Source organism: Phytophthora cinnamomi, assembly GCF_018691715.1.
Source record: "Phytophthora cinnamomi strain GKB4 chromosome Unknown Contig0, whole genome shotgun sequence".
In the NCBI taxonomy this organism is placed as follows: domain Eukaryota; phylum Oomycota; class Peronosporomycetes; order Peronosporales; family Peronosporaceae; genus Phytophthora; species Phytophthora cinnamomi.
This window is the reverse complement of record NW_027150933.1, coordinates 3997675-4140146: the sequence shown is the minus strand read 5'-3', so window position 1 is coordinate 4140146 and position 142472 is coordinate 3997675. Positions and strand designations below refer to the sequence as shown.

At 53.8% G+C, this 142472-nt stretch overlaps 13 protein-coding genes across 13 annotated transcripts; 3 read left to right on the top strand and 10 right to left on the bottom strand.

Annotated features, from left to right (window-relative positions):
• Positions 1–19099: 19099 nt before the first annotated feature.
• IUM83_02255 (uncharacterized protein) lies at positions 19100–21336 on the bottom strand (the record flags this gene model as incomplete). The annotated part of the gene is made up of 3 exons (XM_067926158.1): positions 19100–19476; positions 20151–21234; positions 21304–21336. 3 exons carry the CDS (start codon positions 21334–21336, stop codon positions 19100–19102), a joined length of 1494 nt encoding a protein of 497 aa, XP_067800588.1.
• Positions 21337–22656: 1320 nt separating this feature from the next.
• On the bottom strand, positions 22657–24910 carry IUM83_02254 (uncharacterized protein; the record flags this gene model as incomplete). Its single annotated transcript, XM_067926157.1, has 4 exons — positions 22657–23526; positions 23665–24231; positions 24302–24448; positions 24530–24910. The coding sequence occupies 4 exons, from the start codon at positions 24908–24910 to the stop codon at positions 22657–22659; spliced, it is 1965 nt and encodes a 654-aa protein (XP_067800590.1).
• Positions 24911–70113: 45203 nt separating this feature from the next.
• On the bottom strand, positions 70114–70684 carry IUM83_02253 (dihydroorotase, homodimeric type; the record flags this gene model as incomplete). Its single annotated transcript, XM_067926156.1, has 2 exons — positions 70114–70276; positions 70467–70684. 2 exons carry the CDS (start codon positions 70682–70684, stop codon positions 70114–70116), a joined length of 381 nt encoding a protein of 126 aa, XP_067800694.1.
• Positions 70685–85621: 14937 nt separating this feature from the next.
• On the bottom strand, positions 85622–86344 carry IUM83_02252 (uncharacterized protein; the record flags this gene model as incomplete). The annotated part of the gene is made up of 1 exon (XM_067926155.1): positions 85622–86344. One exon carries the CDS (start codon positions 86342–86344, stop codon positions 85622–85624), a length of 723 nt encoding a protein of 240 aa, XP_067801079.1.
• An 8997-nt stretch (positions 86345–95341) lies between these two features.
• On the top strand, positions 95342–96218 carry IUM83_02251 (uncharacterized protein; the record flags this gene model as incomplete). Its single annotated transcript, XM_067926154.1, has 5 exons — positions 95342–95603; positions 95670–95741; positions 95807–95879; positions 95953–96051; positions 96188–96218. 5 exons carry the CDS (start codon positions 95342–95344, stop codon positions 96216–96218), a joined length of 537 nt encoding a protein of 178 aa, XP_067800634.1.
• Positions 96219–96661: 443 nt separating this feature from the next.
• Positions 96662–97723, bottom strand: IUM83_02250 (Neutral ceramidase; the record flags this gene model as incomplete). The annotated part of the gene is made up of 1 exon (XM_067926153.1): positions 96662–97723. One exon carries the CDS (start codon positions 97721–97723, stop codon positions 96662–96664), a length of 1062 nt encoding a protein of 353 aa, XP_067801078.1.
• Positions 97724–105106: 7383 nt separating this feature from the next.
• Positions 105107–106139, bottom strand: IUM83_02249 (putative 12-oxophytodienoate reductase; the record flags this gene model as incomplete). Its single annotated transcript, XM_067926152.1, has 2 exons — positions 105107–105627; positions 105914–106139. The coding sequence occupies 2 exons, from the start codon at positions 106137–106139 to the stop codon at positions 105107–105109; spliced, it is 747 nt and encodes a 248-aa protein (XP_067800786.1).
• Positions 106140–107484: 1345 nt separating this feature from the next.
• IUM83_02248 (putative 12-oxophytodienoate reductase) lies at positions 107485–108228 on the bottom strand (the record flags this gene model as incomplete). Its single annotated transcript, XM_067926151.1, has 2 exons — positions 107485–107724; positions 107806–108228. The coding sequence occupies 2 exons, from the start codon at positions 108226–108228 to the stop codon at positions 107485–107487; spliced, it is 663 nt and encodes a 220-aa protein (XP_067800696.1).
• Positions 108229–109861: 1633 nt separating this feature from the next.
• On the bottom strand, positions 109862–110895 carry IUM83_02247 (putative 12-oxophytodienoate reductase; the record flags this gene model as incomplete). Its single annotated transcript, XM_067926150.1, has 2 exons — positions 109862–110598; positions 110670–110895. The coding sequence occupies 2 exons, from the start codon at positions 110893–110895 to the stop codon at positions 109862–109864; spliced, it is 963 nt and encodes a 320-aa protein (XP_067800772.1).
• Positions 110896–126848: 15953 nt separating this feature from the next.
• IUM83_02246 (putative transmembrane protein) lies at positions 126849–128538 on the bottom strand (the record flags this gene model as incomplete). Its single annotated transcript, XM_067926149.1, has 2 exons — positions 126849–126905; positions 127099–128538. The coding sequence occupies 2 exons, from the start codon at positions 128536–128538 to the stop codon at positions 126849–126851; spliced, it is 1497 nt and encodes a 498-aa protein (XP_067800992.1).
• Positions 128539–129134: 596 nt separating this feature from the next.
• IUM83_02245 (Transmembrane protein) lies at positions 129135–131390 on the top strand (the record flags this gene model as incomplete). Its single annotated transcript, XM_067926148.1, has 1 exon — positions 129135–131390. The coding sequence occupies one exon, from the start codon at positions 129135–129137 to the stop codon at positions 131388–131390; it is 2256 nt and encodes a 751-aa protein (XP_067801085.1).
• A 253-nt stretch (positions 131391–131643) lies between these two features.
• On the top strand, positions 131644–133809 carry IUM83_02244 (Transmembrane protein; the record flags this gene model as incomplete). The annotated part of the gene is made up of 1 exon (XM_067926147.1): positions 131644–133809. One exon carries the CDS (start codon positions 131644–131646, stop codon positions 133807–133809), a length of 2166 nt encoding a protein of 721 aa, XP_067800773.1.
• Positions 133810–136004: 2195 nt separating this feature from the next.
• IUM83_02243 (uncharacterized protein) lies at positions 136005–136523 on the bottom strand (the record flags this gene model as incomplete). Its single annotated transcript, XM_067926146.1, has 1 exon — positions 136005–136523. The coding sequence occupies one exon, from the start codon at positions 136521–136523 to the stop codon at positions 136005–136007; it is 519 nt and encodes a 172-aa protein (XP_067800993.1).
• Between the last annotated feature and the right edge of the window lie 5949 nt (positions 136524–142472).

The window sequence follows — 142472 nt, the reverse complement described above, 5'->3', positions numbered from 1 at the left end:
TATCTACCTCCTCGAAGTCAAGTCTCCAGCACGGAAGCTTCGTGGTCGAACAAAGTTGTTCGACGCCTGAATCTACAAAGCTCGAAGAGAGTCCTCGCTCTCTTCGAGTAAACCTTCAAGATGACAGGTTTGGCCTGTCATCTTGTTTCTTCAGTGACTGGTCTCGGGGCTGCAGTCCTCGGTGTCGCGTGCCCATATCGGCACGCGCGACTGCAATACCAGTAGGGCGCCCGCGCCTACTGGATGTTCGCGTTTTTGTTGGTCCGCGGCGATGCCTAGCATCAGCGACGGCCACCTCCAGGGGCATGGGGCTGTGCACTCCGTGCAAAGTGACCGATCCTTCCAACGGAAGCATCACGTTACCTCCCTGCTGCTGATAACCAGCAGTTGTTGCTCGAGAGGTCCATTGGTTCTGGACCTCCGGCCTCGCTACCGGGCGCGGTTGCGGCCTCGGCACGTTCACATGCAGTTTAGCCTGCCGCAGGCTAAACTCTTCTTGCATGGCAAGAGTGATCGCAGCTTCGAGGTACTCGGTACTCTCGGAAGAGATAGGTCTTCACAGGCCCATCTCTAAGCCCTTCATGAACGTGACGACCTTGGTCGCCTCGTCAATCGGATTATCACGATTTGATACCAAATATCGTGCACGCTCGCGAAGCATGGACGTCATGCTCCCTGCTGAAGGTCGAGGAACTCCGCCCTCGACCGGAACTCGTTTTGCGGGGCTCAAACGCTTGTTTGAGCTCCTCTTGAATCTTCTTACGTGCTGAAGCACGTAGGATCGGAGAGTCGGCGTCCATACGCCCATCGCGTCCGCCAAGGCAGGACATGGCGAACGCGACCTTCGACAGCGGTCGACGATGCGTCGAGCCGCTGGTATGTCGAGTTCGACAAGCCATCGGAGGAAGCTCGCCCTCTTCCCACGTAATTGCTTACGCTCAACTTTAATGGTTGAGCACGCGGTGTCGTCCCTGACGACGCCGTCACTGAGAACAGCGTCGCGTGCTCCTTCATGAATGATCCCAGAGCAACACCATGTTGCTCCGTCGGCAATAGCGTGCGCAGCATTGTCTATCGCCGCTATAATGACTGTTGACAGTCGTTGGGAGCCTCCCACTCTGGGTCGACAGGTGGGGCAGTCAGCGCGTGCAACATGCGTTGCAGGCGTGTTGGAGCTCTCCATGGGCACCTCCGTGCTCATGTGGTTCTCGCTCCGCGTTCGTACACCGCGTACGAACGTCAAGCGATCGGTCGTTGGACGGACTACAAAGTGCTACCAGGTGTAGTGGGTCTAACTTGACTCACTACTTTAGCTTACACGTTGCGCAACGTGTATGAGGAAGTAAGTCTAGTATTAGGTTAATTATATTTGAATACACAAATATAGTTAAGTAACAAAAGGATTCCAGAGACTTAGATTAGGTAAAATGAGAACTGATTGTTTGTAAATTGATCTTCCTCTAAAATCTGCTAAAACTGTTTATCATCTATGAAAGGGTTGGCAGCGGCTGGCTGTCAGAGCCCGCTAAATGCATGTCTCTGATTGGTAGAAAGACGCTGCTTTCTACCAATAGGATCTTTGGTGTGTGTGGACCCTCACTGTGGTCCACTTCAATGTATCCATCGGTGTGTCTTACACCAATGTGAGGAAGTATCCAAAACGTTTAACAGATAACCTATCTGTTAAATTCACAAGTGGCTTGCAGCCACTTGTACGTGTAACCCCGTTACAACCATCCCAGGGCAGGAGCCTCTCGGCATAGCCGTTGTTGATACAATGTGCGGATCGCCGGGTACAGAGCGATGGGGGACACTGGACGGTAACCGGCACAGCAGCAACGCGTTTCAAGATCTGGTAACCAGTGGACTACGGGCACCGAGGTCGCCGCGAGGAGACTATCCAGACCAACATTAATTGTCGACAATTTGGACCGGACTGAGACGGTTGGGCCACATCATGTGTGAACACTGTCACCGACGTGGCCATCCCGTCCGCTACGCAAGACGAAACCGTGCAAGAAGTGTGACCAGTTTCACGATGGGAGATGCGAGGATTGGAAGCCGCCGGAAGCTGTGAAGAAACTCGCGCAACAAGGAGCACTGAATGACGTGTCGAAGACCATACTGGATCAGCTACTGGATGGCAAGGCAGATTCAGGAGGGCGTTAAACCACTAAGCCCGCTGGTGGGACCCAGTACGCGTCGGCGCAGGCCCTGAATTTTGTGCCTTACACATTGGACCGTGCTGAGAGCCAACTACCAACCAACGAACAAGGCATAGTTTCTCTGACAATGATGACCCCATTCAGTCTGACCGAGTCCAACTGGACTACCTGGACTGAACCATCCTGGCTCCAATTCAAGAGGATCCGAAGGAATTTCAGTTAGGGAGAACGCTATGAATGGTGGACGGATCATAAACCGGACGGAGCAGGCAAGCTGATATCTGCGTTTGTGTCGCCATTCGGTCATTTCCAGTGATGCCGCATGCCATTCGGTCTAAGAACGCCCGCTCGTTTACCAGCAGATGCTTAACACCTGTCTGTGGGGCGGTGCGAGGTTGCCGCCGGTAGAAGAGGCTATCGTGGATCAGGACGTACTGAATTATGCGGGCCTCGACCCGCTGGGAGAAACACTGGATTGGGGACACTGGATCAGACAATGAGATTCAGAAAGCCAGTGCCTGCCGACCTTGGTGGATCAGGTGACTGTGTTTCAACGCAACATCCCGCACCGACGCAAATGGGCCCTGTTCTCGAACGAGCTCATACATTGATGACATTGCCACTGGGCGCCGACGTGGGATAAGTTGTGTGAGAACTTGGATGCGCTGTTAGTCAGGCTCGCTACTTAAACATCGCGGCCAGTCTCAGAAGAGGAATTCGGCAACTGGTCCATCCTTACCTGTCACATGAGATCGGTGTTGAAGGACTCAGAGCAACACCGAAGATCGCCAAGAGCGTACTGGACCTGCCATTCCCAAATCAGCTGAAGGTTATTCAGTCATTCCTGCGCAGTCGTAATTACTACCACAAGTTCATCGAGGACTTCCCAGTGGTTGCCGCGGTCCTGTACGAGCTGAATGACGATCAAGTGCGACAGACCGGGACGTGTCCAGGGCGAAAGGGGCTCGAGATACTGAAGTGGAAGATCATATTAACTCCGCTACTACGTCACTCAGACCGGTCTAAGCCTTTCGTGATCATTCCTCACGCGCATCAGTGGGTCGCATGAGCAGTACTGGGTCAAGAGCATGATGGACGTGTCCGGCCGGTGCGTTTCATAGGACGAGTGCTTAAGGAGTCCGAGGTTCGATACCATGTCGCCGAGAAGGAAGTCATCGCAGTGATAAGGGTACTGGACGTATTCAGGACACTCCTCGAGAGTTGTCCGCTGATTGGTTACACCCGCTATTCAGTACTCAGGTGGGTGATTCCACCCAAGTCCGCGGATGGGCGCTGTGTCCCCCGGGGCGTGGTCCCCTCTCAATGGGATTTGGAAGTTCGCCGTGTGCAGCGAGACGAAGATGGTTTGGCAGCCATACTGGGTGCTGGCATTACTCCGCGAGAACACCTCGATGAGATCGAGGGGTTGCTGGTTCCAGCCAAGGGGCAAGCCTGACCACCACCAGACATTAGCGTTGAAATGCTGGATGAGAATTTCGAAGGTGTGATGCTGAGTTTCGACGGTGCTGCCAAGACGTCAACGCGCAAGGAAAGTTGTGGTTGCATTTTGTGAAGATTGCCTGGATGGGATATCCTGGATGCGCGAGTATTCATTCTGAACGACGCTACAGTGAACGATGCGGAGTACCATGCGCTACTGAATGAGTTAACCATGGCCCTCGACTGAGGCGTCAAGTATCTGATCGTTGTTGGAGATTCTTGCATCGTGGTGCAACAAGTTCAGGGACTCATCAATTGTAACCAACCCAACTCGCAGAGACATCTGGTCATGTGCAAGACATTGGAGGCCCGATTCAGTACGTTGCGACTTGTGCATGCCAAGCGCGAGTTTAATCAAGCAGCGGCCTATCTGACTTCCAAGACGTTAGCACTGGACATACCATGGAGTGTCGAAGATGTGGATGCGTGTATGCACTTTCAGCGACTGTCGAAGATTCACGAGAAACTGATGAAACCTGCCGAAGTGGTGCTGGGTGATCGTGCGCCAGACTCAGCTGTACAAGATGAGGTGACAGTGGAGCGATCAGAGATACCGGATGAAACATTACTCGATCCGGAGTCTGCACCACAGCCCCCAGCAGCTAGAGTCACGGCTGCGCTAACCCGAGCAGCCACTCAAAAACAGACTGAATCGACCGCGCCGATGGACTCACTGGAATACCAGGCCGAAAGGTGGCGCCGGATTAGGGCAGGATGACTATCTAGTGGAACTGAAGGCGTTCCGGAATGGAGACTTTGATCGCTTCTCCCCTCGTCGGCTGCGCAAGATCGAGAAGGTCGCAGACCTGTTTGCACTGGATGCCAGGGGCGTCCTGTATAGACTTGCTCGCTCTACACGTGACCGACCTCGAGACGCCCAGGATGAACCTCGGTTGGTGGTTCCGCGGACATTGCGCGAGAATCTGCTCCACTATGTGCACGAGGATTTCCAAGACACCAAGGGATCACCCGGACCCATGAACGCCTATGTTCTGCCCGGCGTGTATGCCGACGTCGAGCGATTCGTGAAGGAGTGCGTAGACTGTGCGAGTGGAAAAGGGAAACCTCCCAATCCAGGACCGTTGCCCGGCAACATCGAGCCCCGACGCCCATTCGAGGTGGTCTCGATGGATTTCGTCACTCACATGCACAACACGTTCCTGCTGCTGCTCCAGGATACCTTTTCTGGATATGTGATGTGCAAACCGATGTCATCCACGACCGACCAAGATGTGGCAGAATCGTACGAGGAACGAGTCTTCAGGAGGTTCGGTGCATCCTCGATGATCAGACATGATCTGGACACTCGCTTCATGAGCGAGGTGTTCACCCGATTCAGGGAGCTACTTGGTAGCAAGCAGGGTGCGACTCTGTCATACCGACCGCAGGCCCTCGGCGCAGACCGTCATCCGGAGCGTTCGAGCCTACATTTCTGAATCGGGCCAGTCTGACTTGGACGACCACGCAGAGCGCCTGATGATCGCCCTGAATACCTCTTTCGATGCGACCAGACTGGATACACCGTTCTATCTAGTACATGGATGGGATGCTCAAGGAACCGTATCCGCTATGCTAGGACCGAAGCCATCCAGTGTGCCCGAGCGCACTGCGTATGAATGGCGGCGGAAATTCCAGCGTGACTACAGCTACGCCCGCGCATGCGCAGAAGCGCTGCACAAGAAGGTGAGGAAGGAGCTGTCAGAAGAGCAAACCAGGAAGTGGAACGAGCTGTCAGATCAATTGAAGTCTGGATTCGAGAAGGGTGATTCAGTGTGGCTCTACATCCCCAAGGTGCAGACTGGATTGAGCCGAAAGCTTGATCCCATGTGGCACGGCCCATTCAAGATCGACGAGATACATGACGACTTCCGAGTGAAACTAAAGATCGACGATACTGGATACCGTGTCAACCCGTGGGTGCACGTCAGCCACCTCAAGCCCCGAGCGTTGTTCCCGAAGCGACCCTCGATGGAGATTACGCTAGAAGAGGACGTCGATTTCGACGCTGCGCTGTTACCCGAAGACAGCTGGGAGCCGGGCGCGCTGAATGACGAGTACGAAGTAGAAAAGATTCTGGATCTCCGATGGACGAAGCGGACCCGCACGTCCAAACGTGTTGGCGAGTACCTGATTAAGTGGAAAAGATACGATGATCTAGAATGGCTCCCGATGTGCAAGCTCAATTGTGAGGCGCTCCTGTATGAATTCAATCAGGGTTCCGGACCCGAGCCCGTTTCCAGGCTATGCAAGCTGGAGATGATCACCCCAGTGTCTAGCATACTGGCTGGAGACACTTGGCTCGGACCAACACTGATTGAGCTAACGGATTTTGGACGTGATTGTGATTGTTGAATTGTGAAACTGAATTATGGAAGTTGTTGGATGCGAAACTGGATGTGTACGCAGACTGAACTGGAAAACGAAATTGAGTGCTGAATGATGAGACACTGAATGAAGTAGTGAATGGAATGAGAAGGAGATGAAATGATAAACGTGCAAGACATGGATTATAGAGTTAGGTTGTCTGTCGCTAATGCGGTGCCTAATCGCGGTATCCCTCGGACACCCTGTTGTTCGCGCGCTTGTGAGCTGGAAGCAGCTTCTTGCGAATGCGATCTGGCAGATGCACGATGCGCTCCTCGACGGTCTTGATCCCAGTCCACTGAATGCGTGCTGGTTCACGCCGGTCCAGGATCTTGAGCTGTTCGGCCATCGAGTATGGCATGCCATCGGACTTCGTTTCGGATTTGTCATTCAGGATCCAGTTACAGACCTTGGCCAGGTAGACCCAGATGCCTGGTTCAAACTTCATGATGTCAGGGACGCTGGCCACCTTGAGTGCCTTGAGCTTGGCCGTCCACTGAATGGCCACAGCATCGCATAGACGCTTGCGTTTGGCCTGCTCGTCTGCATCCACCTCCAAGTCGAACGTTACCCAGTGACCCGCGAGCCAGACCCGCAACGCGTTTCTCCGCATGACGTGGGCCATGTCGTCCAGCACATCCAGGACGTCGTTATCCAGGTCCTCTCGATCGTAGAACAAGAGCTGAGTAGTCCGACGCCGGAACATCTTGTCATCAGGCCCTGAATTCTAGATGGCCGTGTGGTGTAGGGAACACCAGATTTCGTGGAGCACTCGAAGTTAAGGCAGAAAAGGGTACCAGGACGGCCAGGAAAACGGCGCCGACGGTACTACTCGGCTGGATGGTGCCAGTCCGCCGAGTTCGCCGAGCTCGCAGTACCGAGACGGCCAGGAAAGCAGCACCGACGGTACTACTCGGCTGGATGGTACACTGTGCCAGTCCGCCGAGCTCGCAGTACCAAGACGGCCAGGAAAGCGGCGCTGACGGTACTACTCGGCTGGATGGTACACTGTGCCAGTCCGCCGAGCTCGCCGAGCTCGCAGGCTCCACGAGCGCACCGCGGCCGACTGAGTGAGAATCAAGAGCACCGGAGACCAAGGACGGGTGGCGCTACGCAAGGAGAAGACACAAGTACAGCGGGCCGAGTACGGGGACGCTAGGAGACGCTCAGCCGAGTTCAAGGTAGTTTACAGGCCTTGAGCTCGGCTAAACAGAGCCGCCGGCCGCCCAAACGACACGGTGCACGGCCAGAAGGCGCACAAGAGGACCAAGCGTGAGCCCGGCGAGCTCAGCAGCACTCAGCCGAGTCGGCGAGACCTCCCCGTCGAGCTCGCCGGGTTATCCGGACAACTTATCCGGCTCCGCCGAGTTCGAAGCGTCGCTGAGAGGGTGAAGGGTCGGTCGAGATCCGAAACCACTCCATTTCACTTGATATTTGTATAGGACCTTAGGAATAGTGGAGGCGCCCTTTCAGGGCGCCCAGGAGACTTAAGAACAAACAGAGCAGAATTTTCTAGGCCCACAACACGTGCACACTTTCCGGTAAGTCCCTGCACGGGGTCGGATTATGCCTGCCGTCGGTACCTGAGAGGCATAGCTTGTAGGGTACTCGACTGGCAGCGCCAAGAGATTAGGTCGGCCCGGGATTGGGCGTTGGGTGCTCGCCAAGTGCGAAGGAAAAGTCTCGCTAGCTCAGCGAGCCGGTACGCCGGACAGCCCGGGTGCCGTTACTCTTCAAGTCGGGTTGCTTCTGCCCCGGCGGCCTGTAAAAGCGCTAGCGCGCCGCCGTCCATCCTTTGGTGGAGGGCACAGGAGCTTGTGAACGGAGTCCGCTAGCTCGGCGGATCTCCGGAAGAGTGGACCTTGGTTGGCAGGTGTCGGCGAGAGGCGAGACACCCGCTGTCCCGGTTGGGCCGAACCGCGAGGGGACAACCCCTGCGCAGGCCAACAAGCGCCGACCTAACTCGGCGATTGTTGTGGTTTGTGCTGGAGATCCACATCTGACGATATTTGTGTGTTCTGCAACACCACAACTGGTGCCGCGACCCGGGAACAGGGGTGTGCTTGTGTTTCGTAGGTACCAGCTAACCAAGGTTTGAGAAGAGCAAGGAGAGAGAAGATGGTCAAGGGATTTGTAACGCCGAGCCTGGCGACGGCCAGAGCGAACTCGGCGGAGCTAACCAACTCGACGGACTCGACGGCGGCGATGGTTATGGACGCGACGGCGGAAGTGACGCGCTCCGTCTCGTTCGACGATGAGGAAGCCCGAGGCCATGGAAGTGATGATGAGGAAGAGTTGGAGATGAAGGCCGAGTATGACGCGGTGAAGTCGACGGCGGAACTACTCGACGAAGTCGAGGAGTTGTCGCTACAAGTTGGGCGCGTGGGAAATCCGCGCCCAGTTCAGCGAAACTTAACCGCCGAGCTCGGCGATGATGCGGACGATGATGATGACGACGTTGCTCCAGGGGACCGTCCGCCCCTAATACCGCGAGCGACGAAGAATGCGGATACGCCGAGTGCGAACAAGGTTTTGGCTCGACTCGGCGAAGAGATGAAGACGCAGAGTGATTGGATGGTGATGTTTGGGCCGGTGGCGATGGCCCAAGCGAAGTGGCCTATGCTGGGGCCGGAGCTGGCCCAGCCAGTGAATAGCACCGATGTCAACCAGTTGGCGGAGGATACCATGTTGCTTCTGAAAGCAATGGGGTATCGGTGCACGAGTCGGCCCAGCAGCTTGATGCTGGACGGATGGACCCCAAGGCGAGCCTCGCTGGAGTTGATGCGGTGGAAACGGCGATTGAGATGGGCGTTCGGACTCGAACAACCGGCGGGACCTCGGCAATCGATCGCAAAACGAACCGCCGAGCCCCAGCAACTCGGCGAAGACCCCAGCAGGATTCCGTTGCCGAAGACGCCGGAGACGAAGAAAGGCCGGCGTGAGGTGTTCCGGGCGACGGAAGGGACCCCGTACTTTGAAGACTCCCACATGAAGACTCCTGTGAGAGAGAGGTCGAGTGGGGGTCGGTACGCCGAGTTCTACGACGCGGCGGACGAAGCAGAACTCGGCGGAGACGACGACGACGAAGAAAGGGACTATCAAGACTTGGCGGAAGACTCGACGAAGGCGGTAATCAAGCGACTGAGCTTCGACGACACCGACAGCGACAGAGCCCAGTACTTGGAAGTACGTACCCACGCTTCGCTGGACAAGATCGCCGAGTTCGAGGGAAAGCGTTACCGTTCTGAAGACTCGCTCCAGTGGTTGAAGCGATTTATCTACGAGATGAAAGGTACGAGGATGGCCCAAGATGCTTGGTGCGAGCCGTTCTCGCTGAGTTTAGGGCGCGCAGCTAAAGGATGGTACCGCCAGCTGCCGAAGAAGACTCAGCGGAAGTGGAGCCTTCTCAGCGAGGCATTCCTGGACTACTACTGTTCGCAGTTCGACCAGTCAGCGCGTACGCGCTACTACTCAGCTCGACGCAAAGAGAACGAACCTGTGTGCGACTTCCTGATACGCTTGAACGGATACGCGAAGTCGGCCAAGATCCAGTATGAGTCTAAGGGGCCGGACGCCGCTGATCACGTCGAGCACTTCTTGCTGAATTGTGGAGACGACGACATCATGGACCTTCTCTATCCACTGCAACTCGACGACATCAAGAAAGTGGAGAAGATTATCAACCAGAAGATCCTGGGGGAAAAGCGGAAGAAGCAGCGGGACCGGCTCGTAGGAGCGTACAGTCGAGATGGGAAACGGTCTGAGTCGACTCGGCGGAGTGACCTCCGCCGAGACGACCGACGAGACGAACGCCGAGATGATCGACGTGGAGATCGCCGAGACGACCGACGTGGAGATCGCCGAGATGATCGACGAGATTATCGCCGAGACGACCGGCGACTGCGCCGAGATGAAGGCCGGGACCGCCGACTTGCAGCAGCTGCAGTGCTGGAGGATGATCCGTACGAGGTGGCGGACCGGCGATGCATGGCTCGGTACGATTCCGAGAGCGACCGCAGTGATGACAGCTATCATAGCTGTTCGGACTCGGCGGACGACTCGGAAGAAGATTTCCTAGACGCTGGGAACGTGAGCGATCGCGATCGTTGGTCTGGCGATCGCAACAACTCGGCGAAGACACCAAGGAGTGATGTTCGCCGAGTTCCGGCCGGGGCAACTGGGCGAACAGGGCGGCCCGCCGAGCGCCGAGACTATGATGGACGTCGTGACTCCCGTGAACGCCCACCGTACGGTCCCTGTGCCGCCTGTGGTGGAGCCAACCACTCCGTCCACTTCTGCCGTCGGCGATGCAAGTTCTGCAAGCAAGTTCATGATGCAGGGCAATGTGAACTTTTCCAACGCTATGAGAAGCTGGCCTCGTTTGTCAAGGCAAATGTTGACAAGTCCAAGGTGCCAGATGATCTACAAGACCTCTATACGCCGAGTGCTTTAAACTCGGCGGCCCGCCAACACTGACTGGGTTGGACACTACCGGGCTGCCACAGTCCGCCGAGTCGGCAGTAGAAGCGAACTTTGTGTTTGCTTTCGTCGGCGAAGCAAAATGGCCCGAAGAACGGAGTGAGGATAGTGATGGTGCAAGTGAAAACGACGGTAATGGCAGTGAGCTCGACGGATCGGATGAAGAACGCCGAGCGATAGCGAATAGTGCAGTGGTGACTCGGCGGACGAGAGAGTCGGTGACGACCCCGAAGGTGATGAAGTTGCTCCCTGGAGAAAAATTGGGGTGGTGGTCGTCCCAGAAGTTCGACCGCCGAGTTCGGATGAGAGCGCTTGTGATGGGAGCGGTGAACGACCAGCGGACGAAGATCCTACTGGATACGGGGGCGAATGTGACAGCCATCACGGAAGCATTCGCCAAGAAGCTGCGATTGAAGCAGCGAGTCGTGAGCCACGACATGCAGATCGATGTACAAGGCATTGGGGAATACAAAATCCCAACCCAAACCAAGGCGACTGTGAAAGTGACACTCGGCTGGGAAGTAGCTTACGAGTTCGATGTGTGGATTATGAACCACCATGCAGGAGTCGACTTAATCCTAGGTACGGATTTCATGATCCCTGCGGGGATCCGACTCGACTTGTTTAACTCGACCGCCAAACTGCCCGACGAGGTGATCGTTCCGCTGCTTCGATCGAAGAATGCAGCGGAAATGCCACGGGACAGCCTGTACATCACAGACGGGCCTGCGGAGCCTATGAGCTTGCCGAGTAGGCTCCCCGCCGAGTTCAAATTGCGTAAGCAACAACCCGACGGCTCGACGCACGACTTGTGGATACGGCGCACACGAGACTGGGTTCCCACCGTGATCGTCAACCGGAGTGGCAAAGCCGTGCGCGTAGTACTCACAAATGTGAGGGCGGTGGCTGTCTGGTGCCCAGCCCACTTCTCGGTGGTTGCGTGGGCCCCGCATGGGGTACTTCCTCCTGAGGGATATGTCCGGCTGAGCTCAGCGAAGTACAGGGACTGGCAGGTCCTGGCCTATGAAGCAGCTATCGACAAAGTGCTATTGAACAAAGAACAGCAGCTGTATGAAGGGTGGCTGGCACGACAGCCGCCAGCTGTGGAACGTAGACCGTACATGGAACCTGAGGCGGTGGTCGCTCGACCCCCCGAAGCAGGAAGCGAACCGGGACTCACGTGCGCCCAGCAATGGGAACTGCTGGCCCGGCGAGGAGAAGAGCTAGCCGAGTTCGCTGGACGGACTAACCCGTCCAATCTATCAGACGCGAACGACGGCCACGTTATCAACTCGGCTAACAGCGAATGGAGCCCACAGGATGACTCCGCCGAGTCGGGAGGCGATGAGAGCGACGTTGTAGACGGAAACAACCGCCTCACCTTGACACACGACCAGGATATGGCCACGTGCCCAACCGGTCAGAGCGGCCCCTCCTCGCCGAGCAACTCAGCTGAGTCAAGGGTGCAAGGACAACAATCGACACATCTTTCGAAGTCAGTCGAGTTGATCCCGGGGGAGACCGGACCTGGCCCGCCCCCCGGACGCTCCAACAGCGAAGAAGTCGATGTCAGTGATGAATTCCTGGATGAGGACCCGGAAGAGAACCTCCGGCTACGCTACCTCCTCGCTGCACGACTCGGCGAAGAGCGGGAAACCATAGAAGACCAACAGTCCGCCGAGTTCGAGCATTCCGCAGTAGATCTGGCGTTAGAGGACTACGCTCACGAGTTGGCCTTCCTGCCCGATCTGGCAGAGGTCGTCCCGACGCAGCTCGACTACTCAGCAAGTAACGTGACGTGCGAGGCCCACTCGGCGGAGCAGTCCAAGCGGTTGGTGGACGTATTGAAGGCACACGAACACATTATGATTTCTAGTGGGAACGCGTTGCTCCCACCGGCGTATGGAGTGGTGTGCGACATCGACGTCCAGGGGCATGAGCCCATCCGGCAACGCGCCCGCCGAGTTCCGTTGAAACATCTGGGCAAGTTATATGAGCTGCTCAAGGCGCTGTTGAAGTCACGACTCATAGCGTTCTCCAACAGCCCGTGGGCCTCCCCAATAGTGATCGTCCTGAAGAAGAATGGGGTCGACATACGCCTGTGCATCGACTATAAGATGGTCAACGCCGTCACGCTACTTATGGAATACGCCATGCCACTGGTGGATGATTTGCTCACCGAGCTTGAGAGTTACCTGTGGTTCTGCTCGCTCGACGCAGCGAGTGGCTTCTGGGCGGTGATGATGACTCGGCGCGCTCGGTGGATCTCGGCGTTCGTCTGCGCACTGGGTCATTTTGAGTGGTTACGAATGCCATTTGGCCTTAAGAACGCACCCATGATATATCAACGATTGATCGACAACGCACTGTGGGGGTACGTGCAGCCTAAGGGTGGATGGTCCGCCTTCGCCGAGCGCATCCGCCGAGCTGAAGCCGAGTCGGAAGCTCAGCGGAAGACCCACTTAGTCGAGTTCGGACCCGAGTCGAGTCCGATGTCGAAGTTCGAAGCAGATCGCCGAGCCCAGGTTGAGTCCGATCCGCTTGAAGACTTTATCAACAACCGGGATGCAGATATGTTCTCGACTGGAGAACCGGATGAGTCGCAGGTGGTCCCCGTGTTTGAGCGCAGGTCGTTTGTGGACGACATTTGTTTTGGTGGAAGATGTTTCGACGACTGCCTGAACACTTTGGACAGGCTGTTGACCCGGTTCGCCGAGTGTCGAATCAGTGTGAGTTTCCCGAAGAGTATTTTCGTCCAGCCCAGAGTCGATTTCCTGTCCCATGGGGTGACCTCGGAAGGGATTCAAGCCGATCCGAAGAAGGTGTTGGCCATCGCCGAGCTCCCGTTCCCAAAGACGAAGAAAGGAATGCAGGCGTTCCTGGGAGCGTTGAACTATTACGCCCGGTTCATCCAGAACTTGGCAGTGTATGGGGCCGTACTGTACCAACTTAAGGACACCGACTTCGAGCCAGGGGGTGACCTATCCGCAGCCAAGACAGCGTTCGCCGAGTTGAGGAAGAAGGTAGCAGACGCCCCAATACTGCGGCATTTCGACTCGGCGGAAGACGTCCACGTTATGCTATTCGCGAACGACTGGGCACTGAGTAGCACATTGATGCAGATGCACGATGGTAAACTCCACCCAGTCCGGTTCTGTGGCCGAGTGCTCAAAGATAACGAACTCAGCTATCACCCCGCCGAGAAGGAAGTACTAGCCCTCCTCCAGCTCATCAAAGTGTGCCATACACTCCTCGCTGGGAAGACGATTAATGTTTACACGCGGTTCTCGACGCTCGAATGGGTTTTTAACTCGAAATCTCTCTATGGCCGAGCGGTCAGCTTTGCGGTGCTCCTGTCGCCGTATCACCTCAAGGTCAAGCGAGTCCGAGAACAAGACGTAGCTTTCGTTCAGCTGCTGCAGGCGTCGATAACCCCGGCAGTAGGACTCGACGAACTACTTGCACATGTAGCCCCACCGTCTAAGAGCTCGGCGACCGTCCGGATGGACCCAGAACTCCTCTATGCGCGTGTACCAGTAGCCTTCAAGGGGCACGTACTGTCATTTGACGGCTCGGCGAAGACCGAAAAAAACGGTGGCTACGGCAGCTGCTCGTGGATCTTGTGGCGGTTGCCTGAATGGCACATTGAGATCGCTGCGAGTGCGCACCTCCAGTCGACCACGGTGAATATAGCCGAGTACACTGGCATGAACAATGGGGTGACCGCCGCTTTAGAACGCGGGGTCACTGATCTGATAATCGTAGGCGACTCTCGGCTTGCAATCCAGCAATCCATGGGGGTGATCGCGTGTAAGAAGGAAGCACTCCAAGTCGAGTTGGCACGTCACAAGAAGCTAGTCGAACAGCTGGATTCAGTCCGATATCTCCACGTAGTGCGCCTCTACAACTCGGCGGCCGACTCCCTCGCGACAGAAGCGTTAGAAGCCAAAGCTGGGAAGGTGGTGTTGAACGCCGAGCGGAAGGCCCAGTTGAAAACGTTGAATCGAATCCAAGAGATGCTGTATCGAGCTGAAGACTCGACGGAGGAAGCCGAGTTAGAACCCAAAGTCGCAGCGGTGACGCGGAGCCAAGCTCGCCGAGTCCGATTCGAGGACGGCCCGGCACCAGTGGAACAAGAAAGGGGTCCACCAGACGAATTCGAGCAAAACAGCAGGCCTCCAAACGAGAGACGGGCGGTGGAAGGCGAAGCCGAGTTCGGAGGGAGACGAGGAACTCCGGTAAGCCCAGCCGAGCTCCCTGCGGAACTCGGCGAAGCCCGGGAACCAAACGCTATGGATATCGACCCAGTGCTCGTACAAGCAGAACGCCGCCAAAGAATCGCCAAAGCGCAAGATGAAGAACTGCGGTGGTCGGACCTCAAGGCTTATCTGCGGGGCGACTACGCCCAGTTAACACTCCGCCGAGCTCACAATGCCGGAAAGGTCGCCGAAGAGTTCGTACTCAGTGAAGACAGCCTTCTGTATCGACAAGACAAGGCAAGAAGACCGAACGAACTCGGCGAACTGGGCTTGTCGCTAAGGTTGGTGGTTCCGACGACCATGATTGACGAGATCTTGCAAAATTGCCACAACTCCGTCGAAGGAGGGCATCAAGGAATCGTCAGGACTTACCATAGAGTGCGGGTGGATTATTACTGGATCGGGTTATATGCTGATGTGGTCAAGCATGTCCAAGCCTGTGAAGACTGTAGCACCAGCAAGAGCAAGCCCCACTTGAAAGGATACTCGCCGGGCAACGTGGTCTCAGATAGACCGTTCCACATCGTGTCCATGGATTTCGTGATCCCACTGCCAAAGACTCGGCGGGGAAACACGGCTTTACTGCTATTCCAAGACCATTTCACTGGATTCGTGATCGCGAAGGCTATGAGCGAGACAGGGGCACTTGAGGTCGCCAAGGCGTTTGAGGAGTGCGTGTTCCGGAGGTTCGGAGCCCCGTCACTGATTCGACACGACCGAGACCCAAGGTTCATGAGTGAAGTCTTCCAGAAGTTCTCAGATATGATGCAGTCGAGATCAAGAGCAACGCTGAGTTACAGGCCACAGGCGAACGGCCAGCAAGAGCGGTCAGTGAAGACCATGATACAGACGGTCCGCGTCTACGTGGAAGATCCACTCCAAGCCGACTGGGACGACGTATCCGAGAAGCTGGTCCATGCTATCAACAACTCAAGAGATTCGACTCGGCGGGAAACACCGTTCTACTTGGTACACGGCTGGGACGCTAGGTCTACACTCAAGGCTATGACGGAGTCCGTCCGCCAGGGTGGAGGCAACTCGGCGGACTCGGCGGGAGCTGTGGAGTGGCGCCGAGAAGCCAACCGACAGAGAGAAGTAGCATTACGACTGGCCGCCGAGTTCCAACTAAGGGAGAAAGCCCGGCGAGCGAGGGAACACAACGAAGCACTCAGCCGAGTCGAAAGGAGAGCTGTCCCTCCTAGTGTTCGAGGTGAAACCCAGCGGTGCGATCCAAAAACCGAGTCAGAACAACTCGGCGGAGAAGACAACTCAGCCGGGCGGACAAGAATAGACGGAGGCATTGAATCCGCCGAGTCCGCCGAGTCCGTCGAGCTCGCTGAACCCAAGAAGTCGTTGTTCAAGGAAGGTGACCAAGTGTGGTTGTTCATGGAAAGAGTCAAGCCGGGTCTGACCAAGAAGCTCGCCCACCGATGGCATGGGCCGTTCAGAGTAAAGAAGAAGGTTGAAGAGTTCGCTTACGAGCTAGCACTTCCTGACAAGAGCGGATACCGGTTCCACCCTGTCGTCCACGTCTCCAGGCTGAAAGCCGTTACTGGACCCGGCGAGAGACCGTCAACTCGGCTGGTAGCCGAGCTCGCCGAGTCGGACCGACTCGACTTCGATGAGGAATTGCTCCCGGAAGACAGCTGGGAACCGGACGAGGACGCTGACAAGTACGAAGTCGAGGCCATTTTAGAAGACGAGTTACCGCTGTCTACAAGCACGGCCAGGACGCAGAGGATGTTCAGAGTGAAGTGGGTCGGCTACGATGAGCCAACGTGGGAACCACTGTCAAACCTCTCGTGCGGAGGACTTCTCTTTGACTATCTGCAGCAAAAGAAACGCGAAAACCGTCTGCAAATGGTGCAAGTTGCAGATGAGGCTTAAAAGCTATTGCACCAAAAAAAATGATGATCCACCGACTCGGCGAAGACCAGCAGGCCGAGACGAGTTGAAGAAGGTTACTGCGTCAAACTACATGTATTGCATGAATTACGAAATGGAAGTTATGGAGAAAGGAAATCACAAGGAGCCGAGCTGGCACATCAAAGCTGAACATCACCGTGTGCTGACGAAGTAGTCGAGCCCGCAAGCGAAGCAGCCGCGGCCAATAAATTCATGGAACCACTCGCCGAGCTCGCTATGGTAGCCGAGCTAGCAGGAGCAGCCGAGCTGGCAGCCACCGCCGAGTTCACCACCTTCGCCGAGCTCGCCGCCATCACTGGACTTGCTGTCGCAGCCGCGCTTGCCGCTGTAGTCGAGCTCACTGGGCCGCCAGAACCGGGAGCGGCCGACGCGGAGACACCAACCGAGCCGGGAGGCAGCACCGACTGACTCGTCGAGTCGAGAGGCCCTTCGGGCGACGCTGGCCCGAAGATGGAATACACCGGCGACGGCCCACACAGGTTGGGTGAGCTGAGCAGGGACCCAGAAGGCGGATCGAGGTCCTCCGCCGACCAGCCGAGTTCTCCGGTTTCACACCCTTGGAAGATGTGAATGCCTGACCGGTTGGATGGGACTGGGGCACTCGACGACATCTGGGGCGGGTCAGCCTCATCCAAGTCCACGTCTTCGCCGACCGAGTCCTCCACCAGACGAGGGTCAACCCCCTTCGACGTGAACACCAAGAACTCGACGTTCCGGGATCTGAAGCACGTGTTGAAAGGGTGGGCCGCCGGATCCGTCAACCACCAAGCTCGCCAAGGCTCGCTGCAATCAACTGATTTCGCTGCCTGACACCAATCCTTGTCCGAGGGCACCCAGGAGAGATTCACCAGTGGGTATAACGGAACGGAAGGCTCGAAGAAAAGCTCGGCGTCCACCTCTGGAGCTGCCAATCCGCCGAGTTCCTTCATCACCGCCGAATGTAGCTCGTCGGGCAGGATAGTCATCAAGCTCCGAAGGGCGTCGCTGCGGCGTTTCCGAGCAGCCTTGTACAAGAGCCAGAGCCCGTAAGACTCGGCGATCTCCTCGTAGGTCGAGCCGACATTCTGAGACGGGTGAAGACCCATCAGGATACTCGACTCGACGAGCCAGTGATTCCGCTCATACAGCGCCACGAAGTACCGGGTTGGATTGTCGACGACCGAACGCTTGCTGCCAACCGGAGCCGGAATCTCACCGCGAATCTTCACCCAGAGATCCCCCAGTCGCTCCATCAAGTTACTCGGCCTAGCCGAGCTGGCGAGTCGAGATCGCGCCTCCTCGAACACCCGCGGAGAGAAGAGAAAAGGGGTGTCAGGAAGGAGGCGGCGGATGCATTGCGCCGGGTGGCCAGGATCGAAGACGTCCGCGAAAGCTCGGATGCCAGCTGGAGAACACTTGGTGGGAGGCACCCGGGGTTTGCCGGTCGAAGTATCCACGGCAATCTGCCCAGTTTGGTGACCGAGGATCGCGTTCCAACACCGGGCAGATCCAAAGTGCAGGAACCGCAGCTCTTTCAGTTGAGCCAACTGCGGAGAGATCCGGGAGTCCCGCGAGACCGCCTGCGCGGCACGAGTCTGCAACACAGTATACGAAATCCGCAGAGCCAGGGGCAACACCAGGTTGGGGTGCACACCAGTGTCCCCCGCTGTGATCCGGGTCCCTGCTGAGCGAGCTGGAGCCAGCCGGAGACGACCAGCCGAGCTAGCAGACCCAGGAGAACTCGGCGGAGCTGGACGGGAATGACTAGCCGAGCTAGCCGACCCAGGGGAACTCGGCGGAGCCGATTTTTTGCTCCGTTTAGCTGACCGAGAGTCATCCGCCGAGTCGAGAGAAGCTCGACGTTTTGATTTCGTCGACTTGGACCGATGCTTCGACTCGTGCTTGGACTTGCGTTCGTGCTTGTGCCGGCGCCGGTGCTTGTGCTTGTGAACGCGCTTCTTCTTAGACCGTGTGTTTGTTTTCTTGGGATGGGCCGAGTCCGAGTCATCCGACTCGGCGGAGGAGCCCAGTAAGGTCCGACGGGCCGCGCGATACGACTGAGCTTTGCCTGTAGGAGGAGGCAGGGTCTTGGAAACAAGGGAACGTAGCGGGATGTCGTCGGAGTCCGGTGAATCCTGACTCCGCGCTTCCTTCTCCTCTGCATCAGCTTCAGCTTTCTCCTCCCACTCGTCGCTAGCAGCCGGGCTCGACCTAGGAACGACTCCGCCGAGTCCATCGCTCCCACCTCCACCATCATCCGAATCCGAAGACCCGTCCGAGATACTCAGTGGGTGAGCCGACGTCCCAGTGGGGTCAACGGAGTTACCGCTGGACGAGTCCTGGGAGTGCAGTCGACCGAGGACGACGTCGTCGGGAGTGTCCAGTTCATGCAGGAGGTGCGCACTGAGGACCCGAGCAGTGGCCGCCTTAACTCGGGCTGGCCGACCGGAGGGTGAAGTCAGCGCGGCGGAACCAGCAAGCACGGCAGGCCGAGTGGAACTCGACGGAGTACTTGGAGCTTGAGTCAGTACGGTCGACGAAATCGAACTGGATCGGTCGGCCCCACGCACACGAAACCGCGGCGATGACCGGGGAATCGAACAAGATAATAGCCGGCGTGTCGCCGAAGCGAAAGCCGAAGCAGCAGCCGAGCGACCCGTGCTCCCAACCACGGAAGGGCTCGCCGAGCTGGAAGCGGTCATAGAGACCACCGGAGCCGAGGGGCCGACGCGCGTTGGAGTCGCCGAGCTCGGGACTGGAGCGGAGCTCACCGACAAGGCAGCCGCCGTTGCAGGTGGAACCACCTGTCCAGCCGACGGGGTACCAGCATCGGAACCAACCGCCGGTGAAAGTGATGGAGAACCCGAGTATGGAACAAGAGGAACCACTGGCTCGGTGAGATCCGGCTCGTCGAAGTCGATAGCGGAGTCGTTGGCTGAACCAGCTTCACCAAGGTCGCCGGCTCGGACGTCCGCCGAGCTCGAGGAAGAGACACTCGGCAGACCTAGCTCTTGGGTAACTTCGTCGAGCAAGGCAACAGCCTCCTCGTGCCCAGGCTCGCCAGGAAGGGGGCAGGCGTAAGGCTGGGGAGGCGGTACGTGCTCTTTCCGCCGGGGCCCCGCAGCAGTCAGCGACTTGGGATTCGCGAGTCGGCGAAGCCGCTCAGCTGGCGTCAAAGTGTCCAGCCGAGCTCGATGAAGCTGATCCACCGACTTACTCCGCCGGAGCCTCGACGAGCGGGTCGACTGAGCTGACCCTGCAGCCAATGCAGATGCAGGCGCCACGGAGGAACTCGGCGGACACACTGGAGAAGATGGGCGAGTCGAGACGCCAAGAAACGACGAGCTCGACGAAACCACCGAAGTCGGCGGAGTCGCTGACGACCCATCTTGGCGAGGATGAATGATCAACTCGACCGATCGAGTCTCTCCGGCGGGGATGTCCATCACCTCCGGGAACCTCGCCGCTAACACCCTACACAAGCGCGCATTCAGCTGCAGCTCGGCGGGGTCGAGCCCTGGTACATCCAGACCGGCACCAGCAGCTGCAGCCATGTGAGGGTCGTGCATGGGCAGAAACCCCTGGCGGGCGATGATCCTCTTCTGGTTCAGAATGACCCGGCGCTGGTCGGCGATGGTGGCCTGAGCGTGACGGAGAGGCTGAGAGTCCCCAGACGAGAGGAGCCGAGCTGACTCGGTGAGCTGCTCGAAGTGTTTTGTCGCCACCCCTTGCAAGGTAGCGTACTCAGCGTCCCGCGCCGAGATGGCGTTAATGAGACGCGCGATCTCGGCGTCGCGCTCTCTGACTTGTGCCCGGAAGGCCTCGGCGTGGGCAAAAGCAGCAGCCACCTTCTTTGATTGGTCCTCGCGGGCAGTCTTGAGGGAGGCCTCGGTCGCAGCCAGAGACTTACGGAGGGAAGTCATAAATGGAGCCAACTTCTTAGCCTCCCCCTCCCAAAGAGCACGTTCGCGCTCGGCGACCTCCAGCTTGTCCCGGAGCTCGGCGTTCTCCACAGCCAGTGAGTCTAAACGCCGAGATAAATGGGTGTTGACGGACTCGGCGGTGCTCAGCTCGACCCGGAGAGCGGCCACGTCGTTCGCGGAACTCGGCGTAGGTTGCTGGCCCTGAAGAACGTCCGTGACCTCGGCAAGAGAAGAAGCGGAGAGGAGAGCACGTCGCCCCGCCGGGTCTATGGCAGGAGGAGGCCGAGTCGAGATGAACGCCAGGAGTCGGGCGAGAGCAGCGTTCTCCTCCTGACGGTTAGCCGACTCGGCCCGCACCAGCGCCTCAAGGGAGCTTAGGCTCGCTTGCTCCGCCGAGTTCGACCGGCCAACACCGGCGGCGCCCGAAGTGGTGTCGCCATGCGAACTCGGCGGACGAGGGGGAGAGGTGCGAGAAGCCGGACCAGACTCCCGGTCGAACTCCAGGGAGTTGGTCAGATCGATGAGCGAGCCATCTCGCTCACCGCTGACCCCTGAAGCCCGGGACGACCGACCAAGCGACTCGGCGGACCTCACCACACCTAGAGGCGGTCGTGGATTGGGAACACTTGGTGATGAAGCCTGGAGAAAGAGGGAGCAAGCTGGTCAGTACTGGAGAACCGCCAAGTACTAAACGAGGAAGCAACTTACCGAGGAGGCAGTGGGCTCGTCGCGACTCGGCATGACGATGGATGAATGACGAGACCGTTGGGTTTGGAGCCGAAGAGAAAGGTTGACCCAGAGTGATGATCAAGTCCCTCACCACCTCGGTTCGGAACGTGACCGGGGCAGTTGTGGTGTAGGGAACACCAGATTTCGTGGAGCACTCGAAGTTAAGGCAGAAAAGGGTACCAGGACGGCCAGGAAAACGGCGCCGACGGTACTACTCGGCTGGATGGTGCCAGTCCGCCGAGTTCGCCGAGCTCGCAGTACCGAGACGGCCAGGAAAGCAGCACCGACGGTACTACTCGGCTGGATGGTACACTGTGCCAGTCCGCCGAGCTCGCAGTACCAAGACGGCCAGGAAAGCGGCGCTGACGGTACTACTCGGCTGGATGGTACACTGTGCCAGTCCGCCGAGCTCGCAGGCTCCACGAGCGCACCGCGGCCGACTGAGTGAGAATCAAGAGCACCGGAGACCAAGGACGGGTGGCGCTACGCAAGGAGAAGACACAAGTACAGCGGGCCGAGTACGGGGACGCTAGGAGACGCTCAGCCGAGTTCAAGGTAGTTTACAGGCCTTGAGCTCGGCTAAACAGAGCCGCCGGCCGCCCAAACGACACGGTGCACGGCCAGAAGGCGCACAAGAGGACCAAGCGTGAGCCCGGCGAGCTCAGCAGCACTCAGCCGAGTCGGCGAGACCTCCCCGTCGAGCTCGCCGGGTTATCCGGACAACTTATCCGGCTCCGCCGAGTTCGAAGCGTCGCTGAGAGGGTGAAGGGTCGGTCGAGATCCGAAACCACTCCATTTCACTTGATATTTGTATAGGACCTTAGGAATAGTGGAGGCGCCCTTTCAGGGCGCCCAGGAGACTTAAGAACAAACAGAGCAGAATTTTCTAGGCCCACAACACGTGCACACTTTCCGGTAAGTCCCTGCACGGGGTCGGATTATGCCTGCCGTCGGTACCTGAGAGGCATAGCTTGTAGGGTACTCGACTGGCAGCGCCAAGAGATTAGGTCGGCCCGGGATTGGGCGTTGGGTGCTCGCCAAGTGCGAAGGAAAAGTCTCGCTAGCTCAGCGAGCCGGTACGCCGGACAGCCCGGGTGCCGTTACTCTTCAAGTCGGGTTGCTTCTGCCCCGGCGGCCTGTAAAAGCGCTAGCGCGCCGCCGTCCATCCTTTGGTGGAGGGCACAGGAGCTTGTGAACGGAGTCCGCTAGCTCGGCGGATCTCCGGAAGAGTGGACCTTGGTTGGCAGGTGTCGGCGAGAGGCGAGACACCCGCTGTCCCGGTTGGGCCGAACCGCGAGGGGACAACCCCTGCGCAGGCCAACAAGCGCCGACCTAACTCGGCGATTGTTGTGGTTTGTGCTGGAGATCCACATCTGACGATATTTGTGTGTTCTGCAACACCACAGCCGTGTACTCTGAGGAGTCGTAGCGCTTTATGAGTGGGCCGGACCCACCGTTCTTGCTGGGCGCGTAGTCTGAGAAGTATGGAGACTGGTCGATCGCGTGCGGTGTACTGGGTGCGAAGGTATTAAGGATGCCGTGGTGCCGCCAAGAGTTGATCCCGGGACCCGGGACCGCGATTGTGGCCATTTCTTCTGGAGTCAATTCAGACAAGGTCTTGCGAGCGAGGAGCGACTGCCGCCGAGGCTCTCCAGGACGAGCTTTCTGCTTCTTCTTGGTTCTTGGTGTACCGGGTGCGGAGTCTGGCTGCGACGACGCTGAATCGAGCTTGCGCTTGGATCGCCGAGTCGGAGTGGATGGCGCCTTTTCTTCTTCGTCATCCTGGGCCTCTTCACCCTGTCCCCCTACCTCCACTTCAGTTTCACAACGCTCCATCTGAGCGATCTTGGCCTGCGTCTTCTTGCTCGGAGTCCACGTAGCGTCTTGCGTCTCGTTGTCGACCTCGTCTTCGTCGTCTGACCTGAGGAGCAGGACGTCGCCGTCGCTCTGAGTCGGATCCACCAAGTCGGGCCATAATTCGGGATGTGGGTGATCTTGCTTGCACTGATCCAACACGTTTTCCGCGAGATAGCAGATTTCGGGCACGAGGCACGCCCAGTCAGCCTCATCTAGCTTGTTCCAGAACGGCATGCGAGCCAGCATGTTGGACAGATCGTTAGCCTTGAAGGGAGCGCGAGCCGAGTTCCTGCTCTCCAGCAAATTCATGCGGGCAAGATATGATAATCCAGAACCCATGGCCAACTGGACGTCGGTGAAACGCTTGCGCCACACAGCAGGGAGACCTGCGAGCGATGCTCACGCAGCTTTTTCGTCGGCGAGATAATCTTGGTCCGCAGGACGCGCACGTTGCTGCGTAGGATCCCATTGAGTCGGACGGACCTGGATGAAGTCTGGAGCCTTGCGATCCTGGTCTGCTTTCTTGGGTTGAGGCTCCTCGTGTGACGAGTCGCCGGATGAGGGGTCGCCTGTGAGATCCAGGAACGCAGTGCGCCTGCCGTGAGACCCAGTACCATCGCCGTCTGGTTCAGAACCGCCGTCACCATTCTCTTCTGTGTCGGTGTCGCCGCCACTCTTGGCGACGTATGGCACTGGATTAGCGAACAAGTCGTCAGCCGAGGTGGCATTGATGAGCGTCTTCCATTCAGAAAGGAGAAACGCGCTAGCCTTGTGTTGCTTGAGCCGACCCTCCAGTCGATGGCAATTGCCAGTCACTTGAGTCTGATGACAATTCAGGACGGTCATGGCCCGATCCACGTTGAGCGACCGAGCCTCCAGCGAGTCAGCGACCAGGCCTGCAGTCCTCAGTTGACGTTCCATTTTCGCGACTTGGTCCCGGAGTGACCGTTTCTCAGTCTCTTGCTCCTCCAAGAGCCGATTGAAGTCGAACCGGTACCTCTCCACTGTCGCATCGGCTGTGGCCTGCTGGTCCTTGCAGATTGCCTCCCACTGTTCATTCAGTTGCGTGAAGTGGGTCTAGAGCTGCGCTTTTTTTCTGCGCCTGGAGCAACCACTCTACCGCGGACGAACCAAGAGTTTGGACCTCATCGCGCGTGAGGCGATACTTGATCAGCAGACGACGCATGAACGTGGTCATACTGAATGTGCGCTGCACGAAATCTTGAGGCTCATACACCACGAAGAGCGAAGCCAGTTCCCAGCGAGTCTAAACCGAATCAAGAATAGTCTCCAGCTCTCTGTTACGGGGTGGCGATCCAGGGCGCGGACGCAAGAAATACTCATTCACGTCGTCGGCCTCGCCCACCAAGTCATTCAGGTCCGTCGAGTCGGTCGCTGAGAGCCCCTCCATGGCCGCCAGCACCTCAATGCCAGCATAACCTTCACGAACGTAGCGACTACGATTGATGTGCTCCATCCTGGCCAGAATTCCATCAAAGCAGAATGCCTCATCCGGAGTGTGATCCGGAGGCGCCTGCCAGTGTGCAGGTGGGGTGGGAGTGGATGACGCTGCGAAGCCACGCTCCAGAGGCAGCCCCTTTCCCGCGGGTTTCTGTAGCTGACAGAACCAGCCCTGAAATGCTGCGTTGCTTGGCCGCCAGTCGCTGAGCTGCCATCTCTGCTGCGGAAGGGCCTGGATCTTGACTGAGCTGCTTGGTCTCGCCATCATCGTCCGCAAGCTGCGATAATCCCGCGACGTGAAGTCTATGGTGTTTCTCATCGTCCTGCTTTACCTTTTCCGCAGACATTTCGATCAGCGAACACTCCCAGTGCTTGCTGCGTGCTTCTAGCGATGCTTGGTTATCTGTGGAGCCTTGCTTTTCCGTGCCTGCGTCATCCGTGGGATTGTCATCGGTCGTGGAGTCGTCGCCTTTGCAGCTCGTACTGGGCTTTCTCGACTTGCCACCGGAGTTGCCGCCGATGCTGCTACCCGTGCCCAAGTTGGCACCAGCCTCACCGCTACCCGATGGTGGCGTGTGCGGAAGTTGTGCCGGGCTTGATGGTGTGCCGCGAGGCGACCCCGCGTCGTCGCCCGCTTCCGGCATCCCACGTACGAGCCTTTCGATGGAGAATGGATTGTGCCGTTGACGTCGCATGTCACGGTGATGCCCTCTTGATGCGGCTTGACCTAATGTGGAGACAGGACGCCATTCAGAGTGGCCAGCACCGCGTGTTGGTCTGCTCATTGCCTGTCACCGCGGTGGCAAGATCCTCTGTGAAAAACTACGATCAGAGCGGCGGTTGGCACGATGACTCGGGAATTTTTCTTGTGGCCACATCCGACTGCCGAACTGGATGGATGTGATGGCGTTTTGATTGGTCGCGCTGGATTGGAATCTGGTGGCGTGCTGGGTGACACGAGAGTGCTTGCTTGTGTGGAGATTTGGTACTACCAGTGCTTGCAGTTAGTATGGACTCACAGGATTGGAGATGTGCCCCTGGATGAGCGCTCCTATTCAGCGAGGAGTAACACATGCTGTGCGTCCGCCGACGCCATCACCGCAGGAAAAGCCTAAGGCGTAGAAGTGTAGTCGGAGAACGTATCCCAGCTACAGCCTGCATTGGCTCCGTTCACGACACTGCAGCAAGACCGAAGGATCCCCCCAACAACATGACCCCGTGCATCAAGCACCTCACTGATGCAGATTCACGGTTAACCAGATGGATGGTGGCATCCCGGATCGTGACACACTGACTGAACAAGTGTCACACTGAATCCAGTTGATCCCCGGATGACCACCCTGGATGGCGTCAAGAGAATACCCATTCAGGACAAGCTACCCGCGATATTGCTATGGAGTTTGTCCCCAGCCTGGATGAGACCAAGGCATACCCGTCGACACTGTATTAGCCGCACGTCGGATGCCGAAGGCCAGTTCGCAGTTCGACCGCAAAGGGTCGATGTACCCAGATGCCGCTGTCATCAAGTGATGAGTGATGCCGTGAAGAAGGTCGACGTCAACAGATCAAAGCATAGTCAAGTCAAGTCAAGCATACTGAAAGCTTTATTAGAAGTCAAAGAAGTGATAGAAGATAGCTAGCCAAACGTAACAACAAACAAGAAACCAATTTGCCAAGAACCAGACAAGCCCCCCCCCCCCCCCCCCCCCCCCGCGCGCGCCGAGAGCATCTCGACGGACCGGAGGACGACGTCCAGCGCAGCGTGGAGGACAAGCTGCCCGCGGAACACCGCCCGGGGGCCCAAGACAACGGTCGGTTTGAGACCTCCCCGACGTTGCGAACGTTGGGTGAGTGGCTTTTCGATTGTTTCAAGCCGAGGCGGGCAAGGACTGGGGTATCGCACTCTGGGGTGATCTGCTCTAGCTTCATAACCAAGTTGCTACGTCCATTCTGAACGTCCATTTCGTATTTCCCTACTGTTGTCTCAGGTGGTTGTTAGTGGTTACCCCTGCGACTGAAATGATTTACTGCTGTGTGATAGGACTGTGTTTTGTATTGTCTTATATTTCCCTTACTTGGTGAGGGTGGTGCGCGAACGCTGAGTGCGCATCCAGTACTGACTAGTGTACTGGGCGAAGACTCGTTTGTTGACTGGTGTATAGACACCCACCCAAGCGCCTCACAGAATAAGTGGTGGATGTATATTGTGTGACGTTTAGCTCGGCATTGATTTTCTGCATTTCAGTGTGGTTGGCTATTCTGAATTACGGGTCTGACTATGACTCCTACCATTCAGGACAGTCCCGTAGCGACTTACATTCTGTATACTCAATTATATATTATCCCTTTCGCGATTCGCAGGGATAAATTATAGTATACAAAGTTAGGTCATTTGGAGCTAAAAGGGCGAGGTTTCCGCCCTTTTAGATGGGTATATAGACAGGACAGATGTCACCATCTCACTGGATGCAGGTTCAGTGATGACAAATGCCCCTAAAAGGGCGAAGAAATCGCCCTTTTAGAAACGTCAGTGATTGGCTAATATTACGTTGCTGAGAGCAGCCAGCACGAAAGTGCAGCTAATTGGCTAAAACAGAGCGGTACATTGAACCGACTCCGTAAATTACGCGGTAATAAATAACAGGAACTCCTCTTTTATGACACTATGCAGATCAGCGCGACAGCGCGTCATCAACCCGCAGCGCTTTGGCAGTCGCAGTGCTGTTGGAGCGAGGTTGTCGTGGTGCCCGTACTTTGGCTAGTTGTCGTGCTAACACTGTTATGCCGCAGTGGGCAGCGGCTAGTTGATGTGCGATTTTTTTCCACGCTGACGGGCCGTGAGAGCAAAAAGGCCCTTCTTTCGGGCATCAAATAATTAGTTGCTGTGTTACACCAGCTGAGGTATGCATTCTACTTCTGATTTGTATGGTGATAGCAATGTTGTATTTCCCATCTGCCCCAAGTATGCATTGCACATCGGATCAGTATGCCTTTACAAAAATTCAGATCATTTTTGGGCGTCAACTTTGGCGCGCTTCTCTGGCTTTCAAAACTGATACAAGTTTTCACGTGATTAGCTATATGCACTATAGTATATGCAAACTACCCTTACAAATGCATCCAATGTAACCGCTGTTTGATAGCCCTCCATTCGGAAAATCGAGGGGGGAAATGGCCGAAAAGACCGCTCGCAAAAGGCACGACGAGGCGGGACAGGCAAGCCAGAGGAAGCGGCGGCGGCTAACGCGGTCGTCCGAGGGTGAGCCAGTTGCTGCTGGTCCGGAGAGCAGTAGTTTGGGTGGGGCAGCCGTCTTCAAGTTCGAGTGGCAAAGACTGAGGAAACAGGGATGGACGGCAAAGCCCCCGCCTCTACGAAGCTTAGATTCTCGCTATCGGTACATACGCCCTGGCGGGAATCAAAGAAGTGGCGTCGAAGGCGTCGACTATTTTCTGGGCGAACAAGCCGTGCTTCGATTTGTTCATTCTTCTAAGGTCCCGACTAACGACGCTGCGGTCGACCTGACGGGTGAGTGGTCGCCATGAGAGGCGGAGGTGGCCGTGTGGCTGGCTAAGAGGTGGTGTTGGTGCTGCAGGTCGTGGAGAAGACGGCGGCGCACGCAGCGCCAGTGCTGCGACGAGCGATGGAGGACGTGCAGACGGTGTCAGTCAGGTGGTCGGCAGCCTTGACGCCAGCGCCGCGGTCGACTTGACGGGTGAGTGGTCGCCATGAGAGGCGGAGGTGGCTTCGTGGCTGACTAAGAGGTGGTGTTGGTGCTGCAGGTCGAGCGGCGAGTGGTGTTCGCGGTGGTGGTCGTGGCGCACGTGGAGGAGGCCGGCGTGGTGGGCGTGGTTCTCGTGGTGGTCGCTTGGCCAGTAAAGGCACTTGCGGTGGTGTTGACAGAGATGGCGCGGTAATCAGTGGAGGAAGCGAAGGTAGCGTGTCGGTTCGTGAGGGTGGACGCGGTAGTCGGGGAGGTCGCTGTGGCGGACGTGGTAGTCGGGGAGGTCGCCGTGGCGGACGTGCTGGGGGTCGTGCCGCCGTCGTCGGGCGTGGTGACACCGAATATGAAGTTCTTAGTGGAGTACGTGATGGCGCCCTGACAACACGCGGTGGTTTCCGTGGTCGTAGTCGCCTCAGAGACCGAGGTGAACGTGCGGGAGGCGATCTGGTGACCCCAGTGGTCGACATGAGTACTACAAGTGTTGATGTGACCTACCGTTTGGACTCAGCAACAGAAGAAAGTGATGAAAGACTGTCGTCGGGGAGTGAATACCAAGATTTCTCGTCGGAAAGTGATGCTGATGAAACCTCTATGGAACCGCCTGCACAAGCGCTGACGGCGGCTGAGACCACACCCACGCGTACTTCTACTGCCATGCTACAAGACGTCTACGTGAACAAGCTGGTAGCCTTTGCCCCCGAACGAGAGTCATGGATGAAAACGAAGGCGTACAGACCAGCCGGTACGGCGTATATTATTGGTAAAGTGTGTCGGCAAATGCGAAAAGGAAAATTTTGCTCACTATTTCAGATTCGGTGGCTGGACAGCCAGTTCCAGAAAGCAGTGGAGCACGTTGGAATTGGTGTCATCCAGCGTGGTGTTCTGAACTATGACGCTGTCACCCAGACGAAGACCCCGGACTGGCAGTTGCTTGTTCAGCCTGACTCCTCGGAGACCATCCAAGTCTCAGATGACCTGTTTGATCTTGAAACCGCGGAGAGTTTTGAAGCTTTTGATCCAACAGAGGTGCTGCCTACCAGCCTTGAAGAAGTTGAAGCAATAGCTAACATGCGCTTCGATCCTTCTGCTCAAGTTGAGGCTCCTTCTTACTTGTACGAGCATGCAGATGGATCAACTACCACTTACCTCCGCCCCCAGTTCAAGCACATATTTGAGCACTCGGCAAGCTCAAGTTTTCTTGCCTATCTCCCTCTCTATTTTTGGCGGCAAGTTCTCTTTGAAACCAACAAATATGCTGTTGTGAACGACGTGAAGCTCTCCACCCCGTTCACGATGTCAGAACTGATGGTGTTCTTGGGAATAATGTTCTACATGGCTGTCAATGATAAAGGCGAGTATGCCAACTACTGGGGTCAACAACCAGAGGACCTGATCTTTGGGGGGGGCACGACTTCGCTGGATGGGGTGATGGCATTGAGCCGCTTCAAGCTTTTTCGACGATGTTTGAGGTTTAACGCTGTTCCAACGACACTGCAGCAGGACGCAGCGGCGAGAATTCGCCCGCTTTTGAATTTGTTGAAAATTACTGGCGCACAGTACATCAACGTGGGGCGAGATGTCGCCGTTGATGAGGCAAGCGTCGCGTGTCGGGCACGTCAAGGGCGCCATCTCATCGTGTACAATCCTATGAAACCCACAGGCAAGTATCATTTTCGCCTCTACATGCTTTGCTGCTCAACATCGTGGATAGCTTTAAACTATCAGCTTCACTGCAATCAGAGCGACATTGCTGATCGGGTGCAAGGCGTTGTGGGGCAAGCAGAGGCGCAACAGCTACGCGAGGAACTGGACAAGGTGTCTAAGATTCGAAAGCATGTATTAGAAGTGGCGAGACCATTGTTTGGGTCTAACCGAGTGCTGAACATGGACAACTATTACACCAGTGTTCAACTACTACAAGAACTTCGTCTGAAGGGCCTCTACGGGCGAGGTACAATCCGGGGCAACAGTAAGCATTTTCCTACGCACACGATGCTGGACAAAAACGATGGTTGTGTACGCGGGGACCACCTCCAGGTAGTCTCCCGAGACCACAGCATGCTGGCTGCTTCGTGGTGCGATGGCCATATCGTGAATATGGTGTCAAATGCTGATGCGTCAAAAACTACTACTGTCACGCGATTAATTGGAAAGGAATCCCGAGCATTCTCAGCGCCCGTGTGTGTTGCACAATACAACAAGAACATGCAAGGAGTGGACCGACTAGACCAGATCCGTGGGAGGTTTTCGATAGCAGATGGACACTCATTTAAACGTTGGCACAAGAAATTCGCATTGGCACTAATCGATGTTGCCAGATCTAATGCTTACTTGACTCGGCGATTAGCACGAACTCAGCCAACAGTTCGAGACCCCCACCGAGTGTTTATGATGGCGTTGATTGGAGAGCTCATCAGTGGGAAATGGGCCGACGCTCCCAGCAATGACCGCCTGTTGTATAGCGGTGCCGCTGAAGGGCGAGCGCAAAGCGTAATACCACATCATACACCATCAAGCCAGCAATCGAACTTCAGTGAAGAACGGCGGTCAAATGCATGCTTTATGACGGCTTCAAAGCAGCATTTTGCCGATAAGAACCGAAAGCGACGACGCTGCATCGTGTGCAGGTGGGAGGGTCGGTACCCGACGGAAGTGACAAATTACTGTTCAACGCATGCGGTGTGCCTGTGCAGCGTTGTGCATATAGAAAACGCCAAGCCTTGGACGTGCCCGTATACGACTCTCAATGCTGGGAAAAATTTCATCAGTTTTACTTGGCCCAGGGACTTTTTACAGAGAAGGGTAACGTTAAACGCCAGTCGGATATAGCAAAGCTGCGACCTAAGGAAAAAAAAAGCTGTTGCCAGCAGTGCTCCTGCTAGGCCAGCCGTAGCTCGACAAATTACGCTGTAGGGGAACGTTTATGACGACGTAGAGATGTTGCCCAGCCATGATGAACTTTCGCAGTGTTGCCATGGTATTGCTCGTGTTGTAGTCGGACTTGTGGATATTGAGCGATGTCAGTCGAGCTCATAATATGGTCCAAGAGCTGCTGGTGGGGCGGAGATGCTCGAGACGCGCGAAGGACGACGGGTCCCGGTCACGCAGCGACTTGCTTACGACGGCGAAGGACTCCGGCAGGTGGTGGATGAAGTGGAAGGTAAACTTCCAGGCGGCGTAGGCGTACGCGATCTGCTGCGGGGTCAGCAGGCCGCCGGTGAGCATGGGCGTCAGCGACGTGCAAGGCAGCATGGCGTCCATGGACGCATCGTTCACGACGGCGGCGAGGCAGTCCCCGAAGCTACCAGTGCCCTGCATCGGGGGTGTCCGGCTTCTGCAAGTAGAAGCCGTAGATGACGTTGGGGACGAACTCGTCGTACTTGTGCTTGCGAGAAAAGCCCGTGCTGGTGGCACGCGCCGGCGATACTGGAGAAGTGCGAGTGTGTCGAGCTGCCGCGGTAGGCCATGGCTAGACGGGCCATCTAGGAGCCGTCTGACTCGGTTCATACCTCGGTGTGGAACGTGGGCGTCACCTGACTCATGGACTTGATGATGCACTCCTGGTAGATCTCTTTAAGGCGGCCGCCCGCGCTCGAGGAAGACCTTGTCGGCGATCGTGTTGTTGTTGGTCTCGTTCTCGCTGGCCGTCGGGACGACGTAGTCGGGATCCTGCAGGAAGTGCATGTGCACGTGGTAGGGCACGGTGACCGGGTCCAGAATGCCACTGCTAAAGTAGCACTGCATGCAGTTGGTGCGCTTCTCGGCAGCCTCAATCTTCTCGAGGTTCTGGTAGTCCGTCGCCGAGCACGCCGCTGGAGCCGTGGAGGTGGCGCTCGAGGGGGCGCTCCAGCATCTCGGTCTCGGTGATGCCGGCGTCGCAGCGCGCGGCTCAGCGGCTGGCCACGGTCGTGGCGCTGCCCACGACATTGCTGAGCACCTGCGGCCCTCGCCCTCCTGCTCGATCTTGACGTCCATGTGGTGGTTCTTGGCCTTCGACGTGAGCTTGGCGGCTAGCAGGCACATTTTTTATGGTAAAGTCGTTGAAGATGGTGGTGCACAGCGGCTTGTTGCGCGTCAATCGCTCAACTACTACGTGATTTGTCAAACGATTTTTGATGATGCGTGAACGCTACATTGATGTGAATCTCAACTAATTTTGTTTTTGTAGTAAATGTAAACCGGATGCAGCGCTGATTTCCAACTAACGGCGCACTGCACGGCACGTACAAACTTCCAGCTAGAACAGAATGGCTTTGAGCACGATGAACGGTGCCTGAAACAAAACATTGATGTCGCGGCAATTATACGAGCCCTTGGTAAAGCGGTCAGCTCACGTGTCACAACCAGCTTTGCATCTTCCTCAAAAAGAAAAATATTGGCAAACACAATCGTGGCGTCGCGTGTTGGCGATTGCGATGCTATAGCGGCATCTCTTACATCTGTTGCCTTCACGAACACTTTCCGAAGCAGCGGAAGCTCCCGGACGTGCTGTTGGATGCGCGCCTCAGCAAGCGCACAGAGATCAGCACGCATCTCGACACCCACGCAGGCCCGCACGTCTGTTGTCAGTGCAATTTGCACGGGCACGTTGCCAATCCCAGCGCCAACATCGAGAAATACGTCGCTCGCATCAATCCGCCCCAACGCACCTATGAGGACTGATATACCTGGTGGTAGGACTTCGCCAGCATTGTCCTGCGTACGGCCAGATGGTTGCCGCACATCAACCGCGCTGATGTCTCCAAAAATTAAATCAAGTGCTCTTGACGCTTCAGTTTGAGTCAGAAGACCAACAGGCGATTCATCCTGACGTGCTTCAACGGCTGCAGCAGGAGCAGCAGCAACAACTGCGACGCGTGCTGGGCGAACAGTAGCAGCAGAAGCATCGACAGACGATCGAGGAGCTACAGCAGCTCCTCCTGCAGCAGCAACTGCGACGCGTGCGGGGAGAGCCACAGCAGTGACGGTCGGAGCAGCAGCAGCTTCGATTGGCGCTGGGTGAGCAGTAGTATGGACGGTTGTAGCAGCTTCAGCGGATCCTTGGTGATCTTGAGTTGCGGTACGTAGAGCTTGACGACCTCGAACGGGTAGTAGACCAGGTCCGTAGACTACAGTGTCTTCCCGGAAAAGGCGTCTCCCAAAAAAACACCGTGGAAAGTCCTTCAGACTCTTTCCATACGTCCTCTTGAGGCTGGCCAGGCGACACTTGAGCTGACGAACAGGGCGATTCGTCCTCATCTGGCGAGCAACATACTCCCAGATAATACGAAGCCCTTCACGCTCGAACAGGAATGCAATCTGTACTAGCGCCTTGTCCTCCGAATCCGAAAAGCTTGTACGCATTGGTGAGAAAGGTTGCGTGTATCAGGAAGTTTGTATTGACTAGCAGATATGCATGTATCTTGCGTTTTCTATGGCATGAATGAGTGGTGGCAGCTTGCGCCAAGGAGGCCCCCCTCCGGTTTTTATCATCGACGTGACGACGTGGCAAGTCGAAAACCGTTTTTATAGGCAACTATTCAGTGATACCGGCGACGGGTCAAGATAAATTACGTACTTAGTGGCGATAAGCTTGAAATATAACAGCCGATCCTACAGCTGAATCGCTGCGATTGGTTGTAATTGGGAGTAACAAAACTAGGTGCTCTAGCAGTAAAAGGGCGCGTAGAGCGCCCTTTTACTGGCCGTTTTCACACCGTGTTCTGGAACCAGGCTTAAAAGGCGAAAAATGCACCCTTGAACCGCAAAAGGGTTATTAACAACTTCAGGTGGCAAATCCGGTCCGCCAAAGTTAAACGTACCGACAGGGGTTGACACCAGGGCACACGCCAATACTGGATCCCCGATCCAGTTCCAGTTCCAACTCATTCAGTGTGTTGGTGACTGGATCGTGGTGACAAGACACCAAAGGGTACTCCATGGATTTCCAATTCCCCACGGCACTCGCACTATACACCAGGACGATAAAGGCGTCCACCCGCCTCGCCTCACGAACAACCACGACGACGAATACACCATCGGTGGCAGCGAGGAACACCCCGACGGTACGGACACCACGACGAGCACGACACGATCGACGACACAGTGGTCGTAGCGCAGGAGCTCGACGTTCGATAACCGACGGAGCACCATCTCCCGACGACAGCAGTAGTTCGAGTGACTCGAGCGAAGACTCAATTGATGACAGCAGCACGAGCAGTGACGACCCCGAGAGCAGTAGTTCCAGCAGCAGCTCTGACACCGAAGAAGATGAGCATCACGCGCGACACAGTGAACGTGAACGACGCGGCTACCACGGTCATCATGAAGAAGCTAGACGACAAAATGTAAAAGACCACGAACTCCCAACGTACGTACCGTCGCCTGATGTTTCGGTGTCGACGTGGATCAACCGAATGGACTTGAACCTGAAGGGCGCCGAGGAGTCTGGTCGTGGAAGCTGGATGGACCGGAATCTGTATTTCATTATTGGCGGCAAGTTGCAGGACGACGCGGCCAGATGGTGGGTAAACCTGAACAGAAGACTTCGGGAGAGTAAGAAGCGATGGACGTACTTGAGGAAAGCGCTCTTACGCCGGTATGGAGAACGCATGGATAAGTCGGCAGCTGACTGGAGGGGCAACAGCCGAGTCTGGACGCGGGGGAAATTTACGTTGATTTCGGAGCTGGCCTTCGGAGTGCTGCTGGCAGAAACAAGGTGAGAGAACGAGTGTTAGTGGGTGGCGCAGTTTATCAGATGCCTGGATAAAACTACGCGGAAATTAGTCTTCAAGATCCGAAACCAAAGACACTTGAGAAGGCAATCAAGAAAGCTACTAAGATTGATGATCCTGATGACAACGTTCCCCAAGGAATGGCTAACATAGGGCAGCCGTGGGCGACAGCTCCGACGTCTTACCTAATGCCGATGACGAGTAATGCGGGTCAGCCAACGGTAATTTCTGGGATGGGAGCAATGCACTTACCAGTGGAAATGATGCACCACCAGCCTACGACCGACGTTGACCGAGATCCAGGTGTAATAGCGCTGTTCACCAATCCACAGGGGGTCTGGAACAACTTCTGGGGGACGTGGGATAAGCCACCTGGTCGTGAGTGGAATGGGAAGTACTGGACGGAAAAGAAAAAAAGCACCGCGCAGGAAACCTGCGTCATCACATGCGAGTCGAACAGAGGACAATAAGCACACTAAGAAACCGAAGGTGAAGCGAGCACGAGATTCGAGTGAGGACGAACCCGATGTTAGGCCGCGGAAGAAGAAACTGAAAGCGCCAGTGATGCAAGTGGTGCTGGCACGGATCAACAGCAGGTTCGAAGTTTGAACCACGAGTGAACTTTCGGCTGGGCCCGTCTTTTCCACGATGTTATCGGTGCTGCCAGTACGGGCATTTGGCGAGCGAGTGCGCTAACGAACTGCGAGACATGAGACCTACCTTGAACGGAAGCGAAACACGAAAACGATGGAGAAGGGAAACGAACAGCAAGCACAGTAGCGGGGGTACGGCGTTCGCAGATAGCGGATTCCCTAAGACGAGCAGTTTGAGGAAGACGAGTTAGTGAAAGACGCCTACACGTTGGGTGTGGCGACACCAAGACTACGAATAAGGAGCCGGACACAAAGACGAGATTGATGGTGCACGCGGGGTTACGAGTGGAATGACCGGTAGCAGCGAGTGTGACGACGGTGGTGACCGACACCACGCTGCTAATCAACGAAGTAATGAAGGAGTTGCAGGCGGAGGCTGCTGTCCGTGACAGCAAACAGGCGGCACGATAAGTGACGACTGTACGGCACACGAGGGCAGCAGAGAAGTACGTGAGCGATGGACGAGAAGTATGGGTACGAGATGACAATGAATGTACTCAAGGGGTCAGACCTGTGGCTGCAGCTGGAGAAGGCGCGATGGCGATGAATATCCCGGCCACTGATGACAGCGCGACATCGACGGGCGTGCCAGCCAATGGAGAAGGCGCGAATATCATGACGGAGGAGCAATTCACAGCGACTGTGGACAATACTAATGTATTAAAGAATAGCGTCGCTGCAGTGCGACTAGCTTGATGACGACCCGCAAGCAACGAAAACGAGAAGGTGCGAAGCAAGCCCAAGCGTGGAATCAAGCGGTAGCACGAGAACTGGAGCGCCAACTACTTGTCACTGTCGAGCTGATATGTCAACGGCGTTTTGACGCTGAAGAGGCGTTGTCTAGGTTGACAGACCGACGACAACGACGAATGGAAGATCGCGATGTTGATGAACCTGCTCACGTACAAGAGCTCGTACGCGTGAAGTTAGTGCAACGAGCTAGTCGGAGAACGGAAGTGGTGACGAGTGATGATAATGCTTCCCCTACGTACGTGGAGGCGGATGATGGCCTTCCCACGACCACGGTGGACGTGTCGGGCATCCAACGAACCGTGAAGCTTGACAGCGAAACCCGGTATATGGTGGCTGGGACAAACTGGATGGCGTACGGCGATCGGGTCTCCTGCACGGCACCCGTAGACTTCGTGGAGGGTATTGGCGGACTGCTACTCGACATGGTTGGAGTGTGGAGATTCGTAATGCTGAATGTGTTCGAGGAAATTGTGATAGTGGATGCATGCATCTTCAAAGGCTGTCACAATATGTTCTTGGTCGGGGTCGTTTTCATGCAGAGGCATGAGGCGATCATGGACTTTAAGGAGAACGAACTGCGATACAAGGAAAACGAACGATCAGTCGTAATTCCGTTCGGAAGCCCGATAAGGGGACGCATTGCAGCGGTACGAGTGGCGAGGAAGGCGTACCTAACGAGCCGTTCTGTGACACCGATCGAGGTGGCGGTCGTAGCGAAAAACTGAGAATGAGGCGTGTTCATTCCGACAACGAAGTTAGGATCAGTAATGTTGGACACAACCGTGACTGAAGTGCAGAATGACAGGGCATGTATTCCAGCGGTGAATGGTAGTGAAGGGCGCGTCGCCCTCGAAGAAACGTTTAGGAACTTGGGTGCCGTTGGACGAAATTGTAGCTGGATTAGAATTTAATGGTGAACATCGACCACGTTAAACTACGTCGCTGGCTCGATGAAAATGGCGACGCCAACTCGCCATTAGATGATGCATCAAAAGATAAGGGGAAAACCGCCTTTATGACGAAGGGTGGACTGTATCAGTTTGTTCGTATGCCATTTGGTTTGACCAATGCGCCATCAACTTTTCAACGCTTGATGAATAGTGTATTACGTGGGTTAACGTGGGTTACTTGTCTAGTTTATTTGGATGACACTGTAATCTACACCAGAGGGGGAATCAAGCAGTATCTAGTACAGTTAGCGTGTGTGTTGCAACGACTCGAGGATGCTGGTCTGACACTGAAGTTGAAGAAGTGCAACTTTGCGATGAGTAGCATGGAGGATCTTGGGCACGAGCTATCCGCAGATGGGGTAAGACCTTTACATCGACTGGTGAATGCTGTGCGTGACTTTCCGACGCCCGTGAACGCGAAGGGAATCAAGCGATTTGTACATCTTGCAGGTTACTATCGACGATTTGTGAAGAATTTCGGGACTCTGATGGCACCGATGACCAAGCTATTGCGAAAAAATGTGGGGTATGTGTGGAAAGAGGCGCAGAAGCGAGCGTTTCATGAAATTAAGTCGATTTTAACAACGACGCCTTTGTTGTTATACCCTGATTTCAGTTTGCCTATCCGACTGGTAACCGATGCAAGTGTAGTTGGACTCGGGGCTTGTTTGATGCAGGATCACGGGAATGACTATGAATGAACTTATAGCTTACGCCAGTAAGATGCTGCGTGAAACGGAGTTGGAGTACGGAATATCAGAGTTAGAGTGGTTTACGGTGGTCTGGGCTATAAACCTATTCCGTCCTTACCTATACGGACGCCGATTTACGATTATTACAGACCATGCGGCTCTCAAATGGCCTGTCGGGAAAACTACACAGATGGGCATTATTGCTGCAGGAAATGGACTTGACATTCAATATCGTCCGGGAAACACTAACGCAGTCTCGCGACTTCCAGCAGTGATCCTTACTACGACAGGCAGATGGAGACGGCGGCGTAGGCAACGCACAACGAACCTGGTACCTGCCATTGAAAAGCGGACGCCGAGGAATGCAGGCACGACCGAAGACATGCAAACAGCAAGGGAAGACAGGGGCAAGGAAGATCAGGTGCAGACAATCCGAATAACCACGGTCGAGACGCTGATGGTGGAGGCGGCGACAGTTGTTCCCCTATCGAAGGACGGGCAGCAGCTGAATGAAGATCCTGATGTCGCGGTGGACGAATGACCGCATCACCGAAGTGACATACCAATGCCAAACCCGTTTTCGGGGCCGCTGACACGGGCGGCAAAGCGAAGGGTCGAGGAATTACAGCCTCGAGGGACGAGAGGAAGATGAAGCAGCATTGTGAGGCATGATGGAGGGCGAGCCCATGATGCTGTACACGGCGAAGAACCCCAACGACGCTGAGATGGCTGCCGTGCCAGTGACGATTGGTGACCACGCACAATCCGAGAAGACAACGAATAACGCGGGGGTGAAGTGAGCATTATGGCGCCAACAGAGATGACGCCGACAGTGCCGTACAGCACGATAGGGACGCGATCCACGACGGATCCGGAGCCGGTCGATAGTAGAGGACGAGTGCAACGACGGTGGAGTCATGATAATAGCGAGCGGAAGCAGCCGAGGGCATAACTTGCAGGACGTGGACACGAGGGCGATGATGTCGAACAAATGAACGGGCTGCATTCAGTGACGGGAGCGGAGGACGCACCACGACGAAGAACGCGACGGAAAACTGCCAACCAGGGGGATGCAGTAGAACGACGAGATGACGAAGGCGGCGCCACGACGATCGAAGTGATGGAGCCGGCGAGTAAAACTGCGACGAAGTCACGGAATCTGAAGCCGAACCAGGTGAAGAACGCGGTGACGACCACGGCGAGTGCGCAGCCGAAGGCGGGAGTGACACGGCGAGGTTCAACGAACGCCCAGATGATGGCGATGGAACAGCGACGACGCTCAGCTTAGTACTGATCGACACGAAGCGGGGGAAATGAATCCTCTTACCTCCGGAACTGTGGCCGATTGCATTCAGAGAGAGGCGTGATTCGGTATGGGCGGGACACGTGCGGGCACCGTACACGTACGAGCGGATTGCGCGAGTGTATTGGTGGCCTGAACTATTGCAGGAAGTCGAGAAGTGGGTGCGTGGATGCCGAGATTGTGGGAGCCGTAAGGCACGACCACGAGAGGTTATCCCACCGCTACGAAGTCTACGAGGAGGTGATGTAGGCGATCGCTGGGCTTTGGATGTGGCTGGCCCATTCCCACGAGCAGGAGGAGGCGAGCGATATGTCATTGCTGCAATTGAGTATGTGAGGAAGTATGTTTCGGCAGTAGCAACAGCGCAACACGCCACGGAACATATTGCAGAGTTTATCATGAAAGAAGTGGTGCTCAAATTTGGTGTATTTCGGGAATTACTGACCAACGGAGCGCCCGAACCCACGGGGCGAGTCATTGAACAGCTCGTACTATTACTACAAGCCGAATAGACTAATCCTGTACCCTATCGACCTCAGGTGATAGGTTTGGTTGAAGATTCCACCGGACCTGGAAAGACACTGTTTCGCTGTACATGCATGATAACAAACAAGATGACTGGGAGATGTGGGTAGCATTTGTGGTGTTTGCATACAAATCGGGCAGACACTCAACGGTGGCTCTCTCTCCTAATGAACTCATGATAAGGCGAAAACTGCGATCGCCAAACGATTTGTTACGGAGTGCGGGTGTGACGGAGGCAGGTGAATTGATGCCGTATCATCAGAAGTTGCTGCAGACGATGAGAAGTAATCACGAGTGCGCAGAACGAGCACGACGTCGCGAACAGACCGACAAGTCAAGTATTATAACCAGCGTCTAAAGACAACGAGGACATTTAAGATAGGAGATCGTGTATGGATGTACAGACCTCCAAAAGGACCAAACGCTACGAAGTTTTTCACAGATGGATGGGGCCGATGCGTATCGTGAGTGAAGTTGGCTACGAGAACTACTTGGTGAAACGTGAAGATAAAACGAAGAGCTACGAGAATTTATGACGCACGTTTCAATCTTAACGAACTACCACGAGCATACCGGCGAATAGATTAAAGCAGCCGAAGACATTGAAGCGCAGTTGAACCATGAAGGCGAAATCGAACAAGAAGGTGATGGCGCGTAAGCAGGAACGGCTGTTGGAGCAACGACGGCGACAACGCGTCCTGTTACGGAAGCAACAGGCAAACGAAGACGTAGACCTGCAGCTACAAGTCAGGAGGCTTGGAGAGACGAGGGTGTGCAGTTGGTGGAAATCGGCAGACGAAGACGACGAAACAAAGCTGGACATTACGTACTTGAGTTGAGGCTACGACTAGCACGGAGTGCCCACGACGGACATGATGAACACGATGAGCCCGAAGACGACGGGGCTCGGTGGGTATTTCTCGCAGAGTACAACCGCTTGTTCGACACCGGTAGAGTCGTGGAAGACTCTGGTAGTGGAGAAGGCGTGTAACGAGTGTGGCGTTTACCGTGGGTTGCGGGTTGTTCCCGATGATCTTCGCGGTTGTCAAATACCGGAGGAACGCAATAGACGGCTGGGAATTGTCCATGGCGAAGATCGTGGTCTGGAGGGTCGTCGTGAGCACGTGGATGACGATCCGAAGGTCACCAAAGCAGCTAAGTGGGAGAAGGCGATAGTCCAGCGAGTGGTGGGGGCAGGAGGCGACGTTCACATGATAATTCGCTGGGTGGAGCACATGAGGCTTCTCGCGGTGACCACGAAGGCCTTTCGGGGCAACTTACGGGCACGGAGAACTACGGGCCATCGGTGGCTGGGGCACCCGTACGTGGACGGGAGCTGGGCTGGTGTGCGTTAGTTCGAAGAGTTCTAGCACAGGGGAGGATTACGGAGGACGGAGGACACGAGGAACAGACTAATAAATAGGACAAGAGTCCAGCTACTGAAGTGGCCTGTATGGTGTTGGTTGTCTCGTTATCTATACTAGCGAACCCTGAACAGCCTTCGCAGCAGCGCTTGGACCCACCGGCGAGGAGGTGTCCCAAGACTCATTACAATAGTTTCAAGGTGTCGCTACGGAGTTACCCTACACGTTGGTGAATCCACCTCTTAATTGTGTGGTAATATATCAACTCGACAGATTATTAATGGCAGATTTTCGAGGATTTGAGACACAAGTACTCGACACGTTGGTGAATCCACGGTTTGAATGTTGTAGTTAAATTACTCAACCGGTTACTAATTGTAAGGATTCAAGGCGGTGTTACAGAATTACTCGACACACTGGCGAATACATGGCTTCAATGTGTTGTAAGATGATTACTCTACTGGTTACTTCATACAGTGCTTCCAGGCGTTATTACATAATTACTCGACAGATTACTAATTGTATGGTTTCATGCCGTAGGTATAGAATCACTCGACAAGTTACTCATTGTAGGGCTTCACGGCGGTATTACACCATTACTCGACAGGTTATTAATTGTAGGGCTTCAACGAGTAGTTTCACATATACCGGATAGGTTACTGAATGCAGTACTTCAAGGGATTGTTACAAAATTGCTCAACCGATTACTACAGTGCAGTTGTAGAGCTTCAACGCGTGGTTACGCAAATTACTCTACACGTTGGTGAATGCACCGCTTCAACGTTTGGTAATATAATACATCGACATGTTAGTCAGTGCAGCGGTTCAAGGCGTTATTACATCATTATTCGACAGGTTGCTGAATGCAGTACTTCCAGGCGTAGTTACAGAAGTACTTGACCGAGCGGCAGGACGACACCACGTCCAGCCGTGACGTCCCGGTGGCTAATTACAGAATTATTCGTCAGGTTAGCCCCTTACTTCCCGCATGTTGGAACGCGCAACATAAGAGGTGTATACCCTAATTCCCTCCCGTCGCAGCATCTATGTTGTGTTGGAGGTCCAACATAAGACTGATGTATAATTGGATATTGTATGTACCATCGTCGCTTAACCTGGCATACAAAAATTAAGATTGTTGTTTGCGTGTGAAATGGACAAATGCACAGGATTAGGTTTGACCTTCCTGCAGGCTGGGTTCAACGCGCCAGAGAAAGGATTCTACCGCCCATCAAAATCAGTGGCCGACGGACACTGAACTCCTTCATTCGAGAACTTGACCGCGTGGAGAACAATGGTCGGCCCCGTCGGCAAACCCCCACGTCACACGCTAACGCCGTCACAGAAACAGCAGTGCCTCGAAGCGCAGCGGAGGGAGAGGCGACTGCGTCGTGCGGCAGAGATGGAGGAGAGGGAGAACGCAGCGGCGGCAGCTCCACAGAAGACAGCCGCGGCCAAGCCTACAGCCGCGGAGGCGAATGCGGCTACAGCGGGGGCGACGGTCGCACCGCAGGCCAAGAGCGTGGCGCCAGCAGAGGCCACGCCGACGGGAAAGAAGGCGCCGAGTCGGAAAAGGCGCCCGCAGAGACGCCAACGATGTGGAGGACGGATTTTGTGCCAGGCCCCATCGCACCGCGAGTTGCCGAAGCTGCTACATCGACAACCCCGCCTGACACCATGACATCAGGTGTGGCGGGCGCGATGGCCAGCATTGTAACGGCGATTGGGAAGGGGAAGAGGCAAGATGGAGCGCCAGCAGCCAGGACGACCAACACATCTTCTGGATCAAGACCAACTGGATCGGGGAAGCGGAAGCGCGTGGACATGGTGGAATCGCGGAAGCGGCGACGAGGGCTCCTTCAAGAGGAACGAGTTGACGACATTGAGGTATGTAATGTTGGAAGCGTCCAACATAAAGATGGTGATGACACGTTGCAACCAACTTATGACTAACATAACCTTTTATTGTTCTTTTGTTTTGGCAGGAACTGTCAAGTGCTGAAAACGATACTGCTGCGTCTGGTGAGGAACTCGTTGTGGTGACTACTCCTGTTCTTGTGAATTGTGTCGTCGACGGTGGCCCCAATCTGATGCCGTCAGGGGCTGCCGCTTGCACAAACCTCAACTCCGACGAAGGCCCCGACCTACGTGACGAACCTGAAGACGAAGAAGACGCGGAGGACGACTATTGCTGGGACGGAGACTGGGATATTGGTCCGCTGACCGATGAAGAATCGGATGCTGAACGCGAGGAGCTTCCTGAGTCGGTGTGTTCGTCTGCTGCAAAGGTCAGCAAGTACATCACGGCGATGAGGGACATCGGGTGGGAGTTTGGTAAGTCGACCTCGCTCAGCATAACTCTTTGTATGATCATATGCATCCACCGTAAACACTAACGTATCGGTTTTACATTATATACAGACGAATCCAAGTTTGGCCCAGATCCCACGTATGCGAACTTGTACGATGGACCGTATGGACCTACGCACGGTGTTCTTGAAGTCGCTGAAGACCCTCTCGCGCTCATGTTCTATTTCATGCCGCCCAAACTGTGGGCCCAGATTGCAGTTGAAAGCAATACTTACCACCGTCAGTCGATTCCACAGCGCGCACGGACAATTCGGACGCAGCAACGTCGAAGTGGTGGTGAAGTGGAGGGCCTTGGAGACATTCGACTGCGTTTATCAGGCGTGAAGGACCTTGCAGCGTACGAGGTACTGCAAGTGATGGGCATCCTTATTGCTAGAATGCTGGCGCCTATCCGCAAAGGCATTGCTGCACATTGGTCAGTGGGGAAGGTGGGGGCGATGCCTGTCATCCGGTTTGGGCTGTTCATGGGCAAGAATCTTTTTTTTTTTTTTCACATCATGGGCTATCTTCACTTCTCCAACAACAAGTCGCCCAAGGCCAACACCGATCGAGCATGGAAAATACGCCCAGTCGTCGACGTCCTGCAACGGACATTCGTCCGCGGCTACCGAGTGCCCCCTGTTATCAGCTTTGACGAAGCAACCCTTCCATCGCGTTCCAGATACAATCCTACCCGCCAAGTCAACAAGGGCAAGCCCCACAAGTGTGTCACCAAGGTTTTCGTCGCTGCCTGCGCCAAGACGGCTTACTGCATGAGGTTAGTACCCGTGGGGAGTACGAACTCGCTACGGTTTTTTTTTTTTTCGGCTCAAGTCCTTATGCTACATAATGGATGATATATATCTCGATGTCTAACATAATATTAACTTTATGTGTTGTGGTTGCTATATCTTCAGAATTGAAGTGTACTGTGGAGCGAAAGCGCATTTGCGGACACCATTGCCCAAAGACAATAATTCTGGAGAAGCTGCTGTGCTGCGGAACATGAATACGCTATGCCCGCCAACGCCGACTGCCCCATGGCGTTTGGTGGTCACCGATAGGTTTTACACCTCGGTAAAGCTTGCGCTGGCGCTGCTTCACCGCCGGATGTATATGACGGGTACGATTCAGACTGGCCGCTCGGGGTATGCCAAGAACGTCATCACAAAGAAGAAAACCAGGACCGTGAACAAGCAAAAAGTGGTGGTCCCTCCGCAGGGCACTACTATCACAGCAGAAAACAAGCGATTCCCCAGCTGAGCGCCGTCATGTGGATGGGTCGGCTACCCGTACACATGTTGTCCACATGAGGTAGTCGACAACCCACAATAGTCAGTACGTATGCATGCTTGAGTACGCTACTCAGGATGACACACTAACATCGTCAATGCTGTATCTGTTATAGTGCGTCGTGTACATGGAGATATGCAGGCTGTTCCTGCACCAGTCCTGGTGCAGGATTACCACCTCTCGATGGGCGGTGTCGACGTCCACGACCAGTTGAGACTCCAGCGCTACAGTGTGCAGCTAGCGTACAAAACACGCAAGTACTACAAGACCGTCTTCTTGGGTCTGTTTGATATGGCATTAGTGAACGCCTTCATTATTTACCACTATTTCCGGAAGGTGAACAACAAGCGCCCTCCTAAACACTCTGTGTTTCTGGTGACATTGATGGAGCAACTACTTTCCGTCGACTCACCTGAAGCTTTTGAAGCAAATGAGGTAAGCGCTATGTTGCTGATCTAACATAACAGTATGCTGGCATCACACATAACTCTATTTATGTTGCATTATTTGTTTGCAGCGAGCTACAAGCGCACAGGAACGAACGGCAGCGTCTCAAGTGAGAGATGGTTCGACTCAGCGGTCTGTTGAAGACGAACGACCGGCTTTGGTGGAATCGGATCACCGCCTCGAGGAGAATCTCGACACGGTTGACTGCGAGCAAGGAACGAAGCGGCGTCACCGAATATGCAAGGTGTGTACCATTCTCAAAGTGAAGCCACGGAAGTTCACCAAGTACTTTTTCCCCGGTTGATCAATGGGCAATCGACGGTGCGTGATTCCTGCTAATTCTGTTTGATTTGCGTATACTAACATGCTGTACGATGATGCAGTACCTACTTGTGTAATATAGCACGGGAGGGAAAAGAGAAAACATGTTTTCAGGTCTGGCATGCTGACTGGAGCGACGGCAACGACATCCCGCGTGTGCTCCTGAGCGCACACAAGATCCGTAACATACCTCCGCCGTCGGGTCCTGGGAAGAAGCGAAGCCGCTCGACTCGAGGACGTCACCGCTCGGTGGGGTCGGCGGACGGAGATGGCTCAGCTACTAGCCAAGAGGAGGCGGACGGAGATGGCTCGGCGGCTAGCCAAGAGGAAACTGATGAGGAGGGAAATGCTGACGACAGTGCAGGGGAGGCAGACGACGAGTCGTAGGCAGCACTTATGTTTTTTGGTAGCTTGCAATCAATGGAAACGTTACTTTTGCATTCCTGCCATTGGCTTCAGCACGTGAAACCATCGTTGCTGGACGTGTGCAACAATGTAATGAGGGGCTAACCAATAACCGGGACATTTTTATGTTTATTTAGGCAACATACGAGATGCAACTGGCTCATTTCACCTACATAAGCTTGCTTTATGTTGTAGTAGCCGCTACTTTACCCACCTGTCTCTTCTTCCACCCACCCCTAAACACCCACCTCAAAATCGTACTTACACTGCGACTCATACATAGATCTATATATTGATTATGGGACAGGTAAAAAATATACCCTCGTAAAAAGAGCTGGGAAGTAAGGGATTAGTGCATGTGGGACTTCAATGTGTGTTTTCATTATTTCTCGATTGATTACGTAATGTTTCCGAATCACTCGACGGGCTACTGAATCTTTAAGGCGTTCTTACAAAATTACCCAATAGGCTACTAAATTACACGAGACGCTTACATATTTAGTGGACACGGTTGTATGTAAATGTCATCACCAATTCCTCCACTGAACTCCAACGCGATCAGTAACTTCACCGGTTTGACTATCAACTATCCCTGACTAACCAACCTCGACTCGCAAACTATTTGAGAATATGAATAATAAATCATGTATGCCGCATGCTTCGAAGCACCAAGGCGGTCTGGTTGCCCTCAGTGGTGCCAAAGTCACGGGCTCAACGGTCAGTGGGGAATTTGCAGCGGGACAAGAAGCTGGTGGATATCCCGATTCTTATAGGTTAAGCGATGTACGTGGAGAAAAACAAGCGACCTAGTGGACTACTGTGGACGATAGAGGCAAGGTCTAAGAGTTCGAAATTGCCAAGCTAAATAATAACTACAATGCAGTTAGTAAAAAAAAAAGATAAGAGAGGCAAGTGTAAACAAATGAAAATGATTTGATGTTGCTGGAAGTTTTCATCGTGAGGAAAAGACGTTGGTGTGTGTAGATACCGTGGCGCAATATCACCACAAGTATTTGGCTCTTTCGCAATCATGTAGACTGTTGTAATCAATTAAAGTCGAATAGTGAGGGGCCAGCTGTGTTTTGCTCTAGAATGTGTGCCCCGACAATGCAAAGATTCGTGAATACCCTTCCTGTTGGCGTTTTCACAAGCCATTTCGAAAATTCTGTTCTTGTAAAACAACTGATCTGGGCCTCAATACCAGTTGCTGTGATTATTTTGGCTTTGCAACAGTCAAAAAATGCCCACACGCTGGGTATCATCTTACCTCGGAGACGCGTAGCACAGAGCATTCCCGAGTCACTTCCGAAATGTAACGAAGTTTTCCCGAGGATATTGCCTAGGGGTAATCCACAGATATAACAGGAATATGAGTTGGCGCTGAAGCGTAAGTCGTTAGGACACGTTAGGGATCCGTGATCGTCTCCGAGACACTTGAAACACTGCCGACGTTGGAGGGGGCATTGGTCTGGATAATGGTGCACTCGTTTCCATGGATTTGATGTCCAACACACCATGCAATATAACGGCTTATTGTAGCAAAAGAACTGCTGAAATGTCAAATAAACCATTTCGTCCGCCTGAAGGAGGGAGTTTGCCACCACGCTTTCCGCTACAAAGCGATGCGTTGGAACAGAAGTAGTTGTTTCTTCCAACGCAGGAAGCTGGGCAGTAGTACACACATCGCATGATTGACTAGCGTTGCTAACAGTACAAGGAAGACTTGATCCGTCCATCGCCTCCTGTAACCGCTGTCTTCTACAGTGATCTTTATCCAAAAAGAAAGTTTTTACTTGTTCCAGAGCGTGGACATCCTTTTCTGATGCGTTTTCGATGAGTTTTTTGAACCGATCCCAGTACGCATCTGAATAAATTGCAATACACTCAGCCGGTTGCTTGTCACGCCCTGCACGTCCAGTTTCTTGAGCATAGTCAATGAGACTATGTGTCAATCCATAGTGAATCACGGTTCGGACGGACGGGTAGTCTACACCCTGACCCAACCCGCTTGTTGCAACGATGTAAGAACATGCAGCGGATTTCCATTTTTTCAGACTCTCCACACGGTCAAGGTGGTTCATGCCACTATGATAGCGAACGAATTCTTGCTCCGTATTGTAAGTTAAGATGTTAGCCAAACGTTCGACGTCCGATCTGGTAAAGCAAAATATTATTCCCTTATCAGGGTGCACTAACGGTGTTTGGACGATGGACAGGCAGGACCGCTCCATTTGTTTCACCGTTACAGTTTCCATAACTCTATATCGTAAAGAAGGCCGTACAGTGGGTGTTCGAATGGTAACAAATTCAAACCCCAAAACTATGGCAAGTTTGTCTTCCCACTCCACAGGAAGGGTTGCTGACAGCAACGTCTTTTGAACAGCTATGGATGATAGCAAATGCACGTGTACCATGCATCTTCGATAGATAGTAGCGGTTAGGATTTTTCAAAAAACAACGTAGTTGGCTCTTAGCAGTTGCAAAATGAACCGGCAGCAAAGCATTCATCACGTCTCGAATTGCCGGTCTCGAGAAAGGCGGTATAGCAACAGTAATATCTCGCATCGGTTCGATGCGTGTCGCCACGAGCGGCACATCTGGAGCCGGTACGACAGATCCTGAGGCTTCGTTATTTATCCGGCCACTAATTGTCACCTCAGATGTTCTTTGTTCGTCGTTATCAGGACTGGATGCTTCTCCCACATGTAATAATGAATGCCATTGTTCCGAAGTACATCGAAATTCCCACAAATCATCCCGAGACATGAAGTAAGGATCTTCCGATGACCTACTATATGCAGTTGATGCGGTATAGCTTGAATGAGCGGCTTGAAAATCTAGGACATCACGCCTCACTCTGTCAATTTTGAGATGCCGTTCCATGAATGAAATAGCGATGTGGCGGTAATGGTGGACTGAAATGTTCATCTTGCAGTTTACAAATGCCTTATTTATCGAAGCGCGGCACGCGTCTCCGTCTAAATGTCCTTGCTCGTGACTGCAAAATAAGTAATAGTGAGTATCGCTAGCTTTCACCCCCCGAAGACCAGATTGGAAGCCGCGAAGATATTCCGAAAAAAAATCCAGCGCCGGGCGGACAATAGTCAAATAGATCATAATCTCAAACGTGATGCCTCTGGGCAAGAATCTTGCTATAAGGCGGTCCTGTCCTGATTTGGATTGACCTTTGTGATATCTCTGAACGAGCATCACTTGATCTACCATCATGTAAACCGATCTCTCCCCTGCAACAGTGTTTCGAATTGTCGTTGCACTCATTTCCGATGCTCTAGGTGGTTGTCCCGAAGTAATATAAACAAGAGGAACAAGAAGCTTTGTCAAATTATCCACTTGACAGCACCACATTGAAATAATTTCGCGCTTCAACCTTATGGTGTTGTCTGACTGGGGTTCAATAAAATTTGAACATACGTCACGGAGTAGATACGTGACTAAATTCATACGCATTGCGTTCCATGGATTGCGCTCATCGTCAAGAAAGGAATACCCAGGTTTGTTGTTTGAGTAATCGTCGTGGAAGACTAGTTCAGGAGATCGCAGTAGAGCTTGAATGTGAGTCGTATCGAACCCCATGAGTACGTTTGCATACAACCCTCGTTGAAATCTCGAGATTAGCTGGGTGCTCAAGTCCCTTAGGTTATCCAGCGACACTTGATAACCGTCCATCAAACAGCGATCATATTTTGAGAGGTACGCAACTTGCGGGATGCGTCTTTCGCCAGGTGCCATTGCGATGCTAGATCCAAAACTCAAAACTTCTTGCATTACGCTAAATGGCGTACGATTTCCACTTTTCAGATAAAAGTGAAGTGACTTCGCTCTTAACAGAGTGGCATCGTTGTTTGCATCTGGGGGGGCACCCCAGAATCTCTGGTGTATATTCATTAGCGCCGAAAATCGTGCCCAATACTTCAAAATAGCAACTAAACTGGTAATTTGCCCTGCAGGTTTGAAGTGAACGAACCCGGAAGAGTCCTTTGTGACGCCCGATATTGATTTGCATATAATAAATCGATGGGTTGGAAACAAGAGGAATTCGTTCGGTTCGTTCTCGCTGTCCAAGTTTACTCGAAAAATTACACCAAGAACATCATCGAGCAACTTCAAATGATTTGGACCCACCTCGTCAGGGTTTGAGCTCAACACCGAAAGGTCAGAAATCTTTTTGCTTATATCGATGTTGGCAGCAGATTCGTTCCGAACTATATACCGGGGGAATGCGTGTAGCTGTACCATGCGTAGCAGAGCGCCCATGGTTTGACAGTACTTTTTTCCACTCTCCTGGATTCTGTTAATTTTTGACGCTGGGACTACATCGTCTCCTGTTGATGAGAAAAGACGCTCGAACAAATATGTCCGCGTACCAATTATCTCTTGACCTATGTCCCAATACCGAAGTATAACAGGATAAACGAGCTTTAGCAGTCGATCTTCGCCATCAAACTTGACAGAACTTATTAGCGTGGATATGTCATCGGTGCAGTGCGTTTTGACCACTTCGTGCCATCTAAATTGCCTCAGAAATGGCGACACAAGGCGGTCATCAGCTGGGGGCACGTGAGTTACTTCCTCTGTATATTTCTTCAGTAAATTACTGACGGCCTGGTTGAATGGATCTCCGTCACCGTTTGAGCATTGAAAATTGGAGACAGCAAAATATTTTCGTCTTGGTCCGAGGAACAAGGTTTGGACCATGCAGTGACCATACACAAGGGGGGTAATCCTGGGGTGCTGTGTGCGAAAGTGCTTCAACATTGTATCTTTCTGTGGTGCGTAGTATACACAGATACCACAACTAAATCCTTGATTAACTTCAATACCATCAATGACTTGTCGCAGCTTTCTTGAGTTTGCTGAATATTCCTCAAGTGCACTCTCATTAGCAAATTCAAGCGGCTCGAGTTTACTCTCCAGTTCGTCACTTGATAACGCTATTTCATGTTGTCTTCTGAAGTGTCGCATTACTTGATCAACGCCCGGGTTAATTGCATGACGACACAACGAACAAATCAACAGGCGTACTCGTGAATTATATTCCACGCCAGCATCAATGATAGGGAGTGCACAAGTATGCAACACTTGTTTTCTCTTGCTTGAAGACTCACCCACCGTTGGGGTACACGCTGCCGAATGCTTGCGAAGATGCTTCGGATCCAAAAAACGGCTAGGACAGCTTGGGCACTTCAAAACCCCTCCAATTCGTTCAACATCGACGTATTTACGTGCCTCTTGCTCAGAATTCTTATAAAGTGCACATTTCACTATTTTCTGATGGACCACACGGGTATGTCTTTTCCGCTGTGAATCGGTTGGAAAACTATCTTCACACTGGCGACACGAATAGTTGCAAGGTAATGTGGATTCCATTGCGGTGCTAAATCTGCGTTGGGTAGGGCCCCACCAGCCGTAACCGCACTAACTCACGTAATCCAAAACTTACCCACTATATCGAGATGGCACACGTGAACTCCAAACTGACAACCAGCCGCAATTCTCCAAACAACTCCACAGTGAGTCCAATGAGAATCCAACGTGACAAGCAGTAACTTCAACGGGCCCACAACGAGCTAGAAACTTGTTTTCCCTGTCTACGCTATAGAGAACTGCCTGAACAACAGAGAAATGACCGCGATCTCTTGTTGCACAGACCTCCGAACGGAAAATGTGTGAGGACCTCTCGTTCTGTGTTGTCCATTTGTGGCACATCGTACCCCTACACAGCTGCGACACGGAGACGCAAATTATCCCACGTATCTACCAATAGATTTGAAGAAGCCACTCTCTTGAGACACGCTGTCAGAATGCCCACGCCTTACTAGATAATTTATTTATTTTAATGGATATGAGGGAACGAGGGAGTAACTACGTGATAAATATATTTACATTAAAAATGGAGATCAAGAACTCGCATATCAAGTTTAGCCTTATCTAAAAACGACACTTAGAGCTGCTAAACCGACGTTAGGTTGATATTCACAGTTCGGAACGAAGTGGAGAATTGTTGCTTATCCCCGATTGATGTCACGCACCGGTAAATTATCGATATTTTAATAGTGAAATCAAGTCATAAAGATACCAAAAGATACCAGGTCTTTAGAAAGCTTCATACTACACTGCTTGGAGGATGGGTGCGCACCCACATTTTCGTCAGATAGGTTCTCAAACCGGTCTGATACTGGTACTGCTCGCCCGGGCGGGCGCGCCCGGGGATGAACACAGTTCGTTAGGACTGTGATCCTGAGCTTTGTTTTCCTGAGCTGTGGCCTTCTTTTCTGACTTCTGAACTTTTCTTTCTGGTCTCATTACGTATTTCATGTGACCGTTTTGAACAGCTGAAGACTTGTTTTGAACAGCAGAAGCAAACATGTTTCGAACAGTTGAAGCAAACAGCTGGAAAAATGAATGAAAGAGAAAAAAAGAGAATGAAAGAGGACACTGAACGTCCTAACAGCAGCGTAGATCACGAGCATTGGTATGGGTACAATAGTAGTGATAATAGCACTACTATTTACGATTTATTGGCTACTATTGAATTGGCACTACTAGTGACATCAAACCCAGTACTATAGTAGTTCTCTGGATTTTATCCAGAGTCCATAGGCGGAGTGCCATTATTGGCTAATCACATACCCTGTTGAATATGGTCTACAATGTTGAAGAAATGTCCGTGTTGATGCCTGTTATTTTGAATAGCCTCCTTATTGTACAAATTATGCTGCTATGTTGACCCATCCAGTAGAGATTGAAAACAAATACCTATTCTTTTGCATAGCCTCTACGTAACGATAATACCTATGGCAATGATTTATCTATTTACTCGAGCATTCGACTTGAAGGCGAAGATTCATCTAAGTATTTTTTTATGGTGTAGGTACATGGACATTATTAACTGTGCATGAACGTTGAGGAAGTGTTTCCATGTCTATCCTCAGGCGAGCAAAGCTTGACATAATTGGCCACCGCATTGGCTTTTTCCGAAATCGGTACTACAGTAGTGCCCGCCTAAACGTTAGCGAACAGAAGTAATTACAAACAAACGCGTTTAGTATATCAGGGATACTTAGTACATGTTAGTTATCCTCGGCTATGTCTAATTTCTGGTTGCCATTACCATGCACTCTGCAAACACTATTGACATTTATAATAGACTAATAACTGTGCAACGTATTGTCGGCTTGCAGTTCCTTCAAACTATCTACGACGTCTTGCTCGAGACCACTACTTTTTCAAGCACGAATTCACATACACATATACCTTACCAACCAGTTGCCGTAGCCTAGAGAGCATCCGGACACATTCTACCAATAGTTGCATGCACTATGACGGGTAGACACACCGTTTCACGATCAAGTTGAGAAAATCTACAATCAAAACTAGAAAACCTATAATATCGCTACGTGAACTTCCAACCAGAGAGCCAGCAGTAACCAGTAAATTAAAGTTATGTCGTATTTGGAGTCTCTATGCAACACCGATCGAAGATAATACCCAGGATAGCAAATCCAGTGTTGGTAGTTTCTCGTTTTGAATGTAGTTTTTCTCGTTTTTATCCTACCAATTTTCAATTTGACCGTGAAATGGTGTGGTTACTATCAATGGCGCACCCCTTGCCGACAGGCCTCGGTTGCTTGACTGACGAAGCAGTGCCTGAGCAATGTATCCGTGCAGTGACGCTACGAACGGCAAGACACGCGTTCCAAACAATTACTTTCAGTTAGTCTAGGCATGTTTAAGGAGCCCACTATCGTTTATGCAGTGTTCATCCATTAGCCCATGATTTTATAAATGCGCACAACGTTTTGTAGTGAATGAGCGTTGGCGCAATGATCAATAACTCCAACCCTTAACTCTATGCAACTCCAAACCTTCTCTTGCGGTTCGAAAACTAGTAGGAAACCGTGTAAGCCTTAATTTTGGCTCAGCAATTCGCGTAATTTACGAGCAAATAAATACTTTGCTGGCAATTCGCCAAACTAAACCATTAAACGTGATCAAAACCCGCAACGCAGGCATTGAAAGTGCAACCATAGCTGTTTTGGGGTGTAGAACAAAATTATCTGACGAATAACTCGGAGAATCTTGGACCATCGTGCAGCTCGCGTGAGCCACCTCAGCAGTAAAATTGCAATATCAAATCCATACTTAGTACTACGAAGTAGATACTCAGTGCAAGTATGCATGCCATTAGATATTCCAAGCTTACTTGAAAAAAATGTATCGATTCGAAAATTCTCTGGTCGATTGATTACCGATTTCGACATATTTGGCCGGGTTTCACAACTCAAAATTAGTTCCATAAAATGCTGTCGGAGTGAACAAGTAAAACCTAAATGTGATAAAATATGAGAGCAGTACTAAAGCACGAATCTACCTCAGCTGCATGCTAAGCGGTCTACAAGTTAAAATCCAGAGCTGTTCCGAGCGAAGCACAGCTTTGTAGTAGTAGTAGTAGTAGTAGTAGTAGTAGTAGTAGTAGTAGTAGTAGTAGTGATAATACCTCTACTAATTCTACTATTCCTGTGGCTACTACCAAACCCTGTTTGGATGAATGGTACACGTCTTTCCGACAGATAGCACGACATGATTGTTTTGAGATGTTCGCGGGAGCGCGGAGCACAAGGACGTCCTCTCCGTTCACGCGTTTGGGTACACCCGGCGGCATGACCTCTCGCGCAGTCGTCGGGCTGCAATGGAGGCTCCGTGCACGGATTGCCGTGGACACGAGGGCCAGAAGACGGAGGTGTAGTCAAGGACCAGGTCGGCCAGCACGGGGTGTGCTTTGTGCACAGCGATCTCGCCCGCGATGTACGCGCCCGAAGCCGTCGTGTTGGCTGTCCAGCTATGGTTTGAGCTGCCGACCAGCGCAAATAGCAAGACAACCTGCGGTACAAGGCGAAGGGCGCCGAGGTAGGCTACGTGAGGGCTCCTAGACCAGCGGCCGTCTTCGTGATGGAACCTGGCGCCATCGCTGCACGAGCAAGAACGCGTGGTGGGAGGACGTGTGCGAGGCACCAAGAGCGGGTCTGTCAGCAGTATGAGCGAGGTGATTGGCGGTGGCGCGCGATCACCCATCTCCACCAAGTGCCACCAAGAGTTTCTACGCGCAGGGCGTCGGCAATTTCTGTCGCTCCAGCGGCACGTGCGGTGACAAGGTGCGCAAGGTGACCGACCATTACGAACGTCGGCTGTGAACGGCAAGATGAGCGTCGTGACCGTGAACAAGAACTAAGACGGCCAGGTCATGCTCGACAACGCCAAGATCAAGGACATGTGGGTGGATGCGTGCGCTTCGTCGCAGCGGTGTGCCCAAGTGACTGGGCACCGACCAGCGCGACCTCTATCGCCTAAGCTGAAGGATGCTGAATGGTGGTTATCTGGGCGCCGCACACTCGGGATTTACAGCGGCGCAGGTCACGGCAGCGTGGAGGCGTTCGTGAAGTTGACGTGAGACTGGCACATCAACGAGATGCCCTCACGAGGGCGTCTTGGTGCACAAGCCGGAGCAGGTGAGTCGGTCGCGCAGGATGAAGAGCGGCTTGACGTTCGGCTACAAGGTAAGAGTGGTTTCGAGAGATTGCGCGTACTGCAACCGACACGTCGGCCGAGGTGGCGGGGTTCGTCTCGTTTCAAAGGAGCCATTGGAGGGTCCTAAAGCTTGGTGAACGGCGTGTCTCCGGATCGTGGCTCTCAATAATATTTATATTTAATGCCCTTCACCATTACATGCACCGTTTTCTCTTTTCTAGCTTAGCAATCACTACTGTAGGGCTTCCTATAGACTTGCCTAGTTCTTCATTGTTCCCATGAACCTAGATTTGGTCAATATCCTGTATGTAGGGAAGTTGTCGGAATGTCGGAACGGTTGCGATATGGGGTGTTGAGACTGACTGTGTTGTTATAGGGCGCCAAGGCCTCCAAGCTCTCCACCACGGGCGCGCGGCTGGACAACGGGACCATGCTCTCGAGCGCAGCTCGCACAGCTTGGGCGAACCGTACGCCGTGTGGGCAACGCGTCCGTGGCCAGCTCTGGTTCAGCGCCACGACGTTGGCTGTCTTCCGGCCACATGGAAGCCCCGCCTCGAGAAGAACAACTGCGCCATCTATCGCCAGAAGGAGGCGGTCGACGCCAACAACCTGCAGCGCAAGTCCATCCTGTGTGCCAAGATCGACACGTCGCGCGAGGAGCTCGAGTACGCCGTCAACTGCGTCACTACGGAGGACGAGCGCGCCTATGTATCCCGCTGCTACCTGTACAGCTTCCTGTGCTGCAGATGCACGAGAAAGCCTCGGCCGACGACCCGTTCCGCTTCATAGGCAACAAGTGGTTCGTTCGTGGACTCGGTCTTTAGCTGCCACGACACGCTCGTGGCTGAGTTCTCGAAGACGATCGCCTACAGCACATAGGAAGTCATCCAAGGCACTAGGAATAGAACGCCCAACATGACCACGAGATAGCGTACGGTCACTGATATGAATGAAATTATCATCGCGGCCAATCGAGATGCGGCAGGGGCCGGCAACGCGACGGAGCTGCGTTTCCGCGCGGTGCCGTCCGCTGCTGTGTCCAGCCCGCGCGGGAACACAGTTCCATCGCGTTGCCGACCGCTGCCACGTCCAGCCCGCGCGGAAACGCAGCTCTGCCGCCGCCGAGGACGCGACGGCCGTCGTCGGCTCCAGCGCCTGCAGCTGCAGCCGTACCTTGACCACGTCGATGGGGTTGGTGGCCGCCGCGGAGATGGTGTTGGCGACCCCGCCCATCACGATCTTGAGCCCCACGCTCTGCTGCAGCTCCGCGTGCCTCTGAGCTACGCCCAGGGCGTCCAGGCGTCGAGTTGCCGACCAACCACGAATGGTGGCCGGCGTGCTCCGGATGTACCAAATCGTGAATGTTAATGTGGTCTACTTATTATTTTTGAGAGAGATATCAGTGTCGACAAGAATTGCAATAGGTCTTCTGTCCAAATGAATTATGAGAAATACGTCACGATATCAAGATCAAGAGGCTGTAGGGTTTAAGACCACCAGCTATTACAATTTATCGAAAACCCAAACTAGTTTTATGATTCACCCAAAATACGCTATTTTAGGTGGTGGGTCCGGATACATGGCAGCAGGACCCCCAGATACCCAAATAAACCCGGCTGTGGGACCCCCAGAACCCCCGGATACACGTGTATCCGCCCGGTAATATATATAGGGATCTTGCACTTGGAGACTTGGTCGTTGACACCGCCGAGGCTTGGGGCGAGGCGAGGAAGGTCACTTGGGGGGTTGAATCGAAATTCAGAAGTGATTGGATTGTTGGAGCTTACACCCTAGGCTAGTGCTAAAGACACGCGGCTATGCGTCCTATCAACTAGTGCGTCTAATCAACCATCATTCTACACTGCTCGTCCAATCAACCTACTCGTCTAATCAACGTGTGGTCGTATTGGACCGGTTCGGTTAACCGGTTCGGGTACCTCGGAACTGGTACAGTGTACCAAGGTTCAGTACCCTGCAACAACTATCCCTACACTCTTATCTACCCAATTTCTCAATATACTCATACCAATTTATTTAAAACTTTCCTCTACAACCTTTCTCCATATTCACCCACACTCTATTCAACATCTCACACATCCTCTCTAACACCTACCAACTTCCTACCATTCCTAAACCATTTCTAACCATTACACACCACTTATCACAACATCCCTTCTACACCTCAATTCTATATAAATCCACACCTTCACAACCACCTCCACACCAACAACATATTCAACCACATTCACCCCCACCCATCCTCCCCAACATCAACTACTTCCCACCCACTTTCAACCACAACCTAACAACCTTCTCCACCCTTCCCAACATCCATCCTCCACACCAACTTTATCCACAATCACACATTCACAAACACCTCCACAACAACACTACCTTCCACCCCATTCACCCACACACTTCATCCCCAACATCAATCACTTCCCACCCTCCAACCTTCCCAACATCCATCCTCCTGTTCAACTTTATCCACAATCACACATTAACTAACGCATAGGGCCGACCTCCACGTTCCGCAGTGCCAACTTTGGTCAGACGTCTTGAGGTCAATATTTGGAGATAGAGGGCAAGTGATGGCGCAAAAAACATCTACACGTCGCGTAGAAGCTATGGGGATAGGTAATACGACCCCTACCCTCGAATACATGTCGACCCGTCTATGCAAACATCGCTTACACATAGCATCAACACGCGGCTCGTGAGAGACCACCCAAGCAGCCTGACCGATGCTAAGACATACTCAGACATCCCAACACAGTATACCATCTGTTTTGGGCGACACGTTTGACAGGCAACGATGCACCATCACGTGTGAGTCGCTGAAAGGGCGCATTTATTCCGTTTGTTTAAGCTCGCAGCGCAGCCTTTTTATCGTGCGCTTTTCCGCTTATCTTTACTTGAATTTCGTATGGGATCGTTACGGGCTCGCATTGGCTACAACCCATATGATTTTGCGAGGTAGAAGTTTGTAAAAGTGACTATATAGCTGCCTGTTCGCAACAGCCAAATTTCTGCGTCAATATGGTTTGTATGCCGTCAAACGCGAATGCTAATCGCTGATTGGTTGAATATTGGTGCTAAACCATATGGCTGGGTACTATAGTCAAGTTCGGCGTGGTTCAAAACGTACCCTCCCGAATTTCCAGCTTCCGAGTAGCTATATTTGCTGCAGAATTGCTATCGTTTATTATTAGGCGATATGCCCTTTCTATGTCACACGGGAGTGGTACAGTTGAATTCGCCACCTGCGAAAACCTACTTCCCCAAATTTTCAGCTTATAAAGAAGAGGTGTTGCTGACCCGCAATTGGTGCTCTTGCGCTACTCAGGACATTTTGTTAAAATTGTTCAATCAGAACACAGGACACAGCCTATTATGGGCCAATCACAGAGGACCTGCCTCCATCGACTGCATGGTTCACCTCCATCGACTACAGTGCAAAAGTGCTCTGCAACTGTGGTTCTGCCTCCATCACCTCCATCGACTGCAGTTCAGACCGCGTATCATGATTACAGGGTCTAACTTGACTCACTACTTTAGCTTACACGTTGCGCAACGTTTATGAGGAAGCGTAAGTACTTAGTAATTACTTAGGTTAATTACATTTGAATACACAAATATAAGTTAACTTAGACAAGACTCCAAGTAGCTAGTTTAAGGTAAAATGAGAACTGTATTGCTTGTAAATTGGTCTTCCTCTAAAAGCTGCTAAAAACTGTTTATCATCTATGAAAGGGTTGGCAGCGGCTGGCTGTCAGAGCCCCGCTAATATGCATGACTCTGATTGGTAGAAAGATGCTGCTTTCTACCAATAGGATCTTTGGGTATGTGTGGACCACTCACTGTGGTGGTCCACTTCAATGTATCCATCGGTGTGTCTTACACCAATGTGAGGAAGTATCCAAAACGTTTAACAGATAACCTATCTGTTAAATTCACAAGTGGCTTGCAGCCACTTGTACGTGTAACCCCGTTACACCATCCCCCCTTAAGGTCAGACGCGCGGGGTCCCCGCACGTCAATCTTTTGGAATTGACCATTCGTCAATTCTCCGCGTTTGGAGAAGAAATCCGCCCTCATTCAACGATGAGCGCGCCTCAGAAGAAGACCTCGAAGTCGGTGGGGAGTCATCTCTCCATCGACGACTACTTCGAACGCCAGAAGGCGAAGTACGGCGACGTCGTCGACTTCGACGACGACGATGAAGACATGGAGGGTGAGGAGGACTCGCCCTCAAAGCGTAAAGACTCAGTGTCGAGCGAATCGCTCGACCCTCACGCCAAGAACGTTCGCCCGCGTGAAGGGGACGAATCGGACGCTTCGAGTTCGAAGCGTTCGCGTACTGAGAGCGATACCCCACTCGCTTCCGCTGGGGCTCTCAGTACTCCGCGCGCTGCTGCTGCAGCGCGTGATGCTAAAGCTCAAGGCTCTCCGCGCGCTGCAGGCGCAGCGCGTGATCCATGGATGCCGTCCGCGTCCGAGATCGCGGACCGGTATGGGAACTCGGTACCTCCGAATGAGGTGCCGCTGTACGTATGCAGCGCCATCAAAGATGACGCTGTGGCTGCCGAGCTGCACTTTGATGCGGAAACGCATCAAAGGCGCGATTACTACATCGGACTCTTTCATGAGCTCCGATGGTTTCAAAGCAAGAAGACCTCTTCTCGCAGCAAAGTGCCCGAATGGCAGGCACTTTGTCAAAGCTGGAACGCCTTTGTTGAGAACTTCAACAAGAAGCCGAGTGCTTACCGTGATCGGATTAAGCAAGCGCGTGATCGCTTCGAGACGTACTCGAAGCGTGGAAAGCTGGAGCAACTTCATGTTGCAGCTGAGGAGGCAAATGTGCCGTGCGCTGTGCCCGAGGGCTTTCAGTGCACGAAGTGCTTCCCAGGCGCGGTCCGCTCAAGCGGACCGCGACTGGAACGGGCACACGTCATTGTGTGTGCCCGAAAGTCTCAAAGGGCTCCGTGCCAAGTTCTTAGCACGTGAGGGTACGTGCTCCGAAATCCGAAACTGCATGTCTAGGCAGGTTTTGTGTAGCTAGCAAAACTAATGAACCAACCTTAAACTCATTTGTGTTGCCTCTGCCCGCATTGTCTGCGTTCAGCTTCTGTTGATCAACAGAAGCTGCTATAGTGTCTTGGACAAACCGAATCACGGCTTGTCTTTTGGTGATGAAACTGATTGCATCCGAGCTGAAGTCATTCAGCTCGCTCTCCGCTAGAGGCCCGGTCTCTGCGTTGTTCTTTGCGGTGTCTGCGCCCTGCGCAGACCCGTGGTCGTTGGCCATGTTGTTGGGGGAGTCTGCGCCCTGCGCAGACTCATGTGGTTTGTTCGTTGTTGCAGCTGACACTGTGCAAGTGTCAGCGGTTTTCTGCGGCTGCTGTATTGCAGTCGTAGATCCTCCCCCACTTAAAGTGGGAGCCATTACTCCGAGTAAACTCGGTAGGCGTGGATGCCGCATGGCATTCACGTAGAACGGTGTATGCCCGGTCGAGGCATGCACTGAGTTATTGATGGCAAACTCTGCCATCGATAAGCACTCGCTCCAGTATTGGAACGAGTGAGCGTAGCTCTTCAACATATCGACGAGCACGCGATTCACGCGCTCGGTTTGACCGTCCGTCTGCGGATGATCCGCAGTCGACATGGAAAGCCGGCTCCCAAGAAGTGTAAACACTTCTTGCCACAGGTGCGCTGTGAAGCGCGGGTCTCTGTCCGACACGATGTCGGACGGCATGCCATGGTGTTTGAACACCATGTCGACGAGCAGACGGGCCGTCTGCTTCGCGGTCACCTCTGCTGGCACCGCAGCAAGATGTACCATCTTGCTGAAACGGTCTACAAAGACCACAACACCGGTGTTCCCTCCGCTATCCGGGGGAAGACCAAAGATGAAGTCCAAAGACATGGACTTCCAACACTCCGACGGAGTCGGTAGTGATTGCAGTGGAGCCTGCGCGAATGGCGCAGGCTTCACGCGTTGGCATACCTCGCAAGCACGGATGTACTTGCGCACCCACTTTATACTGGTGGTGCCAGTAGAAGTCGCGCGTGAGAAGGACGTAAGTCTTTTCACGTCCGAGATGTCCCGCAGTCGGGGCATCGTGATACTCGTACATGATCCTGAGTCGCAGGTCATGGTCATTCGGCACGACAACGCGGTCCGCGTTGTCGTCGACAGCATTGTAAAGCAGTAGTCCGTCGTGCACACGAAAGCGGTGTGCACGCGCTCGAAGGTGCTTGGGCAGCTTCTGACGGGACTTGTCAGAAGGCGCTGTGCCATAGGCCAGCAAGAGCTTCGCGTCCGCGTCGTGCGCGTACGCGGCCTTCACATCATCCAACAGAGATGATGTGGGTTTGCTCGATCGCATGGCGTCAATGGCATTGACGTCAACAGCTTCCGCATAGTCCGGCCGACGTGATAACGCGTCGGCCACCACGTTCAATCTTCCGGGTTTGTATTCGACCCGGAAGTTATACTCCGCAAAGAATGAGAGCCATCTCGCCATTCTTTGTGAAATGTGTGGCGACTTCACTGCGGTACGCAGTGAAGCATGGTCGGTGTAGACCACAAATGGTCTACTCCCAAGCAAATACACTCGGAACTTTGCGAGTGCATACTTCATGGCAAGGAGTTCCTTGTCATGCACCGGATAGTTGCGCTCAGCTGGCTTCAGCTGACGCGATTGGTAGTAGACGACACGGTCACGGCCCTCGTGATCGTGCTGCATCAACGCGCATCCGATCGCGAAATCGGATGCGTCACACACTACGTGAAATGGGCGATCTTGGTCAGCCACTACCAAGATCGGCGCCTCAGTCAAGCCCCGCTTGACTGCATCGAATGCCTTTTGGCAATCGGGTGTCCAATTCCACACAGCTTCTTTCTTAAGAAGCTGTGACAGCGGGCGAATCTTGCCCGCATAGTCTTCCACGTACTTGCACAAGTACGTGGCCAAACCAAGGAACTGCCTCAGTTCCTTGACACTTGAAGGCGTTGGCCATTCATTGATCACTCTGACCTTTTCCGGGTCAGGGCGAACACCATTCTTCCCTACGAGACACCCGAGGACGGGTATCTCGCTCGCCCCGAAGATACACTTCTTCAGGTTCGCGTAGAGCTTATGCTTTCGCATAAGCTCAAGTAGCTTCCGGAGATGCACCCTGTGCATCTCTACGTCGGTCTTTCCGTCCACAGCCCGGCTGTGGATGAATACATCATCGAAGTAGCTCGGTGCGAAGTCGCGCACCGAGCGCAACAAGTGCGTCACGCACCTGTTGAAAGTCGCAGGGGCATTCTTAAGCCCCTGTGGCATTACTAGCCATTCCCAGAGCATGCCGCTTGGCGTGCTCACTGCCGTGAGAGGGATATCGCTCTCACGCATTAGGATCTGATAGAATCCATCTCGCAGGTCGAGAGCACTGTAAACGGTGCTCCCGGCCATCGAATCGATGATAACATCTTTTCGCGGTATCGGCGTCTGCGCCGGTACCGTCGCATCGTTCAGCTTATTGTAGGCATGAACGATGCGCCATCCGCCCTGTGGCTTTTTGACACAGAACGTCGGAGCACTGTGCGGGTACTTTGATTCCCGCACTTGTCCTGCTTTACGACGACTTTCAAAGAAGTTGTCGATCGCTTTTACTTGCTCTCGCGGCAGTGGCCACTGCCGCGTGACACAGTACTTCGTGCCCGGCACGAGATCAATCTCGTGCTGAATGCCCTTATCCTGCGGAAGCTCCGCAGGAATCTCTTCCGGGAGTACGTCTTTGTACTCCCTCAACAGTTCGTAATAGGGACTCGACTTCAGCGAGTCCCAACCTTGTTCCTCGAAGCGCTCTCGCTTCGTCTTCGCACTGAGAGTGTCTTCACTCTCAGTGGTACTTCCCATGAAGAGCTGCCCCAGCTCTTCGCTCTCGCTCGCCGTTCTTTCGCTGTCCGAAAGAACGCAGACTTGCTCGATGCGTCCATCGTGCAAGTCGCGCGTGAAGCGCTTCCAGCTCATTGCTGGAAGCGAAGTCAACTCCGACGCTTTCGTCGGAGGACTAGCGAGTTCCATGTCACGATACTGGAATCCAGTATCGGTGCGCGTCAAGACGCTTAGCGTCTCGACATCCGGCGTCACCGCCGCAGTCTGCCCAGCAGACTGCTCTTGTTGCGTCTCGGTCCCGGGCCAAGACTTGCGCAGCGTTTTCCGCTTGCGCCGTCTTCTTGTTGTGCGGAGCCGGGCTCCGCACAGTTGTTCTTCTGGTCCAGGCCCGGCCGTGGACAGTTGTTCGCCGGCGGACCCTGTCCGCGGGCGCGCGGTATCAAGCCCGGCTTGATCGCATGGCGCTTCGTCGTGCAGCCCGGCTGCACGACAGCATGCAAATTGCGTCAGTGCGGTACGTTTGCAACCGTCCGCACTGTTTGCAGCGTCAACTCCCGGAGTTGACACGCCTTCGTCATCTCGACGCCATTCATTGGCGGAGCCCCTCATGACCGAGGGTGCGTCGGCTCCCGGAGCCGACGCGTCGTTGTCGACCTGACCGCTTCGGGTCAGGGACTGTCCCTTACACGCTTGAACGTGGGTGTTGGTTCCCGGAACCAACACATCTTTTTCTTCCGACGTCGGCAGCATTGCCGACATGGGTCTCACTTGTGTGCGCCCTCGCGCACTTCTTGGGCACTCCGGGACAGCAGCATAAAGCGCTGTCTCGACTGGTGAGCCGCGGTAACAGGGCCATCGCTCTCTGTTCCGCTGTCGCGTCCGAAGCGCACGAGCGTGCGCTTCTTCCAGTCTATCACCGGATCATGCCGTGCAAGCCACGGCATGCCCATTACTACGTCGAACTTATCGTCCAGATCCAGGACGATAAAGTGTTCGACAAACACTCGTTGTTTGTACGAGAAGCGCACGTTCACGACGCGCTTCTCGGTTTTTACGATGGCACCTGTTGCCAATCGTACCTCCAGAAGACTTCGAGGTGTATCTACCTCCTCGAAGTCAAGTCTCGACAGGCTTCGTAGTCGAACAAAGTTGTTCGACGCGCCTGAATCTACCAAAGCTCGAAGAGAGTCACTCGCTCTCTTCGAGTAAACCTTCAAGATGACTAGGTTCGGCCTGTCATCTTGTTTCTTGCAGTGAGAGCTGGTCTCACTGGGGGCTGCAGTCCTCAGTGTCGCGTGCCCAATGTCGGCACGCGCGACTGCATTACCAGTAGGGCGCCCCGCGCCTACTGGATGTTCGCGTTTTTTGTTGGTCCGCGGCGATGCCTAGCATCGCCACGACGGCCACCTCCAGGGGGCATGGGAGCTGTGCACTCCCGTGCAAAGTGACCGATCCTTCCGCAACGGAAGCATCGCGCGCTACCTCCCTGCTGCTGGTAACCAGCAGTTGTTGCATTCGAGAGATCCATTGGTTCTGGACCTCCCGGCCTCGCTACCGGGCGCGGTTGCGGCCTCGGCACGTTCACATGCAGTTTCGCCTGCCGCAGGCTAAACTCTTCTTGCATGGCAAGAGTGATCGCAGCTTCGAGAGTACTCGGGTACTCTCGGAAGAGATAGGTCTTCACAGGCCCATCTCTAAGCCCTTTCATGAACGTGACGACCTTGGTCGCCTCGTCAATCGGGTTAGTCACGATATTTGATACCAAATATCGTGTACGCTGCGCGTAAGCATGGACGTCATGCATACCCTGCTGAAGGTCGAGGAACTCCGCCCTCGACCGGAACTCGTTTTGCGGGGGCTCAAACGCTTGTTTGAGCTCCTCTTTGAACACTTCGTACGTGCTGAAGCACGTAGGATCGGAGAGTCGGTGTCCATACGCCCAACTCCTTGCGCGTCCGCCAAGGCAGGACATGGCGAACGCGACCTTCGACAGCGGGTCGACGATGCGTCGAGCCGCTATGGCTGTGTCGAGTTCGACAAGCCATCGGAGGAGAGGCTCGCCCTCTCTTCCCACGTAATTGCTTACGCTCAACTTTAATGGTTGAGCACGCGGTGTCGTCCCTGACGACGCCGTCACTGAGGAAGCAGCATCACGCTGCTCCTTCATGATGAATCCTAGAGTAACACCATGTTGCTCCGTCGGCGATAGCGTACGCAGCATTGTAGCTATCGCCGCTTCTCCAATGACTGTTGACAGTCGTTGGAGGGCCTCCCACTCTGGGTCAGACAGGTAGGGGCAGTCAGCGCGTGCAACATGCGTTGCAGGCGTGTTGGAGCTCTCCATGGGCACCTCCGTGCTCATGTGGTTCTCGGCTCCGCGTTCGTATACCGCGTACGAACGTCAAGCAGTCGGTCGTTGGACGGACTACAAAGTGCTACCAGGTGTAGTGGGTCTAACTTGACTCACTACTTTAGCTTACACGTTGCGCAACGTGTATGAGGAAGCGTAAGTACTTAGTAATTACTTAGGTTAATTATATTTGAATACACAAATATAAGTTAAGTAACAAAAGGATTCCAAGTGACTTAGATTAGGTAAAATGAGAACTGTATTGTTTGTAAATTGGTCTTCCTCTAAAAGCTGCTAAAAACTGTTTATCATCTATGAAAGGGTTGGCAGCGGCTGGCTGTCAGAGCCCCGCTAATATGCATGACTCTGATTGGTAGAAAGATGCTGCTTTCTACCAATAGGATCTTTGGGTATGTGTGGACCACTCACTGTGGTGGTCCACTTCAATGTATCCATCGGTGTGTCTTACACCAATGTGAGGAAGTATCCAAAACGTTTAACAGATAACCTATCTGTTAAATTCACAAGTTGCTTGCAGCCACTTGTACGTGTAACCCCGTTACATCCACCAATAAACAAATCCCATCACACACCACTTTTAACAACATCCCTTATACACCCCACTCATATTTAAATCCACACCTTCACACTCTCCTCCACACCAACAACACAATCAATCCCCACACTTCCTTCCCAACATCAACCACCTCCCACAAACTTTCAACTACCACCTACCAACATTTTCCATCCTTACCAACATCCATCCTTCACATCAACTTTATCCACAACCACACCTTCACAAACACATCCACAACAACACTACCTTCCACACCATTCATCCCCACACTGCCTTCCTAACATCAACCACTTCCCACCCACTTTCAACCACCACCTACCAACCTTTTCCACCCTTACCAACATCCAGCATCCACACCAACTTTATCCAAAACTCTTCCTCATCAACATCCCACAACAACACTTCCTTCCTAACCAATTTACATCACACTTTCTACCCACATCCCTTCCTATTTTTATCTACCACATTCCACCACAACCTACCTCTCTCAACTCCCATCCTCCTCACCCACTTCATCCAAAACCGCACCCCCATCAACATGGGGCCGAGCTCCACGTTCCGCAATGTCAACGTTGGGGAGGCGTCTTGGGGTCACTATTCGGAGATAGAGGGAACGCGATGGCGCAAAAAACATCTACACATCGCGTAGAATCCATTGGACTAGGTAAGCGGACCCCCACCCCCGAACACATGTCGCCCCGGCTATGCAAACATTGCTTACATATATCATCAACACGCGCCTCGTGGGAGACAACCCAGCCGCCTGACCGATGCTAAGACATGACCAGACAGCCCACCACAGTACATCATATGTTTTGGGCGACACTTTTGACAGGGGACTATGCACCATCACGTGTGAGTCGCTGAAAGGGCGTATTTATTCCGTTGTTTAAGCTCGCAGCGCAGCCTTTTTAGCGTATGCGTTTCCGCTTATATTTACTTGAATGTAGTATGCGATCGTTCCGAGAACGCATTGGGGGGTTCCCACCGGTAACGCTTGAGTAGGCGTTTTTGAGAACCTAACCTGATTCAGTACTTTCCTACTCAATAACCCGTCAGAAGGTGCGGATTTTTGCAGTAGGATTTCTGCTACTGCAAAATATCTTGAGTAGGGGGCGGGGGAGAAGGTCTCATAGCGAAGAAGAAGAAGCAGAAGCAGCAGGGCGAATCTCGTGCTCGAGGGCCTAACTGGACAACAACGGAGATCCTGAAGCTCATCGAGGCATGGCGAGTTGAGCCGGATACGCCAGCAGAGAAGGGGGAGTCGACGGCCCTTCTTAACACGCGAGTATTCGAGCAATTCAAGACGCTGTGTGATGGCACCACGTCTCGCAGTGAGAAAGCAGTCATCGACAAGAAGAACAACTTGCCTGTTGCGTACAAGTTCATAGTCGCATTTAACAACAACCGTGTGGTCGGATCAAACGTAAGTCGCCGCATCCTAAAGCTGCCATGAAAGCGTTCATCATCGAACAGTGACTGGGAGGCAACCAGCTCACGGATCCATTCCCCACTACGCGGCTTCACCCACCACTTTTCTTCGTCATTGCATTGGTCGGTCCCGACAAACAATCCACTGGTACAGGCATTGCCACTGAGCAAGTACTGCACTGCTTCATCAGTGTCGTCACTGTCCTAGCCGCCGCTAGATGATGCGTAGCCTCGAGACAGAAACCTATGCAGAACTACGACCGTTCCGCTAGCCAGCTCTTCCATCGTCAAGCAGCTCTTTGGAATGGACGAAAGGCCGCGCCTTCTCAAAATATGCCGGTGGAAACACAACTCATGATTTCGCTGGATTTATTGAGTCGCCAATCTTGAGTAGCCTACTAAAAAATTGCCGGTGGGACCCCCCCCCCCCCATTGGCTACAACCCATATGCTTTGGGCGGCAAACGATTGTAAAAGTGACTATATAGCTGCCTGTTCGCAACAGCCAAATTTCTGCGTCAATATGGTGTTTATGCCGTCAAACGCGAATGCAAATCGCTGATTGGTTGAATATTGGATCTACACCATATGGCCGGGTACTATAGTCAAGTTCGGCGTGGTTCAAAACGTACCCTCCCGAATTTCCAGCTTCCGAGTAGCTATATTTGCTGCATAGTTGCTATAGTTTATTATTATGCGATATGCCCTTTCTATGTCACACGGGAGTGCTACAGTTGAATTCACCACATGCGGACACCTATTTCCCCAAAATTTCAGTTTATAAAGACGAGGTGTTGCTGACCCGCAATTGGTGCTCTTGTGCTACTCAGGACATTTTCTTAAATTTGTTCAATCAGAACACATGACACAGCCTATTATGGACCAATCACAGAGAACCCGCATCCATCGACTGCACGGTTCACCTCCATCGACTGCAGTTCAGACCGCGTATCCTGATTACAGCCCATCATTCACTTCATCCAAAAACACACGTTCGTCAACACCCCACAACAACAACACTTCCCACCACCATTCACCCTCACACGACCTCTCCAACATCAACCACTTCCCACCAACTTTCAACCGCAATCTACCAACATTCTCCACCCTTCACGGCATGGGGCGAATCGTCATTGTAACGGGGTTACACGCACAAGTGGCTACAAGCCACTTGTGATTTTGACAGATAAAATATTTGTTAACAGTTTTTGATACTTCCTCACCTTGTTGTAAGTCACACCAATGGATACATTGAAGTGGGCCACCACAATGAGTGGTCCACACCTACCCAAAGATCCTTTTGGTAGAAAGCATCATATTTCTACCAATTAGAGACGTGCATATTGGCGGGACCCCGTCCTAGGAACCCCTGAGACGCGGTCTGGAGGATCCCGTCTCAGAGATCAAGCGTCATAAATCAGGGCATGCGTCATCGAAGTAGGGTTAGGCATGGAACCGTAGCTTATCAATCTTCAACTAGTCAGTCGGTAGCATAGGATAGGTGTAAGGCTCAGTCCCGAATCTTCTTTGTGCCGATCAAGTGGATTTCTCCCTTTCGGTCCAAGGCTTCCGAGTGCCGGCAAGCAGAGCCGCCCCGATAACCCCCCCCCCCCCCCCCCCCCCCGTCCCTCGGTCGTTGGTGCACTCACCCTCAGACCCGTGCCCAACAGGAGGGACACGTTAAACGATACCGCTCAAGCATGCCCGATAACGCGTCGCTGAAGGCGAAGACCCATGCCGGCTCCGATAACGCCGCACAAGACCGCGTCGGCCCCGATAACGCCGCGCACCCCAAGGACGCGACGCACGTGTTCAAGGGCAGGAAAGGAGAAAAGACGGATCAAGGACAAGACCGTCCCAGTAAGGAAGACTTCACGCTCCAAGCTCGAGCTATTCGTTACCCTATCCTGAGATACGCTACTCAAGTCCCGGGGAAATACCCGACGCGCCCACCGACAGCGGACGCGACGGGTTTGTGCGAGGACGACTTTGCAGATTTCTGTGAGGGCGCTACTCCACAAACACATCCAGCGAGAATCCCATAATCAGCTGGCGTCGTGATCAGGAAGGGATTCGGGTAGAATGTATGTACTGCTGCCTGGCGCATGGTCTCCGTGACGCATTGCAATCGCAGGAGTCGAAATTATGAAGGACGAACTCGACCACCACCTCGGTCGTGATGTGCTCTATGACCACCTTGAACTGCGAGAACTTGGCCACCAGCGGCTTGATCGACTGCTCCACGAAAGTGGCCGCGCGTGCACCAGCTGCGACATGCCGGCCTCGCTCATGGTCTCGAGTGCCAGGTACAAGTTGTCGACCTTGGTCACGTGTTGGTCGTCGCTCCAGCTTCAGTACCAGAACATCAAGAAGTCAGTCAGTACGTCTGTCTGTGCGTGTTCCTTGCCGCTGCTAACACATTGCAAGTGCGTGTAGTGTATTGTGTACCAGGGTAGAGCTTGACGGTAAAGATCTTGGTCGTGGCGGCAGCGCGGTGGATCTCGTCGGCGGTGGTACCGTCCGTCGTATAGATCGCCACCATCTGTCATGTAGATCGTCACGAGCCTTGGCGCCGCTGGGGTCGTGGCGCTCTTCGGGCACATGCACCAGGACACGCTCGTGGTACGCTAGCGCCCGCTCCGTGGTGGTCACGGGCGGCACCAGGTTGGGCATGACGATGCAGCGTGCGAACTGGGACGTCGCGTGGGACTCGGAGAGCACCAGCGTCACGTTGCCCTCGAGCAGGTGGTGGTTCAGATCGTATCAGGGTGGTGAATACCACCAATTGCGGGGAAAATCTATGGAGCTCGAGGTTACGGAGCTCGAGGTACCAAAAATAGTCATTAGTGTACATGTGTAGCACAAATTAAGGTCCCACCAAAATTTGGTCAATGCTGTGTAGGCTATAAACAGTAAAAGAGTTGCCGCTACATATTGCTGTTTCTTAGCAGCAACATGATAAAACGTAGCCTATAGACATTAAACAAAGTTGCTGCACCTTGGCTGGGAGACCTTTTTTTCTCTCGTGATGTTGTGAACCTGTCGTGTTATTACAACTAGAGGCGATGCTATGCTTGCAGAGCAGGCTAGAGCTATACAAAATGAAATTTGCTCGTGGGATACGTTTCAAACCTTGATGCTGCACCTCAATGCTAATACAAAAACGCCGCCGAGTTGTCGCTCTAGCAGCGGGGGTTCGAGAACACGCTCGTAGAAATGTCGGAGTGCAGCTTGGTTTAGGGATTTCACAGGGTCAAGTGCAGTATAGAGATCGACAACAAACACCAAATTACTTAACACGACTTCGCTATGGTTGCACATTGCTACTGTTGCTCACGACGATGGTGGAGTTGGAAGGGGTATAGTCAGTGAGAATGAATGTGAGGGTATGGGGTGAAATTGAAGTTGTTCATTTGCGAATAAGTGGGCAGAAATTGCGGCTGCAAAGTAGTTGCATTAGATGCCCGTACTTAGAGTCATGTATCCGGGTTTCTAAACGCGAATGCTGTGCTAGATAAAAGCGCGTGTGGTTAAACCACTACACCATTGCACGGCGTTATTCTCATTGAAGTTCGTGAGGCTGGTAATCCAGCTGGAAATCAGTTCGCATCGGCATGGTGGAGTATGGCGTGCTTTGATGGAAGGCTGTAGTAGCCGTGATGGTTGGTTGGAATAACACCTGGAACGTCGACGTTTTCTGGTAGGTTGAAGAGCAAGATCACAAGTAGAGTATATCCCCCAGAATGGAAAGATATAACATGAGGATTTTGTAGACGTGAACGATGATACGGTATGTAGGTGGATATGCTTACACCTTTGACCTTTAGATGCTGCAAACGTCCCAACTATTCTAGTATTCGACGGCGGCTTATTCCAGCTGCGTCGAGCGTTTCTTGCATCTCGGCTAATTCTTCTTTCATTTCAGCAACGATGTCGAGAGACTCGTGTTTACGACTTTCCATTTCCTCCACTTGGTGTCGTAGTTGGAGATTCACCCTGTACACTTTAAACATTTCCGAGTCGGTTTCCCGGATTTTCTGCTCAATCCATGCTTGGTCCATTTGAGCAAGGTGACTTTCATTCGTTTCGTTCGCCAAACGTTCAATCATCGCCTTATGACGCGCTTGATTCACATGATCACGCCAAAGTCGCTCAAATGATTTAATCATAGCAAACAAGTCCGATGAGACGCGGCCATTCTTGCCAAGACGGGTTGGGCGAGACGCCCTGGCGGAGTCCACATAGCACATGGGGCAATTATACCCTCGCCGCAAGCAACAGCGGACGCCTTCGCCAATAGATCTTCTGTGTATCTCCATCTTTGCTCCCTCTATGTTGTAGCAGATAAAATCGTGCTCAAGTTTGCGAAACTTATCTAACCATTGCTGTGGGGACTGGCGCATTCACTTCACGAAACTACTTCACGATTCCGCAAGTGCCTCTGGACTTGAGCTCTTGCTTGGGTCGTAGGAACGCTTTTCTTGAGACTCGTAATAGCGTTTTTGAAAAAATAGCTCGACGAAATAAGCGTGTCGACACTTGCCATATGGGACCGGGAAATCTCCCAATTTCGAGCAATCGAACAAAGCTTCTCCATCGCCAGCAGGTTTGTAGCCGATAAGCCAAGGATGAAAGTCTGCCAGCCATGGATAGTGCGTATGAACTAACCGGTGCTGTAAACTCTCGACGCAGGAGCTCGAATCGCTGCAATCTAGACCTTCGTGCCATGACATAATGGGAAACGCACTAACATCTGGTGATGGGATGCGTTCGGATTGATGTAGCTCTGTTGCGAGCACAGGTTCAAAGCACGGTATAGTTCTTGCAGTTCGACATGTGGCTGTGTCTGGGAGACATTAGTGTCGGGCGTTTGCTGTGGCTGGCTTGTACTTACCAGAGTCAAATCAACTCAACTTGGCAACGGTGGGCGGGTTTGCGGTTCTGGAGACGAAATATAAGTCTGCGGCTGTGATTCAGCTAAATCATGCTCACTCTTCCGGCTCTCGTTTTTCTCTGGGGACTCGATTCCTTCTTTGTGTTCTTCCTCCATCGATGCTTTTTTACGAATAGCAAGAAACTGAGGGAGAACTGCTGATCGTATATTTTACAGTCAAACCGTGTGATCGAGCAGAAGGCGTAATTACAGGCCGTAAAAACTATTCAAAGCATGAGTTCGCTTCCATTCGCGAAGATAAGTGGTCACTCGGTTGCCGTATCGACTACCACTGTGAAAGAAGCCACAACGAAAGCATAGGAAGTTGGGTTAGAGTTTCTTAGTGCTCAGCAAGCAACGTAGGATCCTCTTGTGGTCTCGCTCGCGCAATCTGCTTTTCAATGAGTGCCTAACTTCTAGATGTACCTGTGCTATCTGCGAAATAAGTTGAGAACGCATGCTGAACAAAAACTGCGCGGGTGCATACAACGAACGTTTGGTAGTGCAAACTTTGGCGAATGCCGTCTTGCCATATATCAGTTGGCAAAAATTGTATGGCATTGGACACCTTCCAGGTGACATTTGCCATCTTTCGAAGTGAGATTTGTCATCTTTCCTGATGGCAGTGTTCATCTGACATTTGGCACTTGGCTTGACATCTGTTAGAGCTGGCACTGCATGTGAGAATGACTGGACCACAGTGCACGTAAGTCTGATAGAGGCACAGATGAAAGACAATGTCAGCTCAATCTGCAAATGGAGCTTTCGAGAGTACTAGGTGATTGGGAGCCTTCGGAATGGGAAGTTCATGATGTGGAGGGCGATCTTGGAGAGCAGTCTCCCACCGAAGCTGCGCGACATTATATCACCAGCCTAAGACAGGAAAGTGGTTTACACCTACAGAAGGCGGATGAAACTCAAAAGGCATAAAACAAGAGCTCTGAACTTGGATTATTCGGTCTTTTTGTGACGGACAAACTAAAAACGGCCTGGCGGAAGTGGACAAACGATGTTTTCGTGACAAAGGAGAGATGGCGATTACGGTAGCTGAGATGGATGCTTATATTGGACTTGGAGTATCGTTCCAATCACGGATATCAAAGAGCTGTGGTCAAACAAGATTTTTCACGGGCACCCGGACTTTAAATCGACAATGAGCAGGGGTCGCTTCCAGGCTATTAGAGGATCTTTAAAGGTTCATCCGCCTGATGATAGCGATGATGATATCGCGAATACAGCGGATGTCTCAGATACTGAGGCGGCCGTGATGGCTGCCACTCCTGCCTCCGCTGCTCGGTCCCTCACTACGGAAGCTGGAAGTGGTGATGGTACGGCTAGATCGCGTCACAGACAATCTGATGATCTTGAAACAACGCCCAACGCAATACAGAACCCTGAACGTGACACGCGTTCAGTTTTGACGCCTTTGGCAACTACGGATAACACCCTTGAACATATCTCGGACGTTTTACGTGGCCCAGCAATGGAGAATTTGGCCAGGCGGGATCCTCTTCGTCACAGCCGCCTATTGTTGGAACACTTTCAGCGAAAATTTGCATCTATTGCTGTTCCGATTGGTGTAAGTAGCCTAGATGAAACCGGCGTACGCACTAAGGCTCGGGCAATGGCAAAATCCTTTATGCCGTTAAAGCCTGACAAATTCGCAATCCGTTTCTATGCGATTGTGGGATGGCGATCGTTGTATGTTCATTCACTGTGGGATAATGGTACAGGTAACACAATGCCTACTACAGCGTTACAAAGATATACTCAGCTTTTTCCTAGCTTGAGAGAGCCCTCTCGAGCCACGCTTGAACGGAATGATGTGCAAATTGAGCCTGAATCTGCAACGGCGTTATCCTTGGCTCTGATTGCCCATCAAGCGAAGTCGCATCGCACTGACAGGCGTCTTGTGGTTAGCGATAACTTCTACACGCGTCACAACTAGCCAAAGCACTATTAAGTATGACCGATGGATCTGTTCGCATGCTAGGGACATCACGAAGAGATTGGGTCGGTCATCTAAATATGGGTGCTGTGACAGATTCTATCGAACGGGTAGGTCAGATGCCGCGGGGGTCGTGGGAACTTGTTGCTGCCATCGACAGTTTCAACGACTGCTCAAAAAATTACCGAAACATCTTCGTACCGCGTATTCTCCAGCAATTCAATTCTCGGACCGAGCCGGATTCACTATTTTTCTCGATAAAAAAATCGTCATTTTTTACACGAACGACTTGGCCAAACTCCGAGTGCCCGGGTGCTCAGCGGGAATACCAGAGAAGCGATAACTTGTTGCCACGGATTATACCCCATCCAGCCATGGATTGGGAATGAGATGATGCACCGTAAGATTATCATGGCCCCTACCGTGATAGCCGCTTACGATATCGCCATGAATGGCGTTGATCGTGTGGATCAACTGCGCTCTACCAATCCCACGCGCAGGAAAAAGATGAGGGTATCAATGAGCTTATTAACTTGGGTGCTGGATCTCTCAGTCATTAATGCATTCGCATTGATGAAACATATTGAAACGAAAGAGAAACCACCTAAGACGCTACGAGAAGTCAAACGGCGGGTATGTGAATCGCTGACTTCATCTCTGCGTAGTATTACGAAACGCAAAGAAGCACTATCAAAAAGACCTCGTGCAGAGCCTCTTCCAAGTGTCAGTGGTGTTGGCAATGCAGTTCACGTGCTTACTTCCAATAGTCGTGAAAACTCAAGCGCCAAGTTGGTATGTCGTCTGTACAGTCTGCAAGGAATAAAAAATTCCAAGTCAAGATTTGGCTGTGTCAACTGCAAAGCAGGATACCATGTAGCTTGTTTTGTTGTAGCGCATCACAAAAACCAATTTGACAACCCGACACCAAGCGTAGCAAAGGCGCTCCAGGCCCTTCATGATGCCGAAGTTGGTCAGGCCCAGTTCAAAACCCATAGGCGTCTCAACAGCTCCACTACTTCACTCGAGACCCTAACTCCACCAAATTAACCAAACACATTCATTTTTCCAATAACCCAACTTCCATTTGTATCCTGTTGTTGCCAATTATTTATCAATACCCCTTTTTTTGCCAAGTCACTCCACACCACGAAACCAACGCGACGCCCGTTTCTCCTACTCGAAGCCCCAAAAGGCCAAATGTCACGAAGGTTTGGACAACTGTCACCTTGCGCTGGGCGAGTAGCGCCGTGGAACCACTTGCAACTCGGTCTTGGACCAGCATGGCTCTATCGTGCACGCGCACGACGCCGTCGAGTTGGTATCTATCGATAATGATCGCACTTGTTCTTCTGACAGGTAGATGTGACAGAATTGGAATAGGTACTGTGCGTACGGTAAGTAGTTATTCATGTTCGGCGTATCCGCGACGAGAATATACGAAGTAGCATTACGTAGTGCTCCTCGAGGAAAAGGTCGAGCTCGCGCTACAGCGCCTACCAACCGCTATGGTTCAATATCATTCGAGTCTCCCCATTGTAGTTCATTCAAACGTGATTATGGTACAAGCCAGCTATATTATATACCAGTTCTTCTTTCGTTGACGGATGCATGTTTCACATCTACGACTTGACAGGATAAGAAACGCCTTGCACGCTTCTCTGACGAATTATGTTGGCCAAACAGACTGGTGTGGTCAATTGTTTTAGGATAAGTCGGGCAACCGCTATTTCGTAGAAGACGAACAGAGGTAGCTTGCAAACTGACAAGCAAGGAGGATCTCACACATACGAATAGCTACGAGTATCTCCACCACCAATCAAACGTGGTACATGCCTTTTATTGTTATACCATACAAAATACTGGTGATTGTATGGTTGACAACCCTTCTCTAGTTAAATTGGGAATCCGTATCGTCTATGCCATTTTTGGGTACTTACTAGTACCCATTTCAACGTAGACTACATCTTTGTAGGCTGTTACAAAGTTTAGATTAGAAGGGGGGACAACTATACAGCTGACTGATTTTTGAATAGTGCACCAATAGATGTCATGGATAGTATGACGTCATTGAATGACATCATAACCTTTTTACGCCAGCGTAATTACGCTCGACGTCGCCTATCCCGCATCTATACATAAATTCACAAGAGCAAAATAGTTCATCCCTAGCTGTCGTAAAAATTGTTTTCCTCTTGTCCTTGACGTTCATTTTTGAAGACACGTGAAAGAGCGCATCGCAACGAACACGGAATTTGCTGTCACGCCGTCGCCCAAGAATGCTCGGCACAAGTTCGCGGAGTTATCTGGCCGAAGCGGTGGACGTCGGGTGCTGCTGGTGTTACGGCTGGCGGCAACCCAAGTTACAATCTTGTTGGCAACTGCACTGCTGGTGTGACTGCTGGCGGTAGTAGTTGTCTACAGCTTTGACGAACGTCCTCGCTTGGGTAAGATGTCCGTGGTAGCAATTCGCTGGATCTTCAACTGGTTGGTGGATTTATATGTTGGTGTTGTAAAAAGAAATGGCTAACATGAGTGTGATATTGCGTTACTAGATCAGCCCGGAGGGAAGAACTTGGGTGGAATCAAGACATCCTAATTACAAGCCGTGATGTCTCCGTACCAATGACGCATGTAACTCATGTGCAATGATGAAGCAAAACTACTTTAGTTATACTACCTCCGTTTGGAAATAGATAACCGTTTCCAATCATATTTCAGCCTACTCAACATAATTCCCCTTCTAAACCGATCGGCTTTGAATTCTGAATCTCCCGCGCTTTCCCCCGCTCACTGGCCACCACTGTCGCGTTGGGCCCGAAGAGTGTTTGTCGTTGAAGTGGGTGCGAGTGTTGGTCCTGTCGAGAAGCGCGGTAGTTGTGGTCGATGTGCGGGGTAGACGGTTTAGTTAATACTGAATTGCTACTGCTAGCCTAATATGCATGCCTCGCTGTGCTCCTACGCGAGCACAGGGCTCTCTTTGCGTATTTCTGGGGTTTTCCTTGACTATGTGCTACCCTGCGTCTTTTTGTTTTCTTTTCATTTCTTTTCTACTAAATGCATGTTCACTGTGACGGCTGACCCTCTCGGGTAGCTGCCACAGGAACTTCAAGCCTCTGGCCGAGCAAGCAAGCCAGAGCCTTTGCGCCGCATCGCTCTGGCTTGCTTGCTCAGTAGGCCAGAGGTGGGTCTGACACCTCCCCCTGGTTGACTTCGCGTTGGCGGAGTCGATACTCATCCAGGAGTTAACGCCAATGCGAAACGTGCTTGATCTGCGCTTCGCTTTCCCAGGTTGCCTCATGCTCCGGCAACTCATGCCTGTAGTGGGTCTAACTTGACTCACTACTTTAGCTTACACGTTGCGCAACGTGTATGAGGAAGCGTAAGTACTTAGTAATTACTTAGGTTAATTATATTTAAATACACAAATATAATTTAAATCAGATAAGACTCCAAGTGACTTAGATTAGGTAAAATGAGAACTGTATTGTTTGTAAATTGGTCTTCCTTCTAAAACTGTTTACCATCTATGAAAGGGGTGGACAGCGGCTGGCTGTCAGAGCCCCGCTAATATGCACGCTTCTAATTGGTAGAAAGATGCTGCTTTCTACCAATAGGATCTTTGGGTAGGTGTGGCCCACTTCAATGTATCCAATGGCGTGTCTTACACCAAGGTGAGGAAGTATCTAAAACTTTTAACAGATATTTTATCTGTTTAAAATCACACAAAAAATCTTGTGCGTGTAATCCCGTTACACCATCCCCCCCCTCTCTTAAGGTTAGACGCGCGTGGTCCCCGCACGTCAATCTTTTGGAATTGACCATTCGTCAATTCTCCGCGTTTGGAGAAGAAATCCGCCCTCATTCAACGATGAGCGCGCCCCAGAAGAAGAACCCGAAGGCGGTGGAGAGTCATCTCTCCATCGACGACTACATCGAGCGCCAGAAGGCGAAGTACGGTGACGTCGTCGACTTCGACGACGACGATGAAGACATGGAGGGCGAGGAGGACTCGCCCTCAATGCGCAGAGACTCAGCGTCGAGTGAATCGCTCGACCCCCACGCTAAGAACATTCGCCCGCGTGAAGGGAACGAATCGGTCGATTCGGGCTCGAGGCGTTCGCGAACTGAGAGCGATACCCCACTCGCTTCCGCTGGGGCTCTCACTTCTCCGCGCGCTGCAACTGTAGCGCGGGATTCCAAAGCTCAAGGCTCTCCGCGCGCTGTACCTGCAGCGCGTGATCCACGGATGCCGTCCGCGTCCGAGATCGCGGACCGGTATGGGAACTCGGTACCTCCGAATGAGGTGCCGCTGTACGTATGCAGCGCCATCAAAGATGACGCTGTGGCTGCCGAGCTGCACTTTGATGCGGAGACGCATCAAAGGCGCGATTACTACATCGGACTCTTTCATGAGCTCCGATGGTTTCAAAGCAAGAAGACATCTTCTCGCAGCAAAGTGCCCGAATGGCAGGCACTTTGTCAAAGTTGGAACGCTTTTGTTGAAAACTTCAAAGAGAGGCCGAGTGCTTACCGTGATCGGATTAAGCAAGCGCGTGATCGCTTCGAGACGTACTCGAAGCGTGGAAAGCTGGAGCAACTTCATGTTGCAGCTGAGGAGGCAAATGTGCCGTGCGCTGTGCCCGAGGGCTTTCAGTGCACGAAGTGCTTCCCAGGCGCGGTCCGCTCAAGCGGACCGCGACTGGAACGGGCACACGTCATTCTGTGTGCCCGAAAGTCTCAAAGGGCTCCGTGCCAAGTTCTTAGCACGTGAGGGTACGTGCTCCGAAATCCGAAACTGCATGTCTAGGCAGGTTTTGTGTAGCTAACAAAACTAATGAACCAACTTTAAATTCATTTGTGTTGCCTCTGTCCGCATTGTCTGCGTTCAGCTTCTGTTGATCAACAGAAGCTGCTATAGTGTCTTGGACAAACCGAACCACGGCTTGTCTTTTGGTGATGAAACTGATTGCATCCGAGCTGAAGTCATTCAGCTCGCTCTCCGCTAGAGGCCCGGCCTCTGCGTGGTTCTTTGCGGTGTCTGCGCCCTGCGCAGACCCGTGGTCGTTGGCCATGTTGTTGGGGGAGTCTGCGCCCTGCGCAGACTCATGTGGTTTGTTCGTTGTTGCAGCTGACACTGTGCAAGTGTCAGCGGTTTTCTGCGGCTGCTGTATTGCAGTCGTAGATCCTCCCCCACTTAAAGTGGGAGCCATCACTCCGAGTAAACTCGGTAGACGTGGATGCCGCATGGCATTCACGTAGAACGGTGTATGCCCGGTCGAGGTATGCACTGAGTTGTTGATGGCAAACTCTGCCATCGATAAGCACTCGCTCAAGTATTGGAACGAGTGAGCGTAGCTCTTCAAAATGTCGACGAGCACGCGATTCACGCGCTCGGTTTGACCGTCCGTCTGCGGATGATCCGCAGTCGACATGGAAAGCTGGCTCCCAAGAAGTGTAAACACTTCTTGCCACAGGTGCGCTGTGAAGCGCGGGTCTCTGTCCGACACGATGTCGGACGGCATGCCATGGTGTTTGAACACCATGTCGACGAGCAGACGGGCCGTCTGCTTCGCGGTCACCTCTGCTGGCACTGCAGCAAGATGTACCATCTTGCTGAAACGGTCTACAAAGACCACAACACCGGTGTTCCCTCCGCTATCCGGGGGAAGACCAAAGATGAAGTCCAAAGACATGGACTTCCAACACTCCGACGGAGTCGGTAGTGATTGCAGTGGAGCCTGCGCGAATGGCGCAGGCTTCACGCGTTGGCATACCTCGCAAGCACGGATGTACTTGCGCACCCACTTATACTGGTGGTGCCAGTAGAAGTCGCGCGTGAGAAGGACGTAAGTCTTTTCACGTCCGAGATGTCCCGCAGTCGGGGCATCGTGATACTCGTACATGATCCTGAGTCGCAGGTCATGGTCATTCGGCACGACAACGCGGTCCGCGTTGTCGTCGACAGCATTGTAAAGCAGTAGTCCGTCGTGCACACGAAAGCGGTGTGCACGCGCTCGAAGGTGCTTGGGCAGCTTCTGACGGGACTTGTCAGAAGGCGCTGTGCCATAGGCCAGCAAGAGCTTCGCGTCCGCGTCGTGCGCGTACGCGGCCTTCACATCATCCAACAGAGATGATGTGGGTTTGCTCGATCGCATGGCGTCAATGGCATTGACGTCAACAGCTTCCGCATAGTCCGGCCGACGTGATAACGCGTCGGCCACCACGTTCAATCTTCCGGGTTTGTATTCGACCCGGAAGTTATACTCCGCAAAGAATGAGAGCCATCTCGCCATTCTTTGTGAAATGTGTGGCGACTTCACTGCGGTACGCAGTGAAGCATGGTCGGTGTAGACCACAAATGGTCTACTCCCAAGCAAATACACTCGGAACTTTGCGAGTGCATACTTCATGGCAAGGAGTTCCTTGTCATGCACCGGATAGTTGCGCTCAGCTGGCTTCAGCTGACGCGATTGGTAGTAGACGACACGATCACGGCCCTCGTGATCGTGCTGCATCAACGCCCATCCGATCGCGAAATCGGATGCGTCACACACTACGTGAAATGGGCGATCTTGGTCAGCCACTACCAAGATCGGCGCCTCAGTCAAGCCCCGCTTGACTGCATCGAATGCCTTTTGGCAATCGGGTGTCCAATTCCACACAGCTTCTTTCTTAAGAAGCTGTGACAGCGAATCTTGCCCGCATAGTCTTCCACGTACTTGCACAAGTACGTGGCCAAGGAACTGCCTCAGTTCCTTGACACTTGAAGGCGTTGGCCATTCATTGATCACTCTGACCTTTTCCGGGTCAGGGCGAACACCATTCTTCCCTACGAGACACCCGAGGACGGGTATCTCGCTCGCCCCGAAGATACACTTCTTCAGGTTCGCGTAGAGCTTATGCTTTCGCATAAGCTCAAGTAGCCTCCGGAGATGCACCCTGTGCATCTCTACGTCGTCTTTCCGTCCACAGCCCGGCTGTGGATGAATACATCATCGAAGTAGCTCGGTGCGAAGTCGCGCACCGAGCGCAACAAGTGCGTCACGCACCTGTTGAAAGTCGCAGGGGCATTCTTAAGCCCCTGTGGCATTACTAGCCATTCCCAGAGCATGCCGCTTGGCGTGCTCACTGCCGTGAGAGGGATATCGCTCTCACGCATTAGGATTTGGTAGAATCCATCTCGCAAGTCGAGAGCACTGTAAACGGTGCTCCCGGCCATCGAATCGATGATGACATCTTTTCGCGGTATCGGCGTCTGCGCCGGTACCGTCGCATCGTTCAGCTTGTTGTAGGCATGAACGATGCGCCATCCGCCCTGTGGCTTTTGACACAGAACGTCGGAGCACTGTGCGGGGACTTTGATTCCCGCACTTGTCCTGCTTTGCGACGACTTTCAAAGAAGTCGTCGATTGCTTTTACCTGCTCTCGCGGCAGTGGCCACTGCCGCGTGACACAGTACTTCGTGCCCGGCACGAGATCAATCTCGTGCTGAATGCCCTTATCCTGCGGGAGCTCCGCAATTTCTTCCGGGAGTACATCTTTGTACTCCCTCAAAGTACATCTTTGTACTCTCTCAATAATTCGTAATAGGGACTCGACTTCAGCGAGTCCCAACCTTGTTCCTCGAAGCGCTCTCGCTTCGTCTTCGCACTGAGAGTGTCTTCACTCTCAGTGGTACTTCCCATGAAGAGCTGCCCCAGCTCTTCGCTCTCGCTCGCCGTTCTTTCGCTGTCCGAAAGAACGCAGACTTGCTCGATGCGTCCATCGTGCAAGTCGCGTGTGAAGCGCTTCCAGCCATGAGCTGGAAGCGAAGTCAACTCCGACGCTTTCGTCGGAGGACTAGCGAGTTCCATGTCACGATACTGGAATCCAGTATCGGTGCGCGTCAAGACGCTTAGCGTCTCGACATCCGGCGTCACCGCCGCAGTCTGCCCAGCAGACGGTTCTCGTGGCGTCTCGGTCCCGGACCGAGACTTACGTAGCGTTCTCCGCATGCACCGTCTTCTTGTTGTGTGGATCCCGGCTCCGCACAGTTGTTCTTCTGGTCCAGGCCCGGCCGTGGACAGTTGTTCGCCGGCGGACCCTGTCCGCGGGCGCGCGGTATCAAGCCCGGCTTGATCGCATGGCGCTTCGTCGTGCAGCCCGGCTGCACGACAGCATGCAAATTGCGTCAGTGCGGTACGTTTGCAACCGTCCGCACTGTTTGCAGCGTCAACTCCCGGAGTTGACACGCCTTCGTCATCTCGACGCCATTCATTGGCGGAGCCCCTCATGACCGAGGGTGCGTCGGCTCCCGGAGCCGACGCGTCGTCGTCGACCTGACCGCTTCGGGTCAGGGACTGTCCCTTTGCACGCTTGAACGTGGGTGTTGGTTCCCGGAACCAACACATCTTTTTCTTCCGACGTCGGCAGCATTGCCGACGTGGGTCTCACTTTGTGCGCGCCCTCGCGCACTTCTTGGGCACTCCGGGACAGCAGCATAAAGCGCTGTCTCGACTGGTGAGCCGCGGTAACAGGGCCATCGCTCTCTGTTCCGCTGTCGCGTCCGAAGCGCACGAGCGTGCGCTTCTTCCAGTCTATCACCGGATCATGCCGTGCAAGCCACGGCATGCCCATTACTACGTCGAACTTATCGTCCAGATCCAGGACGATAAAGTGTTCGACAAACACTCGTTGTTTGTACGAGAAGCGCACGTTCACGACGCGCTTCTCGGTTTTTACGATGGCACCTGTTGCCAATCGTACCTCCAGAAGACTTCGAGGTGTATCTACCTCCTCGAAGTCAAGTCTCGACAGGCTTCGTAGTCGAACAAAGTTGTTCGACGCGCCTGAATCTACCAAAGCTCGAAGAGAGTCACTCGCTCTCTTCGAGTAAACCTTCAAGATGACTAGGTTCGGCCTGTCGTCTTGTTTCTTGCAGCGAGAGCTAGTCTCACTGGGGGCTGCAGTCCTCAGTGTCGCGTGCCCGATGTCGGCACGCGTGACTACATTACCAGTAGGGTGCCCCGCGCCTACTGGGTGTTCGCGTGTTTTGTGGTCCGCGGCGATGCCTAACATCGCCACGACGGCCACTTCCAGGGGGCATGGGAGCTGTGCACTCCCGTGCGAAGTGACCGATCTTTCCGTAACGGAAGCATCGCACATTGCGCCCTTGCTGCTGGTAGCCAGCAGCCGTTGTGTTCGAGAGGTCCATTGGTGCCGGACCTCCCGTCCTCACTACCGGGCGTGGTAGCGGCCTCGGCACATTTGCATGCAGTTTAGCCTGCCGCAGGCTAAACTCTTCTTGCCTGGCAAGAGTAATCGCAGCTTCGAGAGTACTCGGGTACTCTCGGAAGAAATAGGTCTTCACGGGCCATCTCTAAGTCCCTTCATGAACGTGACGACCTTGGTCGCCTCGTCAATTGGATTAGTCACGATATTTGAGAGCAAGTATCGCGCACGCTGCGCATAGGCGTGGACGTCATACTTACCCTGCTGTAGGTCGAGGAACTCCGCCCTTGACCGGAACACGTTTTGCGGGGGCTCAAACGCTTGTCTGAGCTCCTCTTTGAATACTTCGTACGTGCTGAAGCACGTAGGATCGGAGAGTCGGCGTCCATACGCCCAACTCCTTGCGCGTCCGCCAAGGCAGGATATGGCGAACGCGACTTTCGACAGCGGGTCGACGATGCGTCGAGCTGCTATGGCTGTGTCGATCTCGACAAGCCACCGGAGGAGAGGCGCGCCCTCTCTTCCCACGTAATTGCTTACGCTCAATTTCAATGATTGAGCTCGCGGTGTCGTCCCTGACGACGCCGTCACTGAGGAAGCAGCGTCACGCTGCTCCTTCATGATGAACCCCAGAGCAACACCATGTTGCTCCGTCGGCGATAGCGTACGCAGCATCGTAGCTATCGCCGCTTCTCCAATGACTGTTGACAGTCGTTGAAGGGCTTCCCACTCTGGGCCAGACAGGTGGGGGCAGTCAGCGCGTGCAACATGCGTTGCAGGCGTATTGGAGCTCTCCATGGGCACCTCCGTGCTCATGGGGTTCTCGGCTCCGCGTTCGTACACCTCGTACGAACTTCAAGCAGTCGGTCGTTGGACGGACTACAAAGTGCTACCAGGTGTAGTGGGTCTAACTTGACTCACTACTTTAGCTTACACGTTGCGCAACGTGTATGAGGAAGCGTAAGTACTTAGTAATTACTTAGGTTAATTATATTTAAATACACAAATATAATTTAAATCAGATAAGACTCCAAGTGACTTAGATTAGGTAAAATGAGAACTGTATTGTTTGTAAATTGGTCTTCCTTCTAAAACTGTTTACCATCTATGAAAGGGGTGGACAGCGGCTGGCTGTCAGAGCCCCGCCAATATGCACGTTTCTAATTGGTAGAAAGATGCTGCTTTCTACCAATAGGATCTTTGGGTAGGTGTGGCCCACTTCAATGTATCCATTGGTGTGTCTTACACCAAGGTGAGGAAGTATCTAAAACTTTTAACAGATATCTTATCTGTTAAAAATTACAAGTGGCTTGTAGCCACTTGTGCGTGTAACCCCGTTACAGTCTTTGTTGGTGCGGCGCCATCGCAACGGCTTACATATGGCTTCTTTTCCGGAAACAACGTATAACTAGGTCGTCTGTGACTTGGTTGGGAACGCCAGTGCTGCAAAGGGCTGCTGCTGACCCTGGTACAGTTTTCTTCACTTAACACCGCCTCGCGAGGTTGGGGCCAAGTTACCGTGTTACAGTTAGGATGTGTTGCTACCACGCTACAGGCCGGCCAGAGGACGGACTGCGCCCCCCGTGAGTGTGGTAGCTAAATCCTACTGCAGCACGGTTGAGCCCTTGGCCCCGCTGACGACCTTGGTCGAGATTGCGGAGACCAACTCGCTACATAGTCTTGTGTAGAGCTTGACCGCGTCTGAGGTCCATCGGCCGTGAAACGGGGTCGTCAGCGTGTCGATACCGGCGCGATACATGTTGGTGGCGCCACCGGCCCTGAGGGAGGGAGTGCCGAATCTCGTCGGGTCCTCACCGATGGCGCGCGCGGCGTCGCGGATCGCGCTTGACACGCGGGTCGCTGATACGCAGCATGGGTGCCCGCTCGCGTTGGTGAACGCGACTGGGATATCCGGTAGTAGACCCCGCCGGGATTGCTTGAGAAGTAGCGTGCCAAGGACTGGACACAGGTGGCTGTGGTCCGAGCGCGTCATCATCCTCGCGGTCGGGGCCCCGCCCTGGTTCGTTTTCGACCGCTGAGGCATATGCGCACGGTCACGGCCTTCGGTTGCGGCGCCATTGGCATCGGTGACGGCAACCTCCTGGTCCTTGAGTGCGAACCACTGGAATCGAGCGCCAGAGGTGGCGACGATCTCTGGGCGGCGGAGCAGGAAAACGAACGCCTGGCACAGAACCCCCCCCCCATAGCGCTTGGTCTGCGGGTTGAGAAGGTCGAGGGACGCAAAGCATGACTCCAGGATCTCGATGGAGACAGGAGCCCTCTGGCAGTGGGGCGTGTTGAGCCGCCCGCTGCCGCGCAGAATCATGCGGATCTGTGGATGGTCGCTGGGGAAATCTTGACCCGCGGCGGTGCTGAAATACCAGATGCCACACAGGTATGTCTTGGTCGTGGAGCCTCGGACAGGTTGGCCTGGGCTAGATGCGCCGCTGGCGCAGTCGACGATGAATGCAGAGATATGCCAGATCCTGTCGTCAGGAGGAGGTCGGTGCGCCATGACACACCTCGAGCGAGATCCACTGTGTCCATGGGCGAAGGCTCTCGCGTAGGCATTGTGGAATGAGTCTGCAATGGAGTGCTCGCGCAGATATCGCGCCAGGCGTTCTCGAGAGCTGTAATCCCGGGGGTTGAGCCTGAAGCCAGCCATTGGTTAGTTCATCGAACAAGCGAGAATACGAATCGGCCTGCCAACGTCGTGAGCCGATGTCGGCGGCCGTGTTCTCGACGCCGGGTATGTGGGAGGCCGACAGCCGTAGGCTGAACTGGTGCTCCCAGAGGCTGAGGAGGCGGGTCACTAGCTGCGCGTGAGGGTTCCGTGAAGCCATTCGCAACTGCCACATCACGGCGGACGTGTTGTCGATCCGGAATGGACATGTAAGGGACTTGCCTTGAAGTGTGACCGTTGTCATGCTGGTCCCCATGTCTGGACTGCGAACGCGCATGCTAACAGCTCGCGATAGTTGATGTCGAAATCGTTGTTGGTCCCGCGCTTGGATTCCTGGATGAGGGCCAGCTCCCCGAACGAGAATGAGTACGTGAAAGCCAGTTTGGACGACGGGATGAGGGCCCAAACGCCGACATCGGATGCATATGTGACGATGGTGATATCAGGCTCCGGGAGTGAGCAGTGTTATTCCAGCGGGACCCCATTCAGCACTGGTGTGTGCAGGATGTGCCACCACCAGAAGAGCGTGGAGCAGGGGCTGGGGCCGGCGAGGCTTGCGGGTCGGTGTGGAACCGGCTGAGAAAGTCTGCGAGTCGAATGGTGCGCGGCCCGGCCCGGCGAGATGCGCTGGTAGAGCGCCGCCGTGGGCAGCGTGCACGACCGGAGGAGCCCGGGATGCCGCGGCAGTGGTTCCCCCATGGCGCGGCGTTGCTATGATCGCCAGGTCCCCAGATAGTGATATCTCGGCTCGGGGGCGCGGACCCGCAGGCGAGGAGTAGTTGTCCATGTCCGAGTGGCTGTCCGAGTCGCTGTCCCAGTCGACGGAGAGGATCTCCGGGGCCGGGGCTGGCGCGCTGCCCGTGCGGGACGGGGAACCGGGAGTAGAGGCCGCGCCCGCAAGCAGTGCTGGCGGGGTGGTCGGCGTGCGAGGCGCCGGTGTATGGGCGAGCTGGGCGCGTTGTGCGGCGGTTGGCGCGGGCTTCTTCTTGGTTGGTTGCTTGAGAGTGTACTCCGCCTTCGCCTTAGCGCGCTTCGCCGGCCTCTTCGATGCAGGCGGTCCGGTGCCCGCGCCAGTACCGGATAGGCCCGACGATGATGCTGCTGAAGGGAGCATGGCCGTCGCCGGCGTGTCTGTGTTCGCCGTCGTCGCTGTTGAGGCCGTTGTCGGCGTCGCCGCTGTCGAGGCCGTCGTTGCCGTCGCTGAGTCGCCGCTGTCGGGGCCGTGGCTGCTGTCGCCGAGGCCGGTGGGAAAGCCCCCCGCCAGCCTCTTCTTGTGCCGGCGGATGTCCGCGAGCGCGTCCGCGGTGGGGCGCTTCTTGTTATGTAACGGGGTTACACGTACAAGTGGCTGCAAGCCACTTGTAATTTAACAGATAAGATATCTGTTAAAAGTTTTAGATACTTCCTCACCTTGGTGTAAGACACACCAATGGATACATTGAAGTGGACCACACCTACCCAAAGATCCTATTGGGAGAAAGCAGCATCTTTCTACCAATTAGAAACGTGCATATTGGCGGGGCTCTGACAGCCAGCCGCTGTCCACCCCTTTCATAGATGGTAAACAGTTTTAGAAGGAAGACCAATTTACAAACAATACAGTTCTCATTTTACCTAATCTAAGTCACTTGGAGTCTTATCTGATTTAAATTATATTTGTGTATTTAAATATAATTAACCTAAGTAATTACTAAGTACTTACGCTTCCTCATACACGTTGCGCAACGTGTAAGCTAAAGTAGTGAGTCAAGTTAGACCCACTACACCTGGTAGCACTTTGTAGTCCGTCCAACGACCGACTGCTTGACGTTCGTACGCGGTGTACGAACGCGGAGCCGAGAACCACATGAGCACGGAGGTGCCCATGGAGAGCTCCAACACGCCTGCAACGCATGTTGCACGCGCTGACTGCCCCCACCTGTCTGACCCAGAGTGGGAGGCCCTCCAACGACTGTCAACAGTCATTGGAGAAGCAGCGATAGCTACAATGCTGCGTACGCTATCGCCGACGGAGCAACATGGTGTTGCTCTGGGGTTCATCATGAAGGAGCAGCGTGACGCTGCTTCCTCAGTGACGGCGTCGTCAGGGACGACACCGCGTGCTCAACCATTGAAATTGAGCGTAAGCAATTACGTGGGAAGAGAGGGCGAGCCTCTCCTCCGATGGCTTGTCGAACTCGACACAGCCATAGCGGCTCGACGCATCGTCGACCCGCTGTCGAAGGTCGCGTTCGCCATGTCCTGCCTTGGCGGACGCGCGAGGAGTTGGGCGTATGGACGCCGACTCTCCGATCCTACGTGCTTCAGCACGTACGAAGTATTCAAAGAGGAGCTCAGACAAGCGTTTGAGCCCCCGCAAAACGTGTTCCGGTCAAGGGCGGAGTTCCTCGACCTACAGCAGGGTAAGTATGACGTCCACGCCTATGCGCAGCGTGCGCGATACTTGCTCTCAAATATCGTGACTAATCCAATTGACGAGGCGACCAAGGTCGTCACGTTCATGAAGGGACTTAGAGATGGCCCGTGAAGACCTATTTCTTCCGAGAGTACCCGAGTACTCTCGAAGCTGCGATTACTCTTGCCAGGCAAGAAGAGTTTAGCCTGCGGCAGGCTAAACTGCATGTGAACGTGCCGAGGCCGCAACCGCGCCCGGTAGCGATGCCGGGAGGTCCAGAACCAATGGACCTCTCGAATGCAACAACTGCTGGTTACCAGCAGCAGGGAGGTAACGTGCGATGCTTCCGTTGCGGAAGGATCGGTCGCTTTGCACGGGAGTGCACAGCTCCCATGCCCCCTGGAGGTGGCCGTCGTGGCGATGTTAGGCATCGCCGCGGACCAACAAAAAACGCGAACATCCGGTAGGCGCGGGGCGCCCTACTGGTAATGCAGTCGCGCGTGCCGACATCGGGCACGCGACACTGAGGACTGCAGCCCCCAGTGAGACTAGCTCTCGCTGCAAGAAACAAGACGACAGGCCGAACCTAGTCATCTTGAAGGTTTACTCGAAGAGAGCGAGTGACTCTCTTCGAGCTTTGGTAGATTCAGGCGCGTCGAACAACTTTGTTCGACTACGAAGCCTGTCGAGACTTGACTTCGAGGAGGTAGATACACCTCGAAGTCTTCTGGAGGTACGATTGGCAACAGGTGCCATCGTAAAAACCGAGAAGCGCGTCGTGAACGTGCGCTTCTCGTACAAACAACGAGTGTTTGTCGAACACTTTATCGTCCTGGATCTGGACGATAAGTTCGACGTAGTAATGGGCATGCCGTGGCTTGCACGGCATGATCCGGTGATAGACTGGAAGAAGCGCACGCTCGTGCGCTTCGGACGCGACAGCGGAACAGAGAGCGATGGCCCTGTTACCGCGGCTCACCAGTCGAGACAGCGCTTTATGCTGCTGTCCCGGAGTGCCCAAGAAGTGCGCGAGGGCGCGCACAAGTGAGACCCACGTCGGCAATGCTGCCGACGTCGGAAGAAAAAGATGTGTTGGTTCCGGGAACCAACACCCACGTTCAAGCGTGCAAGGGACAGTCCCTGACCCGAAGCGGTCAGGTCGACGACGACGCGTCGGCTCCGGGAGCCGACGCACCCTCGGTCATGAGGGGCTCCGCCAATGAATGGCGTCGAGATGACGAAGGCGTGTCAACTCCGGGAGTTGACGCTGCAAACAGTGCGGACGGTTGCAAACGTACCGCACTGACGCAATTTGCATGCTGTCGTGCAGCCGGGCTGCACGACGAAGCGCCATGCGATCAAGCCGGGCTTGATACCGCGCGCCCGCGGACAGGGTCCGCCGGCGAACAACTGTCCACGGCCGGGCCTGGACCAGAAGAACAACTGTGCGGAGCCGGGATCCACACAACAAGAAGACGGTGCATGCGGAGAACGCTACGTAAGTCTCGGTCCGGGACCGAGACGCCACGAGAACCGTCTGCTGGGCAGACTGCGGCGGTGACGCCGGATGTCGAGACGCTAAGCGTCTTGACGCGCACCGATACTGGATTCCAGTATCGTGACATGGAACTCGCTAGTCCTCCGACGAAAGCGTCGGAGTTGACTTCGCTTCCAGCTCATGGCTGGAAGCGCTTCACACGCGACTTGCACGATGGACGCATCGAGCAAGTCTGCGTTCTTTCGGACAGCGAAAGAACGGCGAGCGAGAGCGAAGAGCTGGGGCAGCTCTTCATGGGAAGTACCACTGAGAGTGAAGACACTCTCAGTGCGAAGACGAAGCGAGAGCGCTTCGAGGAACAAGGTTGGGACTCGCTGAAGTCGAGTCCCTATTACGAATTATTGAGAGAGTACAAAGATGTACTTTGAGGGAGTACAAAGATGTACTCCCGGAAGAAATTCCTGCGGAGCTCCCGCAGGATAAGGGCATTCAGCACGAGATTGATCTCGTGCCGGGCACGAAGTACTGTGTCACGCGGCAGTGGCCACTGCCGCGAGAGCAGGTAAAAGCAATCGACGACTTCTTTGAAAGTCGTCGCAAAGCAGGACAAGTGCGGGAATCAAAGTCCCCGCACAGTGCTCCGACGTTCTGTGTCAAAAGCCACAGGGCGGATGGCGCATCGTTCATGCCTACAACAAGCTGAACGATGCGACGGTACCGGCGCAGACGCCGATACCGCGAAAAGATGTCATCATCGATTCGATGGCCGGGAGCACCGTTTACAGTGCTCTCGACTTGCGAGATGGATTCTACCAAATCCTAATGCGTGAGAGCGATATCCCTCTCACGGCAGTGAGCACGCCAAGCGGCATGCTCTGGGAATGGCTAGTAATGCCACAGGGGCTTAAGAATGCCCCTGCGACTTTCAACAGGTGCGTGACGCACTTGTTGCGCTCGGTGCGCGACTTCGCACCGAGCTACTTCGATGATGTATTCATCCACAGCCGGGCTGTGGACGGAAAGACCGACGTAGAGATGCACAGGGTGCATCTCCGGAAGCTACTTGAGCTTATGCGAAAGCATAAGCTCTACGCGAACCTGAAGAAGTGTATCTTCGGGGCGAGCGAGATACCCGTCCTCGGGTGTCTCGTAGGGAAGAATGGTGTTCGCCCTGACCCGGAAAAGGTCAGAGTGATCAATGAATGGCCAACGCCTTCAAGTGTCAAGGAACTGAGGCAGTTCCTTGGCTTGGCTTGGCCACGTACTTGTGCAAGTACGTGGAAGACTATGCGGGCAAGATTCGCCCGCTGTCACAGCTTCTTAAGAAAGAAGCTGTGTGGAATTGGACACCCGATTGCCAAAAGGCATTCGATGCAGTCAAGCGGGGCTTGACTGAGGCGCCGATCTTGGTAGTGGCTGACCAAGATCGCCCATTTCACGTAGTGTGTGACGCATCCGATTTCGCGACCGGATGCGCGTTGATGCAGCACGATCACGAGGGCCGTGACCGTGTCGTCTACTACCAATCGCGTCAGCTGAAGCCAGCTGAGCGCAACTATCCGGTGCATGACAAGGAACTCCTTGCCATGAAGTATGCACTCGCAAAGTTCCGAGTGTATTTGCTTGGGAGTAGACCATTTGTGGTCTACACCGACCATGCTTCACTGCGTACCGCAGTGAAGTCGCCACATTTCACAAAGAATGGCGAGATGGCTCTCATTCTTTGCGGAGTATAACTTCCGGGTCGAATACAAACCCGGAAGATTGAACGTGGTGGCCGACGCGTTATCACGTCGGCCGGACTATGCGGAAGCTGTTGACGTCAATGCCATTGACGCCATGCGATCGAGCAAACCCACATCATCTCTGTTGGATGATGTGAAGGCCGCGTACGCGCACGACGCAGACGCGAAGCTCTTGCTGGCCTATGGCACAGCGCCTTCTGACAAGTCCCGTCAGAAGCTGCCCAAGCACCTTCGAGCGCGTGCACACCGCTTTCGTGTGCACGACGGACTACTGCTTTACAATGCAGTCGACGACAACGCGGACCGCGTTGTCGTGCCGAATGACCATGACCTGCGACTCAGGATCATGTACGAGTATCACGATGCCCCGACTGCGGGACATCTCGGACGTGAAAAGACTTACGTCCTTCTCACGCGCGACTTCTACTGGCACCACCAGTATAAGTGGGTGCGCAAGTACATCCGTGCTTGCGAGGTATGCCAACGCGTGAAGCCTGCGCCATTCGCGCAGGCTCCACTGCAATCACTACCGACTCCGTCGGAGTGTTGGAAGTCCATGTCTTTGGACTTCATCTTTGGTCTTCCCCCGGATAGCGGAGGGAACACCGGTGTTGTGATCTTTGTAGACCGTTTCAGCAAGATGGTACATCTTGCTGCAGTGCCAGCAGAGGTGACCGCGAAGCAGACGGCCCGTCTGCTCGTCGACATGGTGTTCAAACACCATGGCATGCCGTCCGACATCGTGTCGGACAGAGACCCGCGCTTCACAGCGCACCTGTGGCAAGAAGTGTTTACACTTCTTGGGAGCCAGCTTTCCATGTCGACTGCGGATCATCCGCAGACGGACGGTCAAATCGAGCGCGTGAATCGCGTGCTCGTCGATATGTTGAAGAGCTACGCTCACTCGTTCCAATACTGGAGCGAGTGCTTATCGATGGCAGAGTTTGCCATCAACAACTCAGCGCATGCCTCGACCGGGCATACACCGTTCTACGTGAATGCCATGCGGCATCCACGTCTACCGAGTTTACTCGGAGTGATGGCTCCCACTTTAAGTGGGGGAGGATCTACGACTGCAATACAGCAGCCGCAGAAAACCGCTGACACTTGCACAGTGTCAGCTGCAACAATGGACAAACCACATGAGTCTGCGCAGGGCGCAGACTCCCCCAACAACATGGCCAACGACCACGGGTCTGCGCAGGGCGCAGACACCGCAAAGAACCACGCAGAGGCCGGGCCTCTAGCGGAGAGCGAGCTGAATGACTTCAGCTCGGATGCAATCAGTTTCATCACCAAAAGACAAGCCGTGATTCGGTTTGTCCAAGACACTATAGCAGCTTCTGTTGATCAACAGAAGCTGAACGCAGACAATGCGGACAGAGGCAACACAAATGAATTTACAGTTGGTTCATTAGTTTTGTTAGCTACACAAAACCTGCCTAGACATGCAGTTTCGGATTTCGGAGCACGTACCCTCACGTGCTAAGAACTTGGCACGGAGCCCTTTGAGACTTTCGGGCACACAGAATGACGTGTGCCCGTTCCAGTCGCGGTCCGCTTGAGCGGACCGCGCCTGGGAAGCACTTCGTGCACTGAAAGCCCTCGGGCACAGCGCACGGCACATTTGCCTCCTCAGCTGCAACATGAAGTTGCTCCAGCTTTCCACGCTTCGAGTACGTCTCGAAGCGATCACGCGCTTGCTTAATCCGATCACGGTAAGCACTCGGCCTCTCTTTGAAGTTTTCAACAAAAGCGTTCCAACTTTGACAAAGTGCCTGCCATTCGGGCACTTTGCTGCGAGAAGAGGTCTTCTTGCTTTGAAACCATCGGAGCTCATGAAAGAGTCCGATGTAGTAATCGCGCCTTTGATGCGTCTCCGCATCAAAGTGCAGCTCGGCAGCCACAGCGTCATCTTTGATGGCGCTGCATACGTACAGCGGCACCTCATTCGGAGGTACCGAGTTCCCATACCGGTCCGCGATCTCGGACGCGGACGGCATCCGTGGATCACGCGCTGCACCTGCAGCGCGCGGAGAGCCTTGAGGTTTGACATCACGCGCTGCAGCAGCAGCGCGCGGAGTACTGAGAGCCCCAGTGGAAGCGAGTGGGGTATTGCTCTCAGTACGCGAACGCTTCGAACTCGAAGCGTCCGATTCGTCCCCTTCACGCGGGCGAACGTTCTTGGCGTGAGGGTCGAGCGATTCGCTCGACACTGAGTCTTTACGCTTTGAGGGCGAGTCCTCCTCGCCCTCCATGTCTTCATCGTCGTCGTCGAAGTCGACGACGTCACCGTACTTCGCCTTCTGGCGTTCGAAGTAGTCGTCGATGGAGAGATGACTCCCCATCGACTTTGCGGACTTCTTCTGAGGCGCGCTCATCGTTGAATGAGCGCGGATTTCTTCTCCAAACGCGGAGAATTGACGAATGGTCAATTCCAAAAGATTGACGTGCGGGGACCCCGCGCGTCTAACCTTAAGGGGGGGATGGTGCAACGGGGTTACACGTACAAGTGGCTGCAAGCCACTTGTGAATTTAACAGATAGGTTATCTGTTAAACGTTTTGGATACTTCCTCACATTGGTGTAAGACACACCGATGGATACATTGAAGTGGACCACCACAGTGAGTGGTCCACACCTACCCAAAGATCCTATTGGTAGAAAGCAGCATCTTTCTACCAATCAGAGTCATGCATATTAGCGGGGCTCTGACAGCCAGCCGCTGTCAACCCTTTCATAGATGATAAACAGTTTTTAGCAGATTTTAGAGGAAGATCAATTTACAAGCAATACAGTTCTCATTAGAGACCTTTCGGAGCGGATGCTGGTTGCTGGTTGCCGGAACGACTAGGCCCACTGTCACTATCCGGCAATCGACAACCGACGAGGTGCTTTTATCTTTCGGGGACGTGCAAATGCCGGGACGCCTCTTCAAGGTCACGTATCACGATAGCCAAACGAAGCTCAGTTCTAGAAAGAAGCCTTGGGAAGACGACATTCATGCCACGAGCGGCGGTGCGGCGGCATGCGCAGGGGGCAGCGATCCTTATGCTAGCCCAGTACTGTTACGAGTCGTGGGATGCTGAGGCCATCCATGCATTGATGGCCTCCACAAACGCCGTTGAACGACCCCTGATCCCTGACATGCGCTCTAATCCTGACAAGTGCCCGGACGCCAACGCTCTGGAGGACTACCGATTCACGTGCTCTGAACTGAAGGATCTCGTTCAGCTGATGCTGATTCCAGACGTGTTTATCACCGGTGCAGGAGATCGTGTCTTGGGTGTGGAGGCATTAGCGATGCTGTGCTATCGTCTATCATACCCAGGGAAGCTATCTCACGTGCGCAAGCAATTCGGGCGCTCAGACTCTTCATGCTGCAGAATAATCACTGATCTGTGTACGTGCTATCATCTCAGTAGTTCGTCATTGCGACGTTGCGGCTAACAAGCGACTTATGACTAGATTGCTTCTTAGACGAGGAGTGGAAAGATACACTCTTTTTCAACGATCGTGTGTACGCTGACAACCATACATCGTATGTAAACGCAGTCAAAGAAAAGGTTAATGGCATTGTTGACCGAGTATCCATGTTCGTCGATGGAACGAAGGCGTTTATCTGCCGTCCAGGCAAGCGAAGGAGAAGGATTATTGCGATGCAAAGTGCACTCGATAGAATTCCCGTTGGACATCGGGAAAACCTTCAGAAGGTGTGTTATAACGGGCACAAGCGTCGTCATTGCCTAAACTACCAGGGCGTCTGTACTCCAGATGGTAAGTGTCGAATGCAAACATGATAAGGACTTTATTTCCTGAACAGGACTAACAATATCTCCTATGCTGCAGGCTTATGCATATCATTCTATGGGCCGATTGAGGGCCGCCTGCACGACTCAACTATGCTCCGTGAAAGCAAGCTGCTTGCCTATTTAGCGAGTCATCCTGTCATTCAGCCATTAGGAATTATGATCTATGGCGACCCGGCTTATGGAGTTGATGAGCTATTGTGCAGTCCTTTTCAAGATGCGTATATGCGCAGCAATGAAAAACGATTCAATGAGATCATGAGCAAGAATCGTGTGTCAATTGAATGGATGTTTGGAATTATCAAACGCAAATGGGCTTTTCTCGACTGGAATAAAAAGCACAAAATACTTCTGACTCCTGTTGGGCGAATGGTGCGCGTGGCTGTGCTGTTGACAAATGCTGCAACTTGCTTGAATGGTGGCAACCAGATTAGTCGCTACTTTCAATGCAGTCCCCCCCCTCGGTGAGCGACTATTTACGCAAGCCCCAGCACCGGAACATTCTTGATGAAACCTAGTGTTTCTTGGATTGAATCAGTTGCAGTAAACTGGTAATCAATTTTTGCTGCTCTTCACGCTCTTGTTGACTCTCCGCTCGCTCAGCACGGCGTTCCTCTCTCTCTTTTTCTCGCTCGACGCGCTCAAATTCAAGTTCTTTCTGGCGTTGCGCCACTTCGACTTTCTGAATCCGGATAAATTCGTCAAGAGCCTTGGTCCGATCGGACTTCATTTCCTGCATGGCAGTGACCCACTCACTAGTAGCACGAGCCTGTTGTTTTTTTGGACGACTGGATTGATCGCTTTCTCCGTCGTCACTAGCACCAGCACGTTTGCCGTACTGGAGTCGCGACACCGCCGCAGCACGAACCACGTCACCCGCGAGGACCTTGGAGCGCTCGGCGCCTGCCGCCTTAGCAGCGGCTTTAGCCTTGTTTTCTTTGTGGTCATTCCATTTCTTCATGACGTCTGTCATAACCTGAATAAATTGTGTGTGTTTTTCATCAGTGCCTGTCTTGCCACTAGACCCGGCTTCAAACGCCTTGTGTTTGCATATGAGAGTCTCAAATCGTGCCTGCGCAGTTTTTCCCGATATCGGCTCCATGCGAAACGTTGGAATGCCATTGAGCTTTGAAGCTAAGGCTTGCCATTTCTTTCTAACCTCACCAAAATTTGCTTTGAAAGGCATGTCTGCGTTGGCCTGAACTGCGAGTAGATAGTATTGATCGGGTCCAAAACGCTTTCGAAGTGGGGCTGCTGCTCCGTCTGGGGTGATCTTGCCGTTACTGGCGTTGCTAACGGTGTTGTTTTTGTGATCACCATCATCTTCGTCATCTCGAACGCAGTTATAGTCCCCAGGAAATTCACCGCCGAAGTCACACGGCTGCTCTTCCTCCTCTTCGTTCTCAACGCGTGGAGATTGCGTTCGCTGAGCGAGAGTATCACACGCCCCCCAGCTGTCAGCAGAGGTGCGGCTCGACGAGCTTAGGGGCGACAGCGAAGTGTCCTCAACACCGGAGACTGGAGTAGGAGTCAGGGGAGGAGAGGACCTCGCGATCGATCTCAAGGTGGGCATCATGGCTGTTGCTGCGACTTGAGATCTTCAAACACAAATGACGAGCACTGCAATATCTTATTTGATAGCACATGATGAAGTGTAAGCGACCTTTGGCTTGGACCGATTCCGGCATCCGACACGCTGTCGGATAGGAGGGCCAAATAGCCAACATTTCCGACACAGAAGCCGGAACGAAAGGTCACGTAGCGGAGTGATTAGTAAGCCGATTGATTTTTGCACTTTTTTCGTGCGTCGTTCCGGCAACCAGCAACCAGCATCCGCTCCGAAAGGTCTCTATTTTACCTTAAACTAGCTACTTGGAGTCTTGTCTAAGTTAACTTATATTTGTGTATTCAAATATAATTAACCTAAGTAATTACTAAGTACTTACGCTTCCTCATACACGTTGCGCAACGTGTAAGCTAAAGTAGTGAGTCAAGTTAGACCCACTACATGTTAGCTATCCGCGCGCTCACCTGTGTGGAGGGAGCGGGGGGCGCGCTCGCCGAGGTGGCAGGGGGCGAGAGAAGGGTCGGTCGCGCGCGTGAACTGGGCGGCGCCGCCCTCCGCCGGGTCCGCGGGCGCCGGTGCGTCGGACGCGTGCGGCGTGGCGGTCGCGGTCGGGGGCAAGGCGAAGAAGGCATCGTGAACTCTTGCTCGCTCGGACGGGGGGGGGCTGTAAGTGCGCGCCTGCTGGCCGCGCGGACGTGTGCGGGGGTTTCACCCCTCTCCCGTCGGCGGCTTGTCGGCTCTAATCGCGGAAAGCTCCGTTTTAGCCAAAACGCCGATTTTTGGTAATTTATCGAAGGGTCGCCTATTCAAACACCAAGTCATTTTACGACTTCAATCGCCGCAATAAGTCCGATTCACCTGTCCATCAAAACATGATAAGATCGATGCGTGCCACACGCGCGGCTCCCCTCGTGTCGGCAGTCGTAGTCCTGCGCACCAACCCATCTCTAGAAGCACTGCCGCACGTCATCTCTTCTGTGTCGCACTGCCTGGACTACTCTGTAGAGATTCCCCTCGCTCGGGCCTGCGCCTTCGGCTCGCTCCGGCTGTTGCGTCGCGTCTGGGGAGTCAGCGAAGAATTCGCGGCACCCGAAGGGGATCCGCGTCACCGTCGCCCCTGCTGTTGGTCTCCGTTGCAGTTCTTGCAGTCCGACCGGCACTATTACCGCGCGCAATTCTCGCAAGGGGTCATCGAAGCTGTGCGTCGTGGGGATTTGGATACGATTCGATGGCTGTTCGGCCACTTCGCAGGGTGCGTGGTGGCTGTGCAGGCCGTCGAAGCTGCTGCCGCTGCTGGTGACATGCAGATCCTGCAGTTCTTTCTCGATAATGAAGCCGCGACTCAAAAAGATGCAGAGCCCAACAACCAAGTGCAGTGGGGCGGTGGGGATCTGGCAGCTGCAGTCGAGAACGGGCATACGGATGTAGCGCGATGGATATTCGAGTGCAAGGGAGGCGTGGAACGTGATTGGGGTCGCTTCATGGCTGCTGTAGTTCGCAAGGGGGACCTTGAGCTGTTGCAGTGGCTGCTGGGCCGTGGCTACGCGGACCGCCGACTTGCACCGCCCACAATGGATGACGCAGCATGGGGAGGTCATCTAGACATGCTGCAGTGGCTTTATCGTAACGGATATGTTCATCATGCCAGTTTTGCTCTGGAATATGCTGCTCGCAACGGATATTTGGAGATTGTGGAGTGGCTAGTGCGATACCACCCAGTTGGCAATGCAAGTCGTGCGCTTGATGCTGCTGCGCGTGAGAATCACTTGCATGTAGTTCGTTGGCTTTTGGAGCATAATCTTGGTCGCGGTGCTAAGTCTGGGATGCATCAAGCTGCAATTCGAGGATTCCTCGAGGTGGCTCGATATTTGCACGAGCAAGGTTTCCACGGTCTTGCCAGCGTTTCGTGTGGGACTATGCTTCGTGCGGCGGGGCGAGGATTTCTTGATGTGGTGCAGTGGCTGAATGATGAATTTGCCTATGACTCGCAGAAGCATTTGTACAGAGATTTACGTCCGTACTCATTAACGCTGCTTGCTGACGAGCCCAGTACTGCGATAGACGCGGCCGCGAAGAATGGGCACCTTGAGGTGCTGAAATATCTGCAGAGTGTAGATGAGCGTATGGCTGAAGAAGGATTCACAGGAACCCGTCCCACAGATACACATGATGCGATGAATGGTGCTGCTGCAGGCAATTTCTTAAACATTGTGGAGTGGCTAGGTAAACACCGATCGGGTGTCTGCACAACTGCTGCCATGGATGGCGCTGCAGCTAATGGCCATTTGGCAATGGTCCAGTGGCTCCACACCTATCGAAATGAGGGCTGTACAACTGCAGCTATGGACGGAGCTGCTGCTAATGGGCATTTGGAAGTTGTGAAGTGGCTCCATGATCATCGCTCGGAGGGTTGCACAACCGCCGCTATGGATAATGCAGCAAGAAATGGTCATCTGGATGTAGTACAGTGGTTGCATCGCAACCGCAGTGAAGGGTGTTCAGCTGAAGCGATGAACAACGCAGCAGGGGCTGGGTTGCTGAAGGTGGTTGAGTGGCTAGATCGAAATCGCCACGAAGGTTGCACGAGTAGAGCAATGGATGCAGCAGCGTCCGGAGGTCACTTCGAGATATTGCTGTTTCTGAGATCGCAGTACCTAGAAGGTTGCAGTCGCAACGCTGCATTTGAGGCGCAGCGTAAGAAGCACGTGGATATTTTGGCTTGGCTTCAGGAGCACTATCCAAATGCGCCAGGCCCCCAACATCGAGTGCGGATACGCCATCTTGCTTAGTTCCAATGGATGCCGTTGCCGGAGGTGAGCTTGCAAATCCCAGACCGAGTTGAATATACAAGCTTGAAGACTGTCACAAAGTGCGTGGCGGCCTTTGCCTCGGCATTTGCTGTCACACGTCAAGTATTCAACTGGTGTTGCTGGCGACTAGCGATGGTCCGTTTCGTCGGTTGTGTCTGTCGACTAGGTTGGTACGTCAGTGCAAGTAGGCGGCTTTACGCAACCGAGTGCTGTACTCCCCGCCGGGCATGCTCCTGCTCGCTTCAGTTTTGTTTCTATCGATAACTACCGAAGTGAGCGTCCGCAGACCGAGAATGGAGTCTCGTTTGGCGCGGTCCCGCCGCGCTGTACTGGCAAACATTGCTGAGAAGGAAGCAACGCTGACAACAGGACTTGTGGTGGTGCTCCGTCAACAACCGCGGATTGCAGCTCTGCAGCACGTGGTACACGCCTTGGACGATCTCGTGGATGTGTCATGCCGATGGAACATTGCCCGGGCTTGTGCGCTTTCTAGTGAAGATCCGCGCAGGCGTGACGGTGGTGCACGCCGGCTTGTTGCTCGCGTCGTGGCTCGACGACCACTTGTCGAGATGGATACTTTCTATCGCCAAGCTCAACTTTCTGTCGGGCTGGTGAATGCCGCACAGCGCGGGAATGCGGAGCTAGTGTGCTGGTTGCTCGAGAACATCGCGACTGAGCGATTTACTGTCGACAGTTACAGTGGTGTTTTCAAGGCCGCCAAAGCGGCAGCATCGAAGGGGCACGTCCGCATACTCGAATACGTCCTAGGCCACGATAAACGTGGCGTCAGCATTAAGCCAGCCATGCTCGCCGCAGCCCGTGGGAATCATTTGAATACCCTGAAGTGGCTGAACGAGCGCTTGGTTGGCTCAACTGACTTGAGAGATTGCGCGAGTGCACTATTGGAAACTGCTGCCTGCAATGGAAATTCTGAAATGGCTTCTTGGTTGGTAGAAATCGTGGGAGCTGATTGTCTGCGGCTGTCGGTGGCTAGTTCTGCTCAGAGTGCAATTTCTGGTGGGCATCTCGAGATGATCTCCAGCCTAGTCGATATCGCATCTTCAATTGATGGCCATCTTTGTTTGGATGGAGCAGCTGGGGAGGGGTATCTACGAGCGGTGCAGTGGGGGCTTGAGCACGGCGGTATGTGTTCCACCCAGGCCATCGATACCGCTGCTAGCAACGGTCATCTCGAGGTTGTGCAATGGTTGCACCACCATCGTACTGACGGATGCACGACTCAGGCCTTGGACGACGCGGCAAACCATGGACATCTGGACATCGTGCGATGGCTACATGAAAACCGGAGTGAAGGTTGCTCGACGGAGGCAATGGATGGAGCAGCAAGTCACGGGCACCTCGATATTGTCAAGTGGTTGCATACCCACCGACGTGAAGGCTGCACGACCGCCGCTATGAACGGGGCTGCTAGAGAAAACCACGTTCACGTGCTCCAGTGGCTGCATGACCATCGCTCCGAGGGGTGCACACAAGAAGCTATGGATGGGGCAGCTGCCAGTGGTAATATGACTGTGATGCAATGGCTTATCGCGCATCGCTCGGACAGTTGCCGTTTTTCACGCTGCGCTCTAGAGAATGCTGCTGCAAACGGTCAGTTGGGTGCTGTGCAGTGGCTTTACAAGCAGATCCCTTCGCATAATGGGACTGAGTGGGCCGCCTGTGATGCGATGGACCGTGCGGCGAGCAGTGGGCACCTTGATGTCGTGAAATGGCTTCACGAACGCCAGCCCGAGATCGGAGGCTGCACCACTGCTGCGTTGGATGGTGCAGCTTCGAATGGCCATTTACAAATGGTGAAGTGGTTGCATACACATCGCCGCGAGGGGGGCACATATCGTGCGATGAATGGAGCTGCGGCAGGAGGGCACTTGGAGGTGCTACTGTTCTTGTACTCCAACCGTTCAGATGGCTGCACGTCGGATGCGGTAGCGAGTGCAGCTGTGAATGAGCACGTCGAGGTTGTGCAATGGCTCCTACAGCGCTACCCGCAGCAGATTAGCCACGAATGTGTTCGCAAATTCGCCGCAAAGTACAACTTTTCACTGCTCGATCAATTCAATCGCAGCCAAATCCTTGCAGCCCGCGTATATTAATTAGATTGCCTTCATGACAAACGCATAATTCATGCCAACATGCTCTTAATTTGTTAAGGTGCTCGTGAGTGCTCTGCCTACACGCTTAGGCAGAGGTCTTGTCAAGGAACGGGTAGTCCGTGTATCCCTTTTCGTAAGGAACGTCCAGCGGCAAATACACAGTCTGCCAATCGACCGGGTTGAGCTCGGCGCCGGTGCGGATGCGTTCCACAAGATCCGGATTGGAGATGAAGTCGCGTGCAAAGGCCACGAGATCGGTCGTTCCGTCCTCGACCACCTTGCGAGCCTCGGCGCCGTCGTAGCCAGACGCGCTGATCATTACACCCTTGTACATTTTGCGGTAGATGGAGGTGACGCCACCCGCCGGGGCGTCAGGTGCAGGCTGCTGCATGTCACGCGGTTCAACCATGTGGAGGTAGGCTAGATCGTAGTCGTTCAGCCTGTTGACCACGTAGTCGTAGATCTCCCGCGGGTTCGAGTCGGTGCAACCGAAAGCTGTGCCAAACGGGGACAAGCGAATACCCACTTTGTTCGAGTCCACGGAGGACAGAATGGCCTCAATGGCCTCGAACACGATACGGGAACGGTTTTCGGGGCTGCCACCGTACTTGTCAGTGCGCAGATTTGTGCCATTCAGCAGGAACTGCTCTAACAGGTACCCGTTGGCAGCGTGAAGTTCCACGCCATCAAAACCCGCCTCCAGTGCGTTTTCGGCCGCACGCTTGTAGTCCTCGACGATGCCCGGGATTTCGTTGATCTCGAGTGCCCGTGGATTCGGGTGCGGTAAACGGCCCTGGACGGTTGTTGCGAGACTCTTCACTCCTTCCATGTTGGTTGCGCTCGCCGACACAGGCTGCTCTCCCCCCGGGTAGATTGAGAGGGTGGCTGACTCGACCTGTGTGCCACAGCTGATTGAAGATTTTGCCGCCTTTGCCGTGCACCGCTGCCGTCACCGACTTCCAGCCTTCCACTTGCTCCGGTGTGAACAAACCCGGGGCGCCATAGTAACCACGAGCATAGGCACTGATGTTGGTGGCTTCAGTAATCAACAGGCCGCCATCGGTAGCTCGTTGCTTGTAGAACTCAGCCACGGCCGGTCCAGGCACTCCGTCGTCGCCCATGCGCTGACGAGTCATGGGCGACATCACCACCCGATGCTTCAGTTGCGTCGGAGCCTTTTTGCCGCCGAGTTTCACTGCAGAAAAGAGCTTGGACGCCATAGTTAGGGACGAGAGGGGTTGTTGTTGTGGAAGACTTGGTTGCTCGGTTGAGAGTGTTTTGAAGAATGATTTGCTTCATAGAGCTTTGGACTGCAGACTGTAGGCTGTAGACTGTAGATTGGTAAGAATAGCATCATCGCAATTGTAGCTAATCCTGTCTACAAATGCGATGATGCTATTTTTTTCGTGAAGGCCCAGTACTTGTCCTGGTGGCGCATATTTAGGCACTAATTTCGGAGCGCTGATGCTATTCAGACAGGATTAGCTGCTGAATATCAACGCGAAAGGTGGTGTGTTTATGCCTTGTGGTCAACATTGCGAGGTAATAGTAAACAGGAATCTGAGTGTTTAGGCAAGCGTGCTCCGCGGTGCAATGCATGTGTAATACTGTAGAGCCTCAGCCTCTCTTGTTAGGGTAGTGCTGTCGTAGCCAAGCCACGATGTGCCGGTTACCTCTCGCGGCCGCGTCTACAATCGTATAGTTACTGCAGCCTTCAGTACGCTGCGAATGCAAGAAAAGCAGAATCTCAAAGTGACCATGGACAGCGGCAAAGTGCATGGCGTCGATAGAACAGCCTTCCGAGCGATGCAAATGCAACCACTGAACAATATCGAAATGGCCGTTGTAGGCGGCGCCATCCATCGCGTTGTCCGTGCAGCCCTCTGAGCGGTTGTTATGCAACCATTGAACTACGTCCAAACGTCCTGCGCGCGCTGCCGAGTCCATAGCAAACTGCGTACAACCCTCCCAGCGATTGTTGTCCAACCAGTAAACTACGTGCAGGTAACCTTTGCTAGCAGCACGATCCATGGCAGTAGTCGTGCAGCCTTCCGTGCGGTTTTCATGAAGCCACTGAACAACCTCGAGATGCCCGTTTGCTGCCGCTCCATCCATAGCAGCAGTGGTGCATCCTACCATAATGTGTTCATGGAGCCACTTCACCACTTCCAAGTGTCCGTTTCTAGCTGCTGTATTGATGACGCTCGGAGAGCAACCTTCGCTCCGATTTTCGTGAAGCCACTTGACCACTTCTAAATGACCATCGGCTGCAGCGTTTGTCATCGCCGCACGCGTGCAGGTTGGTGTACTACTTTTTTCGCTTGCCCTCGCTCTCTTGTCCGTTTCCTCTTTCTTTCGGATCCTCGCAGCCCGCGTATATTAATTAGATTGCCTTCATGACAAACGCATAATTCATGCCAACATGCTCTTAATTTGTTAAGGTGCTCGTGAGTGCTCTGCCTACACGCTTAGGCAGAGGTCTTGTCAAGGAACGGGTAGTCCGTGTATCCCTTTTCGTAAGGAACGTCCAGCGGCAAATACACAGTCTGCCAATCGACCGGGTTGAGCTCGGCGCCGGTGCGGATGCGTTCCACAAGATCCGGATTGGAGATGAAGTCGCGTGCAAAGGCCACGAGATCGGTCGTTCCGTCCTCGACCACCTTGCGAGCCTCGGCGCCGTCGTAGCCAGACGCGCTGATCATTACACCCTTGTACATTTTGCGGTAGATGGAGGTGACGCCACCCGCTGGGGCGTCAGGTGCAGGCTGCTGCATGTCACGCGGTTCAACCATGTGGAGGTAGGCTAGATCGTAGTCGTTCAGCCTGTTGACCACGTAGTCGTAGATCTCCCGCGGGTTCGAGTCGGTGCAACCGAAAGCTGTGCCAAACGGGGACAAGCGAATACCCACTTTGTTCGAGTCCACGGAGGACAGAATGGCCTCAATGGCCTCGAACACGATACGGAACGGTTTTCGGGGCTGCCACCGTACTTGTCAGTGCGCAGATTTGTGCCATTCAGCAGGAACTGCTCTAACAGGTACCCGTTGGCAGCGTGAAGTTCCACGCCATCAAAACCCGCCTCCAGTGCGTTTTCGGCCGCACGCTTGTAGTCCTCGACGATGCCCGGGATTTCGTTGATCTCGAGTGCCCGTGGATTCGGGTGCGGTAAACGGCCCTGGGCGGTTGTTGCGAGACTCTTCACTCCTTCCATGTTGGTTGCGCTCGCCGACACAGGCTGCTCTCCCCGGGTAGATTGAGAGGGTGGCTGACTCGACCTGTGTGCCACAGCTGATTGAAGATTTTGCCGCCTTTGCCGTGCACCGCTGCCGTCACCGACTTCCAGCCTTCCACTTGCTCCGGTGTGAACAAACCCGGGGCGCCATAGTAACCACGAGCATAGGCACTGATGTTGGTGGCTTCAGTAATCAACAGGCCGCCATCGGTAGCTCGTTGCTTGTAGAACTCAGCCACGGCCGGTCCAGGCACTCCGTCGTCGCCCATGCGCTGACGAGTCATGGGCGACATCACCACCCGATGCTTCAGTTGCGTCGGAGCCTTTTGCCGCCGAGTTTCACTGCAGAAAAGAGCTTGGACGCCATAGTTAGGGACGAGAGGGGTTGTTGTTGTGGAAGACTTGGTTGCTCGGTTGAGAGTGTTTTGAAGAATGATTTGCTTCATAGAGCTTTGGACTGCAGACTGTAGGCTGTAGACTGTAGATTAGTAGAATAGCATCATCGCAATTGTAGCTAATCCTGTCTACAAATGCGATGATGCTATTTTTTTCGTGAAGGCCCAGTACTTGTCCTGGTGGCGCATATTTAGGCACTAATTTCGGAGCGCTGATGCTATTCAGACAGGATTAGCTGCTGAATATCAACGCGAAAGGTGGTGTGTTTATGCCTTGTGGTCAACATTGCGAGGTAATAGTAAACAGGAATCTGAGTGTTTAGGCAAGCGTGCTCCGCGGTGCAATGCATGTGTAATACTGTAGAGCCTCAGCCTCTCTTGTTAGGGTAGTGCTGTCGTAGCCAAGCCACGATGTGCCGGTTACCTCTCGCGGCCGCGTCTACAATCGTATAGTTACTGCAGCCTTCAGTACGCTGCGAATGCAAGAAAAGCAGAATCTCAAAGTGACCATGGACAGCGGCAAAGTGCATGGCGTCGATAGAACAGCCTTCCGAGCGATGCAAATGCAACCACTGAACAATATCGAAATGGCCGTTGTAGGCGGCGCCATCCATCGCGTTGTCCGTGCAGCCCTCTGAGCGGTTGTTATGCAACCATTGAACTACGTCCAAACGTCCTGCGCGCGCTGCCGAGTCCATAGCAAACTGCGTACAACCCTCCCAGCGATTGTTGTCCAACCAGTAAACTACGTGCAGGTAACCTTTGCTAGCAGCACGATCCATGGCAGTAGTCGTGCAGCCTTCCGTGCGGTTTTCATGAAGCCACTGAACAACCTCGAGATGCCCGTTTGCTGCCGCTCCATCCATAGCAGCAGTGGTGCATCCTACCATAATGTGTTCATGGAGCCACTTCACCACTTCCAAGTGTCCGTTTCTAGCTGCTGTATTGATGACGCTCGGAGAGCAACCTTCGCTCCGATTTTCGTGAAGCCACTTGACCACTTCTAAATGACCATCGGCTGCAGCGTTTGTCATCGCCGCACGCGTGCAGGTTGGTGTACTACTTTTTTCGCTTGCCCTCGCTCTCTTGTCCGTTTCCTCTTTCTTTCGGATCCTCGCAGCCCGCGTATATTAATTAGATTGCCTTCATGACAAACGCATAATTCATGCCAACATGCTCTTAATTTGTTAAGGTGCTCGTGAGTGCTCTGCCTACACGCTTAGGCAGAGGTCTTGTCAAGGAACGGGTAGTCCGTGTATCCCTTTTCGTAAGGAACGTCCAGCGGCAAATACACAGTCTGCCAATCGACCGGGTTGAGCTCGGCGCCGGTGCGGATGCGTTCCACAAGATCCGGATTGGAGATGAAGTCGCGTGCAAAGGCCACGAGATCGGTCGTTCCGTCCTCGACCACCTTGCGAGCCTCGGCGCCGTCGTAGCCAGACGCGCTGATCATTACACCCTTGTACATTTTGCGGTAGATGGAGGTGACGCCACCCGCCGGGGCGTCAGGTGCAGGCTGCTGCATGTCACGCGGTTCAACCATGTGGAGGTAGGCTAGATCGTAGTCGTTCAGCCTGTTGACCACGTAGTCGTAGATCTCCCGCGGGTTCGAGTCGGTGCAACCGAAAGCTGTGCCAAACGGGGACAAGCGAATACCCACTTTGTTCGAGTCCACGGAGGACAGAATGGCCTCAATGGCCTCGAACACGATACGGGAACGGTTTTCGGGGCTGCCACCGTACTTGTCAGTGCGCAGATTTGTGCCATTCAGCAGGAACTGCTCTAACAGGTACCCGTTGGCAGCGTGAAGTTCCACGCCATCAAAACCCGCCTCCAGTGCGTTTTCGGCCGCACGCTTGTAGTCCTCGACGATGCCCGGGATTTCGTTGATCTCGAGTGCCCGTGGATTCGGGTGCGGTAAACGGCCCTGGACGGTTGTTGCGAGACTCTTCACTCCTTCCATGTTGGTTGCGCTCGCCGACACAGGCTGCTCTCCCCGGGTAGATTGAGAGGGTGGCTGACTCGACCTGTGTGCCACAGCTGATTGAAGATTTTGCCGCCTTTGCCGTGCACCGCTGCCGTCACCGACTTCCAGCCTTCCACTTGCTCCGGTGTGAACAAACCCGGGGCGCCATAGTAACCACGAGCATAGGCACTGATGTTGGTGGCTTCAGTAATCAACAGGCCGCCATCGGTAGCTCGTTGCTTGTAGAACTCAGCCACGGCCGGTCCAGGCACTCCGTCGTCGCCCATGCGCTGACGAGTCATGGGCGACATCACCACCCGATGCTTCAGTTGCGTCGGAGCCTTTTGCCGCCGAGTTTCACTGCAGAAAAGAGCTTGGACGCCATAGTTAGGGACGAGAGGGGTTGTTGTTGTGGAAGACTTGGTTGCTCGGTTGAGAGTGTTTTGAAGAATGATTTGCTTCATAGAGCTTTGGACTGCAGACTGTAGGCTGTAGACTGTAGATTAGAATAGCATCATCGCAATTGTAGCTAATCCTGTCTACAAATGCGATGATGCTATTTTTTTCGTGAAGGCCCAGTACTTGTCCTGGTGGCGCATATTTAGGCACTAATTTCGGAGCGCTGATGCTATTCAGACAGGATTAGCTGCTGAATATCAACGCGAAAGGTGGTGTGTTTACGCCTTGTGGTCAACATTGCGAGGTAATAGTAAACAGGAATCTGAGTGTTTAGGCAAGCGTGCTCCGCGGTGCAATGCATGTGTAATACTGTAGAGCCTCAGCCTCTCTTGTTAGGGTAGTGCTGTCGTAGCCAAGCCACGATGTGCCGGTTACCTCTCGCGGCCGCGTCTACAATCGTATAGTTACTGCAGCCTTCAGTACGCTGCGAATGCAAGAAAAGCAGAATCTCAAAGTGACCATGGACAGCGGCAAAGTGCATGGCGTCGATAGAACAGCCTTCCGAGCGATGCAAATGCAACCACTGAACAATATCGAAATGGCCGTTGTAGGCGGCGCCATCCATCGCGTTGTCCGTGCAGCCCTCTGAGCGGTTGTTATGCAACCATTGAACTACGTCCAAATGTCCTGCGCGCGCTGCCGAGTCCATAGCAAACTGCGTACAACCCTCCCAGCGATTGTTGTCCAACCAGTAAACTACGTGCAGGTAACCTTTGCTAGCAGCACGATCCATGGCAGTAGTCGTGCAGCCTTCCGTGCGGTTTTCATGAAGCCACTGAACAACCTCGAGATGCCCGTTTGCTGCCGCTCCATCCATAGCAGCAGTGGTGCATCCTACCATAATGTGTTCATGGAGCCACTTCACCACTTCCAAGTGTCCGTTTCTAGCTGCTGTATTGATGACGCTCGGAGAGCAACCTTCGCTCCGATTTTCGTGAAGCCACTTGACCACTTCTAAATGACCATCGGCTGCAGCGTTTGTCATCGCCGCACGCGTGCAGGTTGGTGTACTACTTTTTTTCGCTTGCCCTCGCTCTCTTGTCCGTTTCCTCTTTCTTTCGGATCCTCGCAGCCCGCGTATATTAATTAGATTGCCTTCATGACAAACGCATAATTCATGCCAACATGCTCTTAATTTGTTAAGGTGCTCGTGAGTGCTCTGCCTACACGCTTAGGCAGAGGTCTTGTCAAGGAACGGGTAGTCCGTGTATCCCTTTTCGTAAGGAACGTCCAGCGGCAAATACACAGTCTGCCAATCGACCGGGTTGAGCTCGGCGCCGGTGCGGATGCGTTCCACAAGATCCGGATTGGAGATGAAGTCGCGTGCAAAGGCCACGAGATCGGTCGTTCCGTCCTCGACCACCTTGCGAGCCTCGGCGCCGTCGTAGCCAGACGCGCTGATCATTACACCCTTGTACATTTTGCGGTAGATGGAGGTGACACCACCCGCCGGGGCGTCAGGTGCAGGCTGCTGCATGCCACGCGGTTCAACCATGTGGAGGTAGGCTAGATCGTAGTCGTTCAGCCTGTTGACCACGTAGTCGTAGATCTCCCGCGGGTTCGAGTCGGTGCAACCGAAAGCTGTGCCAAACGGGGACAAGCGAATACCCACTTTGTTCGAGTCCACGGAGGACAGAATGGCCTCAATGGCCTCGAACACGATACGGGAACGGTTTTCGGGGCTGCCACCGTACTTGTCAGTGCGCAGATTTGTGTCATTCAGCAGGAACTGCTCTAACAGGTACCCGTTGGCAGCGTGAAGTTCCACGCCATCAAAACCCGCCTCCAGTGCGTTTTCGGCCGCACGCTTGTAGTCCTCGACGATGCCCGGGATTTCGTTGATCTCGAGTGCCCGTGGATTCGGGTGCGGTAAACGGCCCTGGACGGTTGTTGCGAGACTCTTCACTCCTTCCATGTTGGTTGCGCTCGCCGACACAGGCTGCTCTCCCCGGGTAGATTGAGAGGGTGGCTGACTCGACCTGTGTGCCACAGCTGATTGAAGATTTTGCCGCCTTTGCCGTGCACCGCTGCCGTCACCGACTTCCAGCCTTCCACTTGCTCCGGTGTGAACAAACCCGGGGCGCCATAGTAACCACGAGCATAGGCACTGATGTTGGTGGCTTCAGTAATCAACAGGCCGCCATCGGTAGCTCGTTGCTTGTAGAACTCAGCCACGGCCGGTCCAGGCACTCCGTCGTCGCCCATGCGCTGACGAGTCATGGGCGACATCACCACCCGATGCTTCAGTTGCGTCGGAGCCTTTTGCCGCCGAGTTTCACTGCAGAAAAGAGCTTGGACGCCATAGTTAGGGACGAGAGGGGTTGTTGTTGTGGAAGACTTGGTTGCTCGGTTGAGAGTGTTTTGAAGAATGATTTGCTTCATAGAGCTTTGGACTGCAGACTGTAGGCTGTAGACTGTAGATTGGTAAGAATAGCATCATCGCAATTGTAGCTAATCCTGTCTACAAATGCGATGATGCTATTTTTTTCGTGAAGGCCCAGTACTTGTCCTGGTGGCGCATATTTAGGCACTAATTTCGGAGCGCTGATGCTATTCAGACAGGATTAGCTGCTGAATATCAACGCGAAAGGTGGTGTGTTTACGCCTTGTGGTCAACATTGCGAGGTAATAGTAAACAGGAATCTGAGTGTTTAGGCAAGCGTGCTCCGCGGTGCAATGCATGTGTAATACTGTAGAGCCTCAGCCTCTCTTGTTAGGGTAGTGCTGTCGTAGCCAAGCCACGATGTGCCGGTTACCTCTCGCGGCCGCGTCTACAATCGTATAGTTACTGCAGCCTTCAGTACGCTGCGAATGCAAGAAAAGCAGAATCTCAAAGTGACCATGGACAGCGGCAAAGTGCATGGCGTCGATAGAACAGCCTTCCGAGCGATGCAAATGCAACCACTGAACAATATCGAAATGGCCGTTGTAGGCGGCGCCATCCATCGCGTTGTCCGTGCAGCCCTCTGAGCGGTTGTTATGCAACCATTGAACTACGTCCAAATGTCCTGCGCGCGCTGCCGAGTCCATAGCAAACTGCGTACAACCCTCCCAGCGATTGTTGTCCAACCAGTAAACTACGTGCAGGTAACCTTTGCTAGCAGCACGATCCATGGCAGTAGTCGTGCAGCCTTCCGTGCGGTTTTCATGAAGCCACTGAACAACCTCGAGATGCCCGTTTGCTGCCGCTCCATCCATAGCAGCAGTGGTGCATCCTACCATAATGTGTTCATGGAGCCACTTCACCACTTCCAAGTGTCCGTTTCTAGCTGCTGTATTGATGACGCTCGGAGAGCAACCTTCGCTCCGATTTTCGTGAAGCCACTTGACCACTTCTAAATGACCATCGGCTGCAGCGTTTGTCATCGCCGCACGCGTGCAGGTTGGTGTACTACTTTTTTTCGCTTGCCCTCGCTCTCTTGTCCGTTTCCTCTTTCTTTCGGATCCTCGCAGCCCGCGTATATTAATTAGATTGCCTTCATGACAAACGCATAATTCATGCCAACATGCTCTTAATTTGTTAAGGTGCTCGTGAGTGCTCTGCCTACACGCTTAGGCAGAGGTCTTGTCAAGGAACGGGTAGTCCGTGTATCCCTTTTCGTAAGGAACGTCCAGCGGCAAATACACAGTCTGCCAATCGACCGGGTTGAGCTCGGCGCCGGTGCGGATGCGTTCCACAAGATCCGGATTGGAGATGAAGTCGCGTGCAAAGGCCACGAGATCGGTCGTTCCGTCCTCGACCACCTTGCGAGCCTCGGCGCCGTCGTAGCCAGACGCGCTGATCATTACACCCTTGTACATTTTGCGGTAGATGGAGGTGACACCACCCGCCGGGGCGTCAGGTGCAGGCTGCTGCATGCCACGCGGTTCAACCATGTGGAGGTAGGCTAGATCGTAGTCGTTCAGCCTGTTGACCACGTAGTCGTAGATCTCCCGCGGGTTCGAGTCGGTGCAACCGAAAGCTGTGCCAAACGGGGACAAGCGAATACCCACTTTGTTCGAGTCCACGGAGGACAGAATGGCCTCAATGGCCTCGAACACGATACGGGAACGGTTTTCGGGGCTGCCACCGTACTTGTCAGTGCGCAGATTTGTGTCATTCAGCAGGAACTGCTCTAACAGGTACCCGTTGGCAGCGTGAAGTTCCACGCCATCAAAACCCGCCTCCAGTGCGTTTTCGGCCGCACGCTTGTAGTCCTCGACGATGCCCGGGATTTCGTTGATCTCGAGTGCCCGTGGATTCGGGTGCGGTAAACGGCCCTGGACGGTTGTTGCGAGACTCTTCACTCCTTCCATGTTGGTTGCGCTCGCCGACACAGGCTGCTCTCCCCCGGGTAGATTGAGAGGGTGGCTGACTCGACCTGTGTGCCACAGCTGATTGAAGATTTTGCCGCCTTTGCCGTGCACCGCTGCCGTCACCGACTTCCAGCCTTCCACTTGCTCCGGTGTGAACAAACCCGGGGCGCCATAGTAACCACGAGCATAGGCACTGATGTTGGTGGCTTCAGTAATCAACAGGCCGCCATCGGTAGCTCGTTGCTTGTAGAACTCAGCCACGGCCGGTCCAGGCACTCCGTCGTCGCCCATGCGCTGACGAGTCATGGGCGACATCACCACCCGATGCTTCAGTTGCGTCGGAGCCTTTTTGCCGCCGAGTTTCACTGCAGAAAAGAGCTTGGACGCCATAGTTAGGGACGAGAGGGGTTGTTGTTGTGGAAGACTTGGTTGCTCGGTTGAGAGTGTTTTGAAGAATGATTTGCTTCATAGAGCTTTGGACTGCAGACTGTAGGCTGTAGACTGTAGATTGGTAAGAATAGCATCATCGCAATTGTAGCTAATCCTGTCTACAAATGCGATGATGCTATTTTTTTCGTGAAGGCCCAGTACTTGTCCTGGTGGCGCATATTTAGGCACTAATTTCGGAGCGCTGATGCTATTCAGACAGGATTAGCTGCTGAATATCAACGCGAAAGGTGGTGTGTTTACGCCTTGTGGTCAACATTGCGAGGTAATAGTAAACAGGAATCTGAGTGTTTAGGCAAGCGTGCTCCGCGGTGCAATGCATGTGTAATACTGTAGAGCCTCAGCCTCTCTTGTTAGGGTAGTGCTGTCGTAGCCAAGCCACGATGTGCCGGTTACCTCTCGCGGCCGCGTCTACAATCGTATAGTTACTGCAGCCTTCAGTACGCTGCGAATGCAAGAAAAGCAGAATCTCAAAGTGACCATGGACAGCGGCAAAGTGCATGGCGTCGATAGAACAGCCTTCCGAGCGATGTAAATGCAACCACTGAACAATATCGAAATGGCCGTTGTAGGCGGCGCCATCCATCGCGTTGTCCGTGCAGCCCTCTGAGCGGTTGTTATGCAACCATTGAACTACGTCCAAATGTCCTGCGCGCGCTGCCGAGTCCATAGCAAACTGCGTACAACCCTCCCAGCGATTGTTGTCCAACCAGTAAACTACGTGCAGGTAACCTTTGCTAGCAGCACGATCCATGGCAGTAGTCGTGCAGCCTTCCGTGCGGTTTTCATGAAGCCACTGAACAACCTCGAGATGCCCGTTTGCTGCCGCTCCATCCATAGCAGCAGTGGTGCATCCTACCATAATGTGTTCATGGAGCCACTTCACCACTTCCAAGTGTCCGTTTCTAGCTGCTGTATTGATGACGCTCGGAGAGCAACCTTCGCTCCGATTTTCGTGAAGCCACTTGACCACTTCTAAATGACCATCGGCTGCAGCGTTTGTCATCGCCGCACGCGTGCAGGTTGGTGTACTACTTTTTTTCGCTTGCCCTCGCTCTCTTGTCCGTTTCCTCTTTCTTTCGGATCCTCGCAGCCCGCGTATATTAATTAGATTGCCTTCATGACAAACGCATAATTCATGCCAACATGCTCTTAATTTGTTAAGGTGCTCGTGAGTGCTCTGCCTACACGCTTAGGCAGAGGTCTTGTCAAGGAACGGGTAGTCCGTGTATCCCTTTTCGTAAGGAACGTCCAGCGGCAAATACACAGTCTGCCAATCGACCGGGTTGAGCTCGGCGCCGGTGCGGATGCGTTCCACAAGATCCGGATTGGAGATGAAGTCGCGTGCAAAGGCCACGAGATCGGTCGTTCCGTCCTCGACCACCTTGCGAGCCTCGGCGCCGTCGTAGCCAGACGCGCTGATCATTACACCCTTGTACATTTTGCGGTAGATGGAGGTGACACCACCCGCCGGGGCGTCAGGTGCAGGCTGCTGCATGCCACGCGGTTCAACCATGTGGAGGTAGGCTAGATCGTAGTCGTTCAGCCTGTTGACCACGTAGTCGTAGATCTCCCGCGGGTTCGAGTCGGTGCAACCGAAAGCTGTGCCAAACGGGGACAAGCGAATACCCACTTTGTTCGAGTCCACGGAGGACAGAATGGCCTCAATGGCCTCGAACACGATACGGGAACGGTTTTCGGGGCTGCCACCGTACTTGTCAGTGCGCAGATTTGTGTCATTCAGCAGGAACTGCTCTAACAGGTACCCGTTGGCAGCGTGAAGTTCCACGCCATCAAAACCCGCCTCCAGTGCGTTTTCGGCCGCACGCTTGTAGTCCTCGACGATGCCCGGGATTTCGTTGATCTCGAGTGCCCGTGGATTCGGGTGCGGTAAACGGCCCTGGACGGTTGTTGCGAGACTCTTCACTCCTTCCATGTTGGTTGCGCTCGCCGACACAGGCTGCTCTCCCCGGGTAGATTGAGAGGGTGGCTGACTCGACCTGTGTGCCACAGCTGATTGAAGATTTTGCCGCCTTTGCCGTGCACCGCTGCCGTCACCGACTTCCAGCCTTCCACTTGCTCCGGTGTGAACAAACCCGGGGCGCCATAGTAACCACGAGCATAGGCACTGATGTTGGTGGCTTCAGTAATCAACAGGCCGCCATCGGTAGCTCGTTGCTTGTAGAACTCAGCCACGGCCGGTCCAGGCACTCCGTCGTCGCCCATGCGCTGACGAGTCATGGGCGACATCACCACCCGATGCTTCAGTTGCGTCGGAGCCTTTTTGCCGCCGAGTTTCACTGCAGAAAAGAGCTTGGACGCCATAGTTAGGGACGAGAGGGGTTGTTGTTGTGGAAGACTTGGTTGCTCGGTTGAGAGTGTTTTGAAGAATGATTTGCTTCATAGAGCTTTGGACTGCAGACTGTAGGCTGTAGACTGTAGATTGGTAAGAATAGCATCATCGCAATTGTAGCTAATCCTGTCTACAAATGCGATGATGCTATTTTTTTCGTGAAGGCCCAGTACTTGTCCTGGTGGCGCATATTTAGGCACTAATTTCGGAGCGCTGATGCTATTCAGACAGGATTAGCTGCTGAATATCAACGCGAAAGGGGTATGTTTTCTGGATGCGTCGACGCGTCCAGAAAACGGGTTTTCCAGCGAGAGAAATGGGTGGTCATGAACCAACGAGATGCAGTGTAGGATAGTCATTGTTCAATTTGCCGCAAAACTCCAGAGTTCCACCTGTGTCGCCTCCATCTCGAATCTTCCATGACTCGCTCAACACGTACACGCAGCCCCTGGCTTCATGCTCCGGTCTTCGTGCGTCAGGAGGCACGATGGGTACACGGTCAAGTCGTCGAGGTCTCCGGACGCGACCTCGTGGTTCAACCAGGAGAAGGCACTCCCATCCGTTGCCGCGCGTCGAACGCCCACAAAATCGACCCGATCATCGCCCTCCTGTTCGGACAAAGCGGACTTTCTCCGACACTGACGCTAGCAGCCGTCCGAGCGGGACACGCTACGGTTCTCTCCCGCCTTCTCGGCGACCAAACCTCACCGCGCTCGCGTCCGAGCCGTGACATCTCTAAGCTACTCGCGGGTCTTGTTGAGGATGGCTGCCTTCCCGACGGGGCTGCTCAGTGCGCGTGGGTCTCGCCAGGCGACGGACAGCGCCACCTCTTCAGCCTGCAGCATGCCGTCGACTATGTGTTCGTGCACGAGAGCTCTGCCCAGCGTATCAGCAAGACGGTTCGCGAAAGTGTCGGGGAGTCGTTCTTCTCCCCGCCCATGTGCCCAGCGGTGTCCTCGCTGCCTCCTACGCACGTCCCTGCGGCCGCAACTCGGCGTAACCAAGCCCAACCCGAGTCTCTCTTCGACGACGGCAGCGAGGCCGATGCCGCTGAGCCTGCCGGCTCGCTTCCTCGCACGACATCAACCGGCGGGGACCGCCAAAGACTCGTTCTCGAGGAACTAGCAGCTTTCCCCGACGTGCTAGAGAGGTATCTGGCGGCCCGACGTGCACAATCATCCGAGAACGCTGGAATGGAATTCGAGGCGCAGCCACGACGCCGGGCCTCCAGCTCGGGTGATGATGACGATTTACATGAATTCGGGCCCAAGTCCAAGCGCCAGTGTTGCACCAGCGACGAAGTCACCGAGGACGACTCGCCCCACCACCAGTTCAAGCTACTATTCCGACCAACACCCTCGCAGCGACAGGTACACGACCTCACTCACGCCCCCCGTACTCCAGGTACGTCTGCGCATGAATTTGTACCAAGTTTGCTTGCCCACAACGCGGTGACGTTCGCTCCCCACCCGGCGACGCTGACCCGATTGTACGACTTCGCGTTTGGGGTGCACGGTTTGTCAATATTGCACTTGAACCACCTCGAGTCCCTCGCTCGTGTGGGTTGGGTGCTGGCGTCTAAGGAGAAGGGCACCAAGATCAACATGCAAAACTTCTCCTCGTCTGTGGAGCTCCCCACGGTCGCGGCACCAGAGTCGCTCGCCCAGATCATGGCAGCATTGGACAGTATGAAGACCTATTGCGACGCATTCGGCTCGTTATCGACATGCCGCGTCGCCCAAGCGCTCCAGAAAGTCATTCAGGAGACAGCGGGTCTCGAGTTCTGGGAAGCAACCGACCTCAAGTACCTGGTCTACTGGATCGACACGGTCCTGGAAAGGTACCGCTCCGTCGTGGCGGACGACTCTCGTACCGGCCGGAATACGCGCTCGCAGTTTCACACCACAGTGACGCCGTCTGACCCCGAGCTCCAGCGATTTAACCAGCTCGTGACGGCGAAGAAGGTTCAGCTCCTGCTACACGGCGCGGGGCGCGCGCTCCACGGGTCGCACGACCGGAGTGACAGCGGCTGGAATGGCAGGTCGAAGTACGGACACGTCTCGCGCGGGTCGCGAGGTGCAGGAGTTGGCTGGGATCAGCAGCACCGCCAGCAGCAGTTTGCCTCTGCGTCGACATCGAAGGTGCCGCCACATATCCGAGCTCTCATCCCACGTGTCAATGGGCGCACTATCTGCATGAAGTTTCTATCGGTGGCTGGGTGTCCAGGGGATGGAGCCAACCCTGATGAGTGCGTGTTTTTCAATTCACGGTGTCACGTCGTGCCGGCATCACCGCTACCAGGCCCTCTTGCCGACTACATTGACACCGAGTTCAAGGGACTGCGAAAAGGGGTACGTCGTGCGTGAAGGCGAGGCTCGCCCACGAGAGCACCGCGTACACTATACACTCCTCGTTGGGCGGCCGTCCAAGCTGAGCTGCTTCGTGATTTGGTCCGACACTCACGCGTCACGAGCCGGCAGCTCGACAAGGTGCTCGCACAGTTTGGATTGACACGACCGTCCGACCGACGCCAATCCATGCAATATACTCTGTCTGAGCTTGTGCGCAATAGCAACATGTCGCTCCCTCACTTGGTTCGCCTCGTCCGCGGCGAAACTACCGCAGATTCTCGGCCGAACAAGGCTCTCAATCCCAGAACGTATCGTGCACTGCTGCAAGGTTACGAGCATCAATCCCTCATGATCCGCATCGCGCGCGAAGGCTTTCGCGCCAAGTGGATCAAACCACGTGGATCCTCGCGGCCTTTTCATCCTAATTACCGCTCGGCTACGGCCAACGCAGCGTCGGTTACAAGGTCAATTTTGGAAGGCGAAGCATCCGGAACATACCTCTTGGTTGATGAAAACCTACTACCGCACTGGTCCGTGTGGGTGAGCCCTTTTGGCGCGGTGCCCAAGCTCGACGGTGCGATCCGCCTTATCCATGATTTGTCATTTCCCGTGGGTGATTCCGTCAATGATTACACCGTCCAGACCTCCCTCCCGATCACTCAGTACGAGTCCGTGGTCGCGCTTGCCCGGCGCATCGAGTTGCTCCACCTCCTCTACCCCAACATACGGATTCAGATGCTGAAGGGCGACGTGAAGGGGGCTTTTCGTCATCTGCGCCACCACGCCGACGATGTGGTCTGGATGGGAGGACGTGTTCCTGCGCTCAAGGCCGGCGTCATCGACCTATCGGCCCCATTTGGCTGGACGGGTTCCCCGGCAATCTATAATATTTTCGGGCGCGCCATTTCGACCATTGTTGGCCGGGAATCTCCGGCGTCGATGGCGCCCGACGTCTCCGACGCGTCACCGTTCTTCGCATACGAGTGGGTGGACGACCACGTTTTGGTCGAGCCCGACCTCGGTGCGCGCTGTTCCATCGCAGAGGACACGCTCCGTTTGGCAATGCTGGCCGTCTTAGGACCACTCGCGATCAACGAGGCCAAGTTCTCGTCGTGGGGAACTCAGATGCGGGCCCTGGGCCTGGATTGGGACTGCACGGCTCGAACAGTGTCCATACCAGCAGACAAGATTGCCAAGGCCCTCACTCGCGTTGAGGCCGCGGCGACCTCCCAACGAATGTCTTCGGTCGAGCTGCGGAGACTACTTGGTAGCCTACGCCACGTAGCATCCTGCCTGCGCGCCGCTAAGCCATTCTACCAGCGCTTGCACGCTTTGGCCGCGTCGGTGCCCCGGTACGGTTCGGTTGCTGTTACGCCGTGGGCAATGGATGATCTCCACTGGTTCAAGACCATTCTCCTCCATGGACACCTTTCCGGCGTGCCCACATATTTATTTGGCTCTTTGCCACAGCCCGACGTGCATCTGTACATGGACGCAAGTGATGACGGGCTCTGTGTCCTAGATCCAGCCGAGAAGCGCTACATCACTATCACATTTGATGACGACGAGCGTGCACAGCCTCGCTTCGACATCAACGTCCGTGAACAGTTTGCCGTCGCACTCGCGTGCATGATATTTGGTCCATCATGGCACACCGCATTTGCGCCACAATGGCCGCACATACGATGCTGGAGCGACAACCAGACCACGGTCTCGAGGACCAACAAACTTTCCTCACGGCACGAATTTGCCCAGGAACTCAATCGCGCGGTCGGCCTTTCTGAGGCGCTTTGGTGCATGCGGGTATCGACCGCTCACCTTCCGGGCACGTGGAACGTCGCTGCCGACGCTGGCAGCAGACTCTCGTCCCCGCCTCATCGCCTCATGTTTACTAACGCTGTCGCCTTGTGGACGCAGGTTCCAGTGCCAAGTCAACTGCGGCGGATCTACGCGACATTCTCTTCAACTTACAGGCCGCGTCACTGGCCCCAGGCTCACGACGACTGTACGACCGCACATGGCAACAATGGTGCCAGTGGCGCTCACTGCACCACGAACCAGACCGGCTACCACGCGACCTGGACGCGCAGTCCCTCCAACTTGCGCTGTTCGCCATCTCCTGCTGGCTTGGCGACGCCACATCGATCTCCAACTCGCCGGCCACCGTGTTGTCCAAGTGCAGCCACGTCTCGTGGCATCATCAGGTCCGGTTCGGATACTCGGTCGGGCTCACCGATAGCCACCGCCTTGCTCTGCTCGGGATGCGAAGGCTGTCGCGGCTTCCGACCCGCCGATCCCCCGTCACCGTCGCGCACCTCCGTGAGATCCACCGCAGCCTCAACTTCGCCCAGCCCTACGACCGCGTTCTGTGGGGGGCTGCGGTCTTGGGCTACTTTTTCCTCTTGAGACGATCGGAATACCTTGGATCAAGCGGCAAGAATGCATGGTTCATTATCCAGAGGCGCGACATTCAGCTCACGAGCGACAACGGACGCAGATCCAAGGATCTCAGAGCAGCCACGCACGTCACGATCAGGTTCAGAGGCAGCAAGACTGACCAAGTCGGCGAAGCAACCACCAGAACGCTGGCGAAGACGACGTCACCATGGCTATGTCCGGTGAGAGCGGCGCGTGCACTTATGCGCGAGAACAAGAATGCGGCGGACGTCACACCGCTGTGCTGGGTGAACGGAGCAGTGTTACCGGCGAAAGCGCTCGAGAAGATCATCAAGAAGGCGGCCACGAGATGCGGCGAGGACAGCAGAAAGTTCGGTACCCACTCGCTCCGGTGTGGCGGTGCGACGGCACTTTTTCAAGCCGGCTGCGAGGACTCGATAATCAAGCTCCAGGGCCGGTGGAACAGTGACTGTTATCAACGATACATTCACATGGAGGTCACCTCCAGAGAGAAGCTGGCCGACATGATGGCCACGGGGTCGTCAGGGCCGAAGAGTGTTCGCCAACCTCAGGCTGCGCCATTGGGGGGGGCTAGCCACAGCTCTCCGCGGTGGCCGTCGGCGATAATACACTCTTTCCGCTCTGACGAGCGTGGCCCCCACACCTGACAAGATCACTACCGGCATGAGCTGCGATGGAAAGGTATGTTTTCTGGATGCGTCGACGCGTCCAGAAAACGGGTTTTCCAGCGAGAGAAATGGGTGGTCATGAACCAACGAGATGCAGTGTAGGATAGTCATTGTTCAATTTGCCGCATAACCCACCACAACCCGCCACGGGGCTAGCCACAGCTCTCCGCGGTGGCCGTCGGCGATAATACACTCTTTCCGCTCTGACGAGCGTGGCCCCCACACCTGACAAGATCACTACCGGCATGAGCTGCGATGGAAATGGTGTGTTTACGCCTTGTGGTCAACATTGCGAGGTAATAGTAAACAGGAATCTGAGTGTTTAGGCAAGCGTGCTCCGCGGTGCAATGCATGTGTAATACTGTAGAGCCTCAGCCTCTCTTGTTAGGGTAGTGCTGTCGTAGCCAAGCCACGATGTGCCGGTTACCTCTCGCGGCCGCGTCTACAATCGTATAGTTACTGCAGCCTTCAGTACGCTGCGAATGCAAGAAAAGCAGAATCTCAAAGTGACCATGGACAGCGGCAAAGTGCATGGCGTCGATAGAACAGCCTTCCGAGCGATGCAAATGCAACCACTGAACAATATCGAAATGGCCGTTGTAGGCGGCGCCATCCATCGCGTTGTCCGTGCAGCCCTCTGAGCGGTTGTTATGCAACCATTGAACTACGTCCAAACGTCCTGCGCGCGCTGCCGAGTCCATAGCAAACTGCGTACAACCCTCCCAGCGATTGTTGTCCAACCAGTAAACTACGTGCAGGTAACCTTTGCTAGCAGCACGATCCATGGCAGTAGTCGTGCAGCCTTCCGTGCGGTTTTCATGAAGCCACTGAACAACCTCGAGATGCCCGTTTGCTGCCGCTCCATCCATAGCAGCAGTGGTGCATCCTACCATAATGTGTTCATGGAGCCACTTCACCACTTCCAAGTGTCCGTTTCTAGCTGCTGTATTGATGACGCTCGGAGAGCAACCTTCGCTCCGATTTTCGTGAAGCCACTTGACCACTTCTAAATGACCATCGGCTGCAGCGTTTGTCATCGCCGCACGCGTGCAGGTTGGTGTACTACTTTTTTCGCTTGCCCTCGCTCTCTTGTCCGTTTCCTCTTTCTTTCGGATCCTCGCAGCCCGCGTATATTAATTAGATTGCCTTCATGACAAACGCATAATTCATGCCAACATGCTCTTAATTTGTTAAGGTGCTCGTGAGTGCTCTGCCTACACGCTTAGGCAGAGGTCTTGTCAAGGAACGGGTAGTCCGTGTATCCCTTTTCGTAAGGAACGTCCAGCGGCAAATACACAGTCTGCCAATCGACCGGGTTGAGCTCGGCGCCGGTGCGGATGCGTTCCACAAGATCCGGATTGGAGATGAAGTCGCGTGCAAAGGCCACGAGATCGGTCGTTCCGTCCTCGACCACCTTGCGAGCCTCGGCGCCGTCGTAGCCAGACGCGCTGATCATTACACCCTTGTACATTTTGCGGTAGATGGAGGTGACACCACCCGCCGGGGCGTCAGGTGCAGGCTGCTGCATGCCACGCGGTTCAACCATGTGGAGGTAGGCTAGATCGTAGTCGTTCAGCCTGTTGACCACGTAGTCGTAGATCTCCCGCGGGTTCGAGTCGGTGCAACCGAAAGCTGTGCCAAACGGGGACAAGCGAATACCCACTTTGTTCGAGTCCACGGAGGACAGAATGGCCTCAATGGCCTCGAACACGATACGGGAACGGTTTTCGGGGCTGCCACCGTACTTGTCAGTGCGCAGATTTGTGTCATTCAGCAGGAACTGCTCTAACAGGTACCCGTTGGCAGCGTGAAGTTCCACGCCATCAAAACCCGCCTCCAGTGCGTTTTCGGCCGCACGCTTGTAGTCCTCGACGATGCCCGGGATTTCGTTGATCTCGAGTGCCCGTGGATTCGGGTGCGGTAAACGGCCCTGGACGGTTGTTGCGAGACTCTTCACTCCTTCCATGTTGGTTGCGCTCGCCGACACAGGCTGCTCTCCCCCGGGTAGATTGAGAGGGTGGCTGACTCGACCTGTGTGCCACAGCTGATTGAAGATTTTGCCGCCTTTGCCGTGCACCGCTGCCGTCACCGACTTCCAGCCTTCCACTTGCTCCGGTGTGAACAAACCCGGGGCGCCATAGTAACCACGAGCATAGGCACTGATGTTGGTGGCTTCAGTAATCAACAGGCCGCCATCGGTAGCTCGTTGCTTGTAGAACTCAGCCACGGCCGGTCCAGGCACTCCGTCGTCGCCCATGCGCTGACGAGTCATGGGCGACATCACCACCCGATGCTTCAGTTGCGTCGGAGCCTTTTTGCCGCCGAGTTTCACTGCAGAAAAGAGCTTGGACGCCATAGTTAGGGACGAGAGGGGTTGTTGTTGTGGAAGACTTGGTTGCTCGGTTGAGAGTGTTTTGAAGAATGATTTGCTTCATAGAGCTTTGGACTGCAGACTGTAGGCTGTAGACTGTAGATTAGAATAGCATCATCGCAATTGTAGCTAATCCTGTCTACAAATGCGATGATGCTATTTTTTTCGTGAAGGCCCAGTACTTGTCCTGGTGGCGCATATTTAGGCACTAATTTCGGAGCGCTGATGCTATTCAGACAGGATTAGCTGCTGAATATCAACGCGAAAGGTGGTGTGTTTACGCCTTGTGGTCAACATTGCGAGGTAATAGTAAACAGGAATCTGAGTGTTTAGGCAAGCGTGCTCCGCGGTGCAATGCATGTGTAATACTGTAGAGCCTCAGCCTCTCTTGTTAGGGTAGTGCTGTCGTAGCCAAGCCACGATGTGCCGGTTACCTCTCGCGGCCGCGTCTACAATCGTATAGTTACTGCAGCCTTCAGTACGCTGCGAATGCAAGAAAAGCAGAATCTCAAAGTGACCATGGACAGCGGCAAAGTGCATGGCGTCGATAGAACAGCCTTCCGAGCGATGTAAATGCAACCACTGAACAATATCGAAATGGCCGTTGTAGGCGGCGCCATCCATCGCGTTGTCCGTGCAGCCCTCTGAGCGGTTGTTATGCAACCATTGAACTACGTCCAAATGTCCTGCGCGCGCTGCCGAGTCCATAGCAAACTGCGTACAACCCTCCCAGCGATTGTTGTCCAACCAGTAAACTACGTGCAGGTAACCTTTGCTAGCAGCACGATCCATGGCAGTAGTCGTGCAGCCTTCCGTGCGGTTTTCATGAAGCCACTGAACAACCTCGAGATGCCCGTTTGCTGCCGCTCCATCCATAGCAGCAGTGGTGCATCCTACCATAATGTGTTCATGGAGCCACTTCACCACTTCCAAGTGTCCGTTTCTAGCTGCTGTATTGATGACGCTCGGAGAGCAACCTTCGCTCCGATTTTCGTGAAGCCACTTGACCACTTCTAAATGACCATCGGCTGCAGCGTTTGTCATCGCCGCACGCGTGCAGGTTGGTGTACTACTTCCATTCGCTTGCCCTCGCTCTCTTGTCCGTTTCCTCTTTCTTCGTTCGGGGGACGACTCCATCGACCTTCCCACGCTATGAAGGAACTGGAGAACAGCTAAATGTCCATTGCTGGCTGCAGCGTCCATTGCCGTGGCATGGCGGGGATAGCCGTCTGCGTTAGGTCTGCAGATTGGAAAAAGATCAATATTCGGGTCATCGGAAAACTCTGAATGAAGCCACTTGACAACACCTAGGTATCCACGTTCTGCTGCCATGTACATAGTGTTTTCTCCGTAGTTGGTGATGCCTTTGGCGTGGACGTACTGCGCTACTTCCAGGTTGCCATTAATTGCCGCCAAGAACATCGACCGAAATGCCCCTCGGCCTAAATTCCGCTCTAACAACCATAAAACGATAGGAAAGAATCCACTCGCGGCAGCACCTTGCACACCTTCGTCCACATTTTCGAGGATATTATGCTCTACAAGCCACTTCACGATGTCACTATAGTCGCTCATCGATGCGTTCCTAAACGCATCTTCAACGCCATCAACATAGCCGTGATCGAATAACCACTGCGCCAAGTGAAGATGGCCTGTTCTGGTCGCGTCATTGATTGTCGGTGGAGGGAGTTGTGGCACGTCTCGATATACGTTGGTTAGAAGCCACTGCACCAGCTTTAGGTCGCCTTTACGGACAGTATAAATCATTACCCGGCTGAAGTCCCGCTCAACATCGCGAATGTGCTCATACAACCACCGAACAATTTGTCCGTGTCCTCTTTTCGCAGCTGCCGCCATGTCCTTCCCGCCCCAAAGCACCGTATTCGCTGCATCCTGGTCTTCGTGTTCATGGGGCGTTGATTCAGCATCTGAGGCTTGGCAAACCTGACCATTTTTCAACAGAAATTGAAGAATGTGGAGATGGCCGCCACTTGCAGCGGTCTCCACGATGTCGGAAGGGGCCACGCATCCCCGAAAATGCTGGAAAAGCCATTCGACAACGGCCAAATCACCACAATTGACCGCCACAGTCAGAGCTTCGGCAAATTGGGCCTTGTAATAGTGCCGATCAGCTCGACGAAATGCACACAGCGACCAACTGCATGTACGCTCGTCGGTGCATAGGAGAACAGGGTCACTGCTATCCCAGATACGGTTCAACAGGGCGCGTGAGCCTACCTGGCAAGCTCGCGCAAGCGGTATTTCCACTGAACTGTCCAAGAATGCAGATATTGTACTAGGCACATGAGTCAATGCCGTCACGTTAGGTCGCTCTCGGAGAACCACGGTCACTGCAGTCAAAGCAGCAGGTGCCATGTCGATGGCGGGGAATGGCGAAATGCGCAGTGCTTGCATGTATTTTTAGTGAATGGGATTTTGGCCTCGAAACTGAGGTGGCATGAACGGTATCGCATCCAACAACCAGTTGGACACGCCATGGGATTGTGAATTTGGTTTCACTGATTCACTGTATTGGCGATTCATTTTTACATATCGTGAACATTCAACTTCTCCAGGGGTAGCGTTCGTTTAAATGTAGATCTGCTCGTCTTCCTCCATTTTGTGATGCAGTCCGACCGACTCGACGGCGAACTCGCCGAATTTGATCTCTTCGCCAGTCTTGCCGATCAGGAAGCGCTTCTTGTAAATAAGGTTGGGGTAAATCTGCTCAGTCTGCACAGCCACGAACCTTTCAGCGCGTGCGTTGCCTCCACGAGGTGGTGAGAGCCGAGCACGCTCGTTGGGCAGCACCAGAGTGAGCACTGTCAACAGCAATAGCACCCCGCACCCCGTCCAGGTACATATATTGCCCACCTTGGTATTCGTCAAGAAAACCTTGACTCGACGTGAATTCGTATCGACGAGACGTCGTTGGGTCATCATAATTTCCACCCCCGGCGCACTATCTAGCACTCGAGCGTTTTGAAAGATGAAGAGCATCGCCGCCGCTGCCATTGTATCCAGCATATCGACGTCAATGTAAAAGTGGTTGCGGTTCACATATTGGAGGTATGCGTCCACCGCTGGAGAGCAAGTACTCGGGTTGTGTTGGGGTCGCTGATCCAAACGTTCCAGTGTCGCGAAACGAGATGCCTGTCCTGTCAGCCTGGTCTTAGGCTCCATCAGCTGCACAAGTGAGACGGACGATCCTAGTTTGCCGGCCTGAAGTTGGACAGGCAACATTTGCTTGGATACTACCAAATGGCGATCGCCGTCGTCGAGCTGGTAGTGAAGTACTTGGCAGGAACTTCCTGTGTCGCACTCATACGCAGCACCATCAAACCTCCATGAAAGTCGCGCGAATGACAGCACCAACGAGCGTGCAGATGAAATAGCTTCACCATGGTCGTTAGACTCGCCCGTAGTCACGGTTGTAAAACCATACAAGAAGGCTACGTTGGGGACAGTATCGCATTCTGTCGAATGAGAACAATTCCCCGCTACCTGCATCATCCCGATCTGCTTGCGCGGCAGACGCTGCCCAAAGCTCAGTTGGGGCTCCAGTAATGCACAACTCGTTTCACCGCAGATAATAGAGGAGTTGGTCGGGCCACGCAGCGGTACGTTCAACGTCATGACATCCATATTCATCAAGGAATTCAGCGCCATCGTCTCGAACGAAGCGTCCACAGCAGCCTTGTCAGCCAAAGGAAGTTCTGCTCCAAGAAGAGAGGTCCACACATCCTCCAGAAGCTCGCCCGTTGTCGATGGTGGTGCACCCACATGACCATTAGAAGTGGCTCGTACGCTCTTAAGCAAAGCCGATTTTCCTTGCGCCCACAATTCGTAGGCCGAGGCGAGCGGCATGACCTCGCTCAACTTCAGCTCTCCCTCTGCATCGCCAGCATCAGGGTATGCCACGTCGTAGCGCTTCGTCGTCGCTTCTTCTCGATGCCAGCCGTTGCCGAACTCCGCGCTCCACTCCTGCAGCGGGAAGCCGAAAACAGCTTTGGGGGTTGCAGCGAGCAGCGACTGGGCGGCCAGCAGGTCCGACTGGTCCGCAGTGCACCGCGACGCGTCCAGCGGCTGCATGGGGTCCACTCTCCTCGCCAGCGCCGTCTTCAAGATGGAGTCCCCCAGTCCCTCCGCTCCCAGCTCCGTCGCCTCCTGCATGAGCAACCTCGTGGCCGTCGCGTTGGCGGAGGAGTTGCCGCCGCCGCCGCCGCCTCCGCTGCTGTCGTCCTTCTGGTTGGCCTGGATGGCCGACATGGAGCTGCCCACGGCCATCATGACGGCGGGGATGAAGATCGTGAGCGAGAACTTCTTGAACTTGCTCTGCCTCTTGGTGGCCGGGTCGTCCCCCGGGTACCAGCGCAGGTTGTGCAGGTACACGATGAAGACGGGGAAGATCTCCTCTACGCCCAGGCCCACGAGCGACTCGACGAAGCCCATGATGAGGCCGATGTACGAGTTGACCATGTCCGTCCGGGCCTCCGCCTTGCTCACGGGCACGTTCTTGTCCACCACGAAGCCCTCGCGCAGCCACTCGGCGATGGCCGACATGACGGCGGCCGTGAGCACCACCAGCACGGCGAAGCGCTTCCAGCGCAGGATGATCTCGGGCCGCGGCTGGGCCAGCTCGCCGTACGCCACGTCTTCGTGCGCGTCGCTGTCGCCCACGCTGTCCACGCGCAGGCGGCCGATGTTGTCCACCACCAGGTACGGGGACGCACCGCCCCCAGACGTCTGCAGCTGCAGCTCCGACTGCTGGCCGCGGCTGCTGGCCAGCATGGCGTGCGGCGACTCGCACTCGAAGGCGTCGTCCGTGTACGAGGACATGCGCTCCTGCTCCAGCTGCCGGCGCTCGGCCAGGTGCACTTCGTACTTGGCTTCCGCTTGCGCTCTGAGCGACTGATGCGCCGCCGCCGGCCGCTTCCTGCCCATGATACACTGCTGCTCTCTACGGGTACGGCCGGACGTTACTTAGACTTGGTGTTTGTATGGACTGCAAAAAACGGAAGACCAGGAAATGGAAAAGTGATACGAAAACTTTATCGCAGATTTAGAGGCGCGGTGTCCCCCAGCTGTATCTGCATATGTTATTCCGCGTCTTCCCTGCAAACAACGATGGGCGGGTTTTGCTATTTAACGTTGCGGCGACTGTAGAAGACTTGAACCTACTTCGTCGCGCTGCAACTGGCTTCAACCACGCCACGCTGGTGCCTGCAGGCCGCAGGCTGCGGCAGCACGCAATGAACCTAACTGCAGCGATGGCTCCAATGCAGTATATTAGCAGGCTCGGCGGCGACGAACCCAAACGCATCACCTACAAACGCATCACCTACATCAGGTCTGATTCGACGTATATCAATCGCGACGCCTCCGTCGAGGCATGCTGCGCTATATTATAACATCCGAAGGGTTGTTAACACAAGCGACCGCCGCTTCTGTGCACAAGACCCGCCTCTCAACCACACAACCCTCCACTTCGTCATAAAAGCTGGTGCGCCCTGCATCACTTGCACACCTCTTTGGCTCAAATGGACCCGCAGGTCCATGGCGCCCATGGCGGCACTTCCGTCCCCGCCAGCAGCAGCTTCATGCCGGCCTCTCTCCCCGCCGCGGGCGGCGACTACTTGCAGCGCAGCTTCACGCCGGCCGAGTCGACGGCGACCGCCGGCGGCGACTTGGCGCGCGCCAACGCGCTGGCCGACCGCAACACGATCGTGGACATGAGTCTGCGCCTCGGCCGCTTCGTGCTGTGCGTGGTGGCGGCGCTGGCCTTCGCCTTCGGCTTCGCGCTGCTCACGGCCAACAAGAAGACGCTCACGTACGTGTACGAGAACAGGCTGGCGGCCAACGAGACGCTGTCCACCCAGGCCTCGTCCGTCGTGGAGGACTACAACACGCTCTTCGGCTACATCCTGTTCGCGGGCGGCAAGGTCTTCGAGGTCTTCTGCGAGACGCTCATCTTCCCCACGCTCGCCACCTACCTGCACAACTGCAGCCTCTACCCGGGGGACCAGCCGGCGCGCGTCCACTCGGCGGTCAAGGCGCGCTCCATCTTCTGGGGACTCAAGACGGTCATCATCCTCATGAACGTCGGCTTCACGAGTGTCTACGTGGGTCAGACCACGCTGGAACCAGGGGTAATCCCCTCCAGGAGGCTTGCGGTGTCTGATGGATTGACGACTACGCTGTTTCAGATGAAACCGCCGTCACTCGTCGACGCCCAGGCCGACGTGCTGCACTCCATCCTGCGGACGTCCGTGACGGGTGTCACCACGCCATTCGAGTTTGAAGACACCTGCGGCTGGTCCAACCAAGACAGCAACCAGCAGTGGGGAGCGTGGGCCGACGACGTGGACACCACGTCCGTGAGCTTCAGCTTCCCGTCGCACGCATGGAACGCTGCGCTCCTTTCGTCAAAGACCGCAGCTCCGACCACAGCCGTGGAAGTCCCGCTTCGAGACTACCTGGACAATCATGAGAAGTATGGGATGAGCGACGACTGGGATCCTGCCGAGCTGTATTCGACCTTCCAGCAGGGGGTGTCCAAACTAGGTCTCGCGAGAGCGTCAGGTGATGTTACTCTGGCTCCGCAGTCATTCGACGAATTGGTTCATGTCGTGGCGAGTGAGCTGAAGACAGTACTGCCGAGCAACACCCGAGTCGGTGACCTGGTCGTGCGACTGGAGCATCGAGAACTGGCTGAAGACGTGCGCTTCACGAGTTTGACGCTGTCCATTCCGGTCGAAGCGGACAACACGGGGACTACGAGGTGCGGGGCTTCCGGCTGCGTGTACGCCACGTCAACAAGCGTGCTGGAGAAACTTCACATGCAGCCAGGCGTGTCGATTGCGTCGTACGATCAAGACGCCAACTCCGCCCTGGTCTACAGCGCCGGAAACCAGTACGTGCAGGAACTGGGAACGCCTCAAGCACCGCACGAAGTGTTGACCCTGTCGATGGGGAAACTCTCGTGGCAGCTGAGTCCGCTGCACATTCGTCACGACGCGGCGTGTGCGGACGAAGGCGATCAGCAGTGCCTCGGACTGAGTCTGCCATTCGCAACGGGCGACGGTGTGCTGTTCGTTGGCAAGGACGCATTGGCTACGCAGCACGTGACACGACCAGTAGCGCTCGTGACCCTGCACCCAGCCACGATCCCCGACATGACCCGTCCGGAAGACGAAGTCCTTACGTCTTGGCACCGACTTGTATCGGCGGCGAATGACATGCTCGTGCGTCCAAGTCCCACGACCGATTGCACTCCGCTCGTGGATGCGTACCTGACTCACATCGAGACGAACCACTTCTACCTTGATGGTCAGTCATCGCAGGACGTATACTCTGCGGCGTTGTTCTACCTGTTGCAACGCGGAGTCCCGACATCTTACGCCGATCTGATGTCGCGACGGCGTCTGGCACCCTCAGCCGTCATGGCATCCAGCAGTTCCGGTTCAGGCTCGGGCAATGGTACTGCTATTGCCACGACAGACATTGAAGTGAACGTTCCGACGGCGACGGCGTTGGTGACGCTGGCCGGCTGCATTTTCATCGTTCTGCTGATGTTGTGCGTGGTTTACATCCCCACGTCTCGCGTGAAGTTGTCGCCTGACACGACTCCAGCTGCGCAGTACGTGCAGATTTTGACGGACGACTTGTATCCGGACGTGGTGCACAAGAAGCGGTTGCGGTTCGCGAACGGTGACTGCCTTTTGTTCAACGAGTACATCGTCGACGCCATCGTGCTGTATGCCAAGCGCGACCAGACTAAGAAGATCTACCTGTAAGTTCGTAAAGATTTTGAAGAGGTCGTCGACGGAGAATCACCAAATGGCCCAATCTAGTCATAATAAAGTTTTCGTGCTCAAATTGATAGCGCGGCGAAAGGGGGTCCGTAGTATCAGGTAGAATTCGCAACCCAGGTGCAGGAGCTTCGACTGGCCTCCTCCTCTGGCGTTGGATAGTTATGATAACGCTTCTTCCTCAAAGGTCGTATACCCCTCGAAGTCAGCCTCTCTCCATTTTCCTACATCGACCGCCATGCCGCCCTCGCCGCACCTCTTTGGTCACGAGAACAGCCCCAAGCACAACTTCGAGCCGGCGGGTGATATGACGCCTGCCAAGGCTTCAGACGATCGTGACACCATCGTGGACATGAGCCTACGACTGGAGCGCTTCATCCTCTTTGTGGGTATTGCACTCGCCTTTGCGTTCGCCTTCGCGATTCTTTTCCTGAGGAAGAAAACGCTCACGTACGTCTACGAGAGTGAACTAGCGAGTGGTGACACACTGTCGTCGAAGGCATCATCCGTCGTGGAGAAGTACAACACGATCTCGGGCTACATGCAGTTTCTGGTATCCAGCATCTTCACGGTGTACTGCGAGACTCTGATCTTCCCCATACTTACCACCTACCTCCATAACTGTAGTCTGTATCCCGGAGATGAACCAGCGCGTGTACACTCCGTAAACAAGGAACGCTGCATCTTCTGGGGACTCAAGACAGTGCTCATTATCATGAATGTGGGTTTCACAAGTGTCTACGTGGGCAACGAGAACCCAGAATCGACTTCAAGACGCCTTGTTACGTCAGATCGCTTGACGACTACGCAGCTGCAGATGGAGGCGCCATCACCCGTGAACGCCCAGGCCGACGTGCTGCACTCCATCCTGCGGACGTCCGTGACGGGTGTCACCACACCATTCGAGTTTGAAGACACCTGCGGCTGGTCCAACCAAGACAGTAACCAGCAGTGGGGAGCGTGGGCCGACGACGTGGACACCACGTCTGTGAGCTTCAGCTTCCCGTCGCACGCATGGAACGCTGCGCTCCTTTCGTCAAAGACCGCAGCTCCGACCACAGCCGTGGAAGTCCCGCTTCGAGACTACCTGGACAGTCATGAGAAGTATGGGATGACCGACGACTGGGATCCTGCCGAGCTGTATTCGACCTTCCAGCAGGGGGCGTCCAAACTAGGCCTCGCGAGCGCGTCAGTCGATGTAACGCTGGCTCCGCAGTCATTTGACGAATTGGTTCATGTCGTGGCGAGTAAGCTGAAGACAGTACTGCCGAGCAACACCCGAGTCGGTGACCTGGTCGTGCGACTGGAGCATCGAGAACTGGCTGAAGACGTGCGCTTCACGAGTTTGACGCTGTCCATTCCGGTCGAAGCGGACAACATGGGGACTACGAAGTGCGGGGCTTCCGGCTGCGTGTACGCCACGTCAACAAGCGTCCTGGAAAAACTTCACATGCAGCCGGGTGTGTCAATTGCGTCGTACGATGAAGACGCCAACTCCGCCCTGGTCTACAGCGCCGGAAACCAGTACGTGCAGGAACTGGGAACGCCTCAAGCACCGCACGAAGTGTTGACCCTGTCGATGGGCAAACTCTCGTGGCAGCTGAGTCCGCTCCACATTCGTCACGACGCGGCGTGTGCGGACGAAGGCGATCAGCAGTGCCTCGGACTGAGTCTGCCATTCGCAACGGGAGACGGCGTGCTGCTCGTTGGCAAGGACGCCTTGGCTACGCAGCACGTGACACGACCAGTAGCGCTCGTGACCCTGCACCCAGCCACGATCCCCGACATGAGCCGTTCGGAAGACGAAGTCCTTACGTCTTGGCACCGACTTGTATCGGTGGCGAATGACATGCTCGTGCGTCCAAGTGCTACGACCGATTGCACTCCGCTCGTGGACGCGTACCTGACTCACATCGAGTCGAACCACTTCTACCTTGACGGTCAGTCGTCGCAGGATGTATACTCTGCGGCGTTGTTCTACCTGTTGCAACGCGGAGTCCCGACATCTTACGCCGATCTGATGTCGCGACGGCGTCTGGCACCCTCAGCCGTCATGGCATCCAGCAGTTCCGGTTCAGGCTCGGGTAACGCTGCCAGCGCCACCACGGACATCGAAGTGAACGTGCCGACTGGAATGGCGGTGGTGTCGCTGTCCGGCTGCATTTTCATCGTTCTGCTGATGATGTGTGTAGTGCTCCTCCCTACGTCTCGCGTGAAGTTGTCGCCTGACACGACTCCAGCCGCGCAGTACGTGCAGATCTTGACGGACGACTTGTATCCGAACTTGGTGCACAAGAAGCGGTTGCGGTTCGCGAACGGCGACTGCCTTTTGTTTAACGAGTACGTCGTCGACTCCATTGTTCTGCACGCTAATCGTGACCAGACAAAGAAGATTTATTTGTAGCGAAGAAGACCTCTACGCGCAGCTTCCGGATACTGTACTTGCCAATTGCTTGTGTCATAAATGATAAGCTCATATTATTTGTGTCGTGCTGCAGCTCAAGTTCGAGGCAAAGCCTCTACCATTTCGGGATTTGCCCTGCAGTGCATAAATTGGAGAGATGCGAACAATGCCTCCAAGTCTTTTAGCGTTTTGCCTCCTCCACTCGCCACATCTCGCTCTGCGCGACAGTCCTGTCATCACCACACTACCCACACACTTGATCTCATCTCGGGCTTTTACGGCTCGGCCGATATCCCGCTGCGCTAGGTCCGCGACGGTGCTAGATGGATGTAGTGGCACTCCAAGGAGACCTGGCAATGCTGAGATGGTTATGCGCGAATCGCCCGAACGAAGGTCGGCTTTAGGTTTTCCCATACACTCTAGCATCAATCATTTGGCTGAAGTTCAGTGATGTCCGGCAATTTCGACCTGGTGCTTTTCTAGAACTCACAAGACCACGGTTGCTATGAAATCGACTGGGAGACTGGCCTGGAAATGAACGCGCACATCCCAGCGTGGCTTAAGGAGGAGCTGTTGTGTCCAGCGAGAACTTTCGCCCAGAGTCCTACTCCCAGTACGACACGCTGCTGTAGCCATTCCGTCACACGTCACAGACCCGCCCCAGCTATGCGTTGCCGTACTGCCTCGGACATAACAATATAGTTCGTACCGTGCTTCACACTCGTACTTAGGCGCCATCTACCCAACGACTGGCTGTGCTTCTGCCCGTATCCGTTGGCGGCTCAGTCCTCAGCGGTCGCGCTGACTGCTCATTGCCAATTTTCCAGAGCCGCCAACCACAGCTCCTCCAGTCACATACAGGCACAGGTTTTTCCGTCTTCGAGGCGCCTTCTTCCCCCCCGGATCGAGATGATAGGACAAACTTCTTTCCCCATACGACCGACGCTGAGTACAGCCGAAAGACCCGACGTTCTTTTGCCAGGACGTTGGTGCTAGTTTGATCGATCCACTGCTGGTTGCATGTCTGCATGTATGTATATCTGTGTGTTTGTATTGCGCGAGTGGCGCGTGCGGATGAGGATGACACTCAAACTTAGGACACCTTCCGAGAAGCATTTAGCTCGTGTGGACTGCTGTTGTATTCATACTGCCTGAGTCCGTGCTTCAAGTGTATGTGTGCATTGCTGTGTGTGAGCGAGGATGAAAGAAAGGATATCTGTGTTTGTTTGAGGCGATCATCGTGTTGCTGCTGAAAACAAAATCACTTTCTGCTGCCTTCCAACTGAGCTTGCCGATCGAGAAGTCCGTGGTACGTGTGTGCGTGAGTGTATTTGTCGTTGAGGAGGTGATGATTCGAATATGCATAGTTCAACTGAACAGCTCCCAAGGCTTCTGTTGATAACATTCCATCAAAGTCTTTCGCTCCTATCTGATTCTCAACGACCAGTAGCTTGTGTATTTTGTGTGGAGGCGTGCCGATCCAAGCATCAAGGAGTGATGAATTTGACATAATGGGAATCTCTCTGAAGGGCTGTAGTGGCTCTAAAGGTGTAGAGAAACATAGTCATCCTTGCACTGACCTTGTTGCTCGCTCCGAGCGCGTTTCAAGTTGCACCGCGATTGAAATGATGTTCACAAGATAATCCAACTCTGAAGCCTATGTGTAGATTGAAATCTAGAGCTTTTTAACCCTGATCAATCGCTACCATACCAATTTGCAATCTTACAAGCAGTACTTTATTCCATCTGTGCTTGAGTAATTTGGCTAATGGCCAGCGCAGAACATTTTGCATCTGCTGTTGCGGGTTTGCAACGGCAAAAGGTTTCATGTTTGCTTGCGGTTAATGGCTTTTGGGCCTACATGTTGCCGTAGTGCATGCCACGTTAAAACACCTTAGGTTAGAACTTCTGTTGGGCTCCTGTTTTCAATGGATTCGCTGCACAATGGGCCAAGTGCCATCCTGCACTGCCGTCATTTCTCCGCGCGGTTGTCAACCTAGCAAAAGCTGTAGTAAGACTTTCTTTCAAGCGCACAACAAAGACATGGTGCATAAGTCAACGATGGACATGCTTGATTCACAGTCACTGCTCTTCGATGGCTATTCCTACAACTTGAGCACACACACTGACGCGCATGACGATAAATACTCTTGGAGCCTATGACGGGTGAAGCTTCACACCTGTCCACAGGACCTTTACAGGGCGTTGTTCAGCGTGACAACTAGCAGCGCGTCCAAGAGCCCTTTAACGCCGAGTTGTCTTGTCTCCGGGAGTTCTGCGGCCAGTCCTCGCAGCCTGCTGGAGGGCTCCGCGACGTTCGCTTCAGTCTCCTGCAGTCGCACTTTCTTGCCTTCGTTGCATTGGGCCAGGTACGCGGCCATGCGTCGTTGGTACGTGAGCATCTCTTCGTCGCCGCAGGTCGGGACGTCCACGACCTCTTCGATCCACGCGACGCAGTCGTTGGCGCACAGCTCGCCGTCGTTCTCGCTGACTGCGGACAAGTCGAAGGTCAGCGCCGCCTTGCACGATGACGGCACGCTCGAGGCCTTGCTGTTGGAGGCGGCGTCCGACTGGAGCGACGCGCGAATCGCGACAATTTGGGCCTGCACCTGCTGCTGCTGCTCGCCCGAGCACGAGGTGGAGGAGGAAGCGGCGACGGCGCTGAGGCCGAGGCCCGTGGCTGCGACTACAGCGATGATACGGAGCGACGGCATGGTCTGATCCGTAGGTGGGAAGATGCGAAGTGAATCTCCTCGAGCGCTGCGACTCGATTCGACTGGCTAGACAAGCCATAATCGCCTTGTCCACATTGTAGCGGCGGATGCCTTATGTTCCAGTCTCTCCCTACAGCTCCGTACGTAGGCACTGACTGTATTACATCATAACCCTACGGTACAGAGTGGCGTGATCCCAGATCAAACTATAGTGAAAAGACCTGCTGGATGGGATGGTCCTCCTTCCAGACATGTGGTATGGAACGGGTGTGTCCTACACAACCCCACAGTGGTCTCAGAAGCCGAGGAACCACTCCGCGGCTATCTCGGTGCCCTGCACGCGCAGACCGTTCGACTGGTACGTGGGCGTGTCGCCGAGGCCTCGCCGAGGTCTTGGCGAAGTCGCCAATAAATGCCCGCAGCAATCAAAAAGTCTGCGTGATCGTCTATGACTTTTTGTGACTAGAAACTGTTATGATGTCGTTATGATAGGAAGATATGATGCACTCTAATTGGGTCTTAATATACTATTAAATTAGCCAATAGGAAAAGTACAGGTCACCTACTTGTGTGCACCACACACAACCTGCCGAGGGATGTAAGAGGAGGAGGAGGACGCGTGGCACCGCCACTGCAGTCCCCCTCACTTCGAAACTGACGGCCTACAGCTAAGGCTGACATTTCAGATACGTGCTCAATCTCCACGCACTATGAGCTCTGGTCGCAATGGGGGCGCTCCAACTCTTGGGCTGGAGAAGTTCATGGGGAACAAGGAGGGGGAGTACACCATGTGGAAGGACAAGTTCCTTACCTACATTAAGGAACAGGACCAAATCTACGAGCGCGGGCTTTTGGAAAAGGACGAAAGCCCCGCCTCTGTGTTGATGGTCGACTTCCTGGATGGACATCCGGAAGAACCGATCATTACGGTCGGTCAAGCCACCACAAGGGAGGAGGCAAAGGAGTTGCGTTGGCGCCGCCAGCATTGGACTAGGGCTAACTCGGCCATGCTGAACCTGCTCAACCAATCGGTGACCAACATGTTCCTCTCGGGACTTCCAAACCCGGTGTCCAGCATGAGGCCCTGCGACATCTGGAAGCTGCTGGAGAAGACGTATGGGGTTGGGGACGCTGGAGGTGTAATCGAGCTACGCCGAAAGTGGGATCGGATTATCGCCTCGAACTGGAGTGACTTGGGGACCCTATTCGCCCAGTTGAAGCAGCTCCGCAACGACATGAACCGGAAGATGACGGGATTGGTTGGCAAGGAGATTGTGACGGAACACTGGCTGTGCATGGAGGTGCTGGCTCAGCTGCCCAGCGAGTTTTGGGGAAGCTCCATCAGCATGACGGCGGAATGGTTTTCCATCGAAAATGTCGAAATAAGCTTGCGACGCGTCTTTGGTGATCGCTCCAAGAAGGAAATCAACATGCTCACGGAAAAGAAGCGTCCCGTCATGATCAATGTGGCGAAGAAGTTCACGGGGAAGAAGCGCAACCAAGTTGAAGCGACGAGTGCTGAGCCTGGCAGCTGCTTCTACTGCTTTGAGGACGGTCATCGTAAGAAGGACTGCCTGATTATGGCGAAAGATCGCGATCCGAAGAGACCGGGTGGAGCGTTGTTCCGCTCGAACATCCGGGCTGCTCCGAGTGCGAAGAAGAAACGTTTGATGGCGGTGAAGAGGGGACCCACTCCGAAGAAGAAAGCAGCCAGCGAAAAGGGCTCGGAGATGACGACGGCGGAAGCCCACGCCTACGACCAACAACTGGCAAAGGCGATTGAGGACGCCGACGAATTTGCGTTTGAAGAGAATGTTCCGGTGAGTGAAGGCGAAGAAACCGAGGACAAGGTGTTCAACCCAATGGACATCGATGCTGAGGTAAGGAAGCATTATGGAAGGTACTTATCTATGTTAAAGGAATTAGAGGTAACTGATGATCTGTGGGTTGTCGATACTGGCGCAGGACACGCCGTAAGCCCAAGTCGACACTGGTTCAGTAGTCTTGGACGAGGCCAACCTCACACATTTGAGTACGGAAACCGGGGCACCTCATTGAGTACGCTACAAGGCACGGTGAGATTTAGTATACTCAAACCAAAAGGGTATTACAGTGATATCTCAATAAAGAATGTTGCCTTTGATAAGGAGTGTAGTAGCAATTTGTTAAGTGCATATTACCTTGCAACGCAGGGATATTGGCACATTCAGGATAAGAGCGGGGAGTACCTATATTTTCTGGATAAGAATAATCGGTTCGTATTTGCTGCAGTAGCAATAGACGAGGTGTACTACCTCCCCAGTAAAAGAATGGGAGATAGTACTAAAGTACTATCGGCTAAAAGTATTAATCCCAAGTTCATTCATAACGCAATGAAAGAATGGCACTTGCGACTAGGTCATGTTGGAAAGGACCGGTTGATGAGCATCTTGTCCAGTGCAGTAATTGACGGTGCGCCTTGTCTCGAACGAAAAGACATGGCAAAGATAGCCTTCTTTTGTCGCACATGTGCACTGGCTAAATCTCGTCGGATGTCATACCGAAACATGATAGGGGCAAAAGCAACTGAACCACTGCATACACTTCATATGGACTCATTAGGAAAGATAAAACCCCTTGGTTTATATGGCACAGCAGGTTTTAAGTATGCCCTGGCCGTTGTGGACGACGCCACTGCCTATAAATGGTATTTTGTGATGAAATCACTAAAGGAGGTGGGAGCGAAATTAACAACTCTCATTACACAACTAGAAAAGCAACTTCCATATACCGTCAAAAGGATAAGGACGGATGGTGGTACAGAATTTCTCAATACAGTTGTGAAAAAGTACTGTACTAAGAAGGGCCTGATATTCCAACAGTCAAATGTTGAATCCCAAGAAGAAAATGGCTCAGCCGAACGAGCACATCAGACCGTTATGGGTAACGTTAGGTGTGCCTTGGTAGGATCTGGTATGGCTGCAAAGTGGTGGCCAGAGGCGTTGATGTATATGACCTCCGTAGTCAATCGAGTACCAACAGTCAGATTAAAGGGTAAAACACCGTATGAAGCGCTATATGGGAAAAAGCCTAGTGGGTTAAGCTTGAGAATATGGGGTAGTACCTGCTACGCTCATATTCCAAAATCTAAACGAGCTAACCAAAAGCTTAGCGATAGAGCAGTCGAGTGTAAACTACTCGGGCTCTCTGACAACTACAAAGGATACCGACTCCTTGATGTGAAAGAGAATAAATACCTCATAGCCCGAGACGTCAGGTTTGACGTCACGTCTACTGCAGGCCTAATCGCCAAGTCGTTTCCATCGGGAACCGTTGAGGTCAGTCAAGAAACCATAAACGAGGTGTGTGGGCTAGGTAAGAGGACACGGGATGCGGTTGCACACGCTCCAACAAAGCACAGACGAACAGAGGAGTCGCCATTGCCCTCAATGAGTACGGAGACAGTGGGAGATGTGGGGGCTAATGAAGGCGTACCCCCAATTCCACGGCCTCGTCGAAAACGGACGGCTAATTCTCGGCTAAAAGACTACGTGGTGGCAATTAACACGGTCACGCGGAGCATTAAACTAATACCAATTCCGAGATCACTCAAAGAGGCAAGGCAGGGACCTCATGCCAAACAGTGGGAGGAGGCATTATTAGTTGAGTACCGGGCACTAGTTAAAAATGGAACTTGGGAGCTCGTCCCGCTACCTAAAGGCCGAAAGGTACTCGGCTGTCATTGGGTTTTTGACGTAAAATACAACCCTGACGGTACAATTGATCGTTTTAAGGCACGACTTGTCGTCAGAGGTAATACACAAATATATGGGATTGACTATGATGAGATCTTCTCTCCAGTGGCACGGTATGAGTCGCTGAGATTGTTCTTAGCCATAGCAACTATACAGGACTTGTATGTCCATCAAATGGATGTGTCCACTGCATTCCTCAATGGGACCTTATTTGAGGATATATATATGCAACAACCTCACGGATTTCGGCATGGGAACGCTTCAACAGTGTGTAAGCTAAAGAAGAGCCTTTATGGACTCAAACAGGCACCACGCATCTGGTATGCGCTTCTCAATAAGTTCTTACTTCAATTAGGGTTTTCCCGGTGCAAAAAGGAGTACTGTTTGTACCGGCAAAAGTGGGAGGTAAAAGGAGAGAAACACATAGTACTCATATGCGTATACGTAGATGATATTACTATCGCTGCAAGTAATATGATACTTATGAATAAGGTGAAAGCCAAACTTGCCTCACGATTTACTATGAAAGATCTAGGCGAGATCCACTACCTCCTCAAAATGGAGATAAAAAGAGATAAGAAAAACAAAATTCTCAGTATGTCCCAACACAAGTATATTATGGACTTACTACAGAAGTTTAATATGACTGAGAGTGTAGCAGAGCCAACACCTCAAGCCAAAAGTATAGTCCTCGAAAAGGAAGTTAGTATGAGCCCAGAGCAAATAGCAGCTCAGCCATTTGATTATAGGGGACTTGTGGGGTCTTTGATGTATCTAGTCCGTGGTACGCGCCCTGATATTGCAAACGCAGTCAGAGAACTAAGTAAGTTCCTGTCTTGTTATAACAAAACTCACTACAGGGCAGCACAGAGAGTACTAAAGTATCTGAAAGGAACGTCGACGTATGGTCTCATATTCGACGGAAAAAGTAAAGAAGTATTATATGAGATATACACAGACGCGAGCTTCGCGAATGCTAATGAGAATCGAAAGTCAGTGACTGGGTATGTGAGTATTATGGCCGATGCCTGTATTACATGGAAAAGTTCGAGGCAAGATACAGTCAGTCTCCACACAGCACAAGCTGAATTAATAGCAGCAAGTGAGGGAATAAAAGAGAGCGAATGGTTGTGGTACCTACTGGAGGAACTGGGCTTTAAGCAAAAACAACCGATAGTATGCTGGTGTGATAATAAAGGAGCAATTAGTATAATAAAGGACCCAGCTAACCATGCTTCCACAAAACATATTGATATTAAAGGGCTTTATGCGAGAGAAGTACATGACGATGGAAGAATAGTAGTAACATACTGCAGTACAAATGATATGGTTGCAGATGCCCTCACCAAGGCACTGCCTCAAACTCAATTTGAGAAGCTGAGGAACCTCATGGGGGTTAAGGACCTAAGCCTACCCTTACCACGGCAACATAGCATGGGTAACTCGTGACTTGCGATCTTTTTGGTATCACTTGATTGTGAGAAACCATCGGGTCTGCGATCTTTCGCTAGTATGTCTTTAAGATCCACCATGTGGTCAAGTTCAAGCCAGCCGGCTTCAAGTTGAAGTGCAAAGATACGTTTGAGCCAAGGACAAGTAAAGGACAAAGACTTATGCGATAAGACTAAACAATAAGACGCAACGTTATCGTATTATTAAGACTCTCAAATGCTAAAGTTTTTGGTTAAAGACTAGACTAGGACGAACCAATATGAATTGGTCCAAGCACAGCCAGAGCCACCGTTGACCGCAGCCGAGGTTATGCGGCGAATAGGAACTGTGCCACGCGCGCGCCTCGGCCTCTGGATGGTGGTGCCACAGGATTGCTCCTGGGCTTTTTAACCATGTTTGTCCTAGCCCCCCGAAGGTTTAATTGCGGCCATAGGCGCAAAGTCGAACCGAAACCTTAAAGCAAAATTGAAAGTGAGGAGAGTGGAGAGCTTGAAAGGCCAACAAGGAGGCCAATGCGAGCCCCAGAAGCAATTAAGTAATAGGCAGAAGTCATAAGAAATCCAGGAAGTCATATGAAAAGTGGGGTTTCAGAATTATAATTTTCAGAATTGACGTATGTTTTGGCTGTAATCACATCTTGTGATATGCCGAAATATTGTAATATAGTGAACGATCATATGAGCCAAAAATATGTTTTTCTGGCTCTGTGAGAAAAGTATTAGAAATTTATTTCTAATGGGTAAGTTACGATGCAGATCCCAGC